The 144,179-nt window shown below is 32.2% G+C and overlaps 4 protein-coding genes across 6 annotated transcripts; 3 read left to right on the top strand and 1 right to left on the bottom strand.

Moving 5' to 3' along the window:
* The first annotated feature begins 40,498 nt into the window (after nt 1-40,498).
* Nucleotides 40,499-61,307, top strand: LOC139489784 (ragulator complex protein LAMTOR3-like). Its single transcript, XM_071276611.1, has 6 exons — nt 40,499-40,564; nt 49,007-49,041; nt 53,988-54,046; nt 58,702-58,835; nt 59,420-59,483; nt 60,449-61,307. The coding sequence occupies exons 1-6, from the start codon at nt 40,556-40,558 to the stop codon at nt 60,520-60,522; spliced, it is 375 nt and encodes a 124-aa protein (XP_071132712.1). The 5' UTR covers nt 40,499-40,555; the 3' UTR covers nt 60,523-61,307.
* An 8,274-nt stretch (nt 61,308-69,581) lies between these two features.
* LOC139489774 (ATPase family AAA domain-containing protein 5-like) lies at nt 69,582-96,156 on the top strand. 2 transcript variants are annotated; one of them, XM_071276591.1, is made up of 18 exons: nt 69,582-69,718; nt 70,515-70,588; nt 73,152-73,340; nt 74,121-75,682; nt 76,464-76,518; nt 81,689-81,899; nt 82,772-82,975; nt 83,799-84,178; nt 84,681-84,828; nt 86,968-87,159; nt 87,554-87,736; nt 88,582-88,742; nt 89,373-89,505; nt 90,855-91,171; nt 91,589-91,747; nt 92,450-93,585; nt 94,674-94,832; nt 95,946-96,156. In XM_071276591.1, exons 2-18 carry the CDS (start codon nt 70,538-70,540, stop codon nt 96,022-96,024), a joined length of 5,319 nt encoding a protein of 1,772 aa, XP_071132692.1. In that variant the 5' UTR covers nt 69,582-69,718; nt 70,515-70,537; the 3' UTR covers nt 96,025-96,156. The 2 variants fall into 2 exon arrangements, with proteins under 2 accessions (XP_071132692.1, XP_071132693.1); XM_071276592.1 differs by having other exon boundaries at nt 69,586-69,675.
* Nucleotides 96,157-100,721: 4,565 nt separating this feature from the next.
* LOC139489775 (protein transport protein Sec24C-like) lies at nt 100,722-129,082 on the bottom strand. 2 transcript variants are annotated; one of them, XR_011656237.1, is made up of 25 exons: nt 128,889-129,082; nt 126,945-127,124; nt 126,121-126,238; nt 125,514-125,772; nt 124,497-124,553; nt 123,224-123,835; nt 122,579-122,687; nt 122,102-122,229; nt 121,603-121,741; nt 120,180-120,295; nt 119,323-119,450; nt 118,637-118,715; nt 117,976-118,088; nt 116,929-117,139; nt 116,350-116,520; nt 112,038-112,134; nt 111,609-111,754; nt 108,767-108,905; nt 107,879-108,073; nt 107,294-107,397; nt 106,526-106,613; nt 105,948-106,051; nt 105,118-105,207; nt 101,705-104,279; nt 100,722-101,511 (listed from the first exon to the last, which is right to left on the bottom strand). XR_011656237.1 is itself a non-coding variant. In XM_071276593.1 (24 exons), the coding sequence occupies exons 2-24, from the start codon at nt 127,108-127,110 to the stop codon at nt 104,139-104,141; spliced, it is 3,510 nt and encodes a 1,169-aa protein (XP_071132694.1). In that variant the 5' UTR covers nt 127,111-127,124; nt 128,889-129,082; the 3' UTR covers nt 100,722-104,138. The 2 variants fall into 2 exon arrangements, 1 of the variants encoding a protein (XP_071132694.1); XM_071276593.1 differs by having other exon boundaries at nt 100,722-104,279.
* On the top strand, nt 129,076-132,237 carry LOC139489781 (alpha-(1,3)-fucosyltransferase 11-like). The gene is made up of 2 exons (XM_071276604.1): nt 129,076-130,424; nt 131,526-132,237. Exons 1-2 carry the CDS (start codon nt 129,175-129,177, stop codon nt 131,689-131,691), a joined length of 1,416 nt encoding a protein of 471 aa, XP_071132705.1. The 5' UTR covers nt 129,076-129,174; the 3' UTR covers nt 131,692-132,237.
* Nucleotides 132,238-144,179: the final 11,942 nt, after the last annotated feature.

Genomic DNA, 144,179 nt, shown 5'->3' with positions numbered 1-144,179 from the left:
ATCGGAAATCTTTTATCAAATGGCAAAATCGAAAGTTCAAACACATCGAACGAATGGAAAACAACTGTACAATTTCGTACTGGAATTTCCTTTTGTAGAAAATGGTCGATTAAACCTGGTTTTTTTTAGCTAGTTTCAACTCTGAACATAATGAAATTTCATCATATTAACAACAATGGGCGAACAAAACAACAAACAGACGTAATAGGTAAAAATGTCAAAAGAGGGTACAAGTTTTGTTGGACAATCTTACTCTCATCGGGTGTTTGTAGTAAACTAGTTGTTCCCTTCATACATTTTTTTTTAATTTACGAATTTAACGCAAGCATTCATTTTCTATCTATTACATATTCGAATTTTATGCGGTCTTATTGTTACAAACGAAGGTCGAACTTTCCGAACCTACCTACCACTACAAATATATGGCGTATGTGCTATCAAAAAGTAAAATAAAAAATACTGAATTCCGAGGAAGTTTCAAAACAGAAAGTCACTAAGCAAATGGCAAATTTAAAATCTCAAACATCAAACGAATGAATGACAACTGTCACATTTTTGACTTGGTACATACATGAGGGAAATGTTCGTTTTAACCTGCATTGCTTCGAGCGTCACTGGGCTGTCTTTTGGGCGCAAATACAAAATTTCAATCCTGGTTTTTATGATGTGTTTATTTATAGCTAGATAATCCTCTCACTTGTATGATAGTCGCATAAAAGTATATATTGACAGCGATGTGTGAAGAAAACAAACTGAAATATAAGATCAAAATATCAAAAATAGGCGTACATCAGTAACATTGTGTGATTATCTTAATCAATATAAGAACAAACAAATATGTCAACGACTAAAAACAAAAAAGGTATATAGGCAAAGCACATTCACAATACGAAAGACAAAAATACGAAACTTATCATAGAACAAAAATACAATGACGGGATGTATAAGTGCAGAGCCACGTCATATGTACAAAGAAACACAAAAAGGCATATAGAAGAAGCACATAAGCATAAATGATAGACAAGAAGACAAAGATAATGATTTACTTTTATAATTTGTTATTTGGATGGAGAGTTGTCTCATTGCCACTCATACCACATCTTCATATATATAAAGATTTACAAACATAGACTAAACAATAAAAGTAATATTCATAAAGACAAAGATACGTTATTATGAAGATAAACAACGTCAGTACATAGAATCTATACTCCAAGACCATCGTGTATTATTTGAACAGTTGATTCGGAATATTTATCAACAAGGTCTTGGTACCTTCCGATGAAATTATTTGAGAAAAGGGACGAAAGGTCTTTGACATAGCCCCTAAACTTTCTGCTCAGACATGCCCTAAAGACACTGCAATGGGATTGCTGCATAGTATAAAACCCATAAGCAAGCTATGTGTTGCAACTTTTCATTGGGTTTAATATCAGAAATATATATACAAAATACTTCTAGTAGAACAAAACTTGTACTATTATGCGTACGCTATATTGCATAATCAGTAAATTTAGTTAACCAAATGTTTAAACATTTAACTTCTATTTAAGCAAACAAGACTGTTAAACTGACAGTTTAGACTTGACTTGTCCGCCTGAAAAAAAAAACAGGTGGAAGATTTGTATTTGTGAGATGTATAAATACGCAGCAACGTTCGATTCTAATGGTGATGTTCTATCTAAAGCCTATTGTAGGAAAGTATAATGTTGGCTGAACATAAAAAAACACTTTGATACCGGTTGGAATTGGAAAAAACGGGAAACTTGTTTTCCAAAAAAATCCTTTACCACTAAAGGGCTGAACGCCATCACTTTTTAATCAATATTTACATTTTTGAGGTAAAACTCTTCAATTTGTTATATTCTTTTCATCCTCGGCTTTCAAATATTCGGCTTTGTGCGTTCCTGCCTGATGAAAACAATAGGGTTTTGATTTCATTTTTGATTCATACCGAAAATACCTCCCATATATAAACAGCGTGTTCATATTATTTCTCATACCTATATCACACCTTTTGCGACTACAAACATGAGTCGAAAGAGATCAAATTTGTGAATCGAATTGCTGACATACAGTGAGCTTGAAAACACAACTTTACAATAATAATCGATGCAGTCAAGGAACTATGGCAATCAATTAGCTAAACGTGGAAAAAGAAAACATGATAACATGTACGATTAAAAATTCCCAGTGTATGACCATACTCAGTAAAGACCTTTCTAAATTGCATTTGATTGATAAATTTAACAACACTTACCGTTATATTGGTTATATTTTTTCTGTTAAAAAAAAAATTCTAAATATACTACCGAAATTTACCTGAAAGAACTTACTTTAAATAATACTAATAAAAATGGTAATAACTGTCCTTTCGTAGATTTATAGATTTCATTATACACGCGACAACCTACACTAAAATGCACGAAAAACGAGACCTTTTTAGTTCCTTATTGTTACTTTTCCGTTTTCTTTATTGTAGTGTTCCTCTATTCGCACCATCCTACCGGCCTTTATATATCAAAACTCATTATATTTACAGTGTTTGAGGTGGTGTTTTGGATTTCAATGAACGTAATCTATGTATTACTGAATTTACTCGAAAATTATTATTTCAGACATTTCGTTACCGCAAAATACTTAAAACATTTACTTAACTCATCCATAGATTTTAAGTTTGTTTTTACCTATCGAAAACTTATTTCAAACGGGAAGCACGTCTTGTTTGTTTTTACGTTTGTGTTTTTTACCGAGGCGCTAAATTAAGATACAATCCGTGCAAACTTATCGATCCTTTAGATGGTCTTATTCTAAAAGGTTACCAAATCAACACTGTAATTAAATCTTGGAATATTGTTTTTATATACATAGACAATAACTGTTTAGAGTCTTTAAATATCAGCTGTATTTGTACGAGGCTAGGAAACAAGGTGTATGCGAACTTTTAGCGAGCTACTACACCTGTTTCGAGCCGAGTACAAATACAGCTGATATTTAAAGACACTAAACAGTTATTGTCTTTATCCTGCAATTATTCTGTATATTGTTTGTGTTTTGAAAGACACAAAAACTAACATATTTAGTATTTATTTTCGATTTGTAATCCCTTGAGGCCCGCGTAGTAATATCAAAATCACACATTACGCTGAAGACGGGTTCGCAAAAAAAGAATCTCGAGTGGTCAACAATAATACATCGCTCAAGGTGAATAATTATATATTTTAACATAACAACTAATTTCAGCAGTAAAAACAAATAACAAAACATTGTCAAATTTGAAACAGAAGTGTACGAGTTGTCCTACGCTTCAGGCTTGACATTCACTAAACATGTATGCTGAAATTGACATGGTTGATTTTGTAACACAATCATACACATTCAAGTTTTGAAATCGACAATTGTCATCGTCATTGGAATGCAACTGGAATACACATTCTGAGGTCAAACAGGTTCAAACAATACTCAGTCCGGCAGTAGGCGGAGCTTTAAAGCGATATCTGTATAGTATACAGATACAGCATAGCGACATATGTAGGGCTGTATCTGTATAGTAGGACATCCAATTGCAGGATAAATATGTATATTCATGACTCTACACTATGTTGATACCTGTATCTTGGCATTTCACAGGATCCTGGGTTTTTTTCTGACTGTTATTGATGTCTTTACACTCAATCCATTGGATGTTGGATATAAACATATTGATATTTTAGACCTAGATGCATGATTATTTTAATAGTTGTTAGTTATTTGCTTTAAGCTAGCTGCCCGTAACTGCGAGTTCACTTAGATCTGTACTTAATGGGTGTTGTTTTTGTAGTGAGGATGTAAACCTACCCTGCCTTGTTTACTTTGTAGTTTTGTTAGATTATTTCTATTTGTTTACTTCTGATGAGTTCAGCCAATTTCAATAGTTTTGATCTACTGTAACAACACAGTTCAAGGTATGGGAAGGACTGGGAACTTCCGAGTAGTTTAACCCCGTCACATTCTTGATTGGTTTTACGTTCATTACTTCATGTACATAAATTAGACAGTTAATTTTATTTTTCGGAACATTTTATAGCTGACTATCTGGTATGGGTTTTGCTCACTATTAAAGGCCGTTCGGCGAGATGTATTTGTTAATATCTGTGTCATTTGGTCTCTGGTGGTGAGTTCTCAAAGTTGTCACAAAGTAATAATCCCTTTCACCTCAAAACGACTGTGACATGTCCGATTTGGACTACATATTTTTCTAATCTCCAGTCACGTCTCAGTCATTACAGCTGAACGGACGTGCTGGGCCAGCTCTCCTTTACCCGCTATCTTCAATGAGGGCTTACAGTTAGATGATCAACGACTTACTACTTAAGATGACAGAAACCAATCCAAGCCGTACAGATAGACGTAGTAGTTGGCGTACCCGCGTTAACATGCACTCCAAAACCATTGTATCATGGGGAGTGTTATGCCGATTAACGTCCGAGGGCTGTATCCTAGGTATTGGGTGATACGACCTGCATGTAACTGCCTCACGGCTTTGGTCCTGATAACGCTTCCTGTCATTTATACCACTGGGTCGATGCCACTGCTGGTGGACGTTTCGTCCCCGAGGGTATCACCAGCCCAGTAGTCAACACTTCGGTGTAGACATGAATATCAATAATGTGGTCATTTTTATAAATTTCCTGTATACAAAACTTTGAACTTTTTGAAAAACTAAGGATTTTCTTATCCCAGGCATAGATAACCTTAGCCGTATTTGACACAACTTTTTGGAATTTTGGATCCTCAATGCTCTTCAACTTTGTACTTGTTTGGGTTTATAAATATTTTTGATTTGAGCGTCACTGATGAGTCTTATGTAGACGAAACGCGCGTCTGGCGTACTAAATTATAATCCTGGTACCTTTGATAACTATTTAGAACTACGTCCACGATTCATCTACCAGTACTCCATCATCGAGGCTAGCGTGCTGCCAAGCTGACCAAACTGGCCCTGAAAGCAGCCGTTAGTGAAGAAATAACATCAAAATAGTAAACAAAGAAAAATCTATTCACCAAAACCAAGATGGCGGCCTCCATTCGGTGTCCTCTACTACCAGTTCCTGACCCACGGCAGAAAATATTTAAACGCTCATCAATCGCCTTCGGGCACCGAGCCGACCGTGCGAGGGCTGTATAGCCAGTCAAGGTCGTTAAACACTTTTATTTGTTGTTGATTTGGACTATTTATTGAATTTATAATTTCCATGGTCAACACGACAAGTACCACATATGAGGTTCTAATTTTATGGTCTTTTCTGTGTTTCTGGATTCCATCGTTTTTTGTATTTTCTCATAGCATTTGCATTTTGTTCAACGTATGATTGTTTATTGATCCTGTGGTGCCTACTAAATATAAATAAAGGCAACAGTAGTATACCGCTGTTCAAAACTCACAAATCCATGGACAAAAAACAAAATCGGGGTAACAAACTAAAACCGAGGGAAACGCATTAAATATAAGAGGAGAACAACGACACAACACTAAAATGTAACACACACAGAAACGGACCAAGCATCAGGCAAAATCCCACGAGAATAACAAATATAACATCAAAACCAAATACATGAATTTGGGATAGACAAGTACCGTGACACGTCTTATCGCAATGTGAATTTACACTCAAAAATATGAGAAAACAAACAAACACACAGAAACGAACAATAATATAACAATGGCCATATTCCTGACTTGGTACAGGACATTTTTAAAGGAAAAATGGTGGGTTGAACCTAGTTTTGTGGCATGCCAAACCTCGCACTTTAATGGCAATGTTAAATATAACATTGAAATGACAACATAATATTACAGGACTACAATACAAATTAATAGGAGAACGTATTAGACAAAGAAACACGTGCTTAATAGATAACAAAAAGCATCAGGTTTAAAATTCAATACGCCAAAAACGCGCCGTGTTCACACAAGACTCAACAGTGACGCCCAGATATAAAAGATCGAAAGTGAAAAAAAGTACAAAGTTGTACAGCACTGAAGATCAAAAGTTGAAAAAGGTTGTGTCAAAAATTATAATTGAGAATGAAAATAACCCGACAAAAGAGCAGATAACAGCTGCCTCTTTTTGCAACAAGTCTATGAATAGGTTACCTGTTGCAATTCACCCCTTCTGCCCCTGTCAAGCATATTCTCCTTTTCCTATGGCACTGTAATTATTCCGAGTCGGCAGCCTTTGTAAAACATATCTATCGGGTTTATTGTAACTTGTATTAGTCCTTAGTATACATAACTTTTTCCTTTTCGGTTCATAAGCTCTTCATTTTGTATATAAGTTTGTAATTTTCTAATATTTTGGCCAAGAACTTAATTGATGCTAAGACTTTAATAGTTGATGCCCTTGATGCTTATGATGCTTATGATTACATACCTGGTGAATATGATAAAAGAATTTTTATACATTTAACATGGTATTTTGCTATTTTTGTTTTGTTTCGTTTTTTTTTACCAAAAAAATATAAACCGGAAATTTCATAGTGCGAACAATTACTTTACCTGTGTTTTCTGCAATGGTCAATCTCTTGTCGAGTATTGAATTACATGCAATGAAAATATTTGTTTGCTGTCGTAGCTTTATAATTAACATTGAGGTAAGATAAATACCCCCCCCTTTCTTCTGTCACCATCTGTCTTCTGAAGCTGTTGTATTCGGCAGCAAATATTACCTCGTGTCTTTATTAATCGGAAAAGGGCTGAGGTGTCTGTAGTTGGTTTAAAAACAGCTAAAAAACAGTTTGAATGTTATATCTTCATGCTCTACCATCGATCTTCAAACCTGCTTGGGTCAGAAGGCAGCTTTAAAAACTCATTTCTTCCATTGGAGTCAATTTCATGAGTTGCATATCTATTAAGACATGAGTTTGAAATAAGAGTCACATAAATTAGTGGCAATGTTTACTTCTTCGTCGTTCCATTATTCATCTTCTTGGCTATTTTAAAGAGGGATTATAAATGTGTATCATCCAATGGCTATTAACGCAAATCTCATGTAAATTTCCTTCATTTACACTTGTAATTTATTCAGAGAAGAGGTACGATTTGATTCGTCTTGATTTTCGGTGTTTTAACGCCACTTCTAAGCACCGCTTTTGATCAATTTCATGGCGGCTAATTTTTATTTTTGGAGGCAGGCGGAGTGCCCGGAGAAAACCAACGACCTGCGTTGTTTCGGCTCCTTTGGTTAGTTCATGCAATACCCTTCAACTTTGCTGTTGTTTTTTTTATATTCTAATGGATGTCCGAGAAAAAAAAAGGTATATAAAAAATTCTGACCTCTAAGGCAAATTCAAAAGAGGAGTCGGGAAGTCCATAAAAACTTACAAAATCAAACACTAGCAACCAACGGAACAAGTGTATAACTGCCATATTCCTGACTTGGTAGGCATTTTCCGAATAGCCATGACAATCAGTACACTTTTCCTGACACCTTTTCCCTAATAACCTCGTGTATATTGTGAGAGAGACTTCTCTGATAATACTCAGCAACCTTCCACTGACTTGATGAACTTTTCACGGAGTATTAGAGTCTAGCAATACCTTGTAGTAAGGTGTTGATTTGTCTTTAATATATTCCTTAATCTACCGTAACTGTCTGATGCAGATATATTTTTAAATAATCATCGGTTTGATTTTTTTCAGCTCCTGATATATTTGCTAGAAGTGAGTGTGTCTAGAGTTAATCAGCACTATTAAACTGACTTTTGGACTCTTGTCAGTTATGTGTTTTCTCAATCATCCTGTTTCATCCAATGTCAGACGTGTTTTAAATATTTCATTATTTGTTCAGACTGCTGGAAATTCATTATTTGTAGATGGTATCTTAATACTGACAAATAAAGTATAGAACATAATATAGTCGGATGTTCTTTAATCGGCCATTTAGTGATTTCTTTATTTACTTTTCTGCTCTTGCTATAGAACTATCTGTAGAAATACCAAAGTTGTATTTTACTGCCGTGGTAAAACGCTTTTTGGTCAAATATCCATAAAAAAAAACGGTGTAGAATAAATGTTACATATATTCTGCCTGGTTTTTGTGCGTCTTTGGGGCCGGGGGGGGGCGATTTTGTGAGTCTTGAATGTTATGAATTTTAAATATTTGACCCTTATCACAGTGTCCTTGCTGTTGAATTTTTAGCTTATAACAGAAACAAAATGACAGTTTTCAGTTATTCTTGAAGATTTAAAGCAACTCATAATGTGATGATACAGCATATTGGCATCGATAAATTCCCTTCGTGGTACATTTTACATTTCCATAGAAGTGCGAGGTTTGGTTAGCCACAAAACCAGGTTCAACCCACCATTTTTTCTTTAAATGTCCTGTACCAATTCAGAAAAAATGGCAATTATTATTTGATTGTTCGTTTCTGTGTGTGTTGCATTGTCGTTTGTTTTTGTTGCACTTCAGTGTTTCTGTAGTTTCGTTGTTTTCCTCTTATAGTTGATGTGTTTCCCTCGGTTTTAGTTTGTATCACGGATTTGTTTTCTCTCAATCGATTTATGACTTTTGAACACCGGTATTCTTCTGTTGCATTTATTTACCAAATTACAAAAAAATGATAGTCTTCTATCTTCTACGAGACCTGACCGATCATACTGGATCATATTCGTAGGATCATTTGAAGATTCCGTAATTGTTTCTTTCTCATTATAGATTGTATTTATTATAAAATGTTTAAGATTATAAGCCTGGACAAAAACGTTACTGTTGTTGCCGTTATTGTCATATTTGCAATCTTCACCTTTTTACTGGCGTCTTTTTTTTTAATTTTTTCAATGTTTTTTCGATTTTTTTTATAGTCAGCTGTTTTGTATGTCTGTGATGTATGATGACACAGCAATGGCTGCTGGATCCCAATCATTGTCACACTAAACTTTCATATCTATTTGTCACATCAATCAATTTTGTCAATATAACGAAACTATAAAAAAAAAATGTCATACAAATTGGAGGTTCATCTAGATACAAAACGAGGTTTAACCAAGTTTTTCTTTGGGAAATGCCTGTACAAATCAGGATTATGGCACCTTTTTTTCACTTGTATCATTCGTTGATAGCGTTTTATTATGTCAGTTTTTTTTTATCAATTTCCTCTTTTCAATTTGCTTTTAAGTTCTGTATTTTTGATACATATATTTCAATAAGTAACAGAATATGAAGTTATTATCGTTGCAATAATTCGTGTCCTTTTATTGTCAAAGATTGAAGTAGATTTTTTATTAATCTCACCACATCAGTTTCGCAAATGTGGGAGAATAAACAGTTTATGACTATGAGTAACACAGTGAAAAGAAAATAACCATCGGGAATACTATAAGTTGGGCGTAGGTATGTCGACATTGTATCGGTTTATACCATTGTCGCCGCTGTTTCGAAGATTTGCGAAACGCATGAAGTGGTCATTTCTTTTTTTCTCTCGATTAATTAATTATCCAGTTCTTCTGCATAGAGAAATATAGTGTGAGATGTTCTGATTGCATTGGTGGCTTTGATTATTTCACAAGCGTTACTTTAAACGACGAGTTAAACGAATATTCAAGTAAACAGTATTGCTTATAAATAAAGGCAATAGTAGTATACCACTGTTTAATAGCCATTTATTAATTTAACCGAAAAATAAATCCGGGTCACAAACCTAACCGAGGGAATCACATTAACTAAAACTTGGTAACAGCGGAACAACAGAAACACTGAACTGCTACAACTATCATATTTCTAACTTGGTACAGGCAAATGAATGTAAAAACTAACCAAAGATTCAAAGTTTATAATTTCACGTCTACACTTGTCTCATAATTGGCCATCAAATCAGATGGAATTAGCTACAAAGTCGAAAAGTATTGAAAACCAAAAGTCACAAAAAATCTTCATAATCTTGACGATGCAATCTTTTTCCTGAGGTATTTTTTTTTATATAGTATTTGAATTATTTGCAATGACTCATTTACAGTAAATATATGGTGAAAGAACGTATAAATGACATTTTGTCAACCCAGGAGGACTGAATATTAGGCCGGTTATACCCTCCTGTATGAAATCTCCATATACGGTGTCATTACCCGAATGGTTGTTAAAACTCACTGAAGACACCTGTCTTATTATTCAATACATGTTTTGTCTGCATATGTCATAAATACTCAAAGAAATCAATAATGAAAAACCATCTACACAAAGCCCTTCAGATGCACCAAAAAGAGAAAGTATATGATAGGGTCACTTCGTTGACTCCTCAAATTACACAGTACTAGTATACAAAATAACATACTACTGGTTTTTATGAAACATTAGTATTTTTAAACAATCGGTATTTATAGTATTTGAATTTTGCATCATATGTTTGCATTAGTGTTTTATGCAAAAAATCATCAAATATCAAAATATCCTCATCTTAAAATCTTGCCCTATATATTGATATAAGCAACAACTTTATCCCACCAAATATTTTCCTACAAGATGTAGTATACAAAAAAAAAGACAAAATATACCAAAGGTACATAACACTCATTAGTCTGATACAAATAGACAACGCCATGGCAAAAAAAAACAAAGAACAAACAAAAGTATCTTGTCTATCCCAAATTCATGTATTTGGTTTTGATGTTATATTTGTTATTCTCGTGGGATTTTGTCTGATCCTTGGTCCGTTTCTGTGTGTGTTAGTTACATTGTAGTGTTGTGTCGTTGTTCTCATCTTATATTTATGCGTTTCCCTCAGTTTTAGTTTGTTAACCCGATTTTGTTTTTTGTCCATGGATTTATGAGTTTGAACAGCGGTATACTACTGTTTCCTTTATACAAGAACAGCATAGAAAACTAAATACACGAGAAACACGAACAATAAAAATGTTAAAAACATCTTTTTGATTAAAGCCGTTCCTCATATATATTTTGACCAAACCTATGTATATACACGTACCATTTATAAAGAATTACCATTCATGTCAAAACCTTTCATTTTTATGATATATAATAGTGACACAACAAATTACCTATATGCACTAAAGTGTCCTTATTATATTAACATGGTCGTTTATTCATAAATGAACATAAATTTTAACTCTTGAATGGTTTTACTAATTTTTGTAATTTCTGCTGTCAAAAAAGTGTAATTTTCAGACTTATTAGAGATGTACTCTTATTTAGTGAACGCTATTTTAAAGCCAAATTTTAATAATAAATTAAAACCTTTTTGTATTCATTTCTGGTCAGACAAGAAAACAACTGGAAACATAACTTGGCATGTGATACGAATCAGAATTTCCTAAGAGTGTACATATAATCTTTTTGTTACAAACAATTAATTTAGTAATTGGTAGCGTATAAAAAAAAGAAAATCACAACAATACTGAACTTCGAGGAAAATTTAATCAGAAAGCCCCTAATCACATGGCAAAATCAAATGACAAAACACATCAAAAACGAATGGACAACAACTGTCATATTCCTGACTTGAAAGAGGCATTTTTAAATGTAGAAATGGTGGATTGAATCTGGTTTTATAGCGCTAACCTTTCACTTGAACGATAGTCTCATCAAATTCCGTTATATTTACAACGATATGTGAACAAAACAGACATAATAAATAAAATCGTCACAATATGGGTACAGTAGTCATCACTGTGTTACAATTAAACCAAAAAAATGTCTGGAAAAATGTTGTCGTTCAATGTTTATACAAAACAATTTTATAATTTCAAATGGGGAATGTTGGCATACAGGGTTAAGAAATCAAAAGTATGTTGGAATTTATTTCAGAAAAAAACCAAGATTTTAAATTGTTCAAAAGTTCTTTAGAATTTCTAAGAATCAAAAAATGGTTTTTACCACTGCGTTATTAATAATAATTATGTCGTTTGTCGTTCAACGTATTTTTAAATTTATAAAATAACTAAAACATAACATATAATAGAACAATAACATGATGACGGGATCTTATAAAGTACTCGTTATAAGAACCAAAGAAATACAAAAAGTCGAATATACAAAACACATCACAAAAATGATCCTTGACGGGATGTTAAAGTACCGAGCAACGTCAAATGAATATCAGAGAAAACAATCCAACCAATAACAGTAATATTAATAATAGAACAAAGATAAATAAAAGAATAATATAACACGTTGTTAAGATGATAAACAATGTCAGATTGATTAATTGTTGGTTGCTTAACGTCCAGTGGTAAACAATGTCAGTACTCAGAATATATACATCAAGACCGTATTGTATTATTTGTGAAGTTGCAACGGAATATTTATCAGCAAGGTCTTGGGACCTTCCGATGAACTTTAGAAAAAGGACGAGACGTTCTGCGAAATACCTCTGGTTCATTAACTTTCTGCTCAGACACTGGTGACATTTTACAAAGTCTGAGTAGGAGCTGCAAGCTCTTGAATTTTGAATAAGTTTGGAAAAGCATATCCAATATGCAGGTGAAGTTGGTATATTGCTACTAAGGTGGGGGAAATTTATAATTTTAAAATTAAAATCGTCTCGTTTGTCATAGATTCGGGTACTGAGATGACCATGTATGTCAAATTCGAGATATAAGTCATAAAATGCGGCGAAGGAAGCCGTGTATGTTGTTTATTTAATTTCTAGTTCTGGGGAATATATTAAGGGAACCCAATCAGAAAAGTTCGGATTGTTTATGGAAAGAACATCATTAATATATCTGAAAGTGAAATTAAATAATCTGGTTTCTTTGATCTTCTTGTGTTTGACAAGTATCTAAAGGAACTCCGATTTATATGAAAATAAGAAAGAAGAGGTAGGCAACAAGGGGCACACAGTTCGTTCCCATAGGATTTGCGACAATTTGTTGAAAAAGTCTGTCTCCAAATTCAACAAATATGTTGTCGATAAAAAAATCTGCAGCATACTGACCACTTGTTCTTCTGTGTAGCATGTATTGGAGCCTGTCATATACTGTTTTTATTTTTGAATTAAAAAAAAAGGCACGAAGAGAATAAGAAACCAAAAGTTCCGAATACAATTTGTCCAATTTTGATTAGACCAGTAATACATGGTTGTAGAAAAAACATAGCGCTTTGAATTAAATAACAGAAAATTAACATGCAATATCTATATCCATTACTGATTAATTGATTAATAGGTTTAACGCAACTTTCAACACTATTGTGCTATTTCGTATTCCCAGAGAGAACCATCAAAATTCGGTAAGAAAACTGACAATCAGAGTAAATAAAGATTGGAGTCGAGTGCACCTGTCCCGTGCAGGATTCGAACTCAAAACTTTGGTGTTAACTGGCGAGTAATACAGTAGTTCAATTACTTAGACCATTCGGCAACTGAGGCCTTACCATATCAATTTTATATCAAAACAAGCATTGGCTAATGGCTTGGGGTATATTTACCGTAATGTTTTGAATGTATTAAAAGTAAACTTACAGGTTAAGACAATATCGATGAGTACTGACTAGTGTCGTGACATGAGTACTGACTAGTGTCGGTGATACCATCCCGAATAAAATGGCCTTCAGCAATGGTATAGACCTAATGGTTGTAAAAATTCTTAAAAATACCAAGGTTTTAATCTTATACACCAGAAGCACTAATCGTCTACAAAAGACTTCAGAGGGACTGTTACTAATAAAAGAGGGACGAAAGATACCAAAGGGACAGTCAAACTCATAAATCTAAAACAAACTGACAACGCCATGGCTAAAAATGAAAAAGACAAACAGAAAAACAATAGTACACACGACACAACATAGAAAACTAAAGAATAAACAACACGAACCCCACCAAAAACTAGGAGTGATCTCAGGTGCTCCGGAAGGGTAAGCAGATCCTGCTCCACATGTGGCACCCGTCGTGTTGCTTATGTGATTACAAATCCGGTAAATAGTCTAATTCGGTAGGTCACATTCATGAAAGGGAAGGGGATTGTAGTTACGACGTAAGGAACATATCCGATATCATTTGTGAAACGGTTATTCCATAACGGTCAACCAACTCGTGATAGCGTCCGTAAAATTTACGAAGGGATGATTTCAACTTCACCATTTGGAACTCTTGGTGTAATAGCTTCCTTGTGAGCAGCAACCCTCTATCAAGAAAATCATGATAGGAAATGCAAGCACGGGAATATCGTATCAATTGGGAGATATATACCACGTATGCAGGTGCTGCTGGAATGTTGCTACTTAGAAATGGAAAGTTCACAATTGGAAAGCTGAAATCATCTCTTTTGTCGTAAAGTTTTGTTTTCAACCGACCCTCATTGTCAATTTCTAGATGTAAGTCAAGATATGAAGCCGACTTAACTGTATCTGTAGTATCCTTTATCTCCAATTCGATGTATCATTGCCAACCCTCCACATTAGACTAAATAATTTATATGTTATCAACTAGAATGCATACAAAGACATACTAAAATTAAAAGTTTCGATGCGTAGACTTCAACTACCCGAAAATGTCGACACGTTGGTGTAGAAGCTTCATTGCAATAATCAATACTAAAATAAAGATATGAGAGATAAATACTTCATTTGCAGGTGCTACACAAAAATTTGACAGCTCATAATGGAATACTTTTCTTTTTTGTCGTAAATGTGAGTTCTCCACCTACATTTGCTGTCTATTTCTTGTTTTAATTAGTTAATTCATGTAAGATATCAAATAAATTATGATATGTTCAATGCTTTTTCCAGACGGAAGATCAATTTCACATTAGTTTACTTCATGTGAAGAACATTTAAAAAAAGTTTTTCAACCTTTACTGAAATTTAAGGTATCACACCTTTATATATGTATTTTGAAAATTCGATTACCAGCCTAGTAGCTCAGTACTTTTGTACTCAAATGAAAATACGCATATTATGTTATTGAAATGTGGTCTAATAAAACTAAGGAACTACACTATATATATCGACATTCAAAATTAAGAAATGCAACCCTGCGTGCATAGTCTTGTTTTGGTTATCTTATATATTTTTATATCTGCTCTTTTACCATTACATTATATTAATAATTTTCAATTTGCTTTTGCCACGAGCAGTTTTGAAGAGACATTAACTGTCAAAATCTGAATCTGATGTAGTAAAACTGTTTAAGGGTATTTTACATTTCGTTTTACTCATTAGGTCATCAAAATAAAGAGGACCATACACAGTTATGTTGGTTTGACAATGATGTACTTCGGACTTTTTCTATACCAAATCAAGATGAATATAGTTGTATTGATATTTACCAAACAAAAGGGTCTGAGAAAAAAACTAAATCAAACAGTAGTTTACAGGTGTTCAAATCCCACGAACCCATAACGAAGATCTACATCAGGTAAAAAAGTCAGGGAATCTGCATTCATGACCTGTCATGCAAATCTACACTCATTCAAAATATCACAACCGGGAATAGTACACCATCTTTAAGATTAGAACATGGGTATATCATATGCATTGAAAAATATACGAAATCCTAAAATATCATTTCAAAGATATTTTAAGAAAATCTTTAATCTCAAATGAATAATGATTGTGGCTAACCTGATGATGCTCAAAATAAATTACTCTAGTATCGCTTACTTTGATAGGATTGTTTATTTGTTTCCATTTTTAAACACGAAGCAAATTACATCGTTATCTGTTGGATCCTTAGACTTTCTAGGATTTTCTGTTAACACTTCTCATGAATGATGCAAATTAAATGTTCATATACAAGTTATATATATTAGTCACGAGTTGGTTGACCGTTATGGAATAACCGTTTCACAAATGATATTGGATATGTTCCTTACGTCGTAACTACAATCCCCTTCCCTTTCATGAATATGACCTACTGAATTAGACTATTTACCGGATTTGTAATCACCTAAGCAACACGACGGGTGCCACATGTGCAGCAGGATCTGCTTACCCTTCCGGAGCACCTGAGATCGCCCCTAGTTTTTGGTGGGGTTCGTGATGTTTATTCTTTAGTTTTCTATGTTGTGTCGTGTGTACTATTGTTTTACTGTTTGTTATTTTAATTTTTAGCCATGGCGTTGTCAGTTTGTTTTAGATTTATGAGTTTGACTGTCCCTTTGGTATCTTTCGTCCCTCTTTTATATATTTGTCTGCTTTAATTACTCATCTATGATTCATTTGTACACGTTAAAGCACAATACGCTGAAATATATAAAAAAAAAACACCTATATTTGAGAAAAATATAAGGCACAATGAAAACACGAAGTGAAGGAAAGTATGCTAAATGGATTAGACTATTAGACAATTTAATTTGAAAAACAAAGTAATTGTTCCACACTGGCCTTAAAGGAGACAAGGCTACCTGCTTTAAGTATTTTCTAATGATCTATGGAACGAATTAGCGTCCCCAAATTTTGCATCTTTAAAAGTTTTAGGAATAACTTTTAAATATTTTATTTTTAATATCAAATATTTATTTACATATTTTTTTGTGGTTCTATCGAGATGGGTGTAAAGAACACAAATCATAAAAATATTTTAACCGTATTTGATAACACAAAAGTACAGTAACTTCTACAGAAAAATGAAATGGGAAAACAAATTAAAAACATTATCATTTGGCCTCTAGTGGTCAGTTGCTAATTTTTATGTTATAGGTGCATTAGAAAAAAAACATGGGGATTTCTGGGTAAAAAAGATTTTTTTTCAGCATGTCAAGTATATTGCATTATATTTGATAATTTGATTGATTTCGATATCAAAATGGTCTATATTTCCTCGGTGCTTTGGTAAAAAAAAAGGCGTGAATAGAACACGTTTAGATTGAGTTTCTTCACGTAAGGAATATATGGGTGAATTTCTATCCAATAAAATAAAAGAATCTTTTTTATTGATCCCCAAAGTATATTTCAAAAGAAATCCCAGTTGGCATTTCATAGTTTGAAGCTTTAAAGATTACGCCAACACGTAAATTTAAATGAGGCAAATAAGTTAATCCTGCCATATTCAATAGTCTAAAATTCAAAGATAAACACTCCTCTGTCCAAGTAAAAAAAACAAGATAAAATGTATGTCAATGCCAAACAGGGAATTCGACATCCTTCACAAATGAAGAAAACGGATTATGTACTCGAGAAACACGAGATTGTGTCAAAATTTATAAAAAAAACATATAAAACTGCTTAATCTTTTAAGTAAATGTGTTAAGTATATTGCATTATATTTGATAATTTAATTGATTTCGATATCAAAATGGTCTAAATATTTATTAAATTAAACCATACTAATAGATTATTAACGGAAGTATGATTCAATTGGAAGGAATAATTTTAAAGTCGGTACTTTATATTCTTTTTCGATGGTAACGGTGACAACGAAGCAAATAAGTGTGTTCACATAGTTCTTTTATTTGGCTAAACGATATTTGCATCGTGTATTTCTATCACATCAATTAATAAATATCATCATTATTTCTGATATTAATGTTTCGTTATCTTTTAGTAGATTACTTATATTAGAGCTTAAATGAATAATTCAAAGGAAGGAGAAACTGAAAGTAAAAATTAAGATTCAAGAGTTGAATACATATGAGGATAGAGAGAACGTAGAATGAGAATCATTTAGATAAAGTAAACATTTGATTATCGTGATCATTCTACTAAATTTCCTTTGGCATGTGTTTCGAATCGTATGCTTGACTGTGTTTGTTTTTATAAAACGAAATGATTGAAATTGAGGATGTATTCTTCTGACTTTTCTATCTTGTTGAAATCTCGTTCTTGAATTATTACCAAAACATTGGGAAATATCAATAAATGTTATTAAAAATATTATAATCATACTAAACTATGTGAAAAAAAAATGTGTACTTATAAAAAGTAGTTTAAAGTTGTATAATATTCAATTATTTTTAAGGAAATCCGGCCAGTGTCATCAGTCAAAAACCTGAGAAAACGGGTGAAGAGAACATAGGAATGATATTACCAAAAATAAAATGCATTTGTTTAAAAAAAAAAAGGGAAATTCCAAAATTTTAAAATTTACAGCATGGTCAATTTGACACGAAAAAGCAACAACATTTAAAAAAAATATAATCTAATCTGTTTTTTTTTTTTGTAAGATTTATTCAGATTGGTCCACTCCATCTTTAGTTGAATCTTAAAAATAAGTAAAATTGTGAAACTGTGATAGCCAAAAAATAGGTTAAATTGAAGAAAAATGGGAAAAAGCATCACAAATGGGTTTTTTTTCTTTAAAAAGGCCGTAGAAATTAAAGAAGTGCACCCTTAATAATTTTGTCTTTTTCGATTACTTTGTACAATCTTATAAACGCAATAACAAGGTTAGGAAAAAAGTTAATAATTCTAGAAATTTTTGGCTCCTCAGAGGTGTACATCATTAACATCACAAGTGTTAATATAGTAAATTGATTTTATAGGTGTACCTTTAACAAAACCGATGATATAACTTGTTTTTTGAAAATTTAACAACCCTACTCAACTCTACTTATTAATAAATTCATCCTAGATACCAGGATTATACTTGGGTTAATAAACGTTGGATTTAATTTCAACAGATTACGTTCTTATCATCCTCAAGTTTTTACTTTCTGATAATGTGTCCGTATTGGAAGTAATCACTTCAATGCACTCTAACTTGTGCTTACAATTTTTTTCATGTTTAACAAGCTATCTTTTGTTTGAACTTTCTGGTAAAGACTTTGCCAAAAACTTGAAATTCCGTAATAAGTTTTTTTTCACAAAACTGTAACGATGACAATCAAAAAATACAACTCATAAAAAATACGATGACTTCTCAGGAAGTTTTTAAAATATTTTGTGCAGGACAGGTAAACTGAGATAAAAGGCAGGAAAGCACTGAGAATGAGGATATGTTGAATACGGACAGAAATTTAATTTGCGCACTCCTATGTGAGTTTCTGTGCAGTTTTTTTTTAACTTAAAAGAAAGGGTTTCACTCACCCAAGAATACGCATAGAACGTCCCAATCATGACTTGATGTTGTTGCATATTTATACACCACACACAGTCAAATGGACACCCCACTTTAGCAAGAGTTTTACTGCTTAATGCGAGAAGTTCAGAGAAGACGATATATTCTATGATGTTTGCGTTTGTTTTTAGTTGTGTTTATTCTTTCCGATGGTTGATATAGTCTAACAGTTGATTTTGTCATGTTTCTTTTGAACTTACAACATTTCGAATTTACCTTTGAATTCAATTTGTTTGAACTTACAACATTGTGAATTTACTTTGAATTCGATATTGTTGTTTACTGTTTACACTATTTTGTAACTCCCCTTTAAACCATTTAAATTTTCAGCTTATTGCTGAAGGTGTAAACCACCTTAAATATCCGGTGCTGGTGAAATCTAAATATTATTAAAAAAATATATATAGTACAATTTTTAATGAAGATGTAATCATTGCAATGCATCTATAATAAGTGAAAATTATTGAATAATATTAGAGAGTACTATTCATTGGCATCTTTTAATGAACATTTGTCGAATTTGACCCAGTGGTTTTAGTAAAACAACGAATATTTTTTAGCGTTATTGTCTAGAGCGTCATCTCGGTTTCTCTTCATTCATGATGAACATAATTCCAGAAAAGCACGTTGAACGCATTTAAACACTTTGTTTAGATTTGATCAACTTTAATAGGTTTTATCGAAAAATGGAGCGAAAGAGTAGAGGGATATTCAAACTCAAAGATCAAAAATAAACTGACAACACCAAGGTTAAAAACAAAAAGAAAAATCGAACCACCACCAAAAACTGGGGGGGGGGGGGGGGGGGGGGATCTCAGGTCTGCACGTGCAGTAATACTGCTAACTAATGGATTTATTTAGAGTATTTTAAGGTACATCTGAAAAAGCTAGCAGATCCTGCTCCACATGAGGGAATCTAGTGCAATGATAGTCCTTTGTGTAATTATCTTCAATTATATATGCATTTCTCGGCTTAAAAAAATACCAAAAATATAACTCTCTTAAGTAAGATTTGCATATGATGGCTTTGGGTTACTCTATAGAAATTTATGAATCCCCTCTCCCATTTCAATCAACTCTGCGTCAAATGTAGCACTACCTTGAATGGTGATTTTTGTGATGTGTGAAATGATCATATTGACGTAGTATAATTTTTCTTAAATTATACAATAATACTGTAATAGACTTTCCGTTTTGAATTTTGCTACAACTTAGATATTTTCGTACTGTTTTCGTGTTCACAGTTCCTTACATTATGGAAAGAAAAAATCAAACACACGATAGTACGCGGCGTTTTCGTGCCAATCATACCCCTAGTAGCAATGTTTAGTAGGTACCTGACAAATCTTAAAGGAGCTTTCACATTTCAACTTATCACTGCCAAGGTAGTGACTAAATATAAAGTCATTCAGTTCTCTTTGAGAAAGGCGTTACGAATATTTTAAGTTCATTCTACATATTGAAAAGTCTAAAATATAGGTACAGAAAGATATGTCTGACTGATCCTGAAAGTGATAATACGTTACAACTCTTCTCTGTCAAGTTGATGATGCAATACAGTCATTCTAGATGTTCAGAAAACACGAGAAATGTATGAAGAAAGTTTTTAAGTTCATTCACCATATTGAAAATTCAAAATATATGCACAAGAACAGATGTCGGACAGATCTGAAAGGGGTCACACTTTACAACTCATCACTGTCAAAGAGAGGCGAAAGATACTAGAGGGTGTCAAGTTGCTGATGAAATATGAAGCCATTCTGTTCAGTTGTACTGAATAAATGGGTAACGAAAAATTTAAGGTTTTGTAAACAGTTAATTCACAATTAAAACAATTGTATACAGGTTCAGTTCATTCAACCTTCAAAGTATCAGCAAACTAGAAAACTGTGTCCGACAGAGTGACACGGTGATGACTGATGTACCCCTATTTTGACAATTTTACCTATTATTTCTGTTTTGTTCACGCATCGTTGTAAATATAATGGAATTTGGTGCGGCTGTCATGCAGGTGAGTGGTTTGGCGCTATAAAACTAGGTTCAGTGAACTTCAGTCAGCCCTTATCTACATTTCAAAATGCCTGTACCAGGTCAGGAGTATGACAGTTGTTGTCCATTCGTTTGATGTGTTTTATCATTTAATTTTGCCATTTGATTAGGGACTTTCCGTTTTGAATTTTCCTCGGAGTTCAGTATTTTTGTGATTTTACTTTTTTCAAGCTGCTGACAAAACAAGACGTCATTTTGTTCGGTAGTACATTAAAAAAAAGTGTTGGACGGAAATAAATGTCGGACGATCGGACAAAATGTTTAGGTGTGCTGGGAAAATGTGTCACGAAAGTTTTTTAAGTTCATTTAACATGTTGAAAATTTCAAAATATAGGCATAGGAAATAGGTGCTCGACAGATCTGAAAGTGATCACACGTTACAACTTATCACTGTCAAGGTGCTGGTGAAATATGAAGTCATTCGGTTCCGTAGTACTGTAGAAATATGTGACGAATCAAAAGTCATATCAATAAACTTTGAAAATTCAAGGTATCAGCAAACAGGACGTATGTGTCTAGCATACCAGAAAAGTGTGTGTTCGTAACAACTTGTCACTATCAAAAAGTAAAATGACGAAAATACCGAACTGCAAGGAAAACTCAAATCTGAAAGTCTCTTATCTAATGGTAAAATCAAAAGATCAACCCCATCAAATGAATGGAAAACAAATGTCATGTGTCTGACTTGGTACAGACATTTCCTTATGTAGAAAACGGTGGATTAAACCTGGTTTTATAGCTAGCTAAATTTCTCACTTGTATGACTGTCCTATAGAATTGCACTATCTTGACAACAATGTGTGAACAAAACAAGTCGACATAATAGGTAAAAATATCAAAAATCAGGGTACAGCAGTAAACACTGTACTACAATCGTAATCACTTAAAAACAAACAAATATGTAAAAAAAATGGCATATAAACAAAGCACATATTAGACAAAAATGAAAGAAAAAGAATACAAACATTTATCACAGCAACACATTGGCGGAATGCATGAGCCAAGCAAAAATGATATTACCACGATAAGACAAAACAGTAAAGTTTAATAATTTATAACAAAGACAAATAAAACAACACTTTTTTAATTAGGTTGATAGACACGTCAGTACCTAGAAGCTATACTTCAAGACAATCATGTGTTATTTGTGAAATTATCATGGAATATCTATCAACAAGTTCTTGGTATATTCCGATGAACTTATTTTTAAACTAGATGTGTCAAAACGACACGAATGACCCCGTCTCAAAAAGTAGAAAATCTGCACATGTGGACACAAACATGATGGTAGTCTCACATATCAAAAATCAGCTCAAAATCTGAAGTCTTTATAATTGTGTAACTGTGATTTTCAACAATTTTCTAAGTCTTAATCTCTTAACTTCGGTAAAAAATCAGCGGAGCAGAACAAAACTTAAACTTGATTTGTAACTCATCATGGTAAACTGACATACCAAAAATCACTCCAATATCTAAAGGCGTTTAGAAAAAAAATCCGTATAACTGTGATTTTCAATAATTTATCAAATACCAAAGTCCTTAATTTCGGCAAAAATTAGCGGAGCAGAACGAAACTTAACCTTGATCTGAAACTCTTCATGGTTAACTGACATACCAATAATCAGCCCAATATCTGAAGGCGTTAAGAAAAAAAGTCCGTATAACTGTGATTTCAACAATTTATCAATGTCCAAAACATACATGGTTAACTCACATACCAAATAATCACCCCAATATCTGAGGGTGTTAAAAAGTCCGTATAATGGTTTGTTGCGGAATGACTATTGACGGAATTACTGACAAGGGTAAACCTATATGGCACCGACAACTTCGTTGCGGGGCCATAAAAAAGGGGGAGACGCTCTTTGACATAACCCTGGTTCATCTCAGACACTAGTGACGTTTTAGATAGTCTTAGTAGCAGTTACAAGCTCTTGATACCGAATGAGTTGGGAAATGTATACCCCATAAGCATAGGGAGTTGGTATATTGCTACTTAAGCGGTGCAAATTGATAATTTCAAAACTAAAATCGTCTCGTTTGTCATAGAATGAAAAGCAAATGAAAAAATATAACGTCTTTGTGTTCAGTAGAAAATTAGAAATTGGGTGAGAAATTATTCTCGAACGATTGGCTAAATGACAGAGAAGGCGAAAGCAGTATATGCCAAAAGTGGGTGTTAAGAAGCACAGTAGTGCAGCAAATTACGATCAGAGAATAAAATTTATCCGTGATTCTAAATTTATGTTATTTTTTAAGTAAGTTAAAGAAATAATCTTAATCAGCAAATGTTATAAAAATGAAAATCAAGCGATTCTGTACATAATATATTATAGGTTGTAAATCAAATAGGGTAATTTCGGTATTATTTTCTAGGATATTAAATCAATTATTATACGTATAATTGAAATTTAAAAATATGACTTTTAAAAGTAGAATAATGCATGATGTTTATAAAATTACAAGGTCGTGATGTAACAGTTTCAATGGAAAACGTATCATTTTATCAAAACTAAACGTTGGATACAAATAAAGTTAATAGATGATGTTGACAATAATGAAATACCAACGCTAGTGCAAACATAATAATGATGCATGTTTGTTTTAACAACAGGAGCGTTTGTTAGTTCAATAATAAAAGAGGTTACTTGGAATATTTGCAACATGTTTTATGGTGTGGAATGTGATTTTGTTTAAGGAGATGTAATTGGTACTAACAAGCAAAGAAACAAAAACTAATACTTTGATTCTAGATATGGGATATTAAAAAGTAAAATCACAAAAATACTGAACTTAGAGGAAGATCAATTGGGAAAGTCCATAATCACATGGCAAAATCAAATAACAAAACGCATCAAAAACGAATGGACAAAAACTGTCATATTCTTGACTTGGTACAGGCATTTTCAAATGTAGAAAATGGTGGATTAAACCTGGTTCTATAGCGCTAACCCTCTCACTTTAATGACAGTCTCATCAATTTCCGATATTTTTATAGGGGAACATTTTTAAAGGGGAAAGTAAAATAACAAAAGTACCGAACTCCAAGGAAAATCATTTATCAAATGGCAAAATCAAAAGCTCAAACACACCACACCAATGGAAATCAACTGCCATATTCTTGATTGGTACAGACATTTCCTTTTGTAGAAAATGGTGGATTAAATCTGGTTTTATAGCTAGCTAAACCTCTCAATTGTAATGAGTTAAAATGCATAAATAAGCCCTCTCTTTAAATGTTTGCACAACCTTTTTTAAGTTTGATGCATATTATGCTTATAGGTTTGTTGCTACATTCTTAAGTTAGACCTGTCGAAAACCCACTTGCAATATTTCAGTACATTATAAAGATAAATATTTTTATATCCTAAAAATGGCAAAGGAATTCGTTAAAATATTGTGTATGTCTCAATGACCAAAGTCAACTTTTAAAGATCGAGTAATATAAAAACTCATCTAAGATACCAGGCTTATAATGTACGATATAAAAAAGAAGATGTGGTATGATTGCCAATGATACAACTCTCCACAAGAGACCAAATGACACAGAAATTAACAACTATAGATCACCGTACTGCCTCCAACAATGATCAAAGCCAATACCGCATAGTCAGCTGTAAAAGGCCCCGAAATGACAATGTAAAACAATTCAAACGAGAAAACTAACGGCCTAATTTATATACAAAAAATGAACGAAAAACAAATATATAACACATAAACATACGACGACCACTTAACTACAGGCTCCTGACTTGGTCAGGCACATACATGCAGAAAGAGGCGGGGTTAAACATGTAAGCGGAACCCCAACCCTCCCCTAACATGGGACAGTGTTGTAACAGTACAACAAAAGAACTAACTATAAAAATCAGTTGCAAAAACTTTACTTATCAGATGGATACAAATATAAATATTACACAGAGTGGACGTGGCCTGGTACTTGTATATCCCAACAACAAACAGAAACTAAGTACATATCTGAGAGTACGATGCCCAGTTATAGATTTGTTCTCTTTAACATATCTAGCAGTCGCTGACATCCATTAATTGTAATCGAAAAGGTTACGAAATACATGAATGATTTTTTTTTAATTCAACATTTAGATTTACTTTATAAATAAGGCTAATGAATGATGTTGACAAAAATGAAATACCAGTATCAATATTGTAAACAAACGAATGATTTATCATCTAAACAAAAGGATCTGTTTTAAAAATCATCATAATGAACTCATAATAAATTGCGGCATTTAAAATGTTCCTTGATATTCATGCAACATGTTTTTCTCAGAAAATCAAGCAGACCAAATGAAATCTAAGTGAGAAAAACAATGTGTTTAGAATATGATATAACTAAGAGGCGACTCAATATGAATCATAGGCACGTTATTGAAACAAATGAAAAATACGGAAGATAAATTATCAATGGCAAAGCGAAAACAGATAAAAAGTCCAAAGCTCAAATTAGCTACATGAAACAAAAGAGTCTCAAAAGAGAGACAAAAGATACCAGAGGGACATTCACACAAATCGATCGAAAATAAACTGACAACGCAATTGCTAAAAAAAAAGAAAAAGACAAACAGACAATTAATAGTACACACGACACAACATAGAATACTAATTTAAGACTAATCAAAATGAACCCCACCAAAAACTGGGGGTGATTTCAGGTGCTGCAGAAGGGTAAGCAGATCCTGCTTCACAGGTGGCACTCGTCTAATTGGTGTGCATAGTTTTCAGGGAATGAACAACATTTTTTTCGACTTTTCCTGTAAGGCCTCCATCTATTGTGAAGAAAGGAAGAATTTTATGAGGAAAATATCACAGTTGATTCCCATAACAATGCAGGATGGATAAACAAATTGTGAGTTCATGGAGATTTAACAGAACAAAATAGTACTTCCAATACAAAATACTTATGGTTGAAGTGTGTACTTTTCATACTTCATTTGAATAGTTGTATGAAATTTATAATTGTATCGTGTGTGCAAATAATATCTTTTCAGAAAATCATAGCACATATATATATATAGAGCCAATGGTTTATGTTGGAATTCCCACGTCAGGTAATAAAACCCATGTCTAGAAGGGGTCGTCCGTATGACTGTGCGGGATGTATAGAAACGCAGCCAATTTGGTCATAATGGGGTCTTATAATGGGATGCCTCTTGAAGGGTAAAGTGCTTAACTCTCTTCACGTATAAGACCTTTTGAGTGATGAACAAGTTAATAGTTATCATAGGTACCAGGATTATAATTTAAAATGACAGACGCGCGTTTCGTCTACAAAAGCCAAACAAGTACAAAGTTGAAGAGCATTGGGGATCTAAAAATTTAAAAAAGTTGAGCCAAATATGGCTAAGGTAATACTATGCCTGGGATAATAAAATCCTTAGTTTTTCGAAAAATTCATAGTTTTGTAAACCGGCAGTTTAATGAAATGACCATAAAATAAGTTAACTGTTGCGAAACAAAATTGTTGTGTCTGTCCAACTCCTCGTTTTCCATTACAGTGTAATTTGTAAGTGTTTTATCCACTTTTGACAAACATACAAACTATATTGATTATCATCTTGTTATGTTCTGAATATATGCTATGAAATATTTGTCGCTGGACGATAAACAAATAAAAATGGATTAATCTATTGACATTATTTTTTAATCCATGATGTCCTTCATTTTCCTCCTATGTTATGCATTACATAGTTTTCTTCGTCTTGATAGTTGCAAATAAACTCATCATAGATACCAGGACTAAATTTAGTATATACGCCAGACGCGCGTTTCGTCTACAAAAGACTCATCAGTGACGCTCGAATCCAAAATAGTTAAAAAGGCCAAATAAAGTACGAAGTTGAAGAGCATTGAGAACCAAAATTCCTAAAAGTTTTGCCAAATACAGCTAAGGTAATCTTATATATAAAAAGTTATAAGTATTATTGACGGTTGTATATAAAGGCAACAGTAGTATACCGCTGTTCAAACTCATAAATCCATGGACAAAAAACAAAATCGGGGTGACAAACAAAAACTGAGGGAAAAGCATTAAATATAAGAGAACAACGACACAACACTACAATATAACACACACAGAAACGGACCAAGCATCAAACAAAATCCCACGAGAATAACAAATATAACATCAAAACCAAATACATGAATTTGGGATAGACAAGTACCGTGACACGTCTTATCACAATGTGAATTTACACTAAAAAAATAAGAGAAATAACAAGTATATATGTTTCATATGAAGCTTGGATATAAATTTGAAAAGCCTTTAATCTTTCAAGATCAGGTTTTGTCTAAGTATAACTGTTACAACGTGTCTGATAACTTGCTTCCATTTCTGACTAATGCTCACTCCTGCACCCAATTAAACCTAAAAAACTGCGACATATGATTATCAAGTACCTAATATGGTTGTATAATTATCTTTAATTGTACTTCAGATTTGACCAAAATGGCATCAGAATTAGTTATAGCAGCAACAGATTCACTCATTCAGACATCGTGTCTGTGTCGATAGTATTTAAGTATTCTATTGACTGCTCTTGCCTAATCTGAACTGATTTGAATTTTGAAATGAATTATTAGACGTTTCCTGCCAAAGATATCGCACTGACTTATACCAAAACTGTTGCAATATTGTTTTCGAATTATTCTTGTAGTGTAATATCTTGTTTTGTACAAAATTTGGTCTCCGGGGAATAATTATAATTCTCAACATGAATCATGGAGTGATATACAATATTTGTAAATACTGAAATAGCATCGGTAAATGTTTTCACTTAGTTTTGCTCTCAATATTAGATGTTAAAGTGAAACTTCATTCCTCTGATGAATATTCAATCATGTAAGATCAAACATATCTATCAACTTTTGTCTGTGTTTTCATTTTAACTTAATCTTTTGTTTTAATATTTTGTGTAGGAGTGAAGTTAGCTCTCTGTCAAGTTATACTGATATCTAAACCAGACTTCAGAGAAATAAAACAAAACCTAGGGGGAATCAACTAAGAGCAATTAGTGGTTTGGTGACATGATATACAGTATGATTGTTTATTAAATATATCAGTAGTTTATAATTTTCAGGCGACTTTTCATTCATTTTTTTCAGGCGATTTCTCATTCATTCTAATCATAATGCTCAAAATTCAAATTAATTCCCGCCTACATTGTTTAAACAAGCAAGTAGAGACAATTATGGAATTGAAAAGATAATGGTTTTATAACTATCACGTGGTCGCTATGACTACTGAGATGACATTCGTCAAACAGTCATTTTAAGTATCGGAGCACTGATGATAACGGTTGGTGGGTTGAGCTTTAATAGAGTAAAATAAAACTTAACAAGTTAAAAGGAAAGATGAGATATTAAAAAAAAAAGATTCACCTGGTTATAAATTATAAAAATAAATAAAATATCAAGGCATTTAAAGTTAAAAAAAAATAAATTAAAAACAAAACGGTGTGGGTTTTTTTTTTTTTTTTTGTTTTTTTTTTTTTTTTTTATATTTTGTGCATATTAAGATGAACTGGCCATGACTAAGCCTTAGAATCAATCGTAGGTAGAATGAATACTTGTCTAATTCTATCACCATTAAACTTAGAATATTTTGAGGTTCATTTGTTGCTGAGCAGTGATAGTCAAATAGCGCACTTCCCGGTCTCTTTTTTTTTTAGAGAGAATCCTGCATTGTGCTTAAATGTCGAACACGGAAAAATAGTGAAGTACAGACATTTATATCTATGCTTTGCTCGACTGACTATAGAAACTTCGTCTGAAATTTAAAGCATCAATGTAAGGTCTGTAAATTTTTAGAAGCTGACTAATTTTGTCTTCCCTTGTGTAGCAGGGTTTTATCTAAGGCCTCTGAGACAACTTGACAATAGTGTATGTACTGTACACTCATTAACTAACTATACTTTATGAAATATAACTTTTATATATCAAGTACTAATCAAATGGCAAAATCAAATGATAAAACACATCAAACAATGGAAAATACCTGTCATATTCCTAACTTGGTATAGGCATTTTCTTATGCAGAAAATGGCGGATTATAACTGGTTTAAAAAAAAAGCTTAACCTCTCACTTGTATGACAGTCGAATCAAATGATATTATATTAACAACGATGTGTGAACAAAACAAACAGACATTATAGGTAGAAATGTCAAAAAAAGGGGTACAGTAGTTTACAAATATTTAACAAAGAAGAGCAAAAAAGTATATTAGCAAATATGTATTTACCTTTATATATTGGTTTATGTTTGCTCATTTAAGCATACTCATTGTCGGCTTATATTTATAGACAAATGTATTTTTTGTTGTTGTTTTTTGAGGGGAAGGGTTTTCGTTCGACTGCTGTCTTATTGACGATGTATAAAAAAAATCATATTACACTTATGAAAAAATGTAATATATTCAACAAGTCAACGTACTCGATTTTTAAATATTTGTTTTGATTAAGATATTTTATTTCACCCTTTGTTATATTTTAACGATTATAAGTGTTCAACCCTATAATAGCATATGAAAGTGGTTTAATTACAATATATATATGTAGCTTCAAAAAATGTGTTTGCTCCCAGGCAACACATGTGAGCAATTACAAATTTTAACAGTTTTTTTTTTATATTTGTCATTCTTGTACGTTTAGAGAATAAGTTGTTAATTTATCAGATTACAGGAACTAAATTACTTTATACATTTGACCTGGTCGGGAGTGGCTTAATCATCTACTTAATTGAAGATTATCCTTTTTAAGATAACAATTAACTTTTGTAGATTATGAAACTGATTTCTTATCAATTAATTGATATTTCAGTGCATATCTTTTTTGCTACACCGATTATCGCTTTTGGACTACCTAATGACGTGTTTCCAGTTGGAATACAATTCTTGCAACGATTCTTTGTCAATGGTACGTAGTTGGACTGTGAATATCGCAAGGCGAAATGTATGAACTTTTTATTTTCTAATTCTGGTTCATATTTTCAACCAATGAACCCTTGATCTCATTGGTGCATTCGTCTCAACTCGGCCAATTCCGTACCCTCACAGAAGGAGGGTCGCGGATTCTACCGAGGATTGCCGAATGCCACAGGGCGTAAACAAACAACAATCAATCTATATATGTGATCAACGAATAAGTATGTTATTATTAGGACTAAATGGTTGTAAATGATAGTATTTTCCTGTATCATATTTTTGTATTAAACATTCTAATTATATTCCTGTGTTTTTACAACGCTGGCTTTTATTTTATTTAAGTGTGTTTTTTTCAATTTACTTGTATCTTCACAAAATAGATTTCGATTATATGAATTCATACAAAATATCAACTTTGTTACTTTGTTATCTATGAACTTATGATCTTTGACCTATAGAACGGCTTTAAGGTAATTAACCAGCAAGTGTTATTTGGCATTTTACAAAATCCTCAGTGTCATCTTCTTACTTTTATAGCAATAATCACAAAAGAAAAGGGTATATTCTTTATTGGCAGGGAGGTTATTTTCATTACTTTATTATGAGCGAATGGTCTTTGAACATAAGTAAAAGATTCACTCTTTATTCCGTAAAACAATCACATTTGACTGATTTGTTGGGTCTATTGATAGCAAAGTCATATTCTCTTTTGAGTTTGTTCCTATCATTGGTTTGTCGTCTCTATGACGTATATACCACATCCCTTTATTTTCCCCTTATTTTTTAGTTATTTTCATTTTTACTTAAACGATACTTAAGAGTATCGAAAATTTGATAATTGATCGTTAATTTTTGAATAATTCAGTATGTAAAACTTAACTTTGCCCTGGACATTATTGGACCTTGACTTTCTTAATGACGTGTGAAGAGAAAAGCGTTTAATTACATTTTCTAGACATCGGACTAAAAGAAATACAGAAACAAATCTCAAGAGATCTGATTGAAAGCAATTTATAATAGTTGAAATTATGTAAAATGTTTATGTTTGCTAATTGTGTCTGGTACGTAGAAATTCATTCATATTAACTGTCCAAAATTTTGTGATAACAACATTTCCCGTAATTTTATGAGCATACTGAGAGTAATTAGAAATCTCATGGCGTTTGGTCATAAAATGAATGAAAATTGTCAAATTGTATTTTATTTCAGAAATAAGCTTTTACGTATTTTGGTCTCTGGTGGAAAATTGTCTCATTGACAATCGTACCACATCTTCCTTATTTTTATATGATATATAACACGCAATAACAAAAATACTCATAATGAGGATCACAATAGTTTATCATCAATCCAAAGATTGTTTTACTTTTAAACAGTTTTTCTAACAATGATGATTTGTGATCAGTATACTTCAAAATATGATATTTTTAGTGTACAGTGATTAGCGCATCGGACTACTAACACAATATTCCTGGTTCGATCACCGTTCCGGGGAGAAAATTTCATGGACTTGGTACCATTTGCGAGTATGGTCAAGAGAAACGATGATAATCCGTCGGAAGGGGACGACAAATGGCTGACCCTTGTTAAGAGAGCGCAATGTCTCTTTTACGTAAAAGACACCCTTGTAGATTTCGAAAAAGAGCAATGTCACTACAAGGCAGCACTCGCACCTGCAAAGTGAAAAGGGCTCGATATAAGTATCTATAACTTGTTTCCAAATCCACTATGAATAAATATGTTTAAACTAAAATATAATACATTTCGTCCAGCATTTATTCCTACGTCAAACTGCTATGATAATTGAAAGAAATATCAGAGTTTGCATCATAGATCACTTAGTGTAGACGTTAATTGGAAGATGTAGTATTAAAGAAGATGTGGTTTACAGGTCAATGAAATCCTTGAAGAAGTAACCCTCCCTATGTCGGTTCAAACCGCAGATACTTCAACCTTTCGCTAATTAGTGAGTAAATAAATCATCAAAATTGTTAAATGAAAAGAAGTGGAAGAGCCCACCTACACTACATACACCTTTTACTAATAGAGATAATTGGTTGGTCAATTATAGGTAACAAAACATTCATTATTTGAGAATAATTGTATTTTTCAACTATTTAGAAGTTTTGTGGCGCTTATTAAAATGTTTTTCTTGTCATCTATTAACCTCATGTATGCTATAAATATTGTTAAGATATTTGTTTTTCCTTTTTCAAACTAACACGTTTTCAGAGAAAATATATATTTTATATATGAGTTTGCATCTAGCGTCGTGTGTTAACTTTCACTGCATCATCTTAGGAATCCTTGTAACTAAATTTTGCAAGAATAATGATTACACCCTGATTGGACAATTTCCAAACTTCCTCTTATAGGAAACTACATATCGAAACTTTTCAAATTTGTTAAAGATACAAATTTGCATACTATTGTGAAGAACGAACGGATGCCATTGGGAGTCAAGGAATGGAAATTGGAAGTTAGAGGAGAAAAATAGGGTTTGAGGGGTATGGAAGTGTGCATCAGGGATCCCTAGCTTTCTATATCTCAATGCTGCAACAGTAACAAATGCGAATACGCCTAATACCGTACAGTTAATGAGATAATATATTAACCTGTAAAAACTTATAATATGATCTATATGTGCATACTATAACTTGAATAAGTTAATATGCATTAGTACATAGGGTATATGGTGTAAACCAAAGATTTGAAAGCTAATATTTAAATCGTTGAAATAACCAGAATTGCAAAATTAACTAAAGGAAAATTCAAACGGAAAGTCGTTCATCAAATGGCAAAATCAAAAACTCAAACAGGTCAAACGAAATCAATGGAAAATAACTGTTGTATTCCTATCTTGGTACAATCATTTCCTCATTTAAGGCATGGTGTATAAACTGTATTAAAAGCTAACTTAACCTCTCATTTGTATGATAGTCGCATATAATTGTATTATATTGACAACAATATGTGAGCAAAACAAACGGAAATAATAGATAAAATTGTCATTGGGGGACAGCAGTCAACAGTGTTATATTCTTAATCAGTATACCAGCATATAAATATATTTCAACAAAGAAAATAAAAAAATGCATATAGACAAAGTTTAAAAGCAAACATAAAAGACAAGAACACCAAAAAATGACCATAGCACAATAACACTATGGCAGGGTGTATAGATACCGAGTCATGTCAAAAATGGAATAAACAATTAAGGTTAATAATATACAAAGACAAATGGAAACACTAAAGCAAGAAATTAACATTTATACTTTAAGACCATCGTATATGATTTGTGAAGTTGATATGGAATATTTATCAACAAGGCAGTCTTGGTATCCTCCGATGAGCTTCTTTTTTTTTAATAAGGACGGGACGTTCTTTGACATAACCCTGTTTATCGATTTTCTGTTTAGATATGATTACGTTTTATAAAGTCGGAGTAGCAGCTGCAAGCTCTTGAATACCGAATCATGAGTTGGAAAATGTATATCCCATAATGCAGGTTAAGTTGTTGTATTGCTGCTAAGGTGGGGTCAATTCATAATTTCAAAATTAAAATCGTCTCGTTTGTCATTGAATCTAGTACCAAGATTATTGCGTATGTCCAATTCGAAGTTTAAGTCTAAAAATGAGGCGGAAGGAGTCGTGTCTGTTGTCTCGTTAATTTCTAGTTCTTGAAACACAGAAAACAAAATTGATTGCAAATAGAAATAACATCATATGTATGTGAAAATTAATGATCTGGCTGCTTTGATCATCTTGTTTTGACAAATAAAAACAGGTCGGCAAAGAGAGTCACAGTTCCCATAGGAATGCCGGCAATCTGGTGAAAAATTCAACCTCCAAATTTAAGAAATATGTTGTAAATAAGAAACTGATCACTTGTTTCTTCTTTTAATGTACGAATATGGTTAGTACCACAATGCGAGTTAAGATTTTCGCAATATTTCTAAAGAACCCCTTCACTACGAACAGTTTTTTTATTGTCAATCTAATGAATAATTCCTTTGCAGATGTTTAGTCAGGTAAATCCAATACAAACAAGGTAAGTCCTCCGATTTGATGCTCAATGTAACGTTTATTGAGGCCATGAAGGACATATGATTCGCCAAAATCTAATCTTTGTCAAATGATATATTTTTGTATGTGTGCATGATTACCTGAAGCTATTTGATTCCTAATTCTTTTACAAGACATTGGAAGTAGTACGATCAAAATACAAAAACAATATTATTTGAAGCTAGCTTTTTTCGCAGATGAGCACACAGAGCACGAAAACCAAAAGTGTCGAAATCGAATAGCTAAAAATGCCTAATGCGGGGTTCACACATTGCCAATTATTGCTCCCGTTTGAGATCAGACAGCGATACGACACGAAAAGTGAAAAAGTCTTATATCTGTTTGATTACATTCGGTAGAATCGGGACGCAGTCGTGACAGACTCGGTCGAATTTTACCAGGCAAAAGATACAAATTGGATTAGAAGCGAATTGAGAACGGGATTATCGGGATAAATTCGCTTGAAAATGGTTGAATATCGAAGCTTCCTGAACAATATTTGACTGTTGTCGTGATTATATTATTTGTTTTACAAATTCTAATTAAAGTTTGAATTTCCATCCACGATTCACAGGATCTTCATCAGACTTTTGACAAATTTTAATCGGTAATGGTCCTGTCAAGGACGGCAGTAAAAATTGTGAATGTGTGATCCCAGCTTAAGACCAATTTTGGGTTTGAGGTATTTAAAATGAAAATTAGTCGCTTTTCTGGTGTTACATTTATCAATAACTCTCAAACCCCAAATTTTAGGGTAGCGGATATATTAGTACACGAACATGTCCAATATGAATCGAACTTTATCTTTAGCAAATTCATATAATTGTATAATTCAGACAAAATTATATCATTTGAAAAATACCACTACCGAAGTACTGGAGAATAACGCACAGTGACGGAACAGGTGTAAATGAGACATATGGCAGTTTTTGTTCGTTTTGGAATATGTATCAACTGGGATTATTGTACTAGTTAGTATAATAGTCTCAGATATCCATTTATAGTTTTACTTTTATGACATGCATAAACGGTTAAAAGACGCTATCATGGCATTTTTCATTCCCGATCCACATGCAGTTTTCAACTGGTGAGCTCTAAGGATGATATCATTATCTACGGTTATGTGAAAATTTATTATTGTATTAAGTTGTATCTTTGCAAGAATAAGATTCATTTTCCCCTTATATGACAATATAGAAACATGTTTATCATTTATATGATTTTATAGTGTGGGCCAATATTATCCAGGATCAATTCAATGAAAAAATGTGTCCAAGAAATTCAAATGCATGCGTACAAATGCATGTTGATGGTTCAAAAGTGTAACAGAAAGTTTCTATTTACATATCTATCGTTCAGTTTAATGCGGCACTGGGTGGTACTACACTAGAAAAGAGCTGTCAATTTCAAGGTTGTTACCTGACTTCACATCTGCAAAAAAGAAAATGATAAATACCAAATATGGCAATAACTGACTAAAAATAGTCGTAACACGGTTATATTTGTTTGCTTCAAAATCATTTTTGGAAAGAGGCTATTATTTACTATTTGGTACATTAAAATGTGTGTATCTTTGAAGATCATATACTGAGACGCAAATATTTTAAATCGTGTTTTAATGGACAAACCTAAGCTTTTATTTTCATCAAATAATATCCTTGTTATCATATTCAGGTAACAGGTGAGTAAATGGCTTGTTCGTCAATTTTCAAAAGAAATTGTATACATATATAACTTATCATCAAAAGATAATGAAAAATCGAAAAATTTCAGTTGGTCACCGATCTAATTTCCGAGTTCCAGACATTTGAAAATGGTAAGGAAACAACATAAAGTACATAGACATAACGTCAAATTTAAACCAAAAATACGAAATTTCAAGCTTTAGTTATTCTGCAGTTTAAACCAATCCTACGATTTTTCTATAAAAATCAGATGTTTTTAAGGTATTATTTTCCTTTCTTTTGATATATAATTTTCATGGGGTTACCCAACTCCCTTTTTATATATCAGTCGTTGAAAGGGTATGACATGTTCCGTGATAGAGGGATCAGAAAATGCATGTCATTTGTGTTGTTTGCGTGCGCATGGTATATAAAATTTCAATATACATTAATTCAATTTATTTTACCTAGAACATTAATTAAGAATTGAATGCTGCTTTTTGTAAATTTATTGGGGTGTAAAAGCGTTGACCGAAGTACATTTTGTATGAAGCGCGGAAGCGCTTCATACTAAAAATGTGCGCACGGTCAACGCTTTTACAACCCTATAAAGTTACAAAAAGAAGCATTCAATACTTATAATTACATTTTTTTAGCTAGAATCATGAAAACACGTTTTTTATCAAGTCTTTATATAATTTACCTGTGCACTTTATTGTGGGACCTCGTGTCATCGTGAATGATAAATGTTATTGTCTCATACAATTGTTTCAGGAATAGCACGTGATGTGCAGTTAGCCAATCAGAATAACGTATTATAATGAAACATACATCTAATGTAATTATTTAGGTATAAAAAAAAAAAAATTCTTTGATCAGTAGCAACTTATTTTGCCGACACGGGACGTTTGCGTTTTTGATACAACATTGATAATATTTTATGGGCATTTTCGCTTCAATTTTATGGACGTTTACGCTCAATTAAGGGCATACGCTACAGTTTTGATCCCGTATTTAAGTTTGATGAAAATTTATATATAGGCTAATTTTTTTTGCCTGATTAAATCAAATATGTAATAAAAAATATACCTTTATATGCTACTTTTTGAGTTAAATGAGGTCGAAATTTTGTATATTTGCTCAAAATTCGGATTTGTGGCCGTATTTTCCCTTTCGAAAGAAAGCCATATTTTTTTTTTTTTAAAAGATAAACACAAATTGTTTTTTGTTAAATAATTTGTAATTTCTGTATTTTATAAATATCCTAAAAACTTATGAATTTTTTATTAAGAAATAACTCATATTTATCAAATGGTCATGAATTGAGAAAAAAAAACGTATTTTTTTGCTGTATATTTATCAACATTAAAAAAAATGCACTATTTACAGTTTTATAAAATTTGGTTCACATAATCTCCCTGCAAAATGAAACAATATGTCGTTTTAAAAAATAGGAGTCCATGCACTCGTTTTCAAATTAAATCAGTTTGAATGATAAAAATCAGTCGAAAAATGCATCTTTTCCCGGTATGTCACAGTTTGACGTCGCGAAAATAACAGTTTACGTTAGCAACGTCATGATCTCCACTGTAACTGTATCGTATGCCCTTAAAAAATAAAATTCACTTAAACAAAAGAATATTTGCGGTTTATAAACATAAGATTTGATATCACTTATACTGAGTTAATGTAGTTGGCGGATGCTGTTCAAAAGTAAAATCACAAAAATACTGAACTCAGAGGAAAATCAATTCGGAAAGTCCATAATCACATGGCAAAATCAAAAACCAAAACGCATCAAAAACGAATGGACAAGAACTGTCATATTCCTGACTTGGTACATGCATTTTCAAATGTAGAAAATGGTGGATTGAACCTGGTTTTATAGCTAGCTAAACCTCTCACTTGTATGACAGTCGCATCAAATTCCATTACATCATCGTCACCGATGCGTGAAAAATACTCTTCAAAGACACAAAAACATAAAAGATACATTAACGGGGTGATAAAATAAAATATAATATTACATATTACCAAGTAACTACCAATGATGACCGATTTATATTAAAGAAATACCACAGTATGCAGAAATGTTTAAAGTTTTTATTGTTAATTTCGCAATGATATTTTTCAGGCTCATCTTAATTTTCTGACAAGGTGAACAAAAAAGAAAAAAATATTTCTGGAAAGGTTTGTTTTGCTTCGGTTTCTAACCAAACTGAAATCGTAAAAATTTGTTATTCAACCAATAGAAAATGAAAACTAACCTCACGAAAATCATGGCCAAATATACAATAAAAAAATCACACATTTCTACATCTTACGGTATTCATTTTATAAAGAAATGCTCATAAAAAGTACTTGGTAATACATTTTTTGAAAAATATCGATTTAAGTTGAAATATTTTTGATTGGAAACTCACTTTTGTCCACCATCTGTACTAGGTTACAGAAATCTAACATAAATACCTGTGCACTAATGGCCGAGCTTTTCATGAATTGAATTGGGATATTGTTTGCTACATTCGAATGATGCATTCGTTAAATTCTGAAACCTAGGTATGCCTCGAACCTTATTGTTCCCATCTCAAACACGCCTAAATTTGTCGTGAATGAAAAATGATAATTCTGTTTTCATATATTTTTTTTATAAATAAAAAGCGCAAACGCACCGTCGGTTTATCAAACTGTTTAAAAGATCACCTAGAGGGACGATAGATACCAGAGGGACAGACAAACTCATAAATCTAAAATAAACTGACAACGCCATGGCTAAAAAGGAAAAGGACAAACAGACAAACAATAGTAGACATGACACAATATAGAAAACTAAAGAATAAACATCACGAACTCCACCAAAAACTAAGGGTGATCTCAGGTGCCCCGGAAGAGTAAGAAGATTCTGCTCCACATGTGGCACCCGTCGTGTTACTTATGAGATAACAAATCCGGTAAATAGTCTAATTCGGTAGGTCACAATCATGAAAGGGGAGGGGATTGTAGTTATGACGTAATGAACATATCCGATATCATTTGTGAAACGGTTATTCCATAACGGACAACCAACTCGTGATGGCGTCCGTAAAATTTACGAAGTGATGATTTCAACTTCACCATTTGAAACTCTTGATTTAATAGCTTCCTTGTGAGCAACAACCCTCTATCAAGAAAATCATGATAGGAAATGCAAGCACGGGAATATCGTATCAATTGGGAGATATATAAACCGTATGCAGGCGCTTCTGGAATGTTGCTACATAGAAATGGAAAGTTCACAATTGGAAAGCTGAAATCATCTCTTTTTTCGTAAAGTTTTGTTTTCAATTGACCCTCATTGTCAATTTCTAGATGTAAGTCAAGATATGAGGCCGACTTAACTGTATCTGTTGTATCCTTTATCTCTAGTAGAATTGATAGATGCGTTCAACATAGTCACAAAATTTTGCTTTGAGTGAAAGAACATCATCTTTATAGCGGAAAGTAGAGTTAAAGTCTTTCTTCCTAAGAAGTTCCTGTATGAATTCAGCCACATAATAATAAAGAAAAAAGTCGACAAGAAGAGGGGCACAATTCGTTCCCATTGGAATGCCGATAGTTTGTTGGAAATCACATCCTACGAACGTAACAAATATATTGTCAATCAAGAAATCAAGCATCTTGATAATGTCAGTTTCAGATTTTTTTTGTTTGAATCAGAGTGATCCTTTACAAAGTAGGATTTATCCCTTCCTAAGACAAGGTACTTGTATCTTCGTTGCTTGGCCATTCTTTTTTATGAAACAAAGCAATATCAACTCTTTCAATTTGTCTTTTAGTTTGGAATGAGGAATACTTGTATAAAGTGTATAAAAATATAATGTTTTAATACTATTACAAAATGAAAGAGAGTTAGATTGTGTGTACTCCAAAAGATCTTTGAAATTTTTAAGTATCCACATCTGATTCACGCCACCTCTAGAATAGGCAGTTTCACAACTTAGTAAAGTGGACAAGTAAAAAAATATATGAAAAATAACTGCTAAAAGTAAAAATAATAATTTTCCTTTAATTGTATGTTAAAAGTCTTAAACTGTAAACTTCCCATGTAAAAGTCAACATAAAACCTGTAAACCTCCTTTATAAAAACACATGAAGACTTAAAAAATGTATATAGTGTATCTAATGTTGTTGTGTTACGATTGTTAATTTATTCTTCAATTATTTTTTTGGTGGTGGAACTGTTCGACATACAAAGTATGGTTACCCTATAAAGGGTGTAAAGATCCAGAGAAGAAGAAGGACATGTCCATAGTTTTGGGGCGCAAAACACGCAAAAGTCCTGAGATAAAATTTCCTCGATTATTGTTTTAAAGTCCAACACTTGAATTTTTCACTTTGTCATTGGTTAGAACAGGCGAATATATAAAACAATTAATGCATAGCCCACTTTTGCAATCCAGTATTTTTCATTTTAAAAAAAATGCAGATTCAGGCGGCTATGCCCTCCCCTCCCCCTTGCATGGTAAAAATGTGGTTGGTTATACAGTGAATCACTGAAGCATTAGTGTAGTGGGTCCCCTCTTATGGCAGTTATTGGCACTGTGCCTCCTAACAAAATGTCGGTATGGATCCGCCATTGTTAGATTTTGCTTTTCTTATCTTTTGGCTAAATTTCATCATGGAAAATTCACAAATGCTTATAATCAAAATAAGTTATAATAAAATGGAAACAAAATAACAAAAGAAAGCTGCACGACAACATTTTGGAAAATATATTTGTCCGTTGCTGTGCTATACTTTTTAAAGTGATTTTGAAGTTTTAAGATTTACCATTAAAAGCTCTTCACTGTGAAAACAGAAACAGTGTACATCATGACAGACGTAAGATTTTATTTTATTTTTTAGTTTATTCTCTACTATCAGACACATTGTTTATTGAATTTTAAAAGAAATCAGGATCGTGAGTTCAACTGTGAAAAAGATTTCATACCCAAATGCCAGGCCTAACTGTCGTTTTGCCGCATAGCGAAAACTTCAACTTGAAAATTATGGGAGGGTCTTTTCAGATGAAGTTCCTTTATCTTCCAAATTATACTGGAACTACTCTACTTAGATAGGTACTACATGATGAGCTCCCGAAGTTTAATAGTGTATGTTGTTTTTTTAATCTATAATCTGGTGTTTTTTATCCAATTATGAATACAACCTGTTACCTGTTACCTAATCTTTATCTTCCTCCTCTAGCAGGAGCTTCGCTTTTATAGCGTAATTCTTATTTGCAGCCTTATTTGCACCCTATCCCTTACACACTGGGCACTCATAAAATCAGTATACGTAGTTATTATAATGTATAACAGTAACATATATACAGCATGCGAACTAATCCGTCACCATGTAAACAAGGTTAACTATATATATATTACACAGTCCAATCGTTCATAGCTGGTTCACTATTTATATCTCCATATCACATAGGCTTAACAATTCTACATATATAGCACTCCTGCCCTCACATTAGCATTTACTGTTCAAACACTATCCTCATTATCTTTAAATCTAAAAACTAGTTCAAGTGTCAAGGAATTCCCAAATAAAGATTATTTTTTTCTGTCCTTATCCATGTTATCATGGTTGATAAAGTTGTTAAAAGAATCAGAAAATGTGCTTCCTGATAAGTATATTATTATTGAATCCTGTTTTCATGCATTGCCAGGGGTCTACGACCTTCCACTGTTGCAATTGGACTATTGTTTCAGTTACTAGCTATGCCAGACGGACCTTCGATTAAAATAAAATAAAAACTAAACTTTGCTGTCCTTTTTAACCATCAGTATCTTAATTTCAAAACCATATTATGATTGAAATTGAGATAATTAAATGTTTCAAGCAAAAGCCTTGAAGATGATGAACGTCATCATGGTCATTTACGTGAACAAAACAAAAGAAATAGAAATGAAGATCTCACTATGCATGTTATAGACTAAAAGAAGATTTTGAAAATTAGGGAGTGATATAATAATTTAAGCCCTGTTAGATCAACTATATTTTGATGAATTGACTGGTCTAATGTCGTGTACATACTGCCTACAGTTTTCATTCGTTAAGATAAAGAAAGTGCACTTGAACAGTCTTCACGATGAACTGTTAAATCTACAGGCCAGGAGCTCAATTTTTGAAATTTTTTAGTGAGATTTTGTTGGCCTGCAGATATGATTTTTACAGGCCCAAGAGCAATTTTACAAGCCTGGGCTGCCAGGGCTGCCCCTCAGCGAGAAGACTGCTTGAAGGGTTACAAAAAATCATAAAATAGACCCAATAATAATACAAAAATTGACAACCCAGCATTTATCTGGTTTAAAGCAGTGGATCCATGAGAGTGACCCAAATTTTAAGTCTTAAGCCTTACCATGCTTAATTGTTATCAGCAATTGTCTAAATTTCGAGTATTTGCAAAAATATGCAAATGATATGCAAATGAGCTGTACCCTGATGCTGATACATACTTATAACAATAAATCTAAGATAGGGGATCGCAGGGTGGGGTAGGGGGGAATTTGCCCCAAAGTTGGTCCTCAGGTGCAAAAAGCGTCTATTTTGACGTTTTTTTTTTCTTTTTCTCGACCTGTAAGTCCAAGGGATGCTAATACATGTAATAGATGCATCCATCTGTAGTTTTTATGTAGAGTGGACCCCAGTGAACACTTTTATCACAACAGTTGTTAGGTCGGAGTGAAACTGATCTGGGTTCATCAGTGTATAGAAGGTCATTTGCACCAAAATTCACAAAATTTCTGATTTTTTTCAATTTTGAACTTTAACTGGATTTGCAACCTGAAGTAGTCGTTTCCTAGGCGTATTTTGATAATAAACACAATCAGTCGTCTGGGCCTTTAGGTAAACAGTATTTGTCAAGGTTTCAGTCCTCTTAACTCCATGTTTCAGACCTCGAAGGTAAGCCCATCCCTCCAAAAAACCCAATTTTGTCCGATATCTAATTTTGAAGTTCGTATTTGAGCTCAAAATGAATATTAAAAGTGACAAACATGACAATCAGTAGTGTCAGATTGAGGAAACTTGCATACACTACGAATTAAATGGCATTATGATGACCTTCAAATGTATGGAGCGCCATTAATGCCTAAATAACGGTGGTCTGGATACGGCCGTAACATTACAGCCCCCGCACGACAAGGGTTAAGATTTATTGTCAAGCATGAAACATGGACAATTTATTCTCAAACAGCAATGTAAGCCTGATCAGTTAAATAGATGTAAGGTTCTTGCAAAAAAGGGAATCCCCTCAGTGACTATGAATTTATTCTTGAAATCCATAGCAAAAATGATGTTGATATTGGTTAGCACTACTTCAATATTTGAGGTTGAAAACTGTTTATAAGCTGGAAAGTTCATTTTATGAGAAACAAAATGAGTTTATGAGTTATGTAATATTTCTTATAAAAGTAGGACCTGGGATTTTGGTTGTGGACCTTTCACTTTTTTCACATTCAACCAAATGTTGATTTGAACCCCTGATGGGGTACATTGGCTTTCATCTGTCCCTCTATTACACATGTATGACACATTTTTCCAAGAAACTAAAATTCTGTTAGTATATATATAACACCTTGGTTCTTCTGGTTTTGAAATAAACATAGTGTGAAGTGTCAATTCCTTAGTCTTTAGAAGAGGGTCAAAAGATGCCAGAGGGACAGTCAAGCTAATAGATCAAAAATAAGCTGACACCGCTGTTACTAAAAAACAAAAAGACAAAGAGACAAATGATAGTTCAAAGACACAACATAGAAAACTAAAGACTAAGCAACACGAACCCCAGCAAAAGGGATGTGGGTGGAGGTTGATCTCAGATGCTCCAGAAGGGTAAGCAGATCAACCCACTTTCTTTGTCAATTTCTAGATGTCAGTCAAGATATGAGGCAGACTTAACTGTATCTTTTGTTTCCTTTATCTCTAGTTTGATGGGATAGAAGTCAACAACCTTCAGAGTTGGTTAAGTTATAGACTTATAGAGCAATAGCTCAAAGTACATCTTTGAAAATCTGTTTGAATTTTTTTTTGAAAAAGAAGGAAATGCAGAACTAGTATATATTTGTTTAGGGGCCAGTTGAAGGACGCCTCCGGGTGCGGGAATTTCTGGCTACATTGAAGACCTGTTGGTGACCTTCTGCTGTTGTTTTTTTCTATGGTCGGGTTGTTGTCTCTTTGGCACATTCCCCATTTCCATTCTCAATTTTAGACATAAGTTTTTATATAAAACAGTGTATGAATTTAAACTTACATAAGCTAGCTAGAAATCTAAACATTAAGAAGTTACACAGTTTGTACATTTGTAGGTGTGGACTTACTGAAAATAACTAGGGGGACGGCAAACTTCTTATAGTTACAAGCAAATTAATCTTTTCTATAGTCTTAATAGTCTCAGAGAAAGTCCGTCAATCCTCTTATATTTTTAAGGCCTCGCCTAGGGGCAGTATGATTATCTGTCTGTGCATCAGTTCGTCTTTCTGTTCATCCTTCTGTCTGTCCTGTTTCAGGATAAACATTTGGTCAAGGTAGTTTTTGATGAAGTTGAAGTACAATCAACTTTAAACATAGTACACATGTTTCCTATGATATGATCTTTCTAATTGTAATGCCAAATTAGAGTTTTGACCCCATTTTCATGGTCAACAAACTTAACATAAAAAATGATAGATTGAGTGGGGCATCCATGTACTAGGATATATTCTTGTTGTTTTAGATTTTCTATAATGTTTTTGGTTGCCAAAAACAAAGTTTTGTCCTTCTTGCCTCTCACCTCCTATGCCGGTGTAGAACATGAACAAAAAGTACTTACTAAACTTCTAATTCATATGTAAAAATTAATCAGCATTAGTTAGCAGTTAGTTCTGTATTCTGACAGATGTTGATGTATGATCTATACATGTACAAGATGATTCTTTTTAAAATCACTCTTGATGCTAAGTGCTGATTGATTGGCTGCATGCAAAGGAGAGAATGTTGTCGAGTGAGTTTTGATGTTAACTCTTTTGATTTAGAGTCTCGGTCTGCATATTTCTATTTCATATTCAAAGAAAAATTTTAAATTAATAAATCAAGTTCATTAGTACAAGTAATTTGTTTAAACTGAATCACCTAACATGCACTTTAAAACAAGTTGACTTGAATACTTTTGTATTAAGGTATTAACAACTTTCAAGTTACTGTAGAAGACCAATACTACCTATACTTTGTATGGAGTTGCAGATCTAGAATTTTGAGTGAAGGGGCAATCAAGGCAACATTAAAAGTCTATACATTATCCATACACATGGATGTAGCTCCTTAAGTGGTACTAACCATTCTACCCTTAAATCTGCCTCTGGTATGCACACATATGTGCATCTCTCAAATTACAGTCATTCCAATTGGAAGAGGCGCAAAAATGCAGCAGGTTGAGCAGGTTGAACATGTTTTGTGTGATCTCAACTCTACCCCTATAACTAAGTACTAGAGCCAATGTAAAAAAAATAAACACACAGTAACAGAGGCGGATTTAGAGGGGGGAAATTTGGTTGCTTATATAGGGAATCACTGAAGCATGACTGGAGCGGGCCCCCTCTTAGGCAGTCAGTGGGCCCCCACTTGTGATAATTTCTAGATACGCCAGTGAGTAATATGCTGCAACTATATATATAAAATAAAACATCACTGGTAGTGGAAGACCAGTATCAGCAACTACCAAATTATTCAAACCAATATGTTTACTACGGTATAGATCTGCAACTTTGAAATTATTCAGACCTATATCTAATTATATGCAAATTATTCAGACCTATATCTAATAATATGGAAATTATTCAGACCTATATCTAATTATATGCAAGTTTGAAATTATTCAGACTAATAACTTTACTCAAGTATCAACAGCTTATAAAATACTCAAGAAGAAGAAAACCTATAGATGAGTACAGTGATGGATCCAGAAATGTTCATAAGTGGGAGCCCACTGACTACCAAAGAGGGGGCCTGCTCCCTTCACGCTTCAGTGATTCCCTATATAACCAAACACAATTTTCCACTACCTTTACCTAATAGGTATTTTTAAATTTATAATTTCTCTGGAAGTCCAATAATTTGAATTAAGTATCTGCATCTTTCAAATTACTCTAAAAGACTTAACCTACACCTTAGGACCTTGAACTCTCAAAGTGCACCAGAAGACATTTACCTATACTCAAGTATCTGTGACTTTCAAATTGCTCTAGATTAAGGATATTGACATTTGACCTAGTCTAGATTGGTGTACAAAATGTACTTTCATTGATGATCTCCAAAGTTTGATATTTTTTTCATTTATTGTAATTGTAATGCAGTCTATACATAACTGTATATTATTGTCTGTCAAGTCTAGATTTCTACTTCATCCAACTGTCATAATTATTAATTTTTTTTAAATTCTTACATTCTTGATGCATTCCATGCTAAATTTTAAAGAATTGCTCAAAAACGTTTTTTTTCCTTAATTTTATTAATCACCAAACTGTCATTTTCCTTCAACAACTCTGATATTTTATGCATAGTCTTATCATAACCTTCTTGTGTAGGATATATTATCAATTCTAAAACTGTATCTTCAACGGGGTGATTTGGCGTCTTAAGTGCATTAAGTTACTGCAGAATAGACATTTGTGTTTCAGTGAAATTTACATCACTTTGAAACTATTTATCTTTATATGCAATTAGGTTTTATCATTATTTACTTGTGCATCTTCACTAAGTAATGCAATTTGTATCAATTAATCTGTAAAAAGTACATTGAATGTCTTCCAATTTATTGGAAGAATCCAAACTTATCTAAAATGTAATTCTGCATTAGATATATTGTTTAAATGATAAAATAGTGGTTCTTGTCATGGCATATCCAAACTGACTAATCTGATGTTGTTTCATTGCACCTATGGTGCAAGTCAGTGGGCGTTCTTTAATTTGTTTGTTTACATCAAACGTTTATTTCTTCTTATGTCTAGTTAATGAATTGCGCAGTTTGATACTTATATAAGTGTGTAGCTTAAGAAAATAACACTTTTCTCTTTTGACTTTTAATACATTTTTTGAGAGAATAAAACACAAATAAGATTCATTGCTGAAAGCCCAGTTTTCATTCATTTCAAAAACATTAAGAGAGTTCTTATTGTACACTTAAAAAGTATGCATGATATTTTATATATTATTTAAATAACCTTTTGACACTGTCTTACACATAACATGCAAAATTTTCAATAAAATTGAGTATAGTGACAAAATTGGAAAAATCTGAACAGTTTGAAGATTATATTTATTTATTGTTACGGTCATGTATTAAATTGAAGCAGGAAGAATATTTTGAAATAATCTCCTTGCTTGCTTAAATAAATGTTTTGGAGAAAGCTTTCCCTTTATGTGGATTTGGAATTTTCTCATTGTTGAAGGCCATATGGTACTCTATAGTTGTTAATTTCACTGTCATTTGGACTCTGTGAAGAATTGTCTCATTGGCAATCATACCACATATTTTTTTTTTTTAAATTTGCTTAAAAAAGTTACTGAAAATTTTAATCTGTTGTTAAAATCTTCTTATTATATCACTTGTAGAATGTCACAGTCACATAATGCCACAAACTCGAAGCTAAGAATTAAGTCTTCATAAATATTTTGTCCTGAAGATTCTCTAGTAAATCTCTGCTTTGAGAAGGGAATGCTTTTAAAATGAATGAAATTGTTAACACTTGGTTGTACAAGATTTTAGAACATTTTATAACATGTTCAAGAGTTAAATTAACAAACCATGATAAAATTAATATTCAAATTAAGTCCTTTTTTGTAAAAATTAATTGAAAATGAATTTCTTTCTGTTATAATTTTAATTGCTTTGTACAATTTTTGTTGAGAACAATAAAATTAAAATGTGTGTTAACTGTCACGTGGTGAAATCAAGAGCAATACCATTTCTGGTCCCTAGATGTGGTATGAGTGTTAATGAGACATCTCTCTCATCCAAGTCACAATTTGTAAAAGTAAATCATTATAGGTCAAAGTACAGTCTTCAACACGATCTTGGCTCACACCAAACAGCAAGCTATGCAGTGCCCCCAAAAATGACATGTGTAAAACCATTCAACATGTTCAAATGGGAAAAATAAAGAACGGGAAACACTTATGAACCACAGCAACGAATGACAACTATTGAACATCAGATTCCTGTCTTAGGTCAGATGCAAACAAATGCAACAGGATTTAACGTTTTTATAGGTACCAACATTCACCCTTATCTGAAACAATGGTGTAACATCACAACATAAAAAAACCACACTATTAAATATCAATTGAAATGGATTTAAACTCAATCATAAGACACATTAACACAAATGAACATACACTGAATGAATAAAAATGATCTATGACACAATGTAAATACAAAAATTAATAAAATAAAGGATAATATGGGGGAAATGTATACTGCAACAAACCTGATTAGAATGAAATTCAAAACAGTGTGGCTGTGGCCATTGATTGACATTAAATTCATCCATTGACTGGGACAATTTAGGTGAACGTTTGTATGTAACGACCACTTCTCACTATGTACTTTTTAAAGACACTTAAACTATGGGGTCACCAAAGGTTCTCAACACCTTAATAAATAATTCGAAAAATTAATCAGAAATAACACGATGTTTTCATTTATATCAATTATATAAATCAAAACATAAAGGTTATTCCTGATTAATTTTTCGAATTATTTTATAATTAAAGGCGTTAAGAAACCTTTGGTGACCCCACAGTTTAAATGTCTATCGTAGGTACGTCGTGAACAGTAGTCGTTACAGACAAACGTTCACGTAAATTGTCCCAGTCAATGGATGAATTTAATGTGTCAATCAATGGCCACAGCCACATTGTTTTGAATTTCATTCTATTCCCTTCCCCTTTGTAAAATTTCAAACTTTTGGAAAACAGGAAATAGTTGCACCACTCTTGTACCAGTATATATAACCTTTTTGTGCTGATGCCATGTAAAGCAAACATCACTCCATCAATGACATTGTATAATATCCATAAAACATTACATATGTTTTTGTTTTTTAACACACTGCATGAATTCAATACTTATTACCTAAAAAAACCTTTGCATATTCTAGATAAAAATCTTTTATTAAATCTTGCATTGCCTAACTGGTTTTAAGATGGTTCTTTTTATCTATATACATAATTCATTGTCAGATATTGAGTGTTGAATGTTTGTTTATTCAAGTTTTTATCAAAGAGATATATGTTTAATTTCAGGAAGTGAAGAACTATTTGATGAAACTGATCAATTCGTAAGTTACATTTCTTATCACTTACTTTCACTTTATGATTTGAGATATTATGCCTAGTTTTTCTTCAAAGGTTATATGAGTTTCTCTAGTTTTTTGCCAAATAATTCATACTAGTTTACTGCTTGCTAAATAAAAACTTTTATTTTTTTGGTCTCGTTAAGGATGATATGATCTTTAATTGTAATTTCTTATCTAACAAGTTGTTAGGCCAAGGTAGCTGTTTATTGACGTTTACACTTCATGTCTCTGATTACATCTAAGTAAATGCATTATTCATTCAACAAACAAACTCTTTGCCATTTTCTGCTTCATGGTATTTAGGAAAAGGTATAAATGGATTTTCAAAGCTGTCTTGTATGATGGTTATTTTGTTAAGGCTATATTTAAAAATGATTTTTTTTGCACTGTCTGATTAACAGTAGAAAATTTGGTTCATGCAATTTTGATTTTCTTCTTAACGTTTTATTCAAAAATGAAACTTCAGAAAATTGTTGATCTCTTTCAGGCTTCATATATAAATAATATTTTGGCAATGTTAATCATATACTGGAGTCTTGTTGACTTCATAGATTGGTTTGACAACAGCAATCAAATGCTGTTGGTTTGGTAAAGGCAATCAAATGATTTTGGTCTGTTTAAGGCAATCAAATGCTTTTGCCTTTTATGATAGTAAAGGCAATCAAATGCTTTTGGTCTGGTAAAGGAAATCAAATTGTTTTGGTCTGGTAAAGACAATCAAATGATTTTGGTCTGGTAAAGTGAATGAATGAATGATCTTTATTCTCATAAACCAAAAACATAGTTACAGAGAAGATATTACAATAATATATATAACATATATAAGACATAGCATGTGTGAAATACAAAATTAATATGATAAATATTTACACAAATGATAAATAAACATATATAGTTGTATTAACCAGGAGGATAGACTTTCACAGAAATAGATTTAATAAATCTACAAAGTTTCTCAAGTTCAACAATATTTTGGGTTGAACATACTTGTTTGAATTTGATAACATTTATATTTTTATTACAATAATGAGGTAAGTATTTGCATCTTTCATCTTTGAAATATTTACAAGACATGATATAATGGTATTCATCACCAATGTCAGCTGAGCCACAACGGTGACACAATCTTTCAGATCTTGGTATGTTGCGCCACCTTCCCGTCTCGATGGGCAAACGGTTATTCCCACATCTAAATTTACATAAGGTTATTAATAAATTAAATGGTAGTACTGATAAATAGTGTTCAAATTTAAAAACATTTTTGTACAATCTATAACACAGCCCCTTGGGCGAAGTGTTCATTTCTGTTGACCATTCTTGAATGAACTGATCTCTTAATCTTTGCTGAACACTCAATACAACCCAACGTTTCTCAAATAAGTTGTGACTTTGCCATATATTTGACATTCCACAGTCATCAAAAATTTTCTTTATATATAATATCCATTTACTATCATAACCATAGTTATTAAAATTTACATATAACAGCTTATATAATAAACATGATATTTTGCTCTCTTTTCCTTCTTGTAAACGACACCAGAAATTAATCATACGTGACTTGACGGTAACAGAAATAGGACATCTTCCCAATTCCCCATAGACCATAAAATTGGGGGTTGAATTTTTTAACCTCAATATATGTTTGCAAAAACGCAAATGAACTCTCTCAAGAATATCTAAATTTTCGAATCCCCATATCTCACACCCATACGTTAGTATAGGAACAATAGCCTTATCAAACATATCGAGTTGGCACTCGATCGACAAGTTATTTAATCTGGATTTTTTTATCACAGCATACATTGCTTTAATCGCCTGGTCACGAAGATATTTTCTGGTGGAAAGAAATGAGCCACTTCTAGAAAATACAATACCAAGATATTTATAACTACTGACTATCTCAATTTCATTTCCATCTATATTAAATAACAAGTTTCTAGGTATTCTACCTTTTGAGAATATCATAATTTTCGTTTTATTTATATTAATTTTTAATTTCCATTGTTTACAATACTCTGAAAATTTGTCCAACATACATTGTAAATCATGGCTAGATTCAGAAAGAAGTATTGTATCATCAGCATACAATAACAGAAAAAATTTAAAATATACAAAAAGTTCATTTTCAATATCTTTTGTTACAGACTGAATTCCTTCAATATTAGAGTTTTCTAAAAATTCTTGTAAATCATTTAGATACAGGGAGAAAAGCAAAGGAGAAAGGTTTTCCCCTTGTCTAACTCCTGTTTCACAAGCAAAAATATCAGAAACTTCTGAATTATGAACAATTTTAGATTTGACATCATCATACATATTTTTAATAATTCTTAGAAATTTTCCGTTCACATGGTTTAATATCAGTTTAAAAAATAATGAGTTTCGATGAATAAAATCAAAAGCTTTTTCGAAGTCGACAAATACACAAAATAATTTCTTCTTTTTCACCCGCAATAATTCAAATAAAGCATGTAATGAAAAAACATGATCTGTTGTGGAATAACCTTGCCGGAAACCTGCCTGGTTTTCGTTTAAGATGTTATAATTTTCAATAAAATCCCCAAGTCTGTCGTTAAGAATTGACGTGAAAACTTTCCCTAGACAAGACAAAAGTGTAATCGGTCTATAATTTTTGGCGTCTAATTTACTCCCCTTGTTTTTGAAAATAGGTATTACATTTCCAATAAGCCAAGCCTCAGGCAAGATTCCCGTATCAAATACAATATTAAATAAATATACATAAATATCAACCATACAATCAAGAGAAGAAGCAATATATTCATTAATTACTTGGTCTTCACCCTGTGATTTATTATTTTTAGCTTTTTTTACAGCTTTCAAAATTTCATCCCGGGTTATTGGACAATTCAAATTTTCATTTACTGTATCAGAATTTACATCGTTTTCTATCAAAAACTCATTTTCGAACTTAAAGTCAATCAAATGATTTTGGTCTGGTAAAGGCAATCAAATGCTTTTAGTCTAGTAAAGACAATCAAATGCTTTTAGTCTTTGATTTTGGTCTGGTAAAGGCAATCAAATGATTTTGGTCTGGTAAAGGCAATCAATCGATTTTGGTCTGGTAAAGGCAATCAATGCCTTTGGTCTGGTAAAGGCAATCAAATGATTTTGGTGTGGCAAAGGCAATCAAATACTTTTAGTCTGGTAAAGACAATCAAATGCTTTTAGTCTTTGATTTTGGTCTGGTGAAGGCAATCAAATGATTTTGGTCTGGTAAAGGCAATCAATGCCTTTGGTCTGGTAAAGGCAATCAAATGATTTTGGTGTGGCAAAGGCAATCAAATACTTTTAGTCTAGTAAAGACAATCAAATGCTTTTAGTCTTTGATTTTGGTCTGGTAAAGGCAATCAAATGATTTTGGTCTGGTAAAGGCAATCAATTGATTTTGGTCTGGTAAAGGCAATCAATGCCTTTGGTCTGGTAAAGGCAATCAATTGATTTTGGTCTGGTAAAGGCAATCAATTGATTTTGGTCTGGTAAAGGCAATCAATTGCTGTTGGTTTGGTAAGGCAATCAAATGCTGCTGGTCTGGTAAAGGCAATCAATTGCTGTTGGTTTGGTAAGGCAATCAATGTCTTTGGTCTGGTAAAGGCCATCAATTGCTGTTGGGATGTTAAAGACTATCAAATGTTTTCGATGTTTTAAAAATAAGATGTGGTATGAGTGCCAATGAGGCAACTTTCCATCCAAGTCACAATGTGTAAAAATTAACAATAATAGGTCAAAGTACTTCAAAACAGAACCTTGGTTTACACAGAACAGTTCAGAACAGAACTTCTTGGGCAGTCAGTGGGGCCCCTTATGAAAAATTCTTGATCACCAATAGTTGTCAATGGGAGGGACCATAGGTTTGCCTACTTTTTACTGGCTTCTTTAGTATTGCTGATATGTAGAAATCTTATTTTTAAACCAGGTCCTTTCTGTCTTTTATTTGTGATCCTATTTGAATTCATCAGCTCTTGAATGTTTGTATTTCATTTTGTATTTTCAAACATTAGTTTGAGCATCACTCAACACTAGACAAGAATTGTTGGAATGTACAACTGGTGTCTGGTGCAATAAAATTGGTACTGATAATATTAATTATTAACTCATTTTTGAAACATTAAATCATAGTTATCATAAGATACTTGAATGTCATTCTTCTTTCCTTTATTGATTATATCATTTTTTCTTTGATGTAAAGACAGAGGAAAAAGTATGTATTTATTACAGCAATCGTTAAACAATGTACTATTTTTGTGTGTGACCTTGGTTCTTTTTATTACGATTGACAGAAATATCTGGTAATATGTTATTTTGATCTTGATGTTTCTATTTATTGATGGCAAATTATTTGAAAATACATTCTCTGCATTCTAGATTTAGACAATGCTTTGATCTTGTTTGATTTCTTGAAGGACCCCTTTAGTTTAAGTGTCACCTAACTCTCTCTGTTTAGCATTGTTTTGCATGTCTTCATCACACGTTTTCTATAGGGATACTTGATGGCTATGTTGCTTAGTGCTCAAACTTCATCTTCTGTATCACTAGACTACTGAGACTGAGGTTTTGAGTTTTAATCCCACATATGATAGGTGCTTTAAATTCTAGTCATATTTGACTAGGATTTTCAGTTTTCCTGTGCAGATTATCGGTATTCATCTGGCTATCCAGCAATAAAAAACTGACATCCATGATATAGCAAATATTGCCGAAAGTGGTATTAAACACCAATCTGTCAATCCAGTTCTTAGTTTTATTCAAAGGTGATTAGCATAAGAGTAACAAGTTACTTAAATAAATGATCATGGTGATATGGAAGTAGATGTGAGAATTTGGGATTCACCTGTCCCTGAGTGTGGTTGAGGATATTAGGATATTAAAAACCTACCTGTATCTAAACTAGTTTGATTTTGTCTTTTTAGAGTTGATGGTTTACTGGCAATAGCAGTTACAGACAGAGATGGAGTACCACTCTTAAAAGGTAAAGTGTAAAATTCATTGATGAATGAAATAAAGCAAAAAAAAAAACTTCTTAAAAAATCTAATGCCAAAAATTTCCCAAAATTGCAAAGATTATTTTAACTTTTTTTATTTCTAATTTTGCATTTGTTGTAGAACTTTTTTGGAAACTTGCTACAAACCAGAACAAAGAGATATAAGATTTTAATCTTTTTAAAATAGACATTTGTTTAAAAAGTTATAGTACATTATATGAATGGCAAATACAGTCAAGATATTTCTACCTACACCAGAGATAAATTTTCATATTTATCAATATTTATCAGATACATATCAATTTTAGATTTTCCACAGATATATCTTTAGAAAGAATAAATGTCTTAAGTGTTGAAGTTTTGATATATGTCTTGAATGCATGAAAAAGACAAAAACAATCATGGATTATTTTCTTATCTAACGAATTTCATTCAATCTTGCACAATATTTCATTCAGATAACTATATCAGGACCTTGTGAAAGAAACTATTTTTCCTCCCCCACAGGCACCTGTTTGGTTCACACTATATTAAATGACACTCGACAACATATAGTTATTTTAGTCCAAACTACATGATGAAGTTCAGTTAATAGATATCATTATTGAAATGTGATTAATGATTCACGGCCATTAATATGACAATCGGTTGTAATTTACAGTTTTTTTGACAATGTTCAGTTTTCATAAATAGTTTGATAAAAGAAGTTAAAAGAGTAAATTACCACTTGAAATTGGTAAAGTGTTGCCTTTATTAATAAACGTGGGTGGGCATTATTTAACTTCTGATAGGAAAAATTGACATTGACAATAGAAGATAGATAACTCTGAATGGCTTACTAAATTTTCTATTGAAGAACCACTGTCAATAAAGTGTACCAATAGTAATATGTTAAAATTCGAAAAACATGGTAAATGTATTAAGGGGAAAAATGGTTGAGCTAACAATTAAAACCCAAAGACTTATCATACAGTTTCTATTTTGCAGTTTTTCATGACTAGTTAAATGTAACCGCAATGAAAAGATTAGTGTATATTTTTTGGGGGGGTTTAATTTAAGTAAATTAAATTTTCTGCCCTTTTGTGATTTGCAGTACATTCTTTTTTGTTTAATATTTGAGTCACAAAATAATTTATTAAATGCGATTAGATCTGCAATGATTTTCTTAAGAGACTTTGTAATGGATATGATGCTATAAATTCTTGAGAAAAACAAAAAAATATTTTAAAATTTAAGTTTACCAATATGTTTCTTAAATTTGTGGGAAGAACACTGGTATGAGAAACATATAATAGATGTAAAATCAAAACAGCTTACACTGTATAAATAAGATGTGATAAAATTGCCAATGAGACAACTCTCCACCAGAGATCAAGTGATGTAGAAGTTAGCAACTATAAGCCACTGGCCTTCAACAATGAACAAAAACCCATACTGCACAATAAGCTATAAAAGGTCCAAAATAATTTGGATTTTTTGTTTTGTTTACGTACATCTTGATTGACATGAAGTCAATTAGAAAGTTACTCTTATGTAGACAAAACGCGCGTCTGGCGTACTTAATTATAATCCTGGTACCTTTGATAACTATTTACACCACTGGGTCGATGCCACTGCTGGTGGACGTTTCGTCCCCAAGGGTATCATCAGCCCAGTAGTCAACACTTCGGTGTTGACATGAATATCAATATTGTGGTCATTTTTAGCTCACCTGACCTGAAAGGTCAAGTGAGCTTTTCCCATCACTTGGCGTCCGTCGTCCTGCGTCCGTCGTCCGTAAACTTTTACAAATGTCTTCTCCTCTGAAACTACTTGGCCAAATTCTACCAAACTTGGCCACAATCATCCTTGGGGTATCTAGTTGAAAAAATGTGTGGCGTGACCCGTCAAACCTACCAAGATGGCCGCCATGGCTAAAAATAGAACATAGGGGTAAAATGCAGTTTTTGGCTTACAACTCAAAAACCAAAGCATTTAGAGCAAATCTGACAGGGTAAAATTGTTGATCAGGTCAAGATCTATCTGCCCTGAAATTTTCAGACGAATCGGACAACCTGTTGTTGGGTTGCTGCCTGTGAAATGGTTATTTTAAAGAAATTTTGCAGTTTTTGGTTATTATCTTGAATATTATTATAGATAGAGATAAACTGTAACAGCAATAATGTTCAGCAAAGTAAGACCTACAAATAAGTCAACATGACCAAAATGGTCAGTCGACCCCTTAAGGAGTTATTGCCCTTTATAGTAAATTTTTAACAACTTTTCTTCATTTTTAACCGGATTTTTGTGACAAAAATGTCTGTTATTGATTTGGGGATGTACGGCGGGCGGGCGGTCTGGCGGGCGGTCGGTCGGGCGGGCGGGCGGGCGGCAATCAAATGTTGTCCGTGCATTAACTCATGAACCGTTCAACCAAAGCTTTTAAAATTTTAATATGTTGTTACTGACAACTAAATGAAGGTCAAGTTCAATAATGGCGATTTTGACTTTTACCGTTCAGGAGTTATGGTTCTTGAAAGATTGAAAAATGGAGTTTCCAGTCGTTTTCGTGCATTTACGCATGAACTGTTCTACCTAAGCTTCCCAAATTTTAATATGTTGTTACTGATGACAAAATGGAGGTCAAGTTCAATAATGGCGATTTTGACTTTTACCGTTCAGGAGTTATGGTTCTTGAAAGATTGAAAAATGGAGTTTCCAGTCGTGTCCGTGCATTTACGCATGAACTGTTCTACCTAAGCTTCCCAAATTTTAATATGTTGTTACTGATGACAAAATGGAGGTCAAGTTCAATAATGACGATTTTGACTTTAACCGTTCAGGAGTTATGGTTCTTGAAAGATTGAAAAATGGTGTTTCCAGTCATGTCCATGCATTTACGCATGAACTGTTTTACCAAAGCTTCCCAAATTTTAATATGTTGTTACTGATGACAAAATAGAAGTCAAGTTCAATAATGACGATTTTGACTTTTACCGTTCAGGAGTTATGGTTCTTGAAAGATTGAAAAATGGTGTTTCCAGTCGTGTCCGTGCATTTTCTCATGAACCATTCAACCAAAGCTTTTGAAATTTTTATATGTTGTTACTGATGGCAAATTAGAGGTCAAGTTCAATAATGATGATTTTGACTTTTACCGTTCAGGAGTTGTGGTTCTTGAAAGATTGTGAAATGGCGTTTCCATTCATGTTGTTGCATTTACTCTTGAACCATTCAATCTAAGCTTTTCAAATTTTATGATATTGATACTGATGACAAAATGGAGGTCAAATTTGATATTGACGATTTTCACTTTCACCATTCATCAGTAATGGTTCTTGTGATATTGCCAGGACACAAATAAATATTAATAAATCCGGTTTGCTGTCGTTGTGACAGCCTCTTGTTTGTTACTTTTCTAAAAATCTTCTTCTCTGAAACTACTTTGCCAAATTTAACCAAACTTGGCCACAATTATCATTGTGGTTTACAGTTTATAAAATGTGTCTGATGACCCAGCCTACCAAACAAAATGGCCGACATGGCTAAAATTAGAACATAGTGGTAAAATGCAGTTTTTGCTTTATATCTTTAAAACTAAGACATTTAGGGCAAATCTTTCAAGATTTTAATGTCCATCAGAACAAGATATATCCCCTCACAAATTTTCAATTGAATCGGACAACCTGTTGTCGGGTTGCTGCCCTAAAATTGGTGATTTTAAGGAAATTTTGCAGTTTTTGGTTATTATCTTGAATACTATTATAGATAGAGATAAACTGTAAACAGCAATAATGTTCAGCAAAGTAAGATCTACAAATAAGTCAGCATGATCAAAATTGTTAGAGGACCCCTTAAGGAGTTATTGCCCTTTATAGTCAATATTGAACAACTTTTCGTCATTTTTGTAACTTGTATAAAAATCATTTCTAAAACTACTTGGCCAAATTTAACCAAACTTGGCCACAATCATAATACTAGGGTATCTTTTTTTTTTAAAAGTGTCTAATGACCTCGCCTACCAACGAAGATGGCCAACATCTGTAAACACATTAACAGGTGAGCGACACAGGCTCTTGAGAGCCTCTAGTTATAAATTTCCTGTTTACAAAACTTTGAATTTTTCAAAAAACTAAGGATTTTCTTATCCCAGACATAGATTACCTTAGCCACTAGGTATCTTTTTTTAAAAGTGTCTAATGACCTCGCCTACCAACGAAGATGGCCAACATCTGTAAACACATTAACAGGTGAGCGACACAGGCTCTTGAGAGCCTCTAGTTATAAATTTCCTGTTTACAAAACTTTGAATTTTTCGAAAAACTAAGGATTTTCTTATCCCAGACATAGATTACCTTAGCCGTATTTGGCACAACTTTTTGGAGTTTTGGATCCTCAATGCTCTTTAACTTTGTACTTGTTTGGCTTTATAACTATTTTGATAAGAGCGTCACTGGTGAGTCTTATGTAGACGAAACGGGCGTCTGGCATACTAAATTATAATCCTGGTACCTTTGATAACTATTTACTATAATAATCTAGTCAGGGAAAAATATCTCCCAAGGTCAAGATGGTTTTTCTCAACAAAATAATGTATCTATAAAGGGTATGGACAATGTAACTCAAATAGATATAAGTTTAATAGAAAATTTGATGGTTTCAGGTTCAACAGAACAGGTACCAGAACTAGCCTTACGTCCAAATTTTCTATCTACATTTGGTACAGCCATAGAACAAGCCAACAAAATTGGGTTTCAGCAGAGTAAAAGTTTTATATGTTTATATCAAAACTATCAGGTAATCAACACTTATGACTAGAGTGTCTATAATGGCCCTCAACAAATATATGAAACTTTTATCTTATGTTGAATTAAAAAAGATTTTTTTTCTCAAATTTTAGATTTCATCATGGAAAAGCCAATTAAGTCAGGAATGAAAATTCAGTCATTGCCAAACAGATGATAGTTTAGTTATTATACATATCTGATTATCTTAATAATTTTTAATGTAAATTTGTAGTACAGGTGCTTTCTTTTCAAAAATGAAAATAAAATGTGCAAAAAAAAAAAATGAAATATAGGCTTTGCTGAGTTTGCCTTAATATCCTCTTATGTTACTGGATAAGCCAATAAAATTATTGCAGATTTTCATATCACACTCTGTGCAGTTTGTTTGTTACGAGAAATGTCTATTTATGCAAGAAATAGTAAAATGCCACAATCATAAGAGAAATATATCCTTTCATTTGTTAACAAGTCAGACTAAGATCTAGTTACACCAGTTATAAAGATTTTTTGTTGCAGAAATGAAAAAAGTTTTGGTGACTTCATATCGGTTTCTTACGAAGGAAATTTCAATCATTCAATTCTGTTTCTTTTTAGGTTGTACAGATAAACAAAAGTCCAGTGGTGCTAACATTTATTGCAGATAGTAATACAAATACGGGTAATTATTTACTATTGATGTTATTCTTGATTATGTATCTCGATCAGAATTCCCATTATGGATACTTTTAACAGTATTCAAAGAGCAAGATTACATTGAGTAAGTGTATAGAAGCAGTGTTTAAAAAGACTGAAATAAGAAAACACATTTCGTCCTTTCAATTAAATCACAATGGACCATGTGTTGTTCGTTGTAATATGTCTTTAGGTGTACATGTACATCTAAATTTTTTTAGCAGATTATATTTAGGTATATTTGGAGACTTGAGAGGTTCAAGGTTTTTTGACAATTAAGATTATACAAGCATTAGCCTTTCAAAAAGGGCTAGTCGACTCTTAGCTGATAAAAATGGAAAGTGCTCTCGCTTTGTAGATTAATTCATTTACTAGAATAGCCACATGCATCAATCATGCAACAAATTTTACCACACACGTGAGGTCACACGTTATGAATTAGTATATATCTTTTAACGTTGTTGTTTATGAAACTCCAGAAGATTCGACTATTTATAGATAAAAGTTACCTGCGTACCAATATCATGAATATGCATGATTAATGACCAGGCAAAATCTAATTGCTAAAATAAAGAGGACAAATCTGATACTCTACGGGATTGAAGGACATTTACTAGGTTTGGATTTTCCTAACCAATCAATAAACTTTGATTATTCACGTCTCGTAATATCTTCCAATCAGGTATCAAGAAAAATTCATGCACTGATTGTCCATCATTCAATTCTAATATCGACTCCTAGGAGTCGATAACCATAAAGCTGACAACAGCAAACACAGGCAGTTTTAACCAGTATCCCTTCTAATATCATGTTTATATGAAAGTTCCTTTTACAACTTAGAAGTGACCTGAAATAATTTAATAATTGAAAAAAAAACACAAAAAAACAGAAAGGGGAAACAAGAAAAGTTTTACCTGTACATTTATTGAAATCATTCTATGTTTTTTTCAGGCTTATTGTTAAATCTAGAAGCAGATATGAATGACATTATAAATGAAGTTTCAAAGGTGGTGTCAACGTCATAGCTTGGATGCCAAACTGCAAAATACTGTCTATATCTTGTATATAAATTTTATGTGCAATAAAATAATTAGTTGATACAATATATCCTGTTGTGAGAGTCAGAGACCACTCTTTCTGTCTGACACTAAAAAAAATAATTTTTGAGGTGATTTTCCTATTAAAAAGTAAGGTTGGTCTCTCAACAGGTCTACTATAGTATTGTAACAAAATATTAATGTAATTCTATCAGATTGAGCATATAAAATGCATAACAACATAGAAATAATAAGATTCTTGAAATAATGTTGAGACAGATATTTCTTACAAATTGATTGTTATGGCGATGATTTCCTTAAAATTTGTCATGATTAATATTTTTGATATTTTATTTATGTAATAGACTTCGATTTATTGCGATTTTCATTATTATTAATTTTTAAACAGCATTTTTCTACACTTTAAATATTTTCTTATCACATGAATTTCAAACTTTTTTTGCCTAAAGCATCATTGAAGTGACAAATTGTTGAAATGTTCATCTAATGCTGTAAAATTGGTACTGTTGTTCAAATTATTTAGATTGTCAGTTATGATGTAAACATTATACTACATGTATATGACCATTTTTGGAAAAGCTAAAACATCTCAGTTTTTTCTTATCAGTTGCTGTTCCTCAACAGAACACCAGTTGAAATACAATTCACAGTGTGTCCTGTAAAAATTCAAATAGAATAAAGTATTTCTGTATATTTACAAAGTGCAAGTTGAGTTTGTAATTATTTGTAATAAAAAAATTTAAAAAATCAAACAGTTTAGTTGTAATGTTTCTTCAATTTGTAAGTCAGATTTTATATCAATGGATAACAGAGAAACATTCTTGAACTACAACTACAACAGTAATGCTTACAATTTCATGCAACTAAGGAGTGTCTGCTTAAAAAGATAAAAACAACATTAAAAAAATTCAAAGTGCATTTGTGGATTCACCTTCATCAGGAAAGCTCAAAGCCAAATATTTGGAAGCCAGTTGAAGTGCTATATGATCAAAAGAGAAAATCTTTAAAGACAATAATTATGCAAATATCTATATTCCTTGACTTAGGTTAAACAATTGATTGTTATGATTTTTTTTCCCACCTAGGGGCCATATCTTTGCTGTCTGTGCATTCGTTTTTATACAACCGCAAAAAAAAATTCCGGTCGTATATTGGTATGACGTTGGCGTCGTCCGAAGACACATTGGTTTTAGCACTATAACTTTAGTGTAAGTAAATAGAAATCTATGAAATTTAAACACAAGGGTTATGACCACAAAAGGAAGGTTGGGATTGATTTAGGAGTTTTGGTCCCAACAGTTTAGGAATTAGGGGCAAAAAAAGGGCCCAAATAAGCATTTTTCTTGGTTTTCGCACACTAACTTTAGTATAAGTAAATAGAAATCTATGAAATTTATACACAAGGTTTATGAACACAAAAGGAAGGTTGGGATTGATTTTCGCACCATAACTTTAGTATAAGTTCAAAAATTGAATTCTTTGGGTTCTTTAATATATTAATCTAACCATGTATTTAGATTTTGGATATTGGACCATAATAGGTCAATGTCCAATTTAAAATTTTAAAGTTTTTAAGTTTAAGTTCTTATACCACATTCATTCTGTGTCAGAAACCTATGTTGTGTCAACTATTTAAACACAATTTAAATTCAGAGCTGTATCAAGCTTGAATGTTGTGTCCATACTTGCCCCAACTGTTCAGGGTTCGAACTCTGCGGTCGTATAAAGCTGCGCCCTGTGAAGCATCTGGTTCCACCTGTCCTGCTTGAAGTTTAAGTTTTTGGTCAAGGTAGTTTTTGATGAAAATGGAGTCCAATAAAGTTTAAACTTCATACACATGTTTCCTATGATATGACCTTTCTACTTTTAATGTAAAATTAGACTTTAGATCCCAATTTTACGGTCCACTGAACATAGAAAATAATAGTGTGAGTGGGGTTTCCATTCTTGTTTATGATTGCATAATGGTATTGTCCTATGGCTATTATTGTTCTATATCTTCTTATTTTCTTTGTGGTAATTTTGTATCTTATAGGTCTTTACAACAGCAAAAACAGGACTTTGACACTATAAATAAATACCTATTTAAAATGGATATTCTAGCATATTAGAAATCAATAACTAACCCATGAACGCAATCATATTTAAATGAGGATTCAGCCATTAAGGTTAAAAAATGAGGTGAGCATCTCAAACAATGTAAACGTCAAAATACCTGGCATAAAACTATAGATTGAACAGTTACAACTTGGATGTGCAGATGCAGATTAGCAGTGCTGTCTTCAATACTGCCACATGTGTTGAACTGTTACCAAGAAAAATATCAGTTACGAGTCGGATTTGTTGGTGTAACAGAGTAGTTTTATATCATTTATTTACATATTTGTCTTTCCTGAATGTTCTTGCATTTTTTGTACTGGATTCCTGTCCAGTAATGTTGTAGCAATATTTGTAACATTTCCATATAAGCGGGAGGTTTGGCTAGCCATAAACCCAGGTTCAACCCACCATATTTTCTAAAAATGTCCTGCACCAAGTCAAGAATATTGTAGTTGTTATCCCATTGTCCGTTTCTATGTATGTTGGCGTTTGTTTTTGTAGCAGTTCAAATTGTTTTTGTTTTGTTTCCTTTTATAGTTGATGTGTTTCCCTCAGTTTTGGTTTGTGACTCGGATTTGTTTCAGTTAAATCGATTTATGAGTATTGAACAGCTGTATACTACTATGGCTTTATTTACAATAGAAGAATAGAGGTCTAGATATTTGAACAATTCGCTGATCATCTGTGATATTCCAAAACGGTCACTTAGGACGAATTTTCTCTAGAATGGGATATGACCAATTATCACTGAATTTTACGTATCGTGAGTAACAGGTGTCACTAGTTTAGCACAATCTAACTCTTTCCCGAGCACCCGAATCCGCAAAGTGGAAAGGGATTAATATAAGTTGCAAAACTTGTTTCCCAATCCACTATAAATAAATATGTTTAAACTAAAAACTAAAACCTGAATCATATGTTTGGTGGTATAGCATAATCTTTAGTTTTATGTGGAGTGTTGTTTGATATTTCGTTGTTTTTTTCTTTCTGACCATAGTGTGACAGGTATTACCCCTCTTTGTTACTTGATCTTATTTAATCTACACTGGAAAGCAAAGAAGTTATCATAAAGAGAATGCAAAGAAAGAAAGATAGATTGGACATGTGCATTCGGTTGATGTGTTTTATTATTTGATTTTGCCATTTGATTAGGGACTTTCCGTTTTGAATTTTCTTCGGAGTTCAGTATTTTTGTGATTTCACTTTTTTCGCTCATGAAAAATAAAACTGATTTTTTTTTATGGAAAACATGTATTTATCTTACGTGCTTTGTCTATATGCCATTTTTTTTTCTTTGTTGACATATTTGTTTGTTTTTACATTGATAAAGATTATAAAACAATTTTGACTGCTGTACCCCTATTTTTGACATTTTTACCGATTATGTCTGTCTGTTATGTTAACACATCGTTGTCGATATAATAGAATTTTATGTGACTGTCATCAAAGTGAGAGGTTTAGCTAGTAATAAATCTGGTTTAATCCATTATTTTTTACAGAAGAAAATGCCTGTACCAATTCAGGAATATGACAGTTGTTATCCATACGTTTGATGTGTTTGTGCTTTTGATTTTGCCATTTTCTTAGGGAATTTCCGTTTAGAATATTCCTCGTAGTTCGGTATTCTTGTTATTTTAGTTTTTATCGTGCCTTGAACAGCATTGATTTAGAAGATAAAATATTTCAACAAAGAAAAAGAAAAAGACATATTATAATATAGACAAAGTCCATAGGTATAATGCAAGACAAGAATACACAAATTAACCAAAGTACCATAACACAATGACGGGATATACAAGTAGCGAGCCATGTCAAATGGACACTACCACAAACAGAAAAGGTCGCTCTTGGACAATTATACTGAAGTGTAAACAACCACTGACCAGTTCCTGACTGAACTGTATTAGAATATTTAGCGAATATTGATATAGGTCCATGGGTTTGTGATAAAGGAATAATAATAATAATTATAAAGAGAGTAACTTATTTGGATTAAGCCAATTTTCAATAAGGCTCTCTACAATACACTATTAAATTTCATGACATTTTTGTGTTGATTATAGAGAAATCAACGAAAAGGAGACTAATAACGCGTATCCCATTCCAGGAAAAAGAAAATGATATGCATGTTTGTTTTGTATCTATTTTTAGCTCACCTGGCCTAAAAGGCCATGTGAGCTTTTCTCATCACTTGGCGTCCGTCGTCGTCGTCGTCGTCGTCGTCGACGTCGTCGTCGTCGTCGTCGTCGTCTGTCGTCGTTAACAATTTTTCAAACATCTTCTCCTCTGAAACTACTGAATGGATTTGAATGAAACTTAACATGATTGTTCCTTAGTATATCCTGCACAAAATGTGCTCTTCGATTTTTGATTCGTCAAAAAACATGGCCACCGTTACTTAAAATAGAACATAGGGGTCAAATGCAGTTTTTGGCTTATAACTCAAAAACCAAAGCATTTAGAGCAAATCTGACATGGAGTAAAAATGTTCATTAGGTCAAGATCTATCAGCTCTGAAATTTTCAGATGAATCAAACAAACCATTGTTGGGTTGCTGCCACTTAATTGGTAATTTTAAGGAAATTTTGCAGTTTTTGGTCATTATCTTGAATATTATTATAGATAAAGATAAACTGTAAACAGCAAAAAAGATCAGCAAAGTAAGATCTACAAATAAGTTAATATTACCAAAATTGTCAATTGACCCCTTAAGGGGTTATTGTCCTTTAATGACAATTTTTCACAATTTGTTCATCATATTTGCTAACTTTAAAAAATCTTCTCCTCTGAAACTACTGAATGGATTTGGTTAAAACTTAGCATGATTGTTCCTTAGTATATCCTGCACAAAGTGTGTGCTTTGATTTTTGATCCGGCCAGGTGAGCTTTTCTCATCACTTGGCGTCCGTCGTCGTCGTCGTCGTCGTCGACGTCGTCGTCGTCGTCGTCGTCGTCGACGTCGTCGTCGTCGTCGTCGTCGTCGTCTGTCGTCGTTAACAATTTTTCAAACATCTTCTCCTCTGAAACTACTGAATGGATTTGAATGAAACTTAACATGATTGTTCCTTAGTATATCCTGCACAAAATGTGCGCTTCGATTTTTGATTCGTCAAAAAACATGGCCACCGTTACTTAAAATAGAACATAGGGGTCAAATGCAGTTTTTGGCTTATAACTCAAAAACCAAAGCATTTAGAGCAAATCTGACATGGAGTAAAAATGTTCATTAGGTCAAGATCTATCAGCTCTGAAATTTTCAGATGAATCAAACAAACCATTGTTGGGTTGCTGCCACTTAATTGGTAATTTTAAGGAAATTTTGCAGTTTTTGGTCATTATCTTGAATATTATTATAGATAAAGATAAACTGTAAACAGCAAAAAAGATCAGCAAAGTAAGATCTACAAATAAGTTAATATTACCAAAATTGTCAATTGACCCCTTAAGGGGTTATTGTCCTTTAATGACAATTTTTCACAATTTGTTCATCATATTTGCTAACTTTAAAAAATCTTCTCCTCTGAAACTACTGAATGGATTTGGTTAAAACTTAGCATGATTGTTCCTTAGTATATCCTGCACAAAGTGTGTGCTTTGATTTTTGATCCGTCAAAAAACATGGCCGCCGTTACTTAAAATAGAACATAGGGGTCAAATGCAGTTTTTGGCTTATATCTCAAAAACGAAAGCATTTAGAGCAAATCTGACAAGGAGTAAAAATGTTCATTAGGTCAAGATCTATCAGCCCTGAAATTTTCAGATGAATCAAACAAACCATTGTTGGGTTGCTGCCACTTAATTGGTAATTTTAAGGAAATTTTGCAGTTTTTGGTCATTATCTTGAATATTATTATAGATAAAGATAAACTGTAATCAGCAAAAAAGATCAGCAAAGTAAGATCTACAAATAAGTTAATTTGACCAAAATTGTCAATTGACCCCTTAAGGGGTTATTGTCCTTTAATGACAATTTTTCACAATTTGTTCATCATATTTGCTAACTTTAAAAAATCTTCTCCTCTGAAACTACTGAATGGATTTGGTTAAAACTTAGCATGGTTGTTCCTTAGATTATCCTGCACAAAGTGTGTGCTTTGATTTTTGATCCGTCAAAAAACATGGCCGCCGTTACTTAAAATAGAACATAGGGGTCAAATGCAGTTTTTGGCTTATATCTCAAAAACGAAAGCATTAAGAGCAAATCTGACATGGAGTAAAAATGTTCATTAGGTCAATATCTATCAGCCCTGAAATTTTCAGATGAATCAAACATCCAATTGTTGGGTTGCTGCCACTTAATTGGTAATTTTAAGGAAATTTTGCAGTTTTTGGTCATTATCTTGAATATTATTATAGATAAAGATAAACTGTAAACAGCAAATATGATCAGCAAAGTAAGATCTACAAATAAGTCAATTTGACCAAAATTGTCAATTGACCTCTTTAGGAGTTATTGCCCTTTAAAGACTTTTTTTCACAATTTGTTCACCATGTTGACTTACTTTTAAAAATCTTCTCTTATGAAACTGCTGTATCAATTTCAGCCAAACTTAGGCTAAATGAGTTTCAGAGTTTCAGAGTATCTAGTATAAATTTTATATTTCATTTCCTTGTATGTCAAGAAACATAGCTCCTATGGCTAAAATAGAACATAGGAGAAAATGATTTTTTTTTGCTTTTGAAGAAAATAGGACGATTCAAAGAACATTTAAATAAATTGAAAAGCCAAAATAATCATTGATGAGAGATTAAACCAAAAAAATTCAGGTGAGCGATTCAGGCTCTTGAGAGCCTCTTGTTTGATATAGTAATTGAGACTACTATAACACATATGTCTCGGGTAATAACGGATATAACAAACTCGCATATAAATTTTAAAAAAGGGGAAGTCCATAGAAGACAAGACCTGTATTTTTACAAAGTTGAGTGTCGGAGAGTCTATCGAAACTTGTGACACAGGTCTGCTAATTTAAATAAAGTGCATACAAGTCATACCTGACTTGAAAAACATTGAACTAATAGAAAGTATTGCTGTCTAGAACCTCTTATCTGTTGCATATTGTTTCTATTTTTCAACTTTTCATGTTGGGTAGCTATTTCAAAAATATCTTCTTCTCTGAATCATAATTTACAACTACTTTTTTAAATCTAATTATTAACCATTTTGGATTACCCTTTTCTAAAATTTCAAAAGTATTTCTATGCTTTACTTCATTTGAGAACAAATCATTCCGACGCTTTGATACTCAGGTCGATTTAGAGCTTGACATGTATATGTAGTATAGATCAGTGGCGGCTCCTGAACTTTTCATAAGAGGGGCCCGCTGACTGACCTAAAAGGGGGCGCTCTAGTCATGCTTCAATGATTCCCTATATAATCAACCAATTTTTTCCCCCGAAAAGGGGGTCCAGGCCGCCCAGGGTCCCCCCTGGATCCGCCTATGTAGATACCTATATTTTTTGTAGTGCGTTTTTTTTTCTTTTTTGAAATCCAACAACCTAAATCTAAATTTATATTAATTGGTGTAGCCTTGAAAATAGAGTTTGCATTTATCTCAATTAAGTTTTCCATGAGAAATACAATACTAGTAGTTTTGTTTGAATACAATGTATAGATATTAAAATGTTCCCTCAATATCATAATGAATTGCTACCTTAATTGGAGCTATTGGCAATAATTGCTGATATAGATACATATAATGACTCTACATTTGAATTTTCTTTCATTGAAAATAACAGTTATTAGTATTATTTCTCGACATAAACCCCCACATGCACTTGGCGAAACCTCAAGCAAAGGAGCAATACTTTTAGCTTTTATATATAGAAATAATAAGATGTGGTATGAGTGTCAATGAGAAAACTCTCCATCCATGTCACAATGTGTAAAAACTAAAAAGTTAACCATTTCAGGTCAAAGTTCGGCCTTCAACATGGAGCCTTAGCTCACATCGAATAGCCACTGGCGTTTGACGTATACAGAGAGTTTACTATATATGTCAGCTTCTGTTACATGTATCTTCTTTTTTTTTAATTTTATCTGATTATTATTGAATTCATTTCTTTAAAAAATTCAGACATATATATCTACATGATATATATGTCTCTGATAAAATAATGTATCACAAACTACCGGTAATTAGGACTCGGGGGGGGGGGGGGGGTTCCCTATATACAAGGAATAGGCCGGGGGATTTCAAGCTTGAAAATATGTGAATAGGTCGGGAAAACTATCAAAAATATATGATAAGGTCAATAAAGTTCCCATAACTTCTTTGACTGTCCCTCTGTTATCTTTCGTCCCTTTTTTTCTTCTTCGTCTGTCACCTTTCTTTGCGCTTTCAATTGTGTTGTTAACAACCATTGTCCAACGGTCTCTCTTTTGATACTTCGGTTTTTCACTCTTACATTATAAATACACCCCACGAAATTCAAACCATAGATAGGAAAAGGTGACATTCTTAAATATGCAACATACGAAAAGGTTAACATTTTAAGAATCTTAATTAAATGAAAAGGGTGTGGTAACAGAACCCTAGCACTCCTCATCAATAAACGATAAAAGTATTAGATTAGCCACCCCCCCTCTCTCTTCTAGACTAGGAAATTAAAACATATGGTTCGTCTATTTAATCCTTATATTTTGATTCAACACGATAGATCTTTATACCTCTGTCAAGGATTTGTATAGTGAGACAAATATACAAATCCTTGCCTCTGGTATGTGGCTACAGTGTTTACGAACTAATTTAAATTTCCCGCTCAAATAACTTGAATGCACATGGAAATTTTATTTTCGCAACTTTAAAACAAAATTATAAGTGAATCGACGAAAATATTCAATTTATAATCAATTAATTTCCACATTACGAATGAAATCAGTCATTTTGAAATAAAAAAGTGCGAAACTGTGTGATTAAATAAAATTCTGCGTTAAAATTTCAACTTCCCGCCATCCCGCCAGAAAATAAACAACAAAAAGCAAACATTTGGATGAAAAAGAAGGGTTACACAAAACATGTAAATTGTAGATAGACCAAAAATTACAGCATTCTATTATAATGTAATTCAAAACTAACGATATTACTTTCCTATGGTTAAAATTCTTTTAGAACAACTATTTTGACAGGTCGAGTAACATCGATTCCGCCAGAAATGCTGAATGATTGACACTCAATTTGTCTATATATACATTGTGGTTATAACACAAGTAAACACTCAGAGGCCTGGTTTAGGGAAGTCATGGGACTGGCCACCCATTATGGATCTTCCAAATTAAACATGGTGTAAATCCTAGATTTTTTTAACCTCTCGCTCCAAAATTATGTCAACGGCTGTTTTGCCAGACAAGTTGGGGCTGTGGGATGTCAGAGCTCGTTCCATATCAAAAAGTGGATATTTGCCCATCCAAAACAGATGCGCTGCTTCGTCGCCTCTGGTACAAACTAACGGCCTAGGAATTATATAAATCGGGTATCAATTTGTTCATTTTTCATTTATCTCTTCATTTATGTAAGCTTCACCTACCTGCCACCCTTTATTTTTGGGGCCTTTATAGATAGCTGTTCAATGTGAGTCAAGGCTCCTTGTTGGACCGTACTTTGACCTATAATGGGTTACTTTTATAAATTGTGACTTGAATGGAGAGTTGTCTCATAATTTGGCACTCATACCACAATACATCTTGCATCTATTTTCTACAGGTCAGATATACATTGTAAAAATATTTTCATAGCATGGGGGAAAATGTGTACCCTACAATTCAATGCCCACTTAGTCTTGTACTTAGTTTTTAGCTGATAACCAACAGACATTTAGAAGTCCAGGGGTTTTGACATTAATTCTTATTCTTTTTGTAGATGTTAAGTCAATAGATGAAAACATGCCGGGTATTGTTATGGAAATGGAACAAGAAAAAGAAGCAGAGGAAGATGTAAGATATAAGAGAAAAAAATAACTATTTAGGCAAAAAAAATATATAGTGCTGTGAAAGTACTTTAATTTGTGGGTATCAATTTTCGTGGTTTGAGCAATATTTACATGTTCGTGGGTTTTTAAATTCGTGGATTTTAGTTTTCTAAAAAAAAAATTCTAAAGCCTTTAGAAACAAAGGTTACAAATAGTCTGGATTGAAGAAAATTGCAAAGTAAACATTGACCCCTGTAAATCGTAGTGATAGCACTAATTAACCCATGATAAAGTGATCCACAGATTAAAGACCATCAAAGGTGTTAATTAGGCCATAAACATGTCACAACAATAACATATAACAAATGCTTTAAACGTATCTTGAATTTTCAAATAATTCTTATCAAAATCAAGCCCAGCATGAAATTATTATTTCCTATATGTACAAGGACTATGAGGATATAAAATGAACACTTTCATTTAAAATGAACACTTTCATATGATGAAGACATAATCTTTCAATCAGTTTAATTGAGGTCTGGAGCTGGCATGTCAGTTAACTGCTAGTAGACTAGTCTGTTGTTATTTATGTATTTTTGTCATTTTATTTATTTTCTTTTGTTACATCTTCTGACATCAGACTTCTCTTGAACTGAATTTTAATGTGTGTATTGTTATGCGTTTACTTTTTTACATTGGCTAAGGTATAGGGGGAGGGTTGAGATCTCATAAACATGTTAAACCCCGCCACAATTTTGCGCCTGTCCCAAGTCAGGAGCCTCTGGCCTTTGTTAGTCTTGTATGATTTTTTATTTTAGTTTCCTGTGTATAATTTGGAGTTTAGTATGAAGTCCATTATCACTGTACTAGTATACATATTTTTTAAGGGGCCAGCTGAAGGACGCCTGCAGGTGCAGGAGTTTCTCACTACATTGAAGACCCATTCAATGGTGGCCTTCGGCTGTTGTCTGCTCTATGGTCGGGTTGTTGTCGCTTTGACACATTCCCCATTTCCTTTCTCAATTTTACTTTATCATACTAGCATATCAATACCGGAAATCTGACTTTCATCGATCAAAAATATTTTTTATGAGAATTAAAAGATCAAAAGTTGTACAGTTTAGGTTATTAAAGATTAAATGGGTATAATCCTACATGCGGTTGTAGTTCTGTGACTGCTATTAAAGTATTCTCAGAATTGGCCTTATTCAATATATTCTCTAGATCATTTCAGTAGTCAAACCTACAGATTGGAATCTTTCCATGTCTTGATTTGGACAATGGTTGTATTATTTCGTTGGACACTTAAATTCGTGGATAAAGTCATCCACGAAAATTGGTACCCCACGAATAAAAGTACTTTCACAGTAGTTCATTTCTTGTCTGTTTACCTTCCTTAAAACTCATGCCTACCCTATAACATTTTATGTACATTTTAGTTCAAGTATCGTTTTTAAGGTCTGGACATTTTTGGGTTAGCTTAATTTTATGTCCACTGAGAATATTTCCTAATGCAGTCTATGGAAAATATTTAAAAAAAGTATAATTCAACCTACATATCGCAAAACCCTGTTTTTTCGGCCAGGGTGCAGGAAAAAGTAAATTCAATGCTTTCATGGTTTTGTTCTAACTTCTTACATGTCTTAAGAGATATTATGAGTCTCCAAAGTTAGAATAGATTTCGGCTAATTACTACTGTAACAGTTAATCTCATGACATGTGCCAGACTCTCTTTTGAATATAAGTCAAAAGAGAATACTAAGAATGAATTAAAATTGTGCATAGAAGAAGACCAGATAACAACATGACATAGAAAAAACTAGAAAAGACAAACAAAACATAACACATAATAACACATAAAACAAAGATAACGCAACCTGAACCCAACATTAAACCTACTGTGGATTCATTTATTTTCGTGGGTATCAATTTTCGTGGATTGCTTGAAACTTGCATATTCGTGGACATTTGATTTCGTGGTTTTGTCAATCTCTGTATGCAAAGCCTATTGAAAATATGTTATTCGTTGAACATTTGAATTTGTGGTTCACCGGTACCCACGAAATCTACGAAAATTGGTATCCAACGAATAATAATGAATCTGCAGTACATTAAATTATGTGTTCATGCTTCACTAGTGGCACTTTTCTTTAACATAACAGTTAAAAATATAAAATTATTTTTTTATTTGTTTTATTTTTATTTTGTTTGATTATTTGATGTATGACTTAATACTAGCAGATAAATCAGACACTGATCATCTGTCAATGGTTAAACATAAGAATATCTTGCAAACATTGCTTTAAAAAAGTCGGTCCATCTTCAGTGTGTTCATACTCTGGATTCATCAATTAAGTGTGGTTACCATTTTTTTGGGACTGAGAAAAACTTGCATCACATGGATATTAGATTTTGTGGTATTTTCAAATTCTGCATACAAGTTTATTAGAAATTTGATTTTAATTAACACTTACATTGTATATTCTTGGATCTTTTATCCATAATTTGATGAAAATAAGTATCTCACAAATCGTAACGAATTCACAAAATTAGTTGTTTTCTCAGATTGATAAATTTTCTAATTGCAGAAGGAATCCAAGTTAGAAGAAATTGCATCACCTCAAAGGTCAATACTAGAATTCTTCAAATCACCTACCAAACCAGTGGAAAAGCCCAAAAATTTGTTGAGTTACTTTGGCAAGCCAGCTGCCAAACAGAAAGAAAGTACGGAAACATTGACAAGTAAAACCAAAACAGAAAAAGCAAATGGAAAAGTGGTATAACAATTATTGACTTTTCATACATACAGTTTTGATTTATTTATATAAAAATGATTTATGCATTAATTATACTTAGCTACACTGTCAAATTAAGTCAGCATGCAAAAAAAAGAGATTATGATCCCAGGACTATACTAACATTGTGTCACAATTGTTGGTTTCTATCTTGCCTCAAAAATGTTTCAAAAACAAGACTTACCATACTTGTCACTGCACCTTCAGTCAAGGTTCTAACATATTTTATATATTAAAGTTTTGTCTGTTTAATTTTCAAAGTAAGCATTTCACTATAGGTAAGACAAATTTCTGTTTTAATAGTTTATTGTTCTATAAGCGATAGTTTAAAGGTTTCTGTTGGGTTTAAATGAAAGCATACAACAAAAACACACTGTCTATTGCTGGAGAAACATTCCATGCTGTATATTGCCCTCTAGATACCTTGTTGGTTTTTTTTATGTTAGGTTGCTGTATCATTGATCTATCCACACATCTCTATTTGTTCAAAACAAAGGAAATCCTAAAAAAAATAGGAATTAAACAGCAATAGTATTTTCTAAATGCTCACTTTCTGATCATACAGAAAACAACAAAAACACAACTGTCAGATATCATTATATAATAGCTTTTTGCTGACCAAACAGTGATTTCTTTGCCCATGTCTCACAGTCCTTGAGTGTAGGCTCTGTTGCAAAAGCTATGAAGATTAATAAATGCACTTATTTTTTATTTTGTTGATATACAATTTCTTTTTAGTGTATTCTATATTTGTATTTTCAGAATGGTCTTCAGAATGGTATTAATGGTAAAGAGCAAAAGCAGAAAGTTGAAAAGAATTCATCTTCGCTAAATTCATCAATTTCTGAGTTTGAATGTCAGGATTCTCTTACTAAAATTAAAAAGACGGAAAAAAAGAAGGGGACAAAAAAGTCTTTAAAAACAAATGATGAGGCTTCAAAAGAAAATGCGGAAAGTAAAACAAAAGACATTTCAAAATCAAAGAAAAATAATGTAGAGAAAGATGTTATTGAAAAAATACAGAAAAAGGAGGTACAAAAAGAAACCCAAAAGAAGAAAAAAATAAAAGACAAGGAAGTTAAATCCGTGCAAGATAAACCAGTAGGAAAAGCAGAAGTTGAAACAAAGACAAATGAGAATAGTATCAGGAAGTCTGAACAAAAGGAAGAGGAAAATTCAGGAATAAGTTACCTTGACTTCTTAAAGTCACTAGATAATAAATCTGAAGAAAAGGGAGATGAAATAATTACAGATAACACAGAATTAGAAACAGTGCTTGAAAATGACTGCAAAGAATCGGTGACAGTGACGGGAAATGACGATGGAGAATCAGAAGCAATGACTGGTGATGGAGTATCACAAGTGACAACTGATTCAGACAATAAAAACCCAGAGATTGTGGTTACCGCGAATGAAAGCAAACATGATTCATCCGCTGATGAAAACTATCCCAGTATAACATCTTTTTTTACCAAACTGTCAGGACCAGTTCCCAAACAATCTAGCAGTAAACCAAACAGTCCTAAAATCCTAACTACTAAAGCTGACATACATTCTGAACCTACCCCACCTAAAATTTCTAAGGAAAATAAATCTGAAAAGACAAAAGTATGTACTTCTGTAGAAAGTGACTCAAAACTGAATGAAATTGAAATTATTAGTTCTGAAGTTGTAAAAGTTGACAGCCCAACAAAGAAAAGGGGTACTAAGCATAAAGACAAACCTGTGAAATCAGCCAGAAAGTCTTTGAATCAGAAATTGACAGAAACTGTAGAAATCTCTGATGATAGCATGACTGTAGATGCTACTGAAACAAAAGAGGCATTGGATAGGAAAAAAGCATTTCTTCAAAGCGATAATACTCCTTCAGGATCTCAGAAAACTTCCCAAGCAACACTTAGCTTTGTTAAAGGTGGGTTTCAAGTGTCAAGCAAGCCATCACATAAAACAAGAATTCGTAAATCAGAACCAGAAGAGATGACATGTGAGTCACCCTTGTCTAAAAGTACGCCAGTAAAGAAAGGTAGAGGGCGGCCACCATCTACGAAAGTCCAAGAAAAAACGCTGGTCGGTACAAAAGCCAGAGGAAGACCACCGGGTAGTACAAACAAAATAAAGAAAAGTGCTTCAGACGGTCAAAAACCTGAATTAAGTAATGCATCTGTTTTGGAGGATAGTGTGATAAAAAGTGAAGATACAATGGAAGTTTATGATGATAACGCAGTACAGAAGAGACGATCCTCAAGGAAGAAGAAGCAATACAAAGTTGATATGATTAGTATTGATACTAAAAATAGAACACCAATCAGGATGAGGCTTACAAGGTAATGATTCTCTTTATAAAGAGACAAATAAAGCTATTGAAAATTGTAGTAAAACAAGACACTGAAATAATGAGTTTATATATATATACTTAGTACAGGAAAAATTATAAAACTAAAATCTGACATTTTATAACAAGAAGTTCTCTTTATTTTTATGCCCCACCTACGATAGTAGAGGGGCATTATGTTTTCTGGTCTGCGTCCGTCCGTTCGTCCATCTGTCCCGCTTCAGGTTAAAGTTTTTGGTCAAGGTAGTTTTTGATGAAGTTGAAGTCTAATCAACTTCAAACTTAGTACACATGTTCCCTATGATATGATCTTTCTAATTTTAATGCCAAATTAGAGTTTTTATCCCAATGTCACTGTCCACTGAACATAGAAAATGAAAGTGCGAGTGGGGCATTCGTGTACTGAGGACACATTCTTGTTTCAGACAGTTTCACATATCATTCTGAAAAGTTGCTATTTGCATGATTTGAGTCTTTTAGAATACATTTTTTTTTTTATTTACAAAAGGCTTTTTTATCAAAAAGAGGAAATATTTGATAGGTGAAGAGTGGTAAAGATCAAGTGAATATCATTTTTACTTACAAGAAAATGTGTCAAATATGCATTCCACACATTTTAAATTCTAAATTTCAGCTGATTGCATTGAAAATGCAGATAAAAGTTTTATTTTGATATAATATGAATTTATATTTTTATTTTGCTCATAGTTTGCATCTATTTTTGTCATCTGACAATGCTGTCTTTAAATCTCATCTGTTTTTATTGATTTCAGATGCAACAAAAGTGGCAGTAGCACAGATGAATCTTCTTTTACTTTTAAACCAAAGGTAAAGGTCAAACAATAGTACCAATCAATTATAAACTATTCCTTGTAAGAAAAAGAAGGCAAATATATTACAATAGCATTTCTCTACAATTTTGGTTCTTTATGTAGGAAACTAATATGAGAGCCAATGAACAACTCTCCATGCAAGTCACAATATTTTAAGAAGGACAATTCAGTGTTCTCCCCAGGATTTTTGGATAGCACCAGGGTAACGCGTGACGAAATGAATTTTACAGTATTTTGTGTCGCTTTGCGTCGCTTTTTTTTTTTCTTGTTACTTTTTGGAAAATGACGCAGTCATTGTTCCATAACTGCCGACCTGATTTCTCTGCCTACCGCGCTTGGTTTCGTATTTACTAATTTCAATACAAACTGGAGGAATGTGCTTGTGTTATCATTATGCATGAGCATTGTGTAGTAATCAGCCAGGAACCAGTTTACAAACTAACTGGTTTCTGTTTGTATTCCACTACAGTTGAAGAAAGTGTTGTAGTTTGACAGGAACCAGTCCAGAATTTTGTAAACTACAAAACGTAATCGGTTATCATTCCGTTTTGGTGTTTCATACCGACTTATATGGTTTGAATAAGCTTAAGACCCTTCAAACATTAATGTGATAGGTATATTAAAGACTGTTTTACAAAAGGATGAAACTGTTTTGCTTTAAAAGTCGTACTATAGTGATATATGTTATGTACGGATTTCCACTCTCACCGGTTAATTTCTTCTTTTACACGTGCTTTTGAAACTTCCTGTTTAAACATCGCAAGTTTTAAAATTGTTTTTTGAGTGAATTAAACTTATTTTAACAATCACGAAGCGTTCGGGAATCATTTCAAGCAGTTTCTTCTTCTCTTTGATGATGGAAAATAGGCTTTCTCAAGAAAATACCGCAAACGATCGCAGAGGAATTGAAACGTACAAGTCAAGTCGGCACCTGGTTAAATTGGCATCTAGTCAAATCGGCACCTATTTGACGTCAATTCGGCTTCCAATAATATTTATTATAATATTTTCTATTCAATTAATTAATAACTGTTACCAAGTACATAGTGAATATTAGGTAAACAACGAGACCAAAGTGAATATGTTGTTGTGTATAAAAGTAAACAACGAAGCTATTGTTTTAACCATTAGACAATTATTAAAATTAAATGAAAAACTATGAGTCCCTTTCAATAAATCAAACTTTCATGCCAAATAATTAGCAAATTTAAGGTGGTTTTTTTTCAGTAATGTTTAAACAGCATTAAACAAACAATCCTGTAAAAGACTTAACTGGTTAGATAATGCATAAAAATATCCAATAAGGCTATTTTATTTTTTTCTGGGACGCCTTCCTAAGACGTTCGTAGGAAGGCTTCCTAAGAAGGCGTCCCAGAAAAAAATTAACATAAGCCTTGTGGTCATAGGAAGGTGTCCCAGAATAAAATTTAAAAAGCCTTGCCAGACGTAATAATTATTTGGACTACTCATATATATCATTAAAAATACACCAAAAAATTCATGTAGTTGAGAAAAATAAATACATTCAAAATGTACATGAACATCCAAAAAAGTGAAAGTTAGTATTAACTCTTTTTGCTTTAAAAATTTACAACTGCATTTAAGTATTGAATGCTTTCTTTTGTAAATTCATTGAGGTGTAAAAGCGTTGACCGAAGAACTTTTTGTATGAAGCGCGTAAGCGCTTCATTCTAAAAATGTGCACACGGTCAACGCTTTTGCAACCCTATGAGGTTACAAAAAGAAACATTCAATACTAATAATTACTTTTTTTAGCTAGGATCATGAAAACACGAATTTTATAACTTTTTTATTCAATTCATCTGTGCACTTTATTGTGGGACCACGTGTTATCATGAATGAAAAGTTTTATTGAGTGATGCAATTGCTTGAGGAATAACATGTGATGTGCAGTTAGCCAATCAGAATAAAGTATTATAATGAAACATATATCAAATGTAATTATAACAAAATACATTACGTTGTAAGAGTTATCTCCCCAAACACTGTTTTTCTTGTGGCCACCTCTCCTTCGTAACCGTAAAAGATTTTATTTTACCAAATTGCTCGTTACATATTTAGGATAAGAATATTCGTTTGAACCATAGCTCTATGGGGACTCCATATGAGAGTTATTCCCCCTTTTTCATTTGATTCAAGCGATATGCATTTTCAACTGGTAAACCATAACTGATAGAGACCTAGGGTCTTCATGAGGTCATTGGTACTAAAAATGAAAATGAGGTCAATGTCAAAGGTCAAGGTCATATTATAAATTTTGATTTTGGCTTATTTTCACTTCTTTTCAAATACTGTATGACATTTTGACAAATAATTTTTCATAAATTATTAGTTGCGACATGTCCTTACTTGTATATTTTGGTTGAAAGGCTGCGCATACAATAAAAGGGAGTTTTTGTCCATCTTACATTTAAAATTACGCATCAAGTGGTAGTACTCATTAACCAAACATATTAAAGACCTAGGATATTTTGATTCAAGGTCCATGGTTTGTGACCTTGAAATTGAGGTCAAGGTCATAGGTTAATAGGACGTCATAAAGCCATAGGAACTAACATTTTAAACTGATTTTTCATATTTCAATATAAAAATAGATCTTTTCTAGTGGAAAGACTTCAATTGTTCTCTGAACAATTTGTTTTTAATTTACATCATATTTTGTGGGAGAAGGGGGTTCAGACTATGTGGTATCAGGTCTGTTTGCGCCCAATACACTTTCGCACCTCACACGTTCACACCCAAGGTCCGTTCGCACTCTACTCATTCGCGCCCAATTTTAATTCAAATTCAAGTTGAATAATTGGAAAATCATGATTGTTGTTTTAAATTGCTTTGGTGTAAATACTGAATGTATTTTTAGCTTGGTATGAGTAAAACATTGAAGATTTTAAAGGAAAAACACAAAAGATAATTGTTTTTAAGCCCTTTGATCTGAAACAACAAAACAATAAAATATAGGAACCAAAATATAGCAATCCACTATTATAACCAAAACATGATAAAATTTATTCAACACACAGAAAAAAAATAGTCAGAATCTCACTTCATTATGAAAGATGTCAATGAAACAAAGTATAGCAATACACTAACCAAAACATGATTAAGAGTTATTCAACGCTAAATAAAACGTTAACAAAATACCACTTTATTTAGAAACGATTATTATTATCTTTAACAATACGCTATCCAAAACATGATTAAGATTTATTCAACACAAAAAAAAAATGCTGTCTCACTTTATTTTGAGACAATGACAACAATTATACTTATAAGAAAACACTTGCTTACAGAGTTATTAAACACAAAACCAATTAAGATTAGTTGCGAACATGTAGGGTGTGAAAGTGAAAGGGGGCGAACATGAGTTGGTGCAAACGTGAATGGGCGCGAACGGACCCGGATTCAGCCTATGTACCAGTGAGAAATATAGAAGCCTTTCTACGGTATTTATTTGTACAATTCAGGTAGTCTTGACCTATTCATTTGTCTTAAAAAAAAACCCAGCCAGTTGGCACCTTCACTTCACACACACACATATACGAATATCAATTATATGCTTACGAGACATGTTGCATTGTTAAACTAATTACGGTATGTGAAAATCAAGACTTGCATAAAAACTATCCCAATATTAGAGACAGTGGCGTCATTTTTCTTCAGAGCTTTCAGCTCTTTGATTGTCATTACCTGTTTGCCTTTGTTTTGTTTACTGTGGAACTGTGTTGTAGGACTTTGGGTCAGAAAATTATTTGTAGAAAAAGTAAATTAATAAACAGTTTGTATACTTTAATATCTTTGAAGAATAAATAAAAGAAAGCACAATTAGTCTTTAAGCTAAAGTCACTTCTTATATTTTGATCAATCCATTTTGTCCCGATACTTGTAGTTACACTACACATTCCCCATAACAATGAACTTTGAACAAGATTTTTGATACAGAACCTTCAGTAAATTAAAAGCTATTTTCCATAGTTTTAGATCTGATTCTTTTAGACAACAACAAATTTGATTTTATGATTAATACTTTGTTACAGACATGGAGAGTACTTTAAAAGAGTTTTCTATTCACAAGGTTCATCCCTAGCTTTAGTCCTGCGTGGGAATGTATTAGTTGTGACAGTAGGCTTTTTAGACCTGTTACAGTCAGATATTTGTAACATTGTATAAATTACCTATTTATTATAATATGTCTGTGCATCAATAATGGTATGATTCTCAAAAATAATTTGCAAAACATTTTTGTTGGTATGTTCTAAGAATGTTTTCATCCTTAATGTAACATTCTAATATAATTTTGCATTCAATTTGTACTTTATTTTTATTTGCAATGAGAAATTATATGTGAGGAGCATTTATTTGTAATTAGCAAAATCAGGGGAAGTAACTCCACAATTAATTCCTAAAAGGCAAATTATTTTGACTTGAGACTGGCGTAATAGGGTTCATTAACAAATGTCTGCTTGTCCCTCACAAGTCTGTTATTTAAATTATGATCTCTTAATTAATTAAAACACAAAAGAATCATGTACATCGATTAAATCCAATCATCAAGGTTAACCTCAACAGGTAAATCGATCACGTGGTGTAAACAATCATCTTGTCAATACTGGATTAAACTGGTTAGAACTGGTAAATTTTGATGTAAAGTTGAAGTCATCTGAAACTTTACTGATTTTAATACGATTTTTTTACCGAAAACTTTAGCACCATGGAAAAAAATTATACATCGCGGCAAGAACGATACCACCGCGGCAGAAAATTATACATCGCGGGCCCGTGGTCCTTTAAGGGCCTGGGGAGAACACTGCAATTATAGATCAATAGTACGGCCTTCAACATGGAGCCTTGGCTCACTCCTAACAGCAAGCTTTAAAGGGCCCAAAATGACTAGTGTAAAACAATTCAAACAGGAAAACATACAGTCTAATTTGAATAAAAAATGAAAAACACCTATAAACCACACCAAAAAAATTGACAACCACTGAACAACAGGCTACTATTATGCATGGTTGCAATGGTAAAGGGTTATTTTAAGAATTGAATAAACACTCAAATCAACAGTTTCCAAATGGTCCTGACAAAGATCTTATCATAAACTATTGAATTTCATTGTATTAACAATTATTTAAATGCGATAATTTCAGTCAAATATCAAACAAACCAGAGCACAAAAGCTATTGGAAAAAGCCAAGAAATCAAAGTCTGGAAAGTCTCCAGAATTGAAGCTACAGATGAAAAAGGCCATTAAAAAGAACCAGAAGAGATCTAAGTTAAAAGGAAGTGCCAAAGAAAAAAGAAAGCCAGTTGAGACTGAAAATGAAAGTTCTAGCAGGAGAAGAAGTTCAAGACTATCAGGTAAAGTACAATCCCTCTCTGATATATTGGTAAAGTTTCATCATATTGTGGTAATAAAACTTATACCAATTTATATATTCTAAAATCAACATGTTTTCGTGAATAACCTTTATTTAATCAGCTGGGGTTAAGACCAAATGTTTGGAATGCCAAAAACATGTGGGCATAAAAAACCATAAGACCATCTTAAATTGCCTGATTGAGTCTCTATCTTAGTTAACATACTTAAGCATTCTTGTAATTTTCTCACAAGATGTTTTGTTAATTGTGCCAATATCAAAGCACAGCTGATTGAAAGATGGTTATCTTGAAGACTTATTAAAGACACATTTATAATCAACAAAGTACATCTGCGCCAATATGTAAAAATCAAGAAACTTCGTTCCCTGTTCCAGTACTGGTATCTTGGAAAATATCACAAAAGTGCCTCAAAATTTATTTACCATGTAATTGTGCACTCCATTGGTGGTTGTTTACAGACTTGAGAAAAGGACAGACTTTTAAGTATCATTGAAAAAAAAAACTTTTAAAGATTTTCTGCTTTACATGCAATTTTTTTTTCTCCTCAATATACATGTTCAATTTTCTGTTTTTTTGGGGGGTTAGGGACGACATCAAAAGATCGATGTAGGATAAAAAACTTAAATCAAATAGTTTGGGGGTGGGGGGTTAAAATTCTGCAAGTTTTATATATCAAAAATCGATTTTTACATATATCCCTATTGGTAAATCAATTTTTCCCAAATTAAGTTAAGAGGGGGGTGGGGGGTCATTGAAAAAACTATGTGAATTAAGTTTTTTATCCTACATTGAACTTTTGATGGCGTCCCTTACAGTGACATAAAATCAATATTTTCATTATTTATTTGTAGATAAATTTAGTGTTTCTATGGAGGAGTCAAAAGATGGCAATGATGATGATGAAATCATGATTATAGATGATGATGAAGATCACAAAGGAAAGAAGAAGAAACAGAAAGACCTGTGTACTCCTAGGAAAGGCAGGAAACCATCAACACCTAAGACTCCACTGCAGAACAAAACTACAAGTAAAGGCACACCCAAGAAGCCTTCAGGTATTTTAATTGTTAAACGTCCAAAGAATCACTAGTCCATATAAAAAGACATAGCAAGGGTTTATGAAACATTCTATATGCATCCTATCAATGAACATTTCAAGAGATTTATTAATGCAATATATTCTCAAGTATTCAAGTTACTCAATGATATGCATGCCTACATGTAGAACCATAATTGTCCATCAATTTACATAAATTGTACATGATGCATGAATCCAGTATCTGTTCTTAAATATCAATGATTTCGTTGTTAAAGTAATATTTCTGATTAGAGGTATCTTCCTTCGTCAACAATTGTAGTTGAACCAAATCTTAGCAATGCCATCAGATACTCATAGAATACTTATAGTATCGTTCCTACTGCAAAATGAATGCAATCTACCCTTCTATGCTCACTAACACTTTGATTAATCAGATAGCAGAAAAGAAGAGAAAGGCAAAATAGTCTGTGGTCTGCCATAACCTGGGGCGAGCAAAGGTTGAAAATTGTCAGGCCTTGAGTCACATTCAGTGGGGAAATGCAGGTTACAGCAAGTTACACAATATATGAACCTTTACATTGGAAGTATTTTTAATTTGGAAGAACAACTATGATAATTTGTTGATGTCTCATATCTCTATTTCGTGGCATTAGTTTCAAAATGAAATTACGGTTGAATTGCTGTGTAGAATATGTTATTAAAGCTAAAGTTAATGTTGAAACTTTGCACCATCAGTAGCAATATTACCATGTAATTAATGGAGAAAATTTTTATTAAATCACAGTTTTTAAATGTAACAAAGTTAAAGAAATAAATAAGGTAAATTTCTGTTTTTATAGGAAAACTTGCCCCAATATTTATGAAGAAGAAAGCTGGTGAAAAAGTTGAGGAACCAAAGAAACCAGTTTTGGATCCAGAGCAAGAAAGACAGAGACGAGAATTTCTGATGAGTGGTGTACCTGAGGCTTTAAAGAAACAAACAATTGCTGCAAGTGCAGCTGTCATTCTCTCTGATTTACCTCCCTTTCCTGCCATTAGGCATGTGCAACAGATGGAAGGCATTATGGGAAAGTCTGGAATTGATATATGGAATTTATCAAGTGTACAGCTTAAGATTAAGAACTGTGAAGAAACTGATAATACTGGAGTTATACAAACTTATTGGAATCATGGCTTACTGGAAAAAGACAAGATTATGTGTGATTTATCTAAAATAAAGGTATCGTAACTTGTATCATAATCAGTTAAAATATGGTTTCCCCAAGCCTTAGTATGGAATTTTGAAAATCACAAATCAAGGTCTTTAAACGTTCAACAGGAAATGACTGATGACCTTTATAGGGTCAGTTTGCTTTTAATACTAATAGGTATTTGACTGCTAGTAAATTGCTTTAATATATTTATCAAGCAAGGTGAAAAAATTGTAGACGTAGTGTTATAAAATTTCAATTCTTGGTGGAACAAATTGTTGAAGTTTGTGAAATATTTTTTTTAAATGTTAACGATATAGTAACTCATTAAGATTTTCTTTCTTGATTTCAATTAAGGAAAATGGAGGAATTGGAATGAAGTTGACTCAAATGTTTCATCATTAGTGAAAGTAAAAGTGTAGATTGTTCATTCTGAATACTTTTGCTTTTTTTGTAATAAAGGAAGTATCAAATTATTGGAAAAATAGTTCAATTACATAATTGACAAATAAAATTAAATATTTTTTTCAGCTTTTTAAGCAACATTCAAAGGTAGAAGACAGTCTTGAAGAACCATTATTGAAAGAAATTCAAAAAGTCAGTCCAAGTTATAATGTTGATAAAATGTACAAATTACTGAAGGAAAAAAAAGAAGACCAGGATGCTGAAATGACCTATGGTTAGTGTGATCAAAATACTTAATTACCTCACCTGGCACAGAAACCAGTAATTCATGTTCATGTACACATTTGTCTATAATACACACCCTTTTTCATCCCCCCAAAATCGCAGTTATTACACTAATGAATATCAATGGTGAGGGATGGTATTTTTTCTGGAACATCATATGGAAAACAAAAATAAATATACAATATTTATAGGTCAATGTCAGAAAAATATCAACTTTTTTTGTAGGAGGCTGAGAAACTGGGGAAGAGCAAGGTTCTACCGAGCTCTTCCCCAGTTTTGCGCTGAGTGCAAAAAAGTTGATATTTTTCTGACATTAACCTAATATTGTTTTAATACTGCAACTTAAATAAATAAATTGATAGCTATTTAAATTGTAACACAAATATCAAACTGATTTTCACCCCTGACTGTGGAAAAAGTGTTCCGTGATGAAATTGACATTGCACAAAATATAGCTGTGTTACTATATTTAGGAAAAAACAAAACTAGTTGCAGTATAAACTCCATTAAAGTATAATGCTTGGAAGAACAAAATGCATTTTGCCCTGTGAAATGCTTGTACTTTAAATCATGAAATAGACCTTAGATTTTCATGCCCCAGGTATGGACATTATGTTTTGGTTTGTTCATCCATTAACCCCTCTGTTTGTCCACTAAGTTTTTGGTAAAAACAGTTTTTGATACAGGTGAAGTTCAATCAACATGAAACTTAGTATGCATATAAAAAAGAAGATGTGGTATGATTGCCAATGAGACAACTATCCACAAAAGACCAAAATGACACAGACATTAACAATTATAGGTCACCATACAGCCTTCAACAATGAGCAAAGCCCATACCGCATAGTCAGCTATAAAAGGCCCTGATAAGACAATGTTAAACAATTCAAACGAGAAAACTAATGGCCTTATTTATGTAAAAAAATGAACGAAAAACAAATATGTAACACATAAACAAACGACAACCACTGAATTACAGGCTCCTGTTCCCTTTGAAGTGATCTTTCTAACTCTATTGCCAAATTTTGACCAATTTCACAGTCCACTGAACACAGAAAATAATAGTGTGAGTGGGGCATTGGTGTACAATGGACACATTCTTGTTTTTAAACAACTTTTTTGACAAAATAAAAAACAGTAAATAGCATGCAGCAGTTTTAAAACTTTTTTGTCTGGATAATTAGGTCTTTCCACTTTTCCGTGGAAAGACCTATTGATTTTCTTCTGATTATTTTTTTTTTTTTTTTTTTTTCTTCCGCCTAATTTTTTTCCTTCACTGTTTTTTTGTTTCGCAAGATGTCTGTTAGATATTTGGAATGTGATATCGAACAGTTTATACGCTTTTGAAACTGACACCGCTTAACCGAATACTTTCCCATATAAGAGTTATCTCCCCAAACACTGTTTTTCTTGTGATCTCTAAGGCTTCGCAACCGTATAAGAAACCAACAAATTTATTTTATCAAATTGCTTGTTTCATCCTCAGGATGTTCTGTTTTATTTTGACTGAAGCTGTATATAGATTCCATATGAGAGTTTTCCCCCTTTTTATGTTTGATATAAGTAATATGCATTTCTAACTGGTAAACCATAAGTGATAGAGACCTAGGGTCTTTAGATTTGAGGTCATTAGTCCAAAAAAATGAAAATTAGGTCAAGGTTAAAGGTCAAGGTCATTTTCTAAATTTTGATTGATTTTGGCTTATTTTCTCTTATTTTCAATAACTGTAAAAGATATCGACAAACTATCTTTACTAAATTGTTAGTAGTGACATGTCGTAACACTTAATTTTAATTGCGAGGGTACATTTACTATAAATGGGAGTTTTCTCCCCTTTTATATTTAGAATAATGCGTTAAGTGATATAACTCATTATCCTTACATATTATGGACCTAGGGTCTCTTGACTTAAGATCCTTGAAATTGAGGTCAAGGTCATAGGCAAATTGGACGTTCTATATTTTGACCTTTGCTTGAAATTCATATTTATACATCATAAAGCCATAGGAATTGACATTCAAACTGGTTTTCATATCAAAATATATTGTTAGTGGTGGAAAGACCTTCAATTGTTCAAATTGTTCTTTGAACAATTGGTTTTTAATTGATTTTATTTTAATTTTGAAGATATTGAGGAGCAAAAAGATAGCAAGTCAAAGAAAGGTGAATCAACTGATACAGGGAAGGAAGGTAAAAAGAAAACTAAGAGGAGAAGTCTCCGTCTCAAAAAGAAAGATGAAGTCATGGAAGTTATAGATTTAGGGAGTCCAGAACCAGTCGCAGAGGAAACCAGTTCAGGAGACAATAAACAGGAAACAGGTATTGATTTATTTTCTTGTTATTTTCAAAGCTTGGAGTGAAGTTCATTTAAAACTTTCTACATTAAAACATTGATACCGTATTAAGAAGTTCACATGTAAGTTACTTTAAATGTAGTGTTTATAGTGTAGAATATATATGTAATTGATTTCAAGATCAAAAGAGAAAAAAGTTCTGTTCATCTTGTATACATTTTCTAAGTTTTCTGATTTTCAATCGGTTGACTGAAATTTCTTGACAGATTTTCGTGAGGTTTGTGTTGCTCAGTCTTTAGTTTTCTATGTTGTGTTTTGAAGACTGGACTTGTTCGTCTTTTTTTTTTTTTTTTTTTTTTTTTTTTTTTTGTCTGTTTTCATCTTATTTTAAACCTTACATTTTTGCATTAACATTTCAGCTATAGTAGTGCCATGGACAGATAAGTATCAACCGACTCATTCCTCTGAAATAGTGGGGAATTCTAATAATGTGAAGAAACTGAAAACTTGGTTGATAGAATGGAAACATAAAGTAGATAAAGAAGCCAAAAAGATGAAAAAATTAGCCATGAAAGAATCTAAAAGTAAAACAAAAGAGAAAGGTTTGTTGAATATTAGATATTCATGGGTACCAAGTGTAATGTATTCAGGGCTATTCTAGAAAAAAATGTATGGGGGGTTGGAAGGCACATTATATTAATAATACATGGGTGATGGGTATCAGAGCAACTTTTCACACTATAATTCACTATAATTCTCAATTACAATTGTCTGGGTAGCGGGTGCTGACAAAAACTGCCTTCCAACCCCCCCCCCCATACATTTTTTTCTGGAATAGCCCTCAGGAAAAGTTGTATTTTCATGGATGATTGTTTTCTTGGTTAAGATGTTACACAGCTTTCTAACAAATTCAGCATTGAATAGATGCATTGAAGGAATTTGTGCTGGTCTATGTGAAAATCATGACCTTGTGTGCAAATGATCTGACGTGTTCAGGATTAGATAATAGTAATAAAAGATCGAACTTATTTAACTATAACTTGATGTCAGAAATTCAGAAAATATTAACAGGGAAATTTCTAAAATAATTTGTTTATACATGGCTGCGTTCCATATCTTAGCGGCTATGTAGTGCTAAATAGATTTTTGCCTAGCTGCTATCTATATATATGTAGAAGCTATAGGCTAGCTACATGTTCAGTAGGCAAAAATCTACATAACTCTATGTAGCCGCTACGATATTGAACACAAACCCAGTACATACTTAATGCATTGGCATATTTCAAAATTTTGTTTGAACCACTTAAATTAAGTGTTACTGTGCCCTGTCATTGGTTACATATCTTTTTTTATAAATCAGTTCAAAAGCTTGCTTGCAAAAGAATCTGTCAATAACAAAAAAGTTTCTCCCAAATGTTTTTATAATTTTAACTATTTTGATTAACAGAGGATGATTGGTGGGCAGACGACGACAGTGACTTTAATGTTGACAGTGAGGGTACTGAAGATGAGGAAGATAAGCTGTGTAATACTGTCATGTTAATGGGTCCTACAGGTGTGGGAAAATCTACAACAGTGTATGCTCTGGCACAGGAGATAGGGTTTAAGGTAAGTAATAAAAAAAATAATAATAATATTGGTAAGCACAGAAAAATATGTCAGTCAGCATTGATTTAAGGCAAGTGAAATTTATTCAGATGAATTGATTTATGTACAACTGCCATATAAAGATTTACAACTAATGGAAAGTTAGTTAAACTGGTCACCGACTAGTTATTTGTCCTGTTATCAATTTTCACCATCATACTTAATTTGTTTTATATTAATGAATCGGTAAAATGTTTTTTCAGTGTCTTATTTCAAAACATAAGCACACATTTTTTAAGATAAACAAGATAAACATAGTTTTTCTATGACCAGTATGACTCAATTTGAAGGGAAATAACCCCTCAAAAACAGTTTCAATACTTAATAGTGTATGAAAATCACATTAATTTTGTGCATTTGAAGAGCTTTTCTGGGTGGACCTTCATCAGCAACCATCAAACCCAATCATTTGAACGCCAAAGATGTATGTGTCCTAAAATAATAAATTCTCTTAATTTTATAATTTTATCTGGGTGTTATTTAAAAAAAATATCTTTGAAAGATACCTACATGACTTTAGTTGTGAAAGAAGCCCAAGTCAGTAATTACATTTTTATAAGAAGGAAAATGTAAAAATATTCAACTTTGCAGGTTTTTGAAGTGAATGCATCTTCAATAAGGAATGGGAAAAGGATACTAACTCAGTTACAGGAAGCTACTCAATCACACAGGGTCTCTCATAAAAGTTGTGGGGATGCAGGTCCAGCTTCTATATTCACACAAGGTAAATAAGTCATTGTATATATACAGTATTATAGCTTTCAAAAATTAAAAAGTTAGTCCTCTTTTGATGACTCATGCTTAAATCCTCTGTTTGGCTCTATCAATCCTGCCCTGAAAGGTAAACAAAAAGGAATAATGCTGGAATGAATTGTGTTTTACCCAGTTGCAACTGACTATAAAATACAGATAATGTGCTATTTAAATATGGTTGTTGCTACTATTTATGTGTAATGATGCTTAACAATGTTAAATATATATCCAAAAAATTATTTCTGACAATAAAACACTATTGACTCTGACAATTTTGGCATGTGCCATTTAATATTGTTATTATTACAGTGACTTGACTGTTAGTGTTGCTCTCCACCAATTGCAACTTATTCAAAATTTTGACCAAATTGCAATTTGTTTATAAAATCAAATTGTTCAACTGGTCAGAAATTTGAACCAACTGCTGTTGAAAACCACAGCCAAGTCACGAAAGTGCAAGGTGATAAAATAAAACATTCTTACAATCCTATAAGACTTTAACTCCACTTTAATGATGTTGTGACAAAATTAGTTTATCAGTTTGTATAGTTATATTATATTCATTTCCATGCTGAAGGGGAACTGTTTATTTTGAATTGCTATTAAATTGTCCAAACTAAGCTTTCATATAGTTTTTCTTTCTAAAAGTATTCTATATTTATAAGAATCAGACATTATGTGAATTAAAACATTTCATATTCAGTAAAATATGTATAAAATTGCAATATATGTTTGTAGGAAGTTTCCATTGGGGAGATAATAACTTTTCTTTCAAAAAGTCTTTATTCAAAAGAATAATATTTTAGGTTATCTCCCCTGAAAACTTATCAATAGCATATTGTTATTTCACACATATTTTACTGAATATATGATGTTTTATTTAAAATGATATCTGATTCTTATAAATATAGAATACTTTTAGAAAGAAAAACTATATGAAAGCTTAGTTTGGACAATTTTATAGCAATTCAAAATAAACAGTTCCTCTTCAGCATGGAAATGACTATAATATAACTATACAAACTGATAAACTCATTTTGTCACAACATCATTAAAATGGAGTTAAAGTCTTATAGGATTGCAAGTATATTTTATTTTATCACCTTGCACTTTCACATTTTGACTGAACAATTTGTTCAATATGCTGACCAGTTGAACAATTTGGTTTAATAAAACAAATTGCAATTTGGTCAAAAGTTTGAATGAGTTGCAATTGGTGGAGAGCAACACTAACAGTCAAGTCACTGTAAGAAAGTGGAACAGTTTTTCTCAAAACTATATTTTATGTATAATTTGATATGATTTTATAATTATGTACAGGCAACAAACCATCTCCTAGGAAGAAACCAGAGAAAGAGAAGAATGCACCAACTTCATTTGCTAATTTCTTCAACAAAACAACAAATTCTAAACCAGTAGAAACTGAAAAGTCCAAAAAGTCAAATGATAGTAAGAATGCAAGAAAAAGAAAAAGAGACTTGGAAGAAAGTGATGCAGAGAAAACACCTAAAAAGAAGAAAGGAAAAGATGAGAAAGGAGTTAAGTTTGATGGTTTAATACCTACTACTTCAAATCAGACTGCTGCAACTAACCAAGGACTGAATTTATCAAGCACATCTCTAATACTATTTGAAGATGTTAGTATATATTTTACTAGAGATCATGATGAGACGATGACTGATATATGTCGTCTGAATCATGTTACAAAATTTGTCATCTCGGAGCTTAATTATTTCAGCATTGTCAAATGTCTGAATAACATGTAGATATTATACTAAGTTGTTCAGTTTAGTAATCTAGAATTAAAATCTGCATCATTATTTAGTAAATTGTGAAAACATTAGTTGATGACCAAGATTTTTTTATATTGTAAAAATGATCAGTATTTTCTTAAAATTTAGAAATTCTCTGATTGTTACACCGCAATAAATGGGATTTTGTAATATTTTTTTTGTTTAAATTTCATTGATTTGTGTTCAATGAACTTTTCTTTTTAAAGTACAAAATTTTGAAGCCTTGTTGAAACTATATCTAACCATGAATCCTATTTTCAGGTTGACGTTGTGTTTGAAGAAGACAAGGGATTTTGGTCTGCTATACAAACATTTATGAATTCAACAAAGATTCCTATCATTCTCACTACAAACGATGTTACATTGTCTTCTAAGTTTGAGGGAAGATATGAACAGTTTTTATTCAAAACACCATCCATGGTAAATATTTATCATCATTATTTGAATTGAAATGTTGACTTGCCAAGTATTTCTTAATTTTGGCATATAAATAAACTTTTATATCAGGATTAAAATTTTGTTCGCTAGACATGAGTTTCATTTACATAAGACTCATAAGTGACGCTCAAATCTAAAAAGATAAAAAAAGGTCAAATAAAATATAAAGTTTAAGAGCATTGAATGCCAAATATATTTTAACAAGAGGAATTATTTTTTTTTTTAAATAGTTGCATGCAAGTATGAAGTTGAAATTTTCAGATAACTTGAGGGTTTTATCATATTATGCTATGAAGAAAACCAAAATAGGTTATTTTTTTAAGTGGATATAAAATATTTTTGTCATGTAAATGTGATTTAGAGTGGAATATAAAAAAATATCTACAGAATTCTGTCCATTATGAAAGGGCGTTTGATGAAGAAAGATCAACACTTTAATTTTATACGCCTGTCAAATATAAAAAAGAAGATATGGTATGATTACCAATGAGACAACTCTCAACAAGAGACCAAATGACATAAAAATTAACAACTATAGTTCACTGTCTGACCTTCAACAATAAGCAAAGCCCATACCGTAAAGACTGGACTGAATAAGCATTTGGTGCAGTAAAATTGATACCTTTATTGTTTCCAAAAGGAATGGAATATTGTTTAATTTTTAATTTTTTTTTTTTCGTTCAGAAACAAACAACAGTGTATCTACAGTTAATATGTTTGGCAGAAAGTATAAGGACAAACTCAGAAGAAATCATGACTCTTGTAAAAGTTTTATCAGGAGATATTCGTCGATGTTTGCTTGCATTACAGTACTGGATTGAATCAGGAGGTGGCACATTACAGGAAGTCCAGAAAATTATCTCCCCTGTTAAATTGAAGCCACTTACTGTGATTGAGGACACTTGCTCACAAAATGCTATAAAAACTTCAAGCATTTCTGGGGATTCAAAATCCAGATTTGATGATGATGATGATTTCGTTGTCATTAAACCTGTCGTGAACAAACGGAAAAGACCTCTGATTAGTGATGATGAATCGTCAAATAGTGCCCAACCATTTCCTCTGGCAATGGAATCCACAGCAAAACAGGAAGTAGTATTACAGTCCTCTGTTCATTTGTCATGCCTAAACAGTTCTTTGGGGTTGAGTTTAGGGGGATCGGAGGGAATTATGAACTTACTGAAGCAACTTGTGAAAGGTCAAAGAGATGACCTTGTTACTGTGGTAACAGAAGCATGTGATCAATACAGGAAGTTGATGTATAACATTGTCTACAACACATACATTGATCTGTTGCCCATACCTAAAAGTCGGCAGACGACACCTCCATCTATAAAAACAAAAGTCAAGGAAAAGAAAACTCAATTGAAAAGAATAAAAACATTTGATTTGTATGATAGTGAGGCTTCTAATGATGGGATTTTAGATGAACCAAAAGAAGAGTCTCTTGAAGAAACAAAAAGAGAAGAAAGCAAAGAAGAAAAAGTAGCAATTATTAAATCTCTAGATCAATTAACAGAATTTTATGACAACATGTCTTTCATAGATTCAATAACACTAGATTCAGAAGTGCCTGAATCGTCAAATAGTTTTATATTGCACAGCAAACGATGCCTTCATGACACTGATATTACAAGTTCGTTAGAGTATATTGATAAAGATAATTTGTGTTCAGAGATAGAAGTGAGAGCACTTTATAAATTGTGTACAAATCAGGGACAAATACAGGACACTTTAAAGGGCCAGCACATTGAATCACTTAGTATACCTTCTGCAGGGAGTCAGTCACAAGGAGTTCTAGTCAACAGGGCCAGTAATAGGTTAGTTTATATATTTATTTACGGTTGTTTCTTTACTGCAATTATTCCTATAGGATTCATCCAGTCATTTTATGGATAGGGATGAAAATGTTGACAATTTATTCATTTCATTTCATTTACTGTGCATTCACTATTATTTGTTGGACACTAATTGTCGTGGATTTCGTGGGTACAGGTGAACCAAGAAATAAATGTTCAGCGAATAACAAATTTTCTACAGACTTCCGCAAAACCAAAAAATTAAATATCAACGAACATGCAAGTTTTCCTTAATCCATGAAAATTGGTACCCGTGAAAATTAATGAATCCTCAGTACTTGACATCTAGGCATGATAGTCAATTTTTTACATTTTTAACCGGATTTTTATGTCAAAAATGTCGGTTATTGATTTAGGGATGTACGGCGGGCGGGCGGGCAGTCGGGCGGCAACCAAATGTTGTTTGTGCATTTACTCATTAAGCGCTCAACCAAACCTTATCAAATTTTAATATGTTGTTACTGACAACAAAATGGAGGTCAAGTTCAATAATGACGATTTTGACTTTTACCGTTCAGGAGTTACGATTCTTGAAAGTTTAAAAAATGTTGTGTCCATGCATTTACTCATGAACCAGTCATCCAAACCTTTTAAAATTTTTAATATGTTGTTACTGACAAAAAAATGGAGGTCAAGTTCAATAATGACAATTTTGACTTTTACCGTTCAGGAGTTACGGTTCTTGAAAGTTTAAAAAATGTTGTGTCCGTGCATTTACTCATGAACCGTTCAACCAAACCTTTTAAAATTTCCTATTAGGAGTTTTGGTCCTTGTAATATTGATAAATGCCAGAACACAAATAAATGTTAAAGAATCCGGTTTACTGTCATTTTGACAGCTCTTGTTTTTATAAGATTAATGATTAAACAGTAAGTGTGTGTGTTTCCAAATTTGTGAAAAAACACTTTAAACATGTTATTGTTATGGGTTTGAAAACTGAATTCCAATAACCATTTTTTTTTTAATGTAAATTATAGTTTACAAATTACAAAGAATAGTTCAGATCATTGTATGCTAGTTTATAATATAATCTTACTTTTCTTTTCAGTAAAAATCTAGTCCTGAAGAAAGCCAGTAATAACGTTATGAGTAACCTCCCCTTGAATGTTAGATGTCATCAGAGATCCGTTGTCATGGACTACATGCCTACTCTCCGAGAAATCAGTAAATCAGAAAAACTCAGGGAAATGGCTAAAATAAAAAGACGGTAAGTCATTTGTGTAATTTTCTTCCTTATGGCATCAGACTGTCAATTAACAAAGTAAAATGAATACTGTAAATTCAGAATCTAAATCGCGAAAAATGTGACAAGGTTGCAATTGCAATAATTTAAACTTGCATTTTGATTTTTTTTTATATGATTAACAGGATTTTTCTCATTATCGCAAAAATTTAAATCGCATTTTAGTCTAAAATGTACACAATAATTTCTGAATTTACAGTACATATGAAATGAATAATAATAATTCTTTTACTGTCATATTATTCAAATTATTATACTTGTGACATATACAAAAGTAACAACATCCAACATGTAAATAGTTTCAACACTAATCAGAGAGCATTTGAGAGAGAAAATCTTCTGTCTAAATTTATTTTTCATAATATTTGTATTTTGTTGTGCTGATTTAATATTCAAAAAGATAGTGATTATGTATAAATGCATTTCATGAATACATTGAAGGATGTACATGTACAATTTGGAGTTTAGTATGGTGTTCATTATCACCAAACTAGTAAATATTTGTTTAGGGGCCAGCTGAAGGACGACTCCCGGTGCTAGAATTTCTCGTTGCATTGAAGACCTGTTGGTGACCTACTGCTGTTGTCTGCTCTATGGTTGGGTTGTTGTCTTTTTGGCACATTCCCCATTTCCATTCTCAATTTTAACATGTAGTTCTTGTTTGAATAAAGCAAAATCTCGTTTTCAGTGTGTAAATCAATCTTACAACTAAATATATTTTTGAATCGACATTCAAAATATAAGAATGTTGTAGTTCACCTGCCTCAAGTGTTGGAGGTTACGGGGTTAATAAAAGAAAACACTTTAAAATTGGTATCTGTAGTCTTCAGAAGATAGAGCAAAGAAAGCTTGCTTCGAGTCAGTATAACAAGTTTTCTTGCAGATTGTTGCCTTGTGATCTAGCACATTAACAAAATCTGACGTAGGTTGTCTGCCTAGTACAAAGCAGGGTATATATAAAATTGAGAAAGGAATTCTATTTTTAGAAGATAACATAAAAAAATGTATGTTATCATCATCATATGAGTGTTATATTTGCCACTGGATATCACAATTATCATTCTTTTGTATTTGCAGGTTTCATCATTATTTTGATAACATTGGATTGAATTTTAAAGACACAACTCTGGATATCATGTATACAAGTTTTCAATGAACACTTGACTAGCTTTACAGATTTGTAATATGTTATCTATTTCTATTTCTTAAAATTAATATTTATCCGTATGTTTGAAGTACAATACATTTTGTATAAAAAAATTTATGAATGTGAAATAGAATTTTTTTATATAGTATTGGGATTTTTTTAGTTCATAGCCTTAGTCTCAATTTTTAAAGTATGGCTTTGATTATGTTGCACTTTTTACTTTAATATTTCTTTATTTCATGAAAGTATGAAAATAAGGTTTGTCTGATGAGATCATAGTTGTGGTTAAATTTTTGGACCACATATTTGGTATGATCATCAGTTTTTCCCGTAAGTCTAATACTGTATGGAAGAAACATTATGTCATTGGGTTTTATTCATAGGTTCAATTGTGACTTGTTCATCCATCTGGGTAAATTTTCAATAATGTCTATTTGAAAAAACTGCAAAAAGTATTTAAAGAAAGGCATTATGGTGACTTGAATAACACCGGTATCACTCAGATTACAATTCTACCTTGACAGGTAAGTTTGTATTTAGCCTATAAAATACTTATTTAGCCTTGAGAATTGAAAGGTCAGTTTCCCATTCATACAATAGAGGTTGATAAATTTGGCTTCATGCCATTTACTTTGTCCAAAATTAAGGTCACTTTATTGTTATTGTGATATTGTTAAAGTACAAAAGAACCTTATATTCTGACCAATACTTAAAACTTTGTGCATCTTGATTTAATTGTTAAAAATCTGTTAATGTTGAATTTTAGGGGTTATTTTAGGCCTTTTAATTGCATATTTCTTTACATGGTAGTTTTTTTTTCAGATATAAAAAAAAACTATCTGCTTGACTGTCATAGAAATAGACTATGCTTGCAGGGTCTTGTTTTTTGTTTACACCAAATCTGACAGATTATTATTAAGTTGCAAAATATTTTAAATGAGAGCTGAAATTTTTTCTATCTTTAAATGTGCATTGAACAATGTTGAAGGTTAAATAATCATAATGTGAACAAGAATGAAGAAAACATCTTGGTCCCAAAAAAAAACATCATCAACCAGGATATAATATTTTAAATTTTAATTTATTATACTAATATCAGTTGAAATCTCAAGCCACTATTTTGCATGTTTACAATGTAGGTCATGTCCCAACAGAAAATCAATGAATTTGACAGTACAATGTACTCTTAGCACAAACACATAAGGTCACTGTGAAATAGACATCTAGGGCAAGAAACAGTCAGCTATACCAAACCAGTTTGACTAGATGTGTCCTATATTTTGACAATGTAAATGACATGAGGACCTGCATGGGTTTTTTAATATCTGTATTCTTTAAATTTTTAGGGCATTTTTCTTTTAATAGCCTTAAAAATAACTCTCATTCTGTAAAGCAAATTCTCATGAAAATGATTTTACTATATAGTCTTTCTGTTACAAGATTATTTATCAATTATGCACATTGATCATTATATTATCGGTATTGCATTACAGTTACCTAAGTTTCCTTTTTATTTTGCACATTTATTCTTAATACTTTTGCACTGCATTATTCTCTATTCTTTATTTTGTTGTTCATTTTCTCTATTCTCTATTTTTTGTTGCTATTGCATTTATTCTCTATTCTGTAAACCCCATTCTGACCCTCATAGGTAAACTTCTATTGTATGAATGGGATAAACTGACCTTTCAATTCTCAAGGCTAAATAAGTATTTTATAGGCTAAATACAAACTTACCTGTCAAGGTAGAATTGTAATCTGAGTGATACAGGTGTTATTCAAGTCACCATAATCATTGAATGTCTCTCAGCTTACACATGCTCAAATAAAAGTTCAGTTTGGAGTAGTTTTTGTTAAGCAAATTTTTCAGATTTTAATTTTATTTTCAATGTTTTAAAAATATCTGCCAACTTTTCTCTTTAAAAAAATCACTTTCCAAGTATTTTTTAAACAATCCCATATATTCTCAAAAAAAAAAAAAAAAATAATGTCTCAATTTTTTTTCTTGTTTGTCGTAATTTTTGTGTCAAGGAAATTAACTTAAAAATTAGAAGGAACTGTTTGCTAGTGATAAGACTGTAAAATGTGACTAACACCATTTTGCATTGCAGTTAAAACCTAGACCTACGTATGTTGTTTTGCCTGTACCTTCTAGAAGTGTTCCAAATCAAGTTTTTGATTTTCGAGCTACAAAAATATCTGTAATTGATATTTGAATCTTGCAATTAATAAATAAAGGAAATGTGTCATGTTTTAATGATAAACAAATATGTGATTTCGATATTTTGATAATATAATGATAGAATTGATGTAAAAAAATATATATAATACTTTTTATGTGACAAAGACTGGTTTTGTGATCGTGATTTTTAAAACTGATTTTATGCAAATTTTTATGTTGTCTTCTTAAAATAGAATTCATATTCTTAATGCATGAATTTGTATAATAATATTTTCTTCAGTATTTATTTATTGTAATATCATCTGTGACAAATAAATATGTAAACTATACTAATGAAATTTCTGATCTGTTTTTGAAATTTTCACCATTAAAAACTGAAATTGAAGTTTTTATACAGTCAATTAAGATATATTTCTTGTGTCCAAGCTTTGCTTACAAGAGTTGAAAATGTTTCTTCTACTTTCTGTTTCAAAGATCTAACAGGATCGTCTTGTTTTCTTGTAATGATGATACCCACCTTCAAAAATATTGAAGGCTGAAATCTGATTGACTGATGTATAAACTACAAACTACCAGAAAAGGAAGTAAAATGGAGTGTTGTCAGATCCTTGTAAGGAAAGCTTGAATTCAAGACCTGTATTTAAATCTGAGTTTTAATTTGGCATGTAATTGAATCTTTTAAGGAAATATTTTAAATCTCCTTAACAACTTCTGCCATCTCTTGCCACCAATAGGTCAGTCACTCTGATTGGCTAAAACTTCAAAACATCTTTCCAATGGTGGATTGCTTGTGTTTATAATGTGGCGGTGATGGCCTAATTTATTTGTATATAGTTTAAATTTTCAGACTGAAACCTAAATGCTTTAAACCTTGTTTACAGATGTCAGATACCTTATGTAACAAAGTTTCTACAAGTCTATTGTCCTTGACCTTAATTTCATAAATCGCCGACTGCTTGAAAAAAAATTAGCTTTTTTTGTCCTGTGAAGTACTGGACTTATTTTGGGTATAGTTTCCTTGGAAATCTACATGTTTGTCAGGTAGGGTGCACCTGATATCAACCTCATTTTAATGGATCATTGATCAAGGTTAAACTTACATGTAAAAAAGAAGATGTGGTATGATTGCCAAGGAGACAACTGTCCACAAGAGACCAAAATGACACAGACAGTAACAACTATAGGTCAATGTACGACCTTCAACAATGAGCAATGCCCATACTGCATATGATAGTCAGCTATAAAAGGCCCTGATATGACAATGTAAAACAATTCAAACGAGAAAACTACATGATTTTTATTGGTTAATTCTGGATTTTCAGATACTATAAGCATTAGGTCAACTATATTTAGTGTATGAAATGATTGTAGGGTGTACATGTCGGCTTTGCAGGCTTAACCAGACATTGATCCAGTCATGGTATATTTGACAATTTTTTGTCAAGTTTTTGTGGTTAGGGCTATTTCTCAAATTCTATGAACAATAAGTCCATTACATTTGATGTTTGTTAGGTGTACATGTCCATCTATCCATGACCTCATGTTCATGGTTCATTGGACACTAATTATTTTTTGTTGTGTGGTCTATTTCTAAGATATTATAAGCATTACGTCAATTATATTTGGTGTACTGAAAAATTATAAGGTGTACATGTCTGACTGGCAGGGTGTTCATATGACCACGACCTTATTTTCATGGTTGTTTTCATAATGGTTATCAGATACAAAAAGTATTTAATAGGTCAACTATAATTGGTAAATGGCATGATTGTATGATGTACATGTCTATCTGGCAGGTTCATATGGCATTGACCTCATTTTCATGGTTCATTAGTACATTTCTTTTACAGACTTTCAATATGAATTCAATGATAAGTGAAACAGGCATGACATTGCGGTGTGTGTACGCTTATTTTGATCAGCATCCATTCAACTTCCAATGAGAGTAGGCAAAATAAGATACCTTGTTTTATATAGAACTACGTTTCCCATATTCTGCATTGTAGTGTTACAATCCTAATTAATTGATTTATTTGTGTCTTAACACCACTTTCAACACGATTCAATCCTTATTAAAATATCAACATTAAAACAGCTATTGAACGTGAGAATTTCTTGAAAGAGGAGTTGTTTCAACATCAGATTAATGTATGTAATTTAAAACATTTTTAAGGTTCAGAATTGCAGACCATCAAATCTAAAAGCTTTCAACATGCAAAAAGGTGGTTGTGTGTTTGACTCAAGTGTGGGAGGTCTTAGGTTTGTTAATGAGTCAGAGGTAGTGCATAGACTGGTAGGCTCAGAGTTTGAAAATGAGTTTCTAAATATTAATGTAACTTGCAATCTAACATGTTAAAAATTTGGCTAAGGGTGTCAGTCTAGTAGTTCAAAGCAGGGTTAATTAAAGTCGGATCACAATAACAGGTTCTCGTCCTGAACATGCATTAAATTTGCAGCTGGATGGTAAACAGTCTTCCTCCATCATCAACATGCACCTATATATGTATATACAACAAAGCCTCTATATGTTATTTATAATTTATTACCATTTACACACCATTTACATGTCAGCATTCACACAATCACTCCTGAACCACAAATATAACAAGATACAGCAACAAAAATATACTTCAGTCAAATAAATTATTGGCAAACAAAATCATGTTGAAATATACACAGAAAACAGGTTTTTGTCTTGAATTTATTCTCATTTATAAATTTATCATTACAGACAAAAAAAAAAGACTCAGAAAAATTTGGATTTTAAAGATTTTAAAGCCAAAATATGTAAAATTGAGAATGGAATTGGGGAATATGTTAGAAACAACAACCCAACAAAAGAAATGAATTCAACTTACACAATCATACCATTCTTTCTTTTTTGACAATTGATTTTAAAATCCATTGCATATGCAACTGTACAGCTTTCTAAGGGTATATATACATGGTTTGCTAAGGTAAGCATTATAAACTATGGTGAGCTGAAATAACACTTACATGCATATATTACAGTTTATAAAAATCTACTCTATGAATATCATCCTCCTAGTAGATGTCACAAGTCAATCTTATTTCAGACCATAAAACATCATTATTTCTGTATTTGATCAATTTCCCTAAAATAAGCTTTGTTTTCTGAGAGTGGAAATTTATTCTATGAAATGTTTGAAGGTTAATGATATGGCTTGGACTTTAACTACGGACTCCCTTATTTTCGCTGACAATGATGTATGGATTAGTCTTGACCCAAGCATAAAATGTTCACTAAATGCAAAATTTTTAAACATGATAGACAAGGAAAATTATTTTTTCAACTTCATTGTAACTATATAAAACATTTTAGTACAAGGCATTGTATTTTATTAGTAATTTTAAAGTTGATTTCTTGCACATTGCTAATTTTGAACAAAAGACAGTTTCTTAGAAGTTCCTTATTATGTCCAAAGACTGATTATTTTGAGATGTGTTTTATTTTTCTAATTTTCAAGTGGTGCTGTTTGAGAAAACATTCCAATGTATGAAATCTGATGATTAAGAAATTTTACTGTTGGATATGTAGTTGAAAGAATGTAGATGTATTATGGTCTGAAAAATATCACAGAATCTATTAGTATAAATACCTCTTAAAACAGATTTATATAAACATTAAATAGCTCGGAGACAGAAACAGACATTTTGTACATGAACACAGTACATCTCAATTACTGGGTAATTTTAATGGCATCATAACAAACAAAAAATATGTTACAGTAATGGTTCAATCACACGATTTGGGTTTATTTTACATCAATGAACTCATTTTCTGGGAAATTTACTCCCAATGCCAAACAATACATATAACAGCCAATCACAAAAATACAATATACAGAAATTATCTATTGTAAAATTCTATAATAATTAATAATCTCTGTAAATCAAGGATGACTTCAATCCTTCAAATCTTAAAAACTAGTTCCAAATTTTAAATCCATATTGGAATTTAGTACATTAATTTCTCTTATATGGTAAATGACTGGTTACTATACGAGCCTATTTTCAGTCCTCATAGCTTGTTTTAACCTTATTGAACTCGGAATAAAATACCTAAGTTAGGCAATCTAATATAACATTTATGGCTTCATTATCTATACTTAATAGGATATTGCACATACAATATGATTAAATCATTTAAGTTATCATTAACTTGTTTATAATGATATTCCAATTGTGCCTAGAGATACTTTGCATGTTTACATGGCAAACAGTAATTCCTTGAATATGAGATGCCATGCTTGCTTTCTTGTTTTAAAAAGGGACAAATTCATACAAGTTTACTTTATCATCAGTTTATGTTAAGATCACTTTTCCATGTTAACTTTTTTTTTCAATTTCACGTAAATACTTATTGGTATATTCTCAAATATTTATGCAGCATATTGTTTAATATATAGGAATAAATATTTCCAAAAATAAATCTGAGATTTAATTAGCTTATGATATGATTGGTTTATCAAATGACTTTGATACACAATTCTTCCCAAATTTAAATCCATTAAGTTGTTCTTGTATAATTCTGCTTCAACATTTCCAAGTTATTTTTTTTATAATTTTTGGAAGCCATATTTAAGATCTATTTGAAATTCCATAATCACATTTCTTGTTTGTTTATTTATTTATCCACTGGAAGTTAAAAAGCCATCCATCCATCGTTTATTAACACAGACAAAATGACGAAAATATTTATGACTACATAATAAATACTGACATCACAGTACAACCAATTACCATTAAGCACTACTGATTCCAATACAACAACTAAATCAGATTTTTAAACAAAAAAGTAAATTCTAATAGCACTATGGTGCCAGAAAATTAAAAATTATATGATTATATTATTTAAATTTAAATTATCTATAAAAAAAAGTTTGAAGATTTGGTATGATAGCCAATACGGCAACTATCCACCAATGGCTGAAGGAAAAGCGTTAAATAAAATGTAATATGATTTTATTGGAGAGTATATATACCAAATTTACTGCCACTTTAGACTGCATATAAATGAGTCTATTTTTAAATTCCTTTAACCAATCATAATAAGGACGAAATAAAAATCTTTAAAAAAGAGCAACTTAACATATAAACTATTGAATAATTATATTTCATATTTGTAATTTGTTTAAAAAGTTGTAATTTCTGAAATCAATATCAAGAGAAGACAACTCTTTTTAAAAAGCTGACTGATCATTTAAATACTTGCATTTGACTAGGTTATCACAGGAAGACATAAATACGTAAGAGAAACATACTTCAGCACATCATTCAATAAAATATCGCCATTTGTAATGTTTTATTTGTTTTCCCCATGTTGATTTTGTACCCCTATGAGAACCCTAATTCTTTAATATATATGGACTGGTTATGTTTAAAATGACATAAATTTAATTACAACAAAACAAAATAATAAACCAATTTATTTTACTCACTTCATAAATATATATAAGGTTCACATTTTTTTTTTTGATTCAACAATTTCTTCACTCAGTTTGTTTGAGTATTTTAATACTATCCTTTAAGATGAATTTTCTAAGTTCAGATGATATAACTAGGACAATATTCATTGAAATCATGAATTCATACCTCAATTTCAACTATCATTAGGTTTTGCAGTCTCTCTTAGTGAGACTTACATTTTACATGAATATGGTAAAACAACAACTTTATGTTCAGAGTAAAATAAATTGGTTATAAAAGCTTAAGAGATTTTCTCTTCCTTTGGTTTGAAACAATCAAAGCTTCTGATTCTTTTCGAATTAATGCTCCGATAATCCATTCTTTTCTCGGCCAGTATTTCGTCATTCTCATGCAAATAATCTCTAGTCTATTATGATGTTGACATATTCTGAGATATGCATGAATCGTAGATTTAATAATGAATAAAAGAGTCCTTGCACCATAATAACAATCAGTTCATTAAGTTCCTAATCTCTTTATGTATGTGGCATAGAAAGTCTACGTAAGAACTGCTGCCATTGGTTCCTTTGTCTTCAGCCATGAAATGGTTAAACCACGGTTCTAATTTATCTCTTTGTCTTATTATTGTCAACTGTAAATAAAAAACAACAACTTTTACTGACAGTTGAAACAGAAATCATCTGATACATGAATGTGATTCAGAGTGAGAACTTCTAGCAACAATTAGTTTTCATAGAAAATATATCTCACATACAGCTCAAAAACATATATAGGCATGGAGTAGTTGAAAATTTAGTCATTTCCTACACAACATTAGTTTTTTCTAATCCAATATAAAACAAGTGAAACTGCGAGCTACTGCTCACTGATGATACCCCGCCGCAAGTGGATAATATTAATAGTGTAAAAATATGCAAGTGTTCGGTAAACAGGAAGTTGTTGAGTGATGAATCTGAAAACGCATCACACGGTATAGCTGACTTATATAAATCCTGAAACCAAATTTCAGAAATCCTTGTATTGTAGTTCTGGAGAAAAATGTGACGAAAATTTTCAACTTGGCTATCATGTGTAAAATCATACAAGTGTTCGGTAAACAGGAAGTTGTCAAGTGATCAATCTGAAAACACATCACACGGTATAGCTGACTTAGATAAACCCTGAAACCAAATTTCAGAAATCCTTGTATTGTAGTTCCTGAGAAAAATGCGACAAAAAATATTCATGGGACGGACTGACTGACGGACGGACAGACAGACAGAGGTAAAACAGTATACCCCCCTTTTTTGAAAGCGGGGGTATAAAAAAAGGTTGATAATTTATTTAAAAATGTATTGGACAACAAATCATTTCTTATTATCCAGACCTTGGCATAGATGAAGATACAGAAGTAAACCCCTTAGGAGCTGAATGAATAGAACAGCACCATTTCTTCTACAATAATACAATACTAATACAGTAATACTGACCTTCATACATCTTGATCTTTGTGACCTGACTTTAGCTATCACTTCACGGAGTCGGATTGATACTGGATTGTCAAGGTCCAGGATTTTACTCTGAAATATAGAATATTTATAAGTTACGAAGACAATTAAACACTGTTTTTTTATCACAGGCAAAAGAAATGCTGTTTTTTTCCCTACAACACATCATGTTTAAACAGATGTATATCAAGAGTCTAATAACTTATCTCAAGATTTTCAGTAAGTTTCCTCTCAAATAAAGTGTTGTTCGCTTCTAATTCTGTGTGCATTTTAACCAGTTCTGATAAATTTTATAAATTTTGATAAACCACACATTAATTATATTTGTCTCATGCAGTTTCATACACTATACATTTAGAAAAATGCTCTCACTATTTTCCATTATAATGTTATAGATATAGATTTTATCCCTTCACCACAATATTTTCCACTTTCAATATTAAAATATGATTTTTGATTTTTTTGTGGATTTAAACGCCTCTTGTAAGTACCACTTTTGTGCTATTTTGTGACAGCCCGTTTTAATTGGTGGAGGAAGCCAGAGTGCCAAGAGAAATCCACTGACCTTCGATAGCAAAACGGACAATCCTAGTCAATTAAAATTGGAGTCGAGTGCACCTGCACGAGTGGGGTACGAACTCACAACCTCAGTGTTACTGGCTAGTGATTACAGTATTAACTACTTAAACCACTTGGCCACTGAGGCTCCCTTTTTTAAATTAGAATTATCTTTAATGGATCAATTTTGTAGTTTTTGTGTAGAAAAATCTATAAACAACAAAATTAAATGTATATACAAATGAAATACTAACCTTATCTATATCTATCTGTGCCACACCCTGAACACTAAATACTTCTTGTATCCAGTGTGGGTCAACATTATGTCCTATCCACAAGAACATAGATATACCATTTTCTGAAAAGAAAATATTCAAATTCACAATCTTCATATCAAACTGAAAATTCATTTAATACTGCAACCGTATATTTGAATGTATACCCAACAACAAATTTATGAAAAGCATTACTAAATTAATGCAACACAAAAATTCAAATTTGTAGTGCACATAACAAAAAATAAATGTTCTTTAGGTAACAGTTAAGTTAGATAGGGGTCTAAATAAAAATCTGTGGAAATTTTAATAATTTGTCAAAATGTAGTTCACATCATGATTTTTTTCAAAAATATAATAAAAAGTATGTTATCTGCAATTTCAAAATCCAAGATGGAGGAAGACACCCCAGCTACCTTAAATGATGCATAATTTAATTTTTAATATTCCCTCACAGCTTCCTGTGTACAGAATAAAGTTTATATTTGATTGGTTATTTTTAAAATTTCATTCAATATCAAATGGCACATGTGATTTAAGTTTGTCATTAAATTTACCTAATAAATAAACACCATCTTCACTCAATCTTTCTGCTGAACAACGTATACTCATGGGTATATCTGTAGCTTCATCGTCTAAATCATGCTGAAAATACAAATACATCAATACAATAGCCTGAAAATGAATATCTATTATGTTTTTTCTAAATGTTAGAGCTAATTTTCTTATACATGTAGATAAAGAGTTTGGTTAGCTTGCTCGTTTTGTTTTTATATTGTACAATTGTATTTGAAAATACAAATACACCAATACAATAGACTGACAATGAATATCTATTATGTTTTTTCTGAATGTTAGAACTAATTTTCTTGTGCATGTAGATAAAGAGTTTGGTTAGCTTACTTGCTTTGTTTTTATATTGTACAATTGTATTTGAAAATACAAATACACCAATACAATAGACTGACAATGAATATCTATTATGTTCTTTCTGAATGTTAGAGCTAATTTTCTTATGCATGTAGATAAAACGTTTGGTTAGCTTGCTTGCTTTGTTTTTATATTGTACAATTGTATTTGAAAATATAAATACACCAATACAATAGACTGACAATGAATATCTATTATGTTCTTTTTGAATGTTAGAGCTAATTTTCTTATGCATGTAGATAAAACGTTTGGTTAGCTTGCTTGCTTTGTTTGTATATCTTACAATTGGGATGATGTTTAGTTTAAAATATAATATATACAGATTTAACGATACCTATCTATATTATTTGCAGATTTCAATTTTAATAACAATACTTGAGTCTATATATACTTACAACTGGGAAAATCCTTGGATAAAAGAACACATTTGAAAATGACACATTCATAGAATTCATTATAAACATTAAATAACTTCTGTCATCAGTTGATATCTCCTGACCTGAAACAATAAAAGAAATAAATGCAAAATAATGTTTAAAGGAAGATATTAAATATTTTAAACTGTCAAGAAAAGAATGTCAGTTAAGGTATCAAAGTAATTGTGTCTGATTTTGAAAAGTAAATATATTCATATACCGGTAACTAAATATTAAAAGCTAATTAAGTAAAGAATTCCAAATTTTTTTTCAATGCAGAATTTATTATGGCCTCACTATCCATTATGATATACCAATGGTTTTTTATTTTCAAGAATTAGTGCAATGCTTTTTTCCTTCACAAATTGGGTAATGGATAGTGTGTTATGTTACTGATAAAGGATTCACTTAGGATTGTGATGATTATGCCAATAAATAGTATTCCTTCATATGCTAATAATTATTACCTTTAAAGGCTGAACATCTTTTATAGCAAATTAATGGTTTCCTAATAATTAAAATTCATGACAAATTCATCTAACCATATAATTTATAATGCCTTACCTCCCCTTAATCCATCACTCTTTAATACACAGTTTCCATATACTGGTAATAATTTCATACACTCTGGTAATATGAGTTGTCCAGCAGATGATGGACTGGCACAATTCTTTCTATAACAGGCCAATATATGTGCAACATCGTTAGTTATACTCTCCCGTACTTGACATGGATTATTATTCAGTAAAGATTTAATAGCTGAAATAAACAAGATTTTAAATTATTCAAATATTTGGGTATTTGATGTAGAGGTTCAAGGTATCTGTACAAAAACGGCAATTTGTCTTTCCTGGTCAAAAAGAATCCCAAATAGAGCAACCATTAAAACATTTGGTACAATTTCAGGAAATTATTCAAATAATTGAAACATATGTTAGGCAATTATCATTGAACTACAACTATTATACATGATAACAAGAATGTGTCCACAGTACACGGATGCCCCACTCGCACTATCATTTCCTATGTTTAGTGGACCGTGAAATTGGGATGAATTCTCTAATTTGGCATTGAAATTAGAATGATCTTATCAAAGGGAACATGTATACTAAGTTTCAAGTTGATTGGACTTCTACTTCATCAAAAACTACCTTGACCAAAAACTTTAACCTGAAATTTGCACTATCATTTTCTATGTTCAGTGAACCGTAAAATTGGGGTCAAAACTCTAATTTGGCATTTAAATTAGAAAGATCATATCATAGGGCACATGTATACTAAGTTTCAAGTTGATTGGACTTCAACTTCATCAATAACTACCTTGACCAAAAACTTTAACCTGAAGCGGGACAGACGGACGAACGAACGGACGGACGATCGGACGCACAGACCAGAAAACATAATGCCCCTCTACTATCGTAGGTGGGGCATAAAAACATCAGAGATACATACCTTGTTTACCAAGGAAGTTAATAAGAGCATCAAGTTCACAGCTACGGAACAAATCTGACATTTGCAAACAACAATTGAAAGATAGATTATGAATACGCAATCGTCTCTGACCACCAACAGATGTATACAGCACAGCAACCTGAAATTATAAAATTGACCAAATTATTCCTTTGTTCCAGTGAACAGATGTGTAAATCAATATATCATTAAACCAGGTGCTCCGCAGGGCGCAGCTTTATACGACCGCAGAGGTCGAACCCTGAACAGTTGGGGCAAGTATGGACAAAACATTCAAGCGTGATACAGCTCTGAATTTGGATTGTGATCAAATTTTTGACATTACATGGTTTTTTTTACACAAAACAAATGTCAAGATTTTACAAATCAATTAAAGATTTCTTCTTATTTAAATCTAAAATTAAATAGTTGACACAGCATAGGTTTCTGACACAGAATGAATGTGGTCTAATGAACTTAAAAGTTTTTTTTTGCCTTTGAGCAATTCACTATGCTGTTGAATATTAATCCTCTCAAAAAAATGTTTGAAGAAATTTTCTTTTTATTTATGAAATCTGAAATGAGAAAAATTTAACCCCCCCCCTTTTTTTCACATCCCCGTTTCCCTTTTTCCAAAACTGATATCAATTCAAATTTCTAATGGAGTTTGCAACAATAACTACTCTTTTAAATACATCATAAAATATTAAAATGTAAAATAAAGTGCTTGTTATCACTGAATGGTAAAGATTGGTTGGTAGTAAAAGTGAATATACATTGTTTATTGTATAAAACAATAAAAAAAACTTCATCAGCAACATTTTATATTGGCAAATTTCCAATGAAGTTATTTACATAAAGTTATTGGCAAATAAAAATAGAAAATGACATCATAGTCATGTCTGGCAAATTTCCAACATACATTATCTAAAACATTTTAGATAAGATAAGGAAAAAAAGCTTCATCAGCAACATTTTATATTGGCAAATTTCCAATGAAGTTATTTACATAAAGTTATTGGCAAATAAAAATAGAAAATGACATCATAGTCATGTCTGGCAAATTTCCAACATATATTATCAACTACTATTCTATACAAAGAAAGATAACTCCAATTGAAAATTAATTGCTATTGCACAATATTGTGCAATTAGATATTTCTTGCTATTGTGCAATACTGTGCAATTGTAAATTTCTTGCTATTGCACAATACTTGATATGGAATCCTGATTTGGACCAACTTGAAAACTGGGCCCATAATCAAAAATCAAAGTACATATTTAGATAAAGCATATCAAATAAGCCCAAGAATTTAATTTTTGTTAAAATCAAACTTAGTTTAATTTTGGACCCTTTGGACCTTAATGTAGACCAATTTGAAAACTGGACCAAAAATTAAGAATCTACATACACAGTTAGATTTGGCATATCAAAGAACCCATTTATTCAATTTTTGAAGAAATCAAACAAAGTTTAATTTTGGACCCCCATTTGGACCAACTTGAAAACTAGGCCAATAATTAAAAATCTAAGTACATTTTTAAATTCAGCATATCAAAGAACCCCAAGGATTCAATTTTTGTTAAAATCAAACTAAGTTTAATTTTGGACCCTTTGGACCTTAATGTAGACCAATTTGAAAACGGGACCAAAAATTAAGAATCTACATACATAGTTAGATTCGGCATATCAAAGAACCCCAATTATTCAATTTTTGATGAAATCACACAAAGTTCAATTTTGGACCCTTTGGGCCCCTTATTCCTAAACTGTTAGGACCAAAACTCCCAAAATCAAACCCAACCTTCCTTTTATGGTCATAAACCTTGTGTTTAAATTTCATAGATTTCTATTTACTTATACTAAAGTTATGGTGCAAAAACCAAAAATAATGCTTAATAGGGCCCCTTTTTGGCCCCTAATTCATAAACTGTTGTGACCTCAACTCCAAAAATCAATCCCAACCTTCCTTTTGTGGTCATAAACCTTGTGCTAAAATTTCATTGATTTCTATTTACTTATACTAAAGTTATTGTGCGAAAACCAAGAATAATGCTTATTTGGGCACTTTTTTGGCCCTTAATTCCTAAACTGTTGAAACCAAAACCCCCAAAATCAATCCCAACCTTCCTTTTGTGGTCATAAACCTTGTGTCAAAATTTCATAGATTTCTATTCACTTAAACTAAAGTTATAGTGCGAAAACCAAGAAAATGCTTATTTGGGCCCTTTTTGGCCCCTAATTCCTAAAATGTTGGGACCAAAACTCCCAAAATCAATACCAACCTTCCTTTTGTGGTCATAAACCTTGTGTTAAAATTTCATAGATTTCCATTCACTTTTACTAAAGTTAGAGTGCGAAAACTAAAAGTATTCGGACGCCGGACGACGACGACGACGACGCCGACGCCAACGTGATAGCAATATACGACGAAAAATTTTTCAAATTTTGCGGTCGTATAAAAATCTTTAATATAAGATGTATGGCAAACTTGAAATTTATCATGATCTTTTAATGAGAATCTACACATAATATCCTTTCATGATCTTTGTACAAGATACGATTTTTTCCATATGTAGAAATCTACAACATATAAAAAGGAAGATGTGGTATGATTGCCAATGAGACAAATGTCCCCCAGAGACCAAAATGACACAGACATTAACAACTATAGGTCACCGTACGGCCTTCACAATGAGCAACGCCCATACCGCTTTTTTATATATATTAAGTTTTACTCTAACAAATTGATAAAAAGTTCTTCATACCTTTCATAATTTTAATACTCCTACATTAGTTTTATCATATTTGAATGTTATTAGTAAAATACATATCGACAATTACCTGAACATAAGCACCATCCCCTTCTGATAACTTGTCATCATGTTTAATTTCTACATTTAAAGCATCATCACTATTTACTCCAGCCATTTCTACATCAGTTGTGTTAGACATGTAAAAGTTTCCATAGAAATCTACAGGTCGTATACCTGAAACAACAAAAAATTGAAATTATTTTCCAACATTTGGTAACCAACTATATAATTCATGTGTGGTCAGATTCAGGCAATCAAATTTTCAGGAATGAAAAAAAGGCAAAATAAATCTTCTACAAATATTTCTTTATACTTCACATAAAGATGTCAGTTTCACTTCTAAGCAAATAATATTCTACTGTTTCTAAGTCAAAAGTAGAAATGAAAAAGTTAGTTTTATCTTTCTATGAGCTAATACTCTTAGTTGAAAATGACAAACTAAGAAATATGACAATACCTGTGCTTGTTCTGACTCTGAGTATAGCATCAAATCCTGACTGGTTCTGGACATTTCTTCTTAAATCTTCTAAAAATCTATCACCATCTAAATCAGCCTACAACACAAATAAACCAATTATAAGTTAACAGAACATTTTTATTTAAAAACTAGATGTGTCAAAGCGACATGAATGGCCCCGTCTCAAAAAGTTGGAAAATCTGCAATTTCAAGAACACATGTGGACGCAAACATCATGATAGTCTCACATATCAAAAATCAGCTCAAAATGTGGAGCGGTATAGAAAAAAAGTCTGTATAACTATGATTTTCAACAATTTTCAAAGTTGAAAACCCTTAATTTTGCCAAAAATTACCAGAGTGGAACAAAACTTAAACTAACTTAAACTTGATCTGTAAGTAATCATGAGTAACTCACATACCAAAATTAAGCCCAATATCTGAAAGCATTTAGAAAAAAGTCTGTATAACTGATTTTCACCAATTTATCAAAGTCCATAGCCCTTATTTTCGGCAAAAATTAGCCGAGCGGAACAAAACTTAAACTTGATCTGCAACTCATCTTGCTTAACTCCCATGCCAAAAAATCATTCCAATATCTGAAAGAGTTAAGAAAAAAAGTCTGTACAACTGTGTGATTTTCAACAATTTATTTAAGTCCAAAGCCCGTAATTTCGGCAAAAATTAGCAGAGCTGAACAAATCTTAAACTTGATCTGTAACTCATCATGGTTAACTCACATACCTAAATTCAGCCCAACATCTTAAAGAGTAGAAAAAAGTCTGTATAACTGTGATTTTCAACTATTTATCAAAGTCCAAAGCCCGTAATTTCGGCAAAAATAAGCAAAGCGGAATGAAACTTAAACTTGATCTGTAACTCATCATGGTTTACTCACATACCAAAAATCAGCCCAATATCTGAAGGCGTTTAGAAATAACTCTGTATAATGGTTTGTTGCGGAATGATGGAATTTCGGAATTGGAACGACGGAATTTCTGAATTACAGAATTTCTGAATTACGGAATTTCAGAATTATGGACAAGGGTAAAACTATATGGCACAAAACAACTTCGTTGCAGGGCCATAATAAAGATAAAAGGAAATATCACATTTTTACTTGACCTATAACTGAAAATTCTAAATGTATTTTTTTCTGACGTCAAAATTTATCTTTGTTATTGTTGGTATTACAATACATAGTCTCTTGACAAGTTAGATAATGAACAAAACTCAAGCATGTTTCTTATAGAATATCTGAAAAACTTCAGTTTAAAGTCCATGTTTTGGTATGGACAAAAAAAATCACTTGGATAAAAAAATAAATGATAAAATGCACAATTTTGTGTTCAGTAGAATTATCAGTGTTCCTTTTGTATTGGAGAAAAATTTCTGTAAAAATTTGATTGAATTTGATCCACAATTTAGATAAAGTTGTCATTTTTACTTCACATTTTTTTTTACAATTCAACTGCTGCTTTTAAACTGTGGTATCCAACTTAGGGCTATTCAATTCAAAAGTTTGTACACCGTGTAGAACGCCACATGCGGGGTGTCGGCTATGTTTGACACGGGGTGGCAATTTTGAAGCGACGAAAAAGTAAGAAGGTAAGTTCAAGCATCAAAATTTCTTATTTCTAGAACTCTCAGTACCATATAATGTATTGCACGGAAGGAACCGCAACATAATCTATTTCCTGAAAGCAGAAGCAGTCGTTTTCAGTGCTCAGTTTTCTCAAACACCTCGTTCTAGTTTTTCGTGTTGCAGATTTCGAGGCTTTATATGCAAATTTCGGTATAAAAAACTACTTTACACAGCTACCCTCCGTATCATTTATATAGAATTGTATTCCTCTCATTGACTTATACCAAATACCAGTTTCTTAGTTAAAATTAATTGGTTTTAAAACTGTTATTCATCAAAATATAAAGTGTCACTCGGGATGTCAGATTTTGCGTCGCAAGGGGTAGAGGCTTGTCATAAAAAATACATATTTGCTTGTAAATTAGTCTTCATATGATACATTTTATTTCAAACACATCTACTTTACCATGACAAAACAAGGATTTTTCATTTTGCCTTTTTTTGGTCTTATAAAATATATGCTTTTGATTTCATTCACATCTACTTTAAAATGACAAAATAAGGGTTTTTCATTTTGCCTGTTTTTGGTCTTATAAATCATGTGCTTTTGATTTCATTCATAGTAAAAAGAAATGGCTTAAAATATTTAGTTTTCAAGTTGGTAAACGATTTCTTTTCCTTTTCAGTCACTATCATGGTAAAAAAAGTCAAGGCTATGGCTCAATAAACCAAAACATCACAAAATAGTCCTCAATATAAGATATGCCTGAAGCCTCCACCAGCCAAAATGCATCATAGTTCATCAACAGGTTCATCTAAAAAGCACTTGTGCACGCCGCAAAAATCCATTACTCCTAAAAGAATTAGAACACTCTATCCAATGAAACACTCACCGGCATCTTTTTCAGCGAATGACAACACAACTTCAGGTAATCCTGAAGACGATGTAATACAATTGTCAATGAGAAAACAACGACTTGTACACAATATACAACGGAACAGGTTTACAAGAAAAATGATCAAGACAGTTATTTCGTTCGTAATCGGCCAGCTAGAACTATACGTTTTCTGTTACACATCTATCATATCATATCTACTTTGAAGGTCTACTCTGACTATATACATCTATAATACTAAAATTACGAGGTCCAATTTGTCAGCCGTCATCGGGTAAAAACGACAAATCAAAGAATTCAACTCTATATATAACTAATATAGGACAATGGTGTAGATTAAAAATTACACCACTCCAGACCCTTTTGTTTTCAGCATAATTAATATTGCCAATAATTAACAAGTTCCGGGTCGAATCCGATACCGATACAAATAGTATATTCAGCTATTACCTTATCTGTACGTTCCGCATTTGACAGGCGCACCACCAAACGGTGTATTTAGGATTTTGCTATATACACGGGTCATAATCAAAGGACTGACACTACTAAATTCAATCATTGTCAAATTGTTCCCTATTGTAGTTTTATTCAGCAATCAGCAAGACTTTCTAAGATAACTAATATAGGACAATGCTGTTGATTAAAAAATACTCCATTCCTTGATAGCCAGGACCTTTTGTTTTCCAAATAGTTAATATATCCAATAACAGGGTTGCGTTCAATATCGTAGCGGCTACGTAGTGCTACTTAGATTTTGACCATTGAACGTGTAGCTATAGACTAGTTGTTACATAGATATTGATAGCAGCTACGTAGCAGCTACGTAGCTGCTACGATATTGAACTCAACCCAGATAAGTTCCAGGTCGACGGGTTCAAACAGAAAGATTTGAAAGCAGAGAAAACTGTGTATCTTATAATCGACATGACTTATCAGATGACAATACCAATTACTAAAATAAGGCTTAGGCATAGTTATATATAATTAATTCAGTCACGGACCCGCGATATCACGGGTGTGTACATGTACTTGTATCTCTAAACGAACCGGAATTGAATAAAATTTGAAGAATTTGATGTAACCTGTGTTTTTCTAGGTTGCATTTCTGCTACATTTATGTTCCTATTTGTGTAGGTGTGTTTGAATTAAAAAGTATCAGATAGAGATCGATTTCTAAGAAAATGTATTCTTTTTTTTTATGACAAGCCTCTACCCCTTGCAGCGCAAAATCTGACACCCCGGGCGACACTTTATATTTTGATGAATAACAGTTTTAAAACCAATTAATTTTAACTAAGAAACTGGTATTTGGTATAAGTCAATGAGAGGAATACAATTCTATATAAATGATACAAAGGGTAGCTGTGTAAAGTAGTTTTTTATACCGAAATTTGCATATAAAGCCTCAAAATCTGCAACACGGAAAACTAGAACGAGGTGTTTGTGAAAACTGAGCACTGAAAATGACTGCTTCTGCTTTCAGGAAATAGATTATGTTGCGGTTCCTTCCGTGCAATACATTATATGGTACTGAGAGTTCTAGAAATAAGAAATTTTGATGCTTGAATTTACCTTCTTACTTTTTCGTCGCTTCAAAATTGCCACCCCATGTCAAACATAGCCGACACCCCGCATGTGGCGTTCTACACGGTGTTGTAGGAGGGTAGGAAATGAAAATTAATTATTGAATGTTGATCATGGTTCTTTTTTCAGTATGTGTCTATTACCATTATGCAAAATTATCTAAAAATGGTTCTTGGTTTTAGGATTTTGAAAGACCTTTTCTACCCTCCAACATAATGGAATAGCCTTTATCAGAATGATCACTTACCTGGAAGTAACTGTATTTATACACACTGCCTCCAGTTAGGCGACTGACTTCACTTATTGTTGCCACATCAATATACGAGTTAGGGAACAGGAATAAGTCAACACTACAACCCTCCCCAACGCACTCCTGGCCTAATTTAGTGTAGAAATTGTTCTGTGGTGTCAATATAGTCTGAAATATAAAAGAATTGTATTTTTTTTTTTAACTTTCTTTGAAATAAACAAATAATTGTTTACACTCATAAACAGAAGCAAATTTATCCAGTCAGAATAATAGATGACCTACAATCCTTGGAGATGACATTACTAAGTTGTAAAACTTGTGTCTCGTTTGTTTGTTCAGTTTTTAACAATAAAAGAAGTTTCAACTGTTCAAAAAGTGTTTTTTTTAAAGTAAAGTTCTACTGATAGCCAACTAGATAACACCATGCCTATAGGTAATAACATAACATCATATTCAATAGGTTCAGTTATAAGATGAATACCTTTGTCAGGACATACATTAAAAAATTCTATGAATTTGACCTTTAGGAAAACTGTAAAGTCAAATATCAAAACCTGAATTATCTCCATAATTTACCTTTTCTTTATCTGTGCCTAATAATTTTCTGTCGTCTCTGTTTTTCAACTTGCCAGGAGCTTCAGCTATGGGTAATGATGTGTGGAATATATATAGTTTTCCTGTTCTATCTGAAGATTTTAATGCATCAAGACCAGCCTGAATAACAGGTCCTAAGACTGTTTCTGTTTCCCTAGACTCAGCAAACATCTGAGGGATTTGCGATAAAAGACTGAAAAGAAGAAAATACAGTTGACTTAAAACTTCTAGATTTTATGTTATAACTTTGATAGCGAATTGAAAATTTAATAATTATAATGAAATGTCTATTTTCAGAGGTTCCCATCAGAGAGGGACAACTTCAAGAATTCTAAATACAATATGATTTAAAATCACAAAATTAAAATTGAAACAAAATTTTTGAGCGAGTGAAAAGACATGTGCAGCTTTCTCTTTTCTTCAAGTCTACCCCTTCTCCTTCTTCACACTTCTCTACCTTATGACCTTTTACCTCTAGCTGACCTAGCATGTGGAAGGTCGTGGATTGATCCGGGGCCAAGTGAAATCAGAAATATAAAATGTGTATTTGTTGCTTAAAGCTAGGTATGTGACATAGAACATTAACTCAAAGTTATTCAGCTCATAGATGTTTTGTCTGTAAAATTGGATCCAACTTAAATCTTATTTTACCAAGAATGCAGAATATACTGCACAAAAATATACCATATACAATGTAGAGGGGACAATACTGTGTATAAATATTTATATTAAAAGATTTTATTTTTTTATTTTTGGTGTTATACCGCCACTTTTAAGTACTGCATTTAGGCTATTTCCTGGCGGCCAGTTTTTAGTGGTGGAGGAAGCAGGAGTGCCCGGAGAAAACCACCCACCTTCGATAGGAAAACTGACAATCCTAGTCAATTAAGATTGGAGTCGAGTGCACCCAAACAAGCAGGGTTCAAACTCACAACCTCAGTGTTGACTGGCTAGTGATTAGAGTAGTAACTACTTAGACCACTCAGCCACTGAGGCCCCTTTATATTAAGAAGTCATGTATCAACTTACCTGTCAATAACAGCTTCCGATTCTGATACTTTGACCAAGAAACCATCAAGTAAAGGTACAAATACATCTTCTAAATCAGATACCACTAACATTTGTGGCTGAGCTAAATTACCCTATAAAAAAATAAATCATTAAATTAGATTTCAAACCAATGTGCAAATATACAAGAGGTAAAGGCTTTTGCTCCTCGTAAAAGGCCTAAATGTGCATTGAGATGAAGAACAGCAAGTAAAGTGTTGTTCCTTTGCTGTCTGTTTTGTCTTGGATGTGTTGGGATTTGAATTCATTAATATAATTTATAAATACCCCATAACATCTCTGAGTCTAAGTTTAAAATTGACTTGATTTTTTTTTTATAAATGAATAGCAGATTTTTTCTTTGTTAAAGTTGTTCAATGAATTTGAGTTATACAGGTATTTATATATTTAACTTGACAAATATGCTTTTCTTTTTAGAACAATGCTTTCAATACCACAAAAACAATGTGTTTCATTTAAAAATCAATTTGGTGGTGAATATCTTTCAAAGTGCAGGTGGTCAACTAAAAGCTTTATACATGTATGTACATGCAATCATTTATATTTGAAAAAGTTGTAAATCCTAGGTAGCTTTCAAAATTATCATGTAGTGGTGGGTACTGTAAATATAAAACAAACTTACCTTTACATTATAAAAGTGTATTTCTTTTGCATAAGTTACAAAACCAACTCTAATTTCAGATTCCTCTGCACCCATATCCCTGTAATTACAAAAAAAACATATTAAAATTTATATAAGAAGTGATTTTTGATAAAAATATCTGTAGCTCAATTTTTAGGTATAAATTCTGTGCATGTAGTTATGCTGATATTGGTGGATTAAATCAAAAAGTTTTCATTGTCATTTCAATTATACTGTGAAAATCATCAATTCATATTTTATAAATATTTTGAACCTACCTTTACTTGACTATAATACAGACTTATCTTTCTGATGATTTTCAAAAGTCTGTTTTAAAATCTGAATTGTTTAAAAGGTCTTTCTTTTAATGAGAAAAAAAATAAATATGGAGTGTTATTTTAGTTTAAATTTATTTTTAAGAGAGTGAGAATAGAATGTTCTAAACAGATGAGGTAACTTGAAAAACAGTGTATAAACATATACTGTGGAAACATTAATTTTCGATGTTCTGTCTCTATATAAGATTTCATGGGGATTTAATTACTTGGTTTCCATTATTTGGAAGGGACATATGTGAAAGTTAAATTTTTGTGTTTTTTTATTTTATTTCTTGGATATATTCTTTCCACGAAATAAACGAAATTAAATCCTCCATGAAAATTTCTGCTTTTACAGTACATACTTACTTTGGCAAATATGACAATATATCTGATTTTAATCTCTCACAGATGAGATGGACTAGACCACTTTTTACACTATTATATGACACATCTATCATAAATATAAAGGCAGGTTCCTTTGGCAATAAACTGTTCTACAAAGAGAAAAGTACACAACTTAAAATATTTATGAAAACTGTAAAAAAAAAAAAAAAAACATTTATGATACTGTGGATTTATTAATATTCGTTGGATACCAATTTTTGTGGATATTGTTGGTACAGGTGAACCACAAAATTAAATGTTCAAAGAATAACAAATTTTCTATGGGCTTGTATGCAAAATTCGACAAAACCATAAAATTAAATATCCATAAACATGCAAGCTTTTCTTAAACCATGAAAAATGGTACCCATGAAAAGCTCCACATTACATTATAAACTGTTTGGTCTTTAGTTTTTTATGATTGTCTTCTGTACTATTATTTGTCTGTCTTTTTAATTTTAGCCCTGGCATTGTCAGTTTATTTTTAATCTATGAGTTTGACTATCCCTCTGGTATCTTTCGTCCCTCTTTTGCATGTATATAATTTCAATGGCAAGTGCCAATGATTAAATTTATATTGCAACAATAAACAGAAAAACTTCCAAATGGACCCTGATCTTAATAATTGTAAATAACTGGACAAATATTCAAAACATGTACTACTCATAACATCTTTTTTTTTTAATATGTGTGATTTTCTTTTGTGACAGAAAAAAATGAGGGGAATAAATTTCCTAAAACAAAAGCAATTTTCCCACTTGTTAGCAAACAGAAAAGATCAATTCCTTGGGGTTTCATCTATAGATAAATACTGTTTTTATAAACATCAATGACCTTACTTTACAATAATCCTTTGTGGCTACATATTCATATGATCCTAAACACAATTCTGGTCTGTCATATGCATCCACTCGTTTTCCAGTGTGATCTAAGTGATTGAAGTATTCTTGTGGAACTAAAATATAAAACATCATTTTGAAATTCTTGCCTAAAGACTAATTTACAACAAATGTTTACAATTTAACAAGAAAATATTGAAAAAGTTGCATTAATATCTGTATGTTTGTTGGATTTTACATGATGAATGCATGATGAAGATTTTATCAAATTCATAGGTTTCTATTTGACATTGTATTTAGTACATTAAATTAAAAGCTTGTTATTTGCTAGGTGAACCCTGAATTCTTTAGTATCTATTATACTAATATTAACAAACTTGTGAAACAGGTTCTACTGACATCTTATTTTTACATGATTCCAGTTTGATTGTTTACTAATGACAATAGTAAACAAAAGTATTATTGATTTCAATGGAAACCTAACAAATACTCAATATCATGTGCATTTGTTCTTTGAAATACACAGACATAGTTACAGCTGTTATCCTAATGCTAGCAAGTAAAAGGTTTAGTTTGCTTGTGTGATTAAGCAAACTTCAATACAAAGTAACAAGCTGAACCTTTAACTTGCTAGCATAAGGATAACAGTTGTAAGCAGTTAACAGTTTCATTGATTTCTAACAACTGTTAAACAAACCATTAGTTCTTTCATATATCACAAAGGAGTAGGTCCGGTAAGGACCGATTTTGGCCTCAAATTTCAGGTTCATCTGACGAAAGATTTTGACCACTTTTTTAACACTTAAGTGTTTATTTCATTTGAATCAATTAGTTTATGTGAAAGATTTTAACTGATTTAGTCATTAAAAACGATCCGATTCAAGCTCAAATATGAAAAATCTATCAAATATGCCGAAAAATGTCACTTTTCAGATGGTTTTTGTTAAAAATGAAAGTGGCCGCATCCGTGTTCATCCTTTATATATGTTATGTCTCATCATAAAATACAACTTACATTTCAATATAAAGGATGAACACGAATGCGGCCACTTTCGTTTTACACGAAAACCGTCTAAAATTGAACTAAAACGCTAGAATTGTGAAGATTTCAGTAATTTAGCATGACTTAATGGTGCTAGTATCCAATATATCTGCATTGTATTGTCAAAAACAGCCCATATTTATGTAGCAGAAGCATTCTACTGTGTAATAAAAAACTAAAAGTTTACATTTTAACAATTTTGTAAAACTGCTATATTTTGGGGCCAAAAAGTGGTCTTACTGAACCTACTCCTTTTACTATTGGAGTCCTGCAAAAATTTTATAATGCATTAAAACTCTTTTCCAAATGACAAAAAGTGATGACAGACACAAGCATGGGGAAAAGTATTCTCTTGAATAATATATTTTAATCAATAACTACCATCAGTGGATGCTCCACAGAAGACACACTGGAACCGCCGTCCTCCATCAACAAATGTCATGAATGGACCCATGTAAGCTTTACATCTCTTACATCTGACTGGACCTACTTCTCCCATGTTTACAATTGGGGGAGGTTGCTGCAATAGAAAAAACATTTTTTATATCTAATACCAATATTTTTTTTTTAAAAGTAGTTTGCCCTTTAATGAATGTGAGTTTAAACTTAATGATTCACCTTAGTTAAATAAATTTGTAGATAGTTCCTTTGTTACTCAAAATGCACATAAAAAATATAAGATGACCCTTTGGGCTAGTCTTATAGCCATTTTATTTTATATTAATTGATGAAATTCTTATAGACAAACAGTAAAATATCTTTATTCCAAATTCAGCAAATATGATCATAAGCTTTCCCCATCACAATTTTGTTTTAAAACTACTACAATTAATTATTTTTTTTCTTTCTCCACAAGATGAACATGATAAACTAATATTACCTCCTCATCTCTAAGTTTGGCAAAAGGACATATAGACAATGCAAATGGTATATGGCTACTTTTCATCATGTCTGATGTGCATGGTACATTATACATAGTTGAACGCATGAATGCTGGATTGCAATTTCCTGAAAAAAAAGAAAATTACCTAAAAATTTCTTGAGAAGATTCATAATTTGTTTTCTTTTTCAGTCTTTTCTTAGATATTAACCATATCTTTAAAATTTTCAATAAACCAGGTGCTTATAAAATACATATTAAAGTAAGCTTTTAATATTCATCTGTTTTCATTATAAACTAAAACAGAAACAATGAAATCACCTAGGAAGGGAAGTATAATTTCACATATTAATTTATTATATATTTGTACGTCCTTATGTTGAGAGCAAACTTAATTAAAGTTTGTTGGTTATTGAGGAGTCCCCTCCGTCTCCTCCACATCCCTTTTAATGGAACAGTCTAGAATTGGATACATACCCTGATCCTGAGTTGTAAAGTCTGTTGTGACAAGAGGTGGTACACTTCCTCTTGATGTAGTCTGAAATTGTCCACTACGATTTAATTTGTCATCTTCTATAACTTGTACCTGTTAAAATAAAAGAAACATGATTGTTGAATATAATTTACACCTATATCTAAATCATATCTTATTACCATGAAGATCGTCCACTTAATATAACTACCTGCATTTTTCTTAATACTCAAAAATTCAAAAATATTTATAGGTGTAAAAGTCTCATTATAGTATAAGTAAATACTAAATCTAAAACAAAAGAACTAATGTTAAGAAAGTCTTCATTCTCCAGTTTAAAAGACATCTTTATAAACTTAACTGATAAATTTACACTGTATGAGCAAACCACTTTCACAAAAAGCAATGACCCAAAACTTTAAATGTTGCAAGCAAAAGTAATGAAAACTTAATCAACTTATGGTAAGAGGTTTGAAACTTCATAATTTTGCAATTTCTTTTCTTTGCATTTGAATGCACCTCCAAATTTAATAACTATATAGGCCCACTTGCTCTCTTTTATTGAGGTCACAGAATGTAAATATAAAAATATATTGTTCAAAATAAAATTTCTTCCTGCTTTCATTCATCACATTACAATCGAAACTTACTGGACTAGGCATAGAATCTGGATCTAACTTCTTAGCTTGAGGCTGTTGCATTGCATTAGGCCCTGGCATTCTCTGTTGACCTGGTCCAGGGAACTGCTGAGGAGGGAATCCACCCTGCCCTGGCATTGATCCACCCATGTATGGACCTGGTTGGTTCATCTGTGGTCCTTGACCCATTGGTGGTGTAGGTGGCATTCCATACCCACTTGATGGTGGTCCACTCATATTACTGGTTGGTGGCATTCCAAAGTTACCTGCAGGCTGTCCACCAAAATTACTATTTGGTGGCATCCCTATACCACTAGAGGGTCCACTTAAATTATTATTTGGTGGCATCCCAATACCACTTGAAGGTCCACTAAAATTGCTTGTAGGGGGCATTCCAAAGTTACTTGTAGGTGGCATTCCATAATTACTTGATGGGGGCCCATTTAATGTACTTGTAGGTGGAGCACCAAAGTTAGGTGGCTGCCCCTGATTAGGCTGTGGATAGTGTTGCTGTCCCATCTGAGGAGGTTGTCCCATTTGAGTAGGTTGTCCCATCATTGGTGGTGCTTTGGAAGATGGTGGACCCCCAAACTGACCTGGTGGGCCATGTCCACTTCCAGGTTGCTAAAAGAGTTATTTCCAAAATTCAAAACAGAGAAATATGGCATCCTTGACCTACAGTCAGACATATAAAGCAGTTCTTTGTCAAGACTCCAAATTTCCTTCACATAGAAATTTCAGATGTTTTTAAATACGCTTTACATAATTTATTTATCATTAAGATGATGAATGTTCTGTTTTATATTAAATCATTTTTCTAAATACATTTTACATAATTTTCATAGTTTATTATCATTAACATGATTAATCATTTTTTAATGCTAAATCACTAACATTAAACTGTCTTACATATTTATTTTAAAGGTTGTTGATAGCATTTATGTATCTTTTGAACATATATAACTAGTAGTGCATGATAAAATGTAATTCAAAGAAGGCTGTCTGATGGCTTGAAAATTGCTTTAACAACCCTACATTTTTGTAATTTTCAGACCAAATATCAAATCCTTCCATAATATAGAAGCTGAGTGCAATGGTTAGTAGGTACATGTACAGTAAAAATCTAAATACTGTCAAAGGAAGTTATTATCCATTAACCCAACTAAATATGAATTTGTCTATCTTAAGATCATTCCTTATCAATTTCCCCGTTTTTTCTCTATAAAATTGGTTGACAATTGGACACTGACATATTTTTTCTTCAATGTCTTAAGTGGTTACTTACAGGTGGCATTGGTCCACTAGGTCCTCCTAAATTCATACCTCCCATCTGACTTGGCAACTGTAAAAAATACAAATTATAAATTAAATTTCAATCAAAATTCTTCCAATGTTTCATTCTTCACGCTGAGTGGCAGCCCAGGCTAGTAAAATTGCTCTCAGGCCTGTAAAAAATATATCTACAGGCCAACAGAATTTAACTTAAAAAAATTCAAAAATTGAGCTCCGGTTCTGTAGATTTAATAGTTCTGAAGACTGATGTTTACAGTAGGCAGTGCTACACTAATTGAAGGTCAAAAAAATCCTTGTAAAAACTCTTTTGAAAGCTATTCAACATTGAGCAAATTCAAAATGTTCAGCACTCAATACTTGTGGACATACTTTGTTGTATTCATTATTCATTTGATAACCTATATATAAACTATACAGATTGTACTTATACTTAATGTAATTAAAATGTATCGGTCAGTATTTTTTTGTTTTATTCCATACTGACTACTGTTAAAACTAGATGTGTCAAAGCGACACAAATGGCCCCGTCCCAAAAAGTTGAAAAATCTGCAATTTCAATATAAACACATGTGGACACAAACAATGACAAACATGATGGTAGCATCACATATCAAAAATCAGCTCAAAATCTGGAGGGGAAATGAGAAAAAAATCATATAACTGTGATTTTCAATAATACACATACAAAAAATCAGCCCAATATCTGAAAGCGTTTAGAAAAAAAGTCTGTATAACTATGATTTTCTACAATTTCTCAAAGTCCAAAGTCTGTAATTTCGGAAAAAATTAGTGCAGCGGAACGAAACTTAAACTTGATCTGTAACTCATCAGGGTTAACTCACATACCAAAATTCAGCCAATATCTGAAGGTGTTTAGAAAAACTCTGTATAATGCTTTGTTGCAGAATGACGGAATTACGCAATTTCGGACAAGGGTAATACTATATGGCATCGACAACTTTGTTGCGGGGCCATAAAAACGTTATGCATCATATTGTTATAAACAAACCTGGCTGGCAGAAGTAGGTGGATGTCCTGGACCTGTTTGTGGAGGGAAGCCTGGTCTATGTTGTTGCCCACCTGGGCCACCCATGTTTGGTTGTGATGATGGTGGACCTGGTCTATGCATAGGCATGCCACCTGGTCCTGTAGATGGAGGAAAACCTGGCTGGCCTGCTGGACCTCCAGGTGGCCCAGGTCTTGGGCTGCCTTGACCTGGAAAATTCTGCATACTAACGGGTGGTCTTGCACCCATTTGAGGTGGGCCTCTGAAATATGAATGTAAATATGTAAATTATAGATAAAAAATATTGGTACAAAACTCAACCTAATCAGATATCGGCTAAACGAATATATAGGCTATTGTAATATTATTTCAAAACACCAAACCCTTCCCTATATGTTTAATGTTAATTTCATTGTGTATGCTATTATATTCCACAGTTGATTCATTATAATATTTGTGGATACCAAGTTACAGGTCTGGTGAATCATGAATTTCAAGGAGTTACAAATTTTCTTCTGTTTTTCTATGCAAAATCAGCTTTCACAGAAGAAATAAGAGCTTTCTCTTATTCCTCTGTAGAAAAGACATCCTATCTACATAAGATTCTTACCTATTCATACCAAATTGATGGTCTCCCTGGGGACCAGCTGTTCCTTGCCCTGGATGAGGTCCATTTTGAGTTGGAGGTTGTCCACCATATGGCTTTGGAGGTCCTGTCCCAAATTGACCTGAAAAAGTCCATTTATATAAATTTGTAAACAATGAACTGTCTTGCTATTCCAGTAAACTAAATCAACTACATGTATATACATGTACTGTAAACATATTTTCAGAATATTTTTTTGGTGTATTCCTTTCTATCTGACCTCACAAAGATTGATTTTTTAAGGTTTTTTTTAAAAGTTGTTCTTATTTAGTTGATTTACTCATATACATGGCTCAGTCTTTAGTTTTCTTAGTTGATTGTCTATTTTATCTGCTCATTTGTCAGTTTATTTTTCAACTAATGAGTTTGAATGTCCTTTTGGTATCTTTGACCTCTCTTTTAAAAGAGAAGATGAAAGCCTGACATAAATTCTTGAAGACATTTGATATAAATGATGACATATTTGTTTCTACAGATGTGATGCTAAATGAAACTTGCTGGGAGAAAATTCATTATAGTAATAACAAGTTCTTCTTGCCTTCTTTGTAAGGTTAAAAATATCACCAATAATTCTAATACTTTTCATAAAGTAGGTTCACAAAACAAGTCAATGAGAACATATATAATGAGTCAATTTGTACTTTGTTAAAGTATGATGGGAATACACAGAACTTTGGAACACTGAGTTATAATTCACTAGCATTTGAAATTGTATAATGTACATGTATATCCTGTATATGCACAGTATTATGACTGTAGCATTTTCAGTATTTGAATGTTAGTTATACCTGAACCCGGACCTGGCGGACCATGTTGAAATTGTGGTTGATTCATACTTTGACCATTGTACATGTTCTGTGTTGGACCAGGTGGTCTCTGGCCTGGTCCCATTGGTTGCTGTCCATAACCTGTTGGAGGCATTTGGCCTTGATTTCCTTGGTACTGTGGATTCATTGTTTCATTTTATCCTAAAAATATAAAATTACTGTATAAAATATAAGGAAAAATTTAAATTACAATATCTAATTTATGCTTATTATAACCTGTAGGGAAATACAGCAAGTACTTGTCACCTACTACTGACCTACCTGTATAATGTACATTTGTACTTATTTCAGAAAATCAAAACTCTCCTGAATTTTGATGAGCATTTTCCCCCTTTGCAACAAAAGGTGTAAAACTTAACTACAAATAAATATAATGTAACTTTAACAGGGTTGTTTATTTTTAACTAAATATAAATGTAACAATTAAAACTATTCCTTTGAGAAACACCTTCATTGCATGTCCTAATGACACATTTAATTTTTTTTTTTAGCCTTGGCTGTTTAGTCTAAGGGTGAGCCATCTGGGGTGAGCAAGTAGACTACTGTTAGGAATTGTTAAAGTTTATGAAAACAAACTTTTTGAACAGTGAAGCGGTTACTAACGATAACAAATGAATTTGACTGAACATGCTGAAGGAAGGATGTAAAATTAGAAGTAGGTTTCAATCATTTTTTTAAACAATCAATTGCTTCCTTACAAATTGATAATTTTCATGTACTTGAATCTAAAATATTCTCCCACTACTGTTATCTCTAATTATGATTGCATGACATAATCTTTCATGTTATCGAAAATGCCTTAAATGGTTTTTCCATTGTAAATCAACCATCTTCAATTATTAAAGATCCTTTATTTACACAACATACATTACTCTCTATTTATATTTATGTTATTAATGTGATGGTTTCCCATGCCTTTATTTTGTATAAGAATATTTTTTTTTACTAACTCTGTAATTTAGAGAAAGTTCTAAGTTGTCAGAAAAATATGTATATAATTGTATAACGTACATTTTTATGTTCCTGCACTTTTCTAATTCTTAAGACCCTCTTCAAGATGACATTAAGCAAGATAAACTAGAAAGATGGTTGTCTGTAGGTACTTAATAACAATTCCCTAATGACAGCAATGCTGATAATTTAAATAAGAATTTACGAAAATTGCAAATTATTTGTGCAACATACTACTGCATCATATGATCACATTTTTCAACCTTTTGTTCTACATATAGGAGAAAGTGCAATGCCCCCCTAAAACCACGAATGACATTCACTAACACCAAAAGTTTTTGACAGAAATGCTAACATGGCTAAAACTCATATATAGAAGGGTGGTAATGGGGTAACTTCATGACGAATATCAGTAAACATTCTTGCCAAATAATATTTACGGTAATTTTTTGTGCATGACGATAAAATGTATACTTTCTATTTGACAATAAAAAATCAACTGATTTTGACGAATCATGTTAAATTTTTCTCCAAGATGACGATAACTATTCGACGAATCACAATACATGCAATAAGGATATTTTGACCATTCACAGTAAAATTTTAACCAATTTGACGCTAACAGTAGCTGAAAATGGCTGTTTGAAACCTGACGGCAAAGGGCATTACTACCCTCATATAGTGTGGTCTCCAATCTTCCTTTAATTTTTGACAGAAAGCCATGGAGAGCCTACAATTCTATTCTCTAAAAATCAACATCTCAATTTAGTTCTCGATATGATATATAATTTGCTATACTCTGCAAATTATGTAGATGTTGTAGTAAATACTACATTAAAAAGGATTATTGAATGAGAAAAAAATACTGCATATTGCAAAAATTCATGACTGTCACTGTCAAAGCCGGTTGACGTGACTTTAAATACGCCATATAAACAGAGTGCTTGAACTTACCTCGAATGGGTATTTATCTTATTTGTGAAGTTCTCTTAGCTTTTGCTAATTATATATGATGAATGACTTAGAGTTTAACACTATATACGTAAACACGTATCAAAATACACAAATTCTCTGCCACGTACAGAAGAAGAACTTCCGGAATTTGGCACCTGCGCACTTCTGCCACGTAACGAAATCAACTGCATTCTGGGATTGTAAACATTGGAAAGCGGATGTAGCACGTTGCCGCTGATGATGCTGCTTTATATCTCTATTTATCAAGCATAAATCTGCAACAGCAATGAAAAGAGTTTTGTCACGTTTAATTTTTGAAATATTCTTTTATGTCAAAATGAGATCTTTAATTTTCTTCTTCATTTCAGTGTTTACTATTCTTAGTTTTGTTGCAGTTGAACATTTTGCAAAGGGGGACCTGCCAATCTTGTTATGGTGGACCCAACAAATATATCCACATCCAAGTGAAAACATAACGCTAATAAGATGTGGAAACGTTAAATGCTATTCTACAAAGTCAAGAGGATATCTGGACAATAAAAACACAAAAGGGATCATGTTCTATGGTACAGGGATAGATCCTTTAGATTTACCTCTCCCAAGAACTCAAGATCATGAATGGTGCTTGTTTCATGAAGAATCACCATTAAACAATTACCTCCTGTCTCATGAACATTTCATTCAACTTTTCAATCATACTGCTACATTCAAACGGGAATCAGATTACCCAATTACTACTCAAGACATTTTTGCATTAGAGTATCTCACAGAGCGTCAAGCGATTGACATCAAGATTAAAAATGAAAAACATAAATCAGATGGATTTGCTGCTTTAATGTACACTCAATCTCATGCTGATGTACCATCATACCGTGATTCATATGTTGAAGAGCTGATGAAATATATAGATGTAGATTCATATGGGACATGCTTGCACAATAAAGATCTGCCGGAAAATTTAACAAATCCTGAAGAATCATTCCAAAAAGATCAGTTTTTAGATTTTATAGCTGGATATAAGTTTCATTTATCATTTGAAAATGCTGTATGTGATGATTATATGACTGAAAAATTAATGAGACCTCTACATTTAGGCTCAGTTCCTATTTATTATGGCTCACCTAAGGCAAAAGATTGGATGCCAAATAATCATTCTATTATAATGGTCAATGACTTCAAAAGTCCTGAGGATCTTGCAGAATTTATTAAATATTTAGATGAAAACGATGAAGAGTATTTAAAATATTTAGATTTTAAGAAGCCCAATGGCATAACAAACACATTATTAAAGGAAACAGTCCAAAATCGTGACTGGGGATCACATGATCATAAATATTATTTTTACAACATTGAAGATAAAGTTGATTATTACCAAGGATTTGAATGTCATGTTTGTCGAGAAATTCATAAACGAACAAATGCTTTAAAGGAACATGAAAAAGATCCATCTTGGTTTCCAAAGTCTCCACCTAAAATGGCTGACAATTCTCATCTTGGATGTCCGAAACCATTTTCACCATTGTCAGGTCATGAAATGTAAGAGACTTTATTGTTCTGTTATAGATATAAAAAAAAGAAGATGTGGTATGATTTCCAATGAGACTGCTCTCCACTAGTGACCAAAATGACACACAAATTTTAAAACAACTATAAGTCACCGTTCAGCCTTCAACAATGAGGATAGCCCATACCACAAAGTCAGCTATAAAAGGCCCTGAAATGACAATGTAAAAAGCTCAGCTATTAGAATAAAAACAAACAAACATTAATTATAAAATAATAAGGAGACTTGCAGTATTTAATTATGTGAAACATTACTTAACAATGCTTAATGTAGTGAGTATAACTGATTTTTTTTTTAACAAAATGGTCAATTGGATATAACATGTATACAATAATAACAGAGGACAACACCTAGCCATATCCTCATTTAAAACATTGGTTATGAAATCATGAAATGAAGACAAATTTACACTAAGGGAGGTAAGGTAAAGGTTATCTGAATTCTATTTTTTTTCACCAACAGTTCTGGACTATTACATTTGTATTAGAATTGAGAATGGAAATGGGGAATGTGTCAAAGAGACAACAACCCGACCATAGAGCAGAAAACAGCAGAAGGCCATCAATGGGTCTTCAATGCAGTGGGAAACTCCTGCACCAAGAGCGAGTCCTTCAGCTGGCCCCTAAACAAATATGTATAAAAGTTCAGTGATAATGGACGTCATACTAAACTCCAAATTATGCACAAGAAACTAAAATTAAAAATCATACAAGACTAACAAAGGCCAGAGGCTCCTGACTTGGCACAGGGGCAAACAATGCGGCAGGGTTAAACATGTTTTTTGAGATCTCAACCCTCAATTAATCTGATCTCCTCATCAAGTCGGAAAAAAAACACTATTAAAGGTACAATCAAACACATACTTTGAACATGTTCTATAAATAGAAAAAATACCAGACAAAATGACGTAGAGAACAAAAACCAAGAAAAACAACTTAAACCAGAGGTTATGGTTTAATAATTTATCAGGCATTGACTGGCCTAACTGTTTTAAAATGTTTATAACTGCATATTTTTTTATCTATTGTGAGCACAATATGTGTATTTAATTGTTACAAAATTATTTTTTTCAGACCTTCATCGCACTGGTCATTTACATATGAAGATACAAAGACAGTAGCTGATGCAGTTGTAGAAATGTTACGTAGAGGAGAGGAAGATCCATCTCTTACATACATGTACTATACTCAACTAAAGAAAAAACAGAAACAGAACTCTCAAAACACCGGAGAATTATGATTTCACATTCTGACAAGGTCAATGGAATATTTTGTTCATTGGAAGATCCTTCTCTAACATATGTATTATTATCAAGTCAAGAAGAGCCAGAAACAGAACTCTCAAAACACAGGAGAATTATAATTTCACATTCTGACAAGGTCAATGAAATATTTTGTTCATTGGATTTATTCTACTTCACTTTGTAATGGACAATACCTTTCCTTGATCATTTAGTTTTAATGAAAGAGATGTGGAATATATATCAATGTAATTGCAACCCAAAATCAATAAATTAATAATCAAAAGACTTCAAGAAAGCAACAATAGACAATTGTTTTTAGATTATGCCAATTTTTGAATCTCAAAATTTAACAAATGTTTAACTTATAAATTTTTGGGCTAACCATTTTTGTAATGATTTGGGGATAAAAACATATACATGTATGTCAATTTTCTGTATTTACCATGTTTCATGTACATATAATTATATATTATGGATACTTGTTTTGTAGTAAAGTATACATTTATTGTAAAGAATTAGTAACTTTTTATATTAAATCCCAATATGATAGCTCCGAGATAACAGTTTTCAAATTTAACTGACCACATTCTCAGTAAATTTATTGAGTTATCTCCCATATTACAGTAACAAATGTTATGAGTTATCTCCCATATTACAGTAACTTGTTTATTCTTTCCAAAGCAATTATGTTTATGAATCCTACATTAGTTCCAATAAAGTTAAATGACCCTGTGCAGTACAAAATTTTCAAAGTGCAATAATATAAAAACAGCAAAAATGCTGAATAAAAAAATGTGCCATTTTGTACAAACGAATAATTTTTGTTGTTTCATTGGATTTTCATCAAATTAGCCCACTAGTGTTTACTGTTTACCAAAATTCCTTTGCATCCTTTTCAGTCCAGAAAAAGCCTGCATAGAATCACTATTAAAGTCAAGCACACCTTGGAAAGGACATTTGTACTAGAAAAGGCCCATATTTGTACTTATTTAAACTTGCATGTATGTCTTTATTTAAAGACTTGTTTTAGGGAAATCATTGCTTATATCACATTCAGTTATCCTTAAAATTTTATCAGGTACAGAGCTATCAGATTCAAAAGTATAAGGTGAAAGGCTGTGGATTTTCTGTCAAATTTCCATGTTTAACATTAAATGCAAAAAGGTACATAATCCTTAAAGAATTGAACGAGGAAGTTTTTTTGTTTTTTTTGCAATTTTAGGGACAAAACTATTATTTATCCTTCAGTGAACTTCCTAACTTCTGTTTTAATAAGCAACTGATTACACAATATACCTTAAATATTAGACGATTGTAATTATCTGTCTTCAAAATATATGTACAATGTGTCAGCAAATTTTTTATAAGATATTTATGCACCTTCACCTAAATGTACTTTAGTTTTTGATATAGCTTTATTGCATTATCTGTTACTTATATTTTTTATAATGGATTGTTATATTTTTAATTCTAACATGACGTCCTTCAAACGCTTTGAGTACATACCCGTGGTAAAGTATGAATATATTGCCAGGGCTGTTCCGATCGTACTCCCACGTCATATGCTTTTTTATGAATGAGGTACTCGACGTCATAGAACGATGACGTTAGAATATAAGTATTTTACGGGAAAATACACGCTTGTGAAACAGAAAATCATCACAACAAGGAACCGTAAATAAACAATTCTTAAATGTGGTATAAGCCAATTTTTTTAATACATAAAGGACATATAAGTAAATTATCATTTAATTTCATCCAAAACTATCTAAATACGTCATTGTAAATAGTTTAAGCATGTCAATAATTCAGTTTGCTCTGTTCTTTTACGCCAATGTAATAGTGCGTTTATTTCAGGGAATGGCAAACAATTGCCTCCACCTAGAGCGCTTCGATCCAAAAGAATTGCTGTATTTGTCCTATTAGAATCAAAATAATTCATGGGGGCTTGAATATATCGTGATTTTACCACGCTCAGGGTAAAATATTTGTCATAAAGGGCCAACCCGTGGTAAAATCACTATATATTCAAGCCCCCATGAATTATTTCTTAAATATTTTGTATAGGGGCCAGCTGAAGCATGCCTCTTTATGCATGATTTTGTCTCTGTGTTGAAAACCCATTTGTGGCCTTCTTCTGTTTTCTGTTCTTTGTTGTCTCTTTCAAACATTCCAACTTCCAATTCTTAATTTTATTTATGCACATTTACCTAAGTCCTCTACTTTTTGATATACATGTAGCTTCATTTTCTTATCTGCAACTCTGTATATTTATTTACTTATATGATTGCTGTCAATATTTTTTTGGAAGAGTTGGTTTATACCAGACCAAGTACCACAGTTCTCATGGCAACATGCTCTATTTTGTTGCAAATGATCTTCCTTTACGATCTCATATCATTATTCTGTCATCAATATTCTTTTATACTGGTTATTTAGAATTAGTTTTTATTATATTATTACTACATGTACTATTATAGAAGGTGAATTATTTACTTTTGTAAACTTTCTTAAAGTTTCATACTTTATAGATCTTTATATTTTTACTTTTATATTTTAACTATGGTGTCTCTTAATCATTATGGACAGTAAAATTGTATGCGTAATCAAATTATGATCATTTTCATCAAAATACAATTACCCCGTATCTAATTATTATACTTTTAAAAAAAGTTTTGCATAATCAAATAATGAACTGAGTCAGTTGTATGGAAATATTTTTATAGGTTAGATAAATTTGTATTTGCATAATCAGATTATGATCAGTTGTATCAAATATTATTATGGGTGAAATATTTTGTACTTCAAAGGTATTTGCATTATCAAATTATCCAAGGGTGGATCCAGCCATTTACCTATTCAAAAGCCTTGAACCCCTCCCTTTGGATCTGCAACTGAATTGTCAGTTTGAGATTGATTGTTGGTGAGGGGTGTTCCAACCCAGGATTAAAAGGGGGATTTCCAATCATATGTTCCTATTCAAATGCTTTGATACATTTTGGCATAATCAAATTACATGTATAATGCATCAAAATATTATTATTGGTTTATAAATAGATTGTACTTTAAAAGATTTGCATAGTAAAACTGTGATTAGTTTATCAAAATATTATTTTGGTTTAATAGATTGTACTTAAATAGTTTGCATAATCTAATTATGATAATTTATATCAAATATTATTGTGGGTTGAATACTGGTTGAGTGTATTTTAATTGTTTTTATACCCCATGCAACGAACCCACGCAACAAAGTTGCGGAGGGTATAATGTTTTTGACCCGTCCGTCCATCTGGCTGTCCGTCCGTCGGTCCGTCCATCCTATTTCTTGTCATCGCAACTCCTCTTAAACAGCACAACAGAATTTCATGAAACCTTTTTAGATAATAAGTACATAACATGCAGATGTGCATATCGACAGGAAATTACGTTTCAATTTTTTTTCTAGGAGTTACACCCCTTTGAACTTATTTGCTTCAATATACTACTGCAACAGTTTGTCATCGCAACTCCTCTGAAACCACACAACAGAATTTCATGAAACTTTGTAGATAATAAGGACATACTATGCGGATGTGCATATCGACAGGAAATTAGGATTCAATTTTTTTTTCTAAAAGTTACGCCCTGGCATTTGAATTTACTTGCTTCAATATACCTCTGCAACAGTTTGTCATCACAACTCCTTTGAAACCACACAACAGAATTTCATGAAACTTTGTAGATAATAAGGACATACTATCAACAGGAAATTATGTTTCAATATTTTTTTCTTAAAATGTTTTTATACTTACAGTTATTTTATTTCTACAGTGACAATGTGGGAACGTGGGGTATGTGAGCGCGCTCACTGAGGTTCTTTAATTGCATAATAAAATTGTATAGAAGTTATAATATGGGTTAAGTTATTAGAATTGATTTTTTGATTTTTATGTATTTTGTACAAAGGAAATTGGATTATTGATTATTTAACTTATCAAAAATATACATTATCACTGAACTAGTATATATTTGTTTAGGGGCCAGTTGAAGGATGCCTCCGGGTGTGGAAATTTCTCGCTACATTGAAGACCTGTTGGTGACCTTCTGCTGTTGTTTTTTTCTATGGTCGGGTTGTTGTCTCTTTGGCACATTCCCCATTTCCATTCTCAATTTTATGTATTTCATTATCATTTCTTTTCGTATCAAACTTGTTATTTTGATTAAGCTAGGCTATCTGTGTTCAAACATTTCTGGCAGAGTTAAGACAGGGAAGACATGCTTCTGTAGTTTGAACTGAAGATATTCACTTTTTGAGCTCACCTAAATTGACCTAGTCAGCTATTGCCATCACTTGTTGCCATCATTTTTGTTGTCATAAAACAATTTGTAATGAAAATATTTGGTTAAATGGTCACAAGGGACTCAAGTATGAAGTTCTGAGGTTTTTTTATTTTCTAATCAACAACATGACCACATGGCTAAAACAAGAACATAAAGATCATATTTTGAAAGTATGTATCATGTTAAGCAACCAGCAATCAATCAATCATATATTAACATGACTAAAATGATAGAAATATCAATCAGTGTTCTCCCCAGGATTTTTGGATAGCACCAGGGTAACGCGTGACGAAATGAATTTTACAGTATTTTGTGTCGCTTTGCGTCGCTTATTTTTTTTTTTTGTTACTTTTTGTCATTACCTGTTTGCCTTTGTTTTGTTTACTGTGGAACTGTGTTGTAGGACTTTGGGTCAGAAAATTATTGGTAGAAAAAGTAAATTAATAAACAGTTTGTATACTTTAATATCTTTGAAGAATAAATAAAAGAAAGCACAATTAGTCTTTAAGCTAAAGTCACTTCTTATATTTTGATCAAGCCATTTTGTCCCGATACTTGTAGTTACACTACACATTCCCCATAACAATGAACTTTGAACAAGATTTTTGATACAGAACCTTCAGTAAATTAAAAACTATTTTCCATAGTTTTAGATCTGATTCTTTTAGACAACAACAAATTTTGATAATCAATATCTACCTACTTTCCTCTTTCCCAAAAAGTATCAGCTGACTATAGATGTTAAGCCATTCCCCCAATCGTCCACACCCTTAAATGACCATTGATTACCCATTTTTGCATATTTGACATCTATCTTGAAAACTATACATGTAATAGACACACAAAAGAATAATTTCATATTAAGATTATGAATCCACATGACTGAATTTTTCAATTAATTTCTGATAGGAGTTATTGCCCTTGAATTAAATATCAATATTTTGTGTTTTAACTTTTTTTCAAAGACCACAATTACAGAGATACTGTATGAGTTAAAAAGAAGTCAACCATCCTGAAATTATCAATCAATTCATTTAAGGAATTCTTGCAAAATTTTGCATTTTTTTGCCATTTTCATGAAAACAGTTTTACGATTTAATAAAAACTGAAAACAGCACAAATTTTACATTTGTGTTCATATAATAAAGAAGATGTGGTATGATTGCCAATGAGACAACTCTTTACAAGAGACCAAATGACAAAGAAATTAACAACTATAAGTTAATGTACAGCCTGCAACAATGAGTAAAGACCATACTGCATAGTGAGCTATAAAAGGCCCAGAAATGACAAACGATGTGATTAATTTCTTAAAACTATAATAAACAGAGAAAAACTGTTCAAGTTAAGTTACCTGTTCATTGAAATAGAAATATGTTCATCATTACCAAAATTGTTAGTGAACTGCATTAGGAGATATTGCCCTGCAATGAGGATTTTAACTATTGTTTGGCTATTATTTCCAAATTGTTATAGATTGAGAGAAATGTAAACCGCAGTTTGATGAGCAAGATACGGTCTACAACAATTAAAATACTGGAAATTGTCAATCAACACTTCGATGATTTGATTTACAAAATTTTCTTTAATTTGCTATTTTAGTATGACATCCATTATCACTGAACTAGTACACATTAACGTTTAGGGGGCCAGCTGTAGCACGCCTCCAGGTGCGGGATTTTCACACTGTATTGAAGACCCAGTGCTGGCATTCGGCTGTTTTCTGCACTTTGGTTGGGTTGTTGTCTCTTTAACACATTCATCATTTCCATTCTCAAATATATTATCTTGAAAAAATATAATATATTGAGAGAACCTATAAGGCACAAAAGATATTAGGTCAGATCAACAAATAAATCAGTATAACTAAGACTGTCAATCATCATTGTAGTAGTTATTTCCTTCAAATTACATCTTTAACCTGTTTTTTGCATATTAGATATTTTCTTGGAAATTGTAATAAATACAGAGAAAACAGAAAAAGATCAGGTAGATAATTATAAATCTACTAGCTCATTTATCAAAAGACAAAACCACAGAAAGATCAAGGTTAACTTATCAAGATCAGGTTACTTGCCAGACAGATCTGTACATCTTAGGGAACTACCATTTGATTTTTATGGGGGGGCTAGGATGAAAAATTTTGTCTTGCATTTTTTTTAGCTGTAATCTCTGTCCTGCCTTTTTATTTTTCACTCTGTTCGGTCCTGCCTTCTTTTTTTTTTTTTTAGTTTATCCTGACTTTTTTTACCTAAATTGTCGTCCTGACTTCTTTTTTTTTGCAAGTGTCTCATCCTGCCTTTTTTTTTACTCAAAACTCCTGTCCTGCCTATTTTTTTCAAATTTCATCCTAGCCCCCCCCCCCCCCCCCCCCCCCCCCCTCCATAAAAATCAAATGGTAGCTCCCTTACAATGATGCTGTTGACCATAAATTGTTGACTTAAACCTGGGGCTGAGAAAGCCACTAAGCATGTTTCTCAACCACTAAATTAGGATATAATACACCATATAGCAGACAGCATCTTTAGAGATATACAATAAGGATGTGGTATGCTTTTTTAAACTACCTAACACAGTTGAAATGAAGTTATTTAAGCAACTCAAAACCATCTTTATTTAATATCTCATCTGCCTTCTAAAATATAAGGCTTTATTCAATAATCAAATAGATATAGGAAGACATTTCAATGCTAACATATTAGAATCCTTATGTATCTCATTCTGTGACTTTTATTTCAGAGAAGACAAAAAATTGAATCTATCTTTAAATTCTCACAATTACAAATTGTATATTTTGTTGATCATGAATTGTTGGTATATCACATGGAGAGAGTATTTTAGCACAGTAGGTCAAAGGGGGTAGTGAGAGTTATGGACCTCAAATGGCATTCCTCTGTCTTTGATAAGTATAACTTAAAAATAATGTACAAGACTATGAAGGGTCCTGTATAAACAAGCTGTTCAAACTGACATAGGCGGATCCTGCCCCCACCTTTTGTGGGAAAAATTTGGTTGCTTATATAGGGAATCACTGAAGCATTACTGTAGAGCTCAACATTCTAAAAAAATAAGATGATGAAAACGGGAAACATGTCAAAGAGGCAACAACCCGACCAAAGTGCGGACACTTTTCGAGGGCCACCAATGGGTCTTCAACGCAGCGAGAAAATCCCGCACCCGAAGGTGGTATCAGCTAGTCCCTAAATAAAATTGTGTACTACTTTGGTGAAAATGGGCTTCACACTAAACTCCAACACATATAAAGGAGATTAAATTAAAAAAAGATAAAAGACTTACAAAGGCCAGAGGTTCCTGACTTGGGACAGGCGCAAAAATTCGGCTGGGTTAAACATGTTTTGTGAGATTCCAACCAACCCCCTATACCTCTAGCCAACGTAGAATAAAGAAAAAAATATGAAGCAATACATGTACATACAGTAAAACTCATTTTAAAGTCCGAGTCAGGGTTATCCAACACATTTTTTAAATTAGATACACCAATGATAATTGTTGAAAAGTTTAACCAAAACCAGCAGGCGATTCCCTAAAAGACATTTGTTCAATAACATTTGGCCTAGTAGTTTCAGAGACAGAGACATTTGGTAAAAGTTAAAAAAAAAAACGAAATCGGACAACGAACACCAAGTGACGAGCAAAGCTTTCTTAGCAGGACCAGGTCAGATATTATAAAAAACTATCTCAAAGTATACCACTAAAGACTAAAGCAGTTCTAATTACCAGCAGAACACGACCCTGACAGAGCAAAAACATTGATGAACAGTTCGCTATAATTGTATCAACTAAGAAGACATCAACTAAATGTGTACCACTAAATAAACCGCTACATCCAAAATGGAAAGACATAATAATTTAAGCGAGAAAACAATTAGAATATGGATTCAATACATAAAAGTATGAGGGCCAGAAGAAATAGGCCATAAAATGTTAAAAAAAACATGAATTAGCATATCATTATTCACAAATTTTTCAACAATCATTAATACTAGCTTGATACCTCATAAATAGACAACAGGAGACATTTGTGAATGTCTGCTAATTATCTCAAACATGCATTCTCTGAAAGATGCTGCAACATATAGTATGCTACCACATAATGCGTTACCGTCTAGATTTTTATAATATCACCAATGCTTTACGTCTTAGATGCATTATTTTTTTTGTTAGTTGTTAGTGGCCTTGAACTAACATTTACTGTCAGTTAACTGCGAGTACTCTCATATCTGTACCTAGTGACTTTTTGTTGTTGGGATGTACAAGTACCCAGCCACGTCCACTTGTATTTGTGTCAATCTGATGAGTTAAGCAACTGATTTTTTTGTTCGTTCATATGTTCTTATGTTGTTATGTTATACCACTGTCCCATGTTAGGGGAGTGTTGGGATCCCGCTAACATGTTGAACCCCGCAACGTTCTGTATGTATGTCAAACATCAAACAGGTCCAACAGGCCGTTGATTCTGGGGTATCTCGAGGAACTGTTCTGGGTCAGGTGTTATTTAGTAAATAATATCAGTGATATCTTGGAAAATAGGGTGTTTTGCCAACTTAGAAACATCCAAACGATCAGATGCATAGCGTAAAATTAAGTATCATTGCCTTCATTAAAAAAGACAGAGCAGAATGACTTTTCAGTTGTCTTGACATAGCACCAAAATCATTAAAGACTATCAATATATAAATAAAAGTAACTTTCAAATTTCAATATTCCTTTTATGTAAATGAATAATAATACATGCTATGTTGACGGGTGTCACATGTGAAGCTGGATCTATTTACCCTTCCTGAGATCACCCCAAGTTTTCCGTGGGGTTCGTGTTGCTCAGCCTTTAGTTTTTATGTTGTGTTTTGTGTACAATTGTTTGTCTGTTTGTCTTTTGGTCTTTTTTTGGCCTTTTTTCTTTTTTAGTCATGGCGTTGACGTTTTTTTTTCGACTTCTTAGTTTGAATATCCCTTTGATATTTTTCGCCTAAAGCACCGTGGACATTTTGATTTTGAAAACCTTAGGACATGACTACGACTAACTTGGTGAGGGCAATGTGCAAATCGTATATATCCATGTAGGCTACTAACTGTTCGCCTCTTTATACGACCGCAAAAATTTTAATATCACGTTGGCGTCGTCGTCGTCCTGCGTCGTCTTGCGTCATCTTGCGTCGTCGTCGTCGTCTTCGTCCGAATACTTCTCTAACGTTAGTAAAAGTGAATAGAAATCAATGAAATTTTAACACAAGGTTTATGACCACAAAAGGAAGGTTGGGATTGAATTTTGAGTTTTGGTCCCAACATTTTAGGAATTAGGGGCCAAAAAGGGCCCAAATAAGCATTTTCTTGGTTTTCGCACTATAACTTTAGTTTAAGTGAATAGAAATCTATGAAATTTTGACACAAGGTTTTTGACCACAAAAGGACGGTTGGGATTGTCTTTGGGAGTTTTGGTTCCAACAGTTTAGGAATTAAGGGCCAAAAAAGGGCCCAAATAAGCATTATTCTTGGTTTTCGCACAATAACTTTAGTATAAGTAAATAGAAATCAATGAAATTTAAACACAAGGTTTATGGCCACAAAAGGAAGGTTGGGATTGATTTTTGGAGTTGAGGTCACAACAGTTTATGAATTAGGGGCCAAAAAGGGGCCCACATAAGCATTATTCTTGGTTTTCGCACAATAACTTTAGGCAGCAACCATTTGAATTTCTTGGGGCTATGGTTTTTTTTGGAAAAAAAAGTTTGTTTCTAGTTTTCGGAGAAAAAAATAATTTGTTTTTGATTCTGAGAAAAAATAATTGTTTGTTTCCCCCTCAGCTGCCACTATATGTAATGCTAACATTGAAAGAAAATTTTTTTTTTCGACTTGTCGCGAAAAAAATAGATTGTTTTTCGCCGCACGCGAAAAAAAAATTTGTCCAGAAAAAAAAACCATAGCCCCCCCCCCCCCCCCCCCCCCCCCCCCCAGAAAATCAAATGGTTGCTGCCTTAGTATGAGTAAATAGAAATCTATGAAATTTAAATACAAGGTTTATGACCATAAAAGGAAGGTTGGGTTTGATTTTGGGAGCTGTGGTCCCAACAGTTTAGGAATAAGGGGCCCAAAGGGTCCAAAATTAAACTTTGTGTGATTTCATCAAAAATTGAATAATTGGGGTTCTTTGATATGCCGAATCTAACTATGTATGTAGATTCTTAATTTTTGGTCCCGTTTTCAAATTGGTCTGCATTAAGGTCCAAAGGGTCCAAAATTAAACTTAGTTTGATTTTAACAAAAATTGAATCCTTGGTGTTCTTTGATATGCTGAATTTAAAAATGTACTTAGATTTTTAATTATTGGCCTAGTTTTCAAGTTGGTCCAAATGGGGGTCCAAAATTAAACTTTGTTTGATTTCATAAAAAATTGAATAAATGGGTTCTTTGATATGCCAAATCTAACTGTGTATGTAGATTCTTAATTTTTGGTCCAGTTTTCAAATTGGTCAACATTAAAGTCCAAAGGGTCCAAAATTAAACTAAGTTTGATTTTAACAAAAATTAAATTCTTGGGCTTATTTGATATGCTTTATCTAAACATGTACTTTGATTTTTGATTATGGGTCCAGTTTTCAAGTTGGTTCAAATCAGGATTCCATACAATCTAATTAAAAACCGATCTCTCATCGCTCCTGTTTCTGATATGTCGCGTGGGAGCATAATTCATAAACTTTTTTGATTGGCTTATTAATAGGTCGTCAACTCAATTTCATATCTTTATAAATTCATGACTTTTAGTTCACTCACATGTGACCTCAAAGCCGGTTTCGTTAGATCTCCCACGCGACATATCAGAAACAGGAGCGATGAGAGATCGGTTTTTAATTAGATTGGATTCCATATCAAGTATTGTGCAATAGCAAGAAATTTTCAATTGCACAGTATTGCACAATAGCAAGAAATATCTAATTGCACAATATTGTGCAATAGCAATTAATTTTCAATTGGAGTTATCTTTCTTTGTATAGAATAGTAGTTGATAATATATGTTGGAAATTTGCCAGACATGACTATGATGTCATTTTCTATTTTTATTTGCCAATAACTTTATGTAAATAACTTCATTGGAAATTTGCCAATATAAAATGTTGCTGATGAAGCTTTTTTTCCTTATCTTATCTAAAATATTTTTAGATAATATATGTTGGAAATTTGCCAGACATGACTATGATGTCATTTTCTATTTTTATTTACCAATAACTTTATGTAAATAACTTTATTGGAAATTTGCCAATATAAAATGTTGCTGATAAAGCTTGTTTCCTTATCTTTTCTAAAATGTTTTTAGATAATGTATGTTGGAAATTTGCCAGACATAACTATCAATCATGTCATTTTCTATTTTTATAATTTTCTGATGTATTTAAATGAGTGTTTATGGTTGCAAAGTCCATTTAAAATTTGAATTGAGATGATGATGATGATGATGATGATGATGATGGAGTGGCTTGACATTTGTTTTGTGTAAAAAACCCATATAATGTCAAAAATTTGATCACAATCCAAATTCAGAGCTGTATCACGATTAAATGTTTTGTCCATACCTGCCCCAACTGTTCAGGGATCGACCTCTGCGGTCGTATAAAGCTGCGCCCTGCGGAGCACCTGCTTTTGCACATCAATTCGTATTTATTGATTTAAATTCTAGGTGATATAATGCTTTTCCTATGTAAATACCAAACAGCATACTTCAGTATTGCAAGGATTTACTATACAAATCATTGAGTATTGTAAAAGGGTGAGAAAGGTTTTGTATAGTGAGAGATTTGTCATTTTTTTTCTCATAAAAATAAAGTATATACAAGTTTCTATTCTAGGTCCCTGGTTTCCATATAAGAAAAGATACAACGAAAATCATCAATGCAGAACAACGCAACATGACACACCACATCACTAATCTTGATTCAAGGCAATTAAAAAAGAAACAAAGAAAATAATGATGCAAAGGATTTCCCCAAAAATTTATTACTTCACAACCTATTTATAGAATCGAGGCCGATGTCAATCTTTTTTTTATGCCTATAGAGATTTTTTTTTGTGTTGTTCGGTTGCTATCTTATTGACATTGATCAAACTTTTTTTTTAAAGGAAAGTCGAACAGACTTCCTGAATCGCAGGAACG

The sequence above is a fragment of the Mytilus edulis genome, chromosome 9 (genome assembly GCF_963676685.1).
Source record: "Mytilus edulis chromosome 9, xbMytEdul2.2, whole genome shotgun sequence".
Classification (NCBI taxonomy): Eukaryota; Metazoa; Mollusca; class Bivalvia; order Mytilida; family Mytilidae; genus Mytilus; species Mytilus edulis.
This window is presented reverse-complemented; position numbering and strand designations above follow the sequence as displayed.

Coding starts and splice junctions, on each gene's coding strand:
- LOC139489784 (XM_071276611.1), top strand. Junction 49,042..53,987: donor TTGATGAAACTGATCAATTC/GTAAGTTACATT, acceptor TTGTCTTTTTAG/AGTTGATGGTTTACTGGCAA. Junction 58,836..59,419: donor GTTTATATCAAAACTATCAG/GTAATCAACACT, acceptor GTTTCTTTTTAG/GTTGTACAGATAAACAAAAG.
- LOC139489774 (XM_071276591.1), top strand. CDS start 70,538: ATGCCGGGTATTGTTATGGAAATGGAACAAGAAAAAGAAGCAGAGGAA. Junction 82,976..83,798: donor CACACCCAAGAAGCCTTCAG/GTATTTTAATTG, acceptor CTGTTTTTATAG/GAAAACTTGCCCCAATATTT. Junction 91,748..92,449: donor TATTCAAAACACCATCCATG/GTAAATATTTAT, acceptor TTTTTCGTTCAG/AAACAAACAACAGTGTATCT.
- LOC139489775 (XM_071276593.1), bottom strand. CDS start 127,110: ATGAATCCACAGTACCAAGGAAATCAAGGCCAAATGCCTCCAACAGGT. Junction 112,135..116,349: donor ATAAATACAGTTACTTCCAG/GTAAGTGATCAT, acceptor TTTGTGTTGTAG/GCTGATTTAGATGGTGATAG. Junction 108,906..111,608: donor GGGATGGTGCTTATGTTCAG/GTAATTGTCGAT, acceptor TTATAATTTCAG/GTTGCTGTGCTGTATACATC.
- LOC139489781 (XM_071276604.1), top strand. CDS start 129,175: ATGAAAAGAGTTTTGTCACGTTTAATTTTTGAAATATTCTTTTATGTC. Junction 130,425..131,525: donor CCATTGTCAGGTCATGAAAT/GTAAGAGACTTT, acceptor TATTTTTTTCAG/ACCTTCATCGCACTGGTCAT.